General features: G+C 38.8%; 1 protein-coding gene across 1 annotated transcript; it reads right to left on the bottom strand.

Moving 5' to 3' along the window:
* Window positions 1–45304: 45304 nt before the first annotated feature.
* RXFP2 (relaxin family peptide receptor 2) lies at window positions 45305–109331 on the bottom strand. Its single transcript, XM_028106898.1, has 18 exons — window positions 109265–109331; window positions 84972–85112; window positions 82446–82523; window positions 79417–79522; window positions 78274–78345; window positions 71760–71831; window positions 71088–71159; window positions 69508–69579; window positions 68395–68466; window positions 64834–64905; window positions 63248–63319; window positions 59851–59922; window positions 59672–59743; window positions 57191–57262; window positions 54357–54586; window positions 53305–53715; window positions 50110–50328; window positions 45305–45564 (listed from the first exon to the last, which is right to left on the bottom strand). Exons 1-18 carry the CDS (start codon window positions 109305–109307, stop codon window positions 45305–45307), a joined length of 2208 nt encoding a protein of 735 aa, XP_027962699.1. The 5' UTR covers window positions 109308–109331.
* Window positions 109332–144179: the final 34848 nt, after the last annotated feature.

Below are 144179 nucleotides of genomic sequence, written 5' to 3'. Positions count from 1 at the left end.
GAAATTACCCTTCTAATAGTATTAGATGGAGCTCCCGCTTATGTTTTCATTATTATTTCTTAACATGCATGGTCAAGATTCTAAGGAAAAGTCACTGGACTTTAAAGACCTTACAATTATTAACCAACCACATAAGGAGAAATCATGAGGTTGACCATGGCAGCAACTCATCTAATTTACTTAGCTGTGAGCCCTAACACTTCTGCCCTCCTGCACTCCTGCCATTCATCATATAAAGCAATGTCTTGAATATGGAAACAACTCAAGTGTCCATTGAGGTGAATGGATAAAGAAGATGTGATTGATGTATGTGTGTTTGTGTGTGTATACACTTCAGCCATAAGAAGGAATGAGATCTTTCCATCTACTACAACATGAATGGGCCTTGAGGGCATTATGCTAAATGAAATAAGTCAGAGAAAGACAAATACCATATGATTTCAATTATTTGTGAAATCTAAAAAAAACCAATCAGACAAAAAAGCAGAAACAGACCCATAAATACAGAGAACAAACTAACGGTTGCCAGAGGAAAGGGGAGCAGGAAGATGAGCAAAATGGGTGAAGGGGAGGGGGCAGTACAAGCTTCCAGTTGTGGAAGGAATAAATCACAGGGATGAAAGTTACAGTACAGGGAATATAATGTATTGTAATAGTGTTATATGGTGACAGATGGTAGGTACATTGTGGTAAGCATGGCATAATGTATAGACTTGTCAGACTTACCTAAAACTAATGTAACATGTGTGTCAACTATACTTCAGTAACATTTTTTTAAAAAAGTAATGGCTTGAGTCTAACCCCACATCCATCCCACTCATCGCCACCCTCCATCAGCATCTGGAAAGTACAGGTATATTTTAACCATTCTGTGCCTAGACCTGTCACTACACCAATAGTATGTTTTAAGATTTTATTTATTTATGACAGAGAGAGAGACAGCGAGAGAAGGAACACAAGCAGGGGGGGTGGAAGAGGGAGAAGCCGGCTTCCCGCTGAGCAGAGAGCCCGATGTGGGGCTGGATCCCAGGACCCTGGGATCATGACCTGAGCCGAAGGCAAGACGCTTAACAACTGGGCCACCCAGGCGCCCGTTTGATACTATTTTGAGTAACTCACATTTAGAAGTGTACTCCCGAGCACATCTACAATACACAATTCACTTTGCAACTCCAATTTTACTCAGAAACAACCTTTCTATATAGTTGCCTGCAATTTTCACGTTTCCTGACTTTTACTGATATTCCAAATGCACAGTGACTATGGAATTACCCCAAACATATAATTACCTTATAGATTTTAAGATCTTAGATTTAAAGGTGTATTTGCTTAAGAGTTCATTTATGTTTTTAACAACTTAACAGTTTTGCCTCCTCTTCATCCTGGGTGGTTCATCTTTCATCTGGGGATCCTTTACATAGTGTGGTTCCTCATTTTTTTTTCTTTTTCTCAAGATGAACATTGCACACCTGACTGCAATATGCAGTAAAGGCTGACTGTGAGTGTGGCTGGACCATCTGGTACCACAACTCAGATGTAATTAATGTTTACTGGGTGAGTACCATGTGTCAGATCCGGAGCGAGGCATTTCTGCACATTTGGCTGAATGCTCCATGTGTACATGGGGCTAATTCATTACTGGACTATTTTAAAAATCCCCATATATTAACCATGTCTTTTATTTCCTGTATTCTGATGTTTTGACATCTTGGGCTCTTGATGATCCTGCAGGCACTACCTCTCACAGGGTGAGCTAATTCTTAGAGATAAATAATTTGCCTTCCAGTGTGCCTTTCATAAGCAAACCAATCAATCCAGAGCCCATCCTCCCCACCCTCACACTCAGCGCTCCTGTCCACGTGCCCTAATCACCCCAGGGTCAGATACCAGACAACTAGGGACAGCCTCTATGCCCCAGAGCACTCTGAAACTAGCCCTAAACCTGGCTTGCCCTGCCTCTCCTGCTTCTCTTGCCCACATTCACTCCTTACTCCCTCCACCTCCATGTGGCCCTGCGTGACTTATGTGCCTCCTGTTTCTAGGAATCTGTGAGCACAATAAATTCCTTCCTTTATGACAGTCATTTCCATGTCTGTATGTCTTACCATACGTGATTAAACACATCCCACATAATCATAGAATTGGCAGCTAACATTATTCTGTTTTTCTTTCATCCCACCCTGTGTGTTCAGTAAAAACAAGTTTTAAATTTTTGTCTCTGAGGAGCTTGGGCAGCTCAGGTGGTTAAGCATCTGACTCTTGAGTTCGACTCACATCGTAATCTCAGGGTCATGAGTTCAAGCCTTGGGTTGGCTCCATGCTCAGTGTGGAGTCTGCTTGAAATTTTCTCTCTCCCTCTGCCCCTCCCCCACTCACGTGAAAGTGTGTGCAAGCTCTCTAAATAAATAAGTAAATAAATAAATAAAATCTTTATTTTTGTCATTTGTCATCTGTCTGGCCCATGTTAACAATACTTAATAAAAGTGATTATACATACGTTCCTTTAGTATACAGCCCAAAAAACTGAATTAGTAATTATTTTCTGTTATGTGAAAGAGACAGCTCTGATCTATCTGCCAGGTCTCTTCACAGCACACGCCGCTTTGCCTGTGCACGGGGAGAGACACACGCCATTTATTCTTCCCTAAGCAAGCTGACTGAATGTATATTAGAAGCCCACAAGTGACCTTAGTTGGTTACATATGTGTTTCGGAGGTCCCATGTTTCACCTAACTGGAATTGGGGCGTATCTTTGCGGGTCTGGCTATCACATTCATTGACTGTGGGGTTATTTGGGCAATGCCAATTATTCACTTTGGATCCTCAGGACTGCTTCATAGCTTGCTGCTAAGCTAAGCTTCCCTGCCATTCCTTCTGTCACATCTTCATATAGCTTCCTGTTTGGCCTCGAAGTACATTCTGCTCGACTAGGAAGCAATAAGGAAGCAGAAGCACTGACAGACGGAGGTCTGTATTGTCTATCAAGCCTTTCCTCCTTCCTTTTCATCTTTTTCTTTGTCAAAATGTCAAGATGGCCTTTTTGGGGGGTTAAAAAGTAGACTGTAAGGCAAGGCCTTAAAGTGTGTGCATGTATATAAATATATATATTCTTTCAGATATGCACATCCAGACAAGATCACCGGCACTGAATTTCTGTTTCAGAAGAGCCTACTGAAGGAAAAGCATGTGCCTATTAATTCTGATTACTGTCAAATATCCAATAGGACAAGTACATGAAATTGAATTAAGCACAAAATTCAAGCAATTTATGATTTGGGATCATATGAAAGAATCAAAGTATTAAGTTGTTATAAATTCTTTCAGTGGTCAAAGATTAATGAAAGCTACAATGGAGTTTCTTCTATCCTGAACTAGTTTTTGTAATGGCATGGAATATTTTGAATAGGGGTCTGTAAATAAAATCAAGGACTTAATGCTGGCCTATACCCTTTTTCTATGTCTGGCATTTCTGTCAATGTAATAATTTTAAGAATACATTTTCTAACCAGCAGGAGAGTAGTGAACTACTTGACGTGTCTCCATGACTTCCGTGGGAGGATATTCATTCACTCGTTCTACAGATACTTATTTATTGAGCAGATTAACTATGTGTCATGGACAATCCCTAAGTGGCTAGCATATAGTAAAGAACAAGATGGAAAAAGTTCTTCCCCCCCTGGAGCTTGGTCTAACAAAATGAGTGACTGTATGAATGAATGAATCAACAGGGTTGATGAAATGAAGTAGGCACAGTTTAGCATATTTCATCGATATGGTTCATTTTTTTCCCCACATTTTAACATCTCTGAAATCAGGATGTGTCTTAATATTGATGGTATCTTAAAACTGCTGATAACTTGGCTGTTGTCACAGCACCATTGTCATTTCTCTGCACATGCATAAATTTGGTCACAGCTATTCATTTCGTTATCACTTCTAAATTATGGGCATTGTTGGCATTGCATGTGTTCTGTTTAATTGCCATTTAAATGGTGTTCAAAAAGATTCCACTATGATTTGGCACTGAAAGAAGATGTTCCTGTGTATGCACCACGGCACAGAAATAGAGCAGTGGGGCATAAATGTTATATTACTAAGGGAAACATTTGTCTTTGTTTGGCATTCCCATATTACCTTGCAAAGCAAGATCCAAATGCTTTACCAGATTGAAAAAAGAAAGACACAGAAGCGGAATCTGTTACAGTGTGTTACTGAGATATATGCAAACCCATTGCCTATCACACTTTGCTTAGGGAAGCAACACTAACGAAGGAATGAGCGGGAAAAAGTACCAAAACCTACGGAAGAGATGGAGGCTTGAAAGCAATGAGAGAGCAGTGTGACTGATTCACACAGTGTCATGGAAGACGACTGTTAAGGTGGCATGCATGTAATAACTGGCAGTATTTTGTCTTCTTGTGTAACATAAAAATGTTATTTCTTATAACTCATGCCATTTTAGATTTGATGAAATATGGAAATAAAAATGGATAGCTAGTTAATGAGAAGTGTTACAAATAGAATAGAATAGAGTAGAAGTTTGTTGATACTGGACAGTTTTAAGTTAATGAGGTATCTGCACAAACCCAACTTTAGGCAAACTGTGCAGTATCAATTTGGTATAGATTTGTAGATCACTAGTCATTTTAAAGAAGTCTACATCACTCCTTTTCCCCAACAATGTTTTTGGTACATTTCCCATTCTCCTCCAAGAGTGTGACAATGAGCAAACCTCATGTTCTACTTTCCCAACTTTAATTAGCGCTGCTACAGTTTTTGGCGGTTTAGAGAATTTAAAGGGGAGGTGCTAGGGCTGTATTCTAAACTCAAACCTTCCGACTGCTGCAGGGGAAGGAGTGAAATAATTAGACAGGAGGGTCCATTTGAAATCCCAAAGCATGCATACGGGACTTTGAGGTTCTTAGCACTAGAGTAACATGAGCAAAATGCCAACTACACGGATATGTTTCCAAGCAGCATATGGCCTCAGCTCAAAAATGCATCTATTTCTTTTTAGGCTTGGTACTTCAAATCATTTTGGAACCAGAGAGAGTTGAAAACTATACCAAGGGAGAGAACACACACACCCCGCTAGGGAGGAGAAATGATAAAACAATGGCTGTCAATTATAACACACACAATTTTTTAGACACAGCTTCAAAACTTACTGTTTCACAACTGTGACATCAGTTTTTGATATCATTCAGCCAGTGACAACTGTGTTAGTGTAAAAATGAGTAGGTGTGTGGCCACACCCATCGCTAAGATAACAGGTAAATAGGTTTCTATGCGGTAAACATATACCTTCAGCAGCGTTGACAACGGGCTACTCCATTATACGTGGCATTTCACACCATGGAGAAGGCCTGCTTCCTGCTCCTGGGGCCTATGTTAATTTCCTTTCTGGTCATTAGTGGAGAATCCAGGAATTCCCTGGTCTAATACCACTGTCCCCAGCAACCTTGATTCAGTTTTTCCTTTTAAGTAGGCTGGCCTGTGTCAGGAATTCTCTGACAGTTGGTACAGGAAGATGAATGTGCCAGTGTGAACACTGCAGGGGATGTGTTGCTGCCAACTGGTGGTGTGTACTTATATGTGCAGAGCTAAAACAGACTTGGATGACTGAGAGAGTAGAGATTGCTCCTTAAGTGGCAGTGAGGGAAACACTTGGTTACCTGTCTTCCAGAACCAACTTCTCTGAAAGGACAAGAAGTTTATATGTCTGGAGATTTCCATCTGATTTACATGCTGGGGACTGGGGTTAGGGGGAATCTGGAGAGTTCCTGAGGTTGCCCTTTGGTGAGGGGAATACTTGTTGGGCACAGGCATACAGTGTTAGGTTTCCAGAGGGAGAAATAGTCTATAAAACTGTTTGAATCCAGGAGGCCAGGAGATATAGTATTTGCCATATTTTGACTTCCCACTACATTATAATATGGGAACTCTCTCTCAAGAGAGGCTGGGAGATAGCGTAGGGTAGTGGTAAAGAGCATGGGCAGCGAATCAAACAGATCCAGGTTCAAATCCCACCTCTATCACTTACCTGATATATAATCTTGGAAAATTACATAATCTCTTTTGTCTCTGAAACAGGGTGAGTAATAATATCTCATCAGGTCGAGTATGAGATTTAAAGTCACAATTTATGTAAAAACTTAGTGATATATCTGGCATATAGTATGTGCTCAATATTTGGACACTGTTGTGTCACCACTAAGGGAGTTGCCTTCTCTTTATGGTGTAAATGATCTTAGAGAAGTTATGTTTCGTGGTGTGGAGGTAACTCTTATGGATCAGAACAGGATGTCCATGTCCTTGGCTAAGGGTGTCTCCAGAGCACAAAAATTGGTATTATGAAATTGTCTTACGGTATGAGTATGTCTTGTTTAGAAATGAATAAAGTAAACTTGATAATCCACGTATATGATCAGAAAGGTTGATTAGAATTAAACAGAATCTACATATATTTGTTGAAATCTGCTAATTTCAAGTCCACGGGATATCGACATGTTACCACCTCTACTCTGAGCCATTTTACCATAGGCCTGTTCCCACAATCTTGTGTAAAACTCAGTTCTAACTCTAATCATTTCTTTGCATTGGAGGAAGTTTTGTAAAGCAAATAATCCCCACCTAACCCACCTTATTTTGAAGGTTAGAACTTTCTCCTATCTTCAAGTGGGTACACATGTTCTGTATTCTTTGTTCCCACCTCCCATCCTAAGAGCAGGGCTATAACTTCTCCTCCCTTTCCTGTGCTCCACAGCACCCGCCCAGCACTCAAGGAAAGTTGATTGGAAGCATATGGCAATAAGAAAGTATTCAAGATTTGACAGAAGTAATCATTGGCACCTTGGACACATTGGTGTTTGGGGATCTTTAATTAGAAGGCCGACTTAAATTTTTGAAGCTCTTAGAGCATAGATATTGGTGGCGCCCCGTTCTAGGGGGAGAGAACGTGGGGGATACTGACTACCTGCTGCACTCTTTTCAAGCCAAAGCCATAAGGTAGGGGCTCTGGATGCCCTGTATCCGAAAGCCCCTCCCTAAGGGGGATTCCCACAGAGGAATTTCCTCAAGAAAGGGCCTGTGTCAGGAATGCTGCTTGGGTCAGAAAAGTGGCATGGGTTCCTGCATGCCCATATTCAGAACACAGACGTCCTCAACAGGGTGCTCTGACTCTCTTTAAAGGTGCGGGCCTCAGGGACCCCCGAGTCTGTCTCCTCAAGTCTCAGCATCAAACTTTCTCCTGGAACAAAACCTCTTTCAAACCACATGGAGACAGGAGGAGGATGGAGGATGGGGATGCAGCCAGCTGCTGCCCGGAGACAGCCTTCCTCCCCCCACCCCGCTTCCCTCTGCCCCCACCCTCTTCCTCACGGGGAAAGCGGCCCAGACAGCGCAGCCCCGCCCAGCCCCACCCACCCCGCTCCCAGCCCACCACCCGGTCTGGGGAGCCTAGAGCTTCACAAAAGCCACTTGCCGGGCGCTGCGGTGCCCCGGACGAGGGGGAGAGCGGGGCTGGGTACCTTTAGGAAGAGGCCAGGACACCGGCGCCCGAGGAGACCCACAGCATCGCCCGCACGCCTCCGCCGCCGCTGCGAGGGGCTACTTCGCTGAGCCGAGAGCCGGATCCAGCGGAGATCGGGTGCCACCACCGCCGCCGCCGCCTGTGCAGCTCGCGCTGCCTGAGCTGCGCTCCACTCGCTGAGCCCCGACTCTGCTGCCCGGCGACCGCCACTGTCAAGCGGAGCCCCGCCCCCTGCGCGCCCGGCGAGCCGCGGGCCCCCGGGACGCGCCGCCGCCAGGATTGGCTGCGGAAGTCGCTGGCTCCGCCCCCGCGCGCCGCGCCCCTCCCGCGCTGGTGGCGCGCGCCGCGGCCGGCTCTCTCCAGGGGCTCCGCGGGAGGGTGGGGTCCCGGGCTGGGCGAGGCTTCCTGCGGGTACGGCGCGCGCTGAGCCTCCGCTCCTGGGCTCTGCAGTTTCTCTCTCCTCGGCCAGCCCAGAAATCACTAAACGGCCAAGAAGAAAAAGAGGAAACATCTTCTGTAGGGCCCTTCGCGGGGAGGGCAGCGGGCTGCCGCAGTTCTGGTGTGAAATCTTAATGATAGAAAGACATTTATTAATAAGGAAGCCCAGGAAGGGCTACCTAGGGTGGAGTATTGGATTATAGCCAGTGGGTTTCTTTTGTTTTTTGTTTTTGCTGGTTTATTTTTTAACCTGAAGGCGCCCTCACACACCGTCTAAACTTCTTCATCTTACGAAGAAAAGAAATCCAGTTCAACAACTTGTCCAAGGTCACAGAGCAAGGAGATTGATTCTCTACCTGAATACCAAATCAAAGCTGCCTCGGGTTTTATTTCTTTTCAGTCATGCGGAGGGATGCATTCTAATATTTGATGCTATGTATATTGTGTAACAAGAAATTAATTAAAAATCCGTGGAGACAGAAAAGTAGGTTGGGGGTTGCTAGAAGGTTGGGGGGGTGATGAGGAATGACTGCTAATGGGGAAGATTATTTTTTTTAGGTAATGAAAATGTGCGTCGCCACTATCAAATCGCATAACTGAGTATACTAGAAAGCACTGATTTGTACAACTTTCTGATACGAATCTGAATTGTATCTCAATAAAGCTGTTACAAAATATATCGAGAGTAATAGTGCTTTGGGTTAACCCACATAAACACATAGTTGGAGTATGTCGCAGTTCTGTTCTTTTTGGGCAAAAATTATAGTTTATATACGTGCATTCATTCATTCATTCACTCAATAAACCATGTACATCTTTACTAGGTAGTCTGCCAGGGGTACAAAGATTAATAATGCATGATCTCTGTCTTTAGGGAGTTCCCAGCCTATTGAGGGGGCAGTCATTATAGTACAATAAAGTAAATGTTACTCCAGGGAGGTAACCAAAGTGCCAGATTTAGGATACTAAGACCAACAGAAGGACCTTTGCACAGTCATGGAGGGGCTGGAGTACATGTTGTATTTTAGCAATGCTAGGTGTGAAAGGTGTGACAGAAAGTGAAGCTGGACTGTTATTCACAGGACAAAGTTTCACTGTGGATTAGAGCTCAGTTCAAGAGGGACAGCCTAATTAAAAAATGAAAATTGAGTTCCTCTTTGTCTTTTCCTATTGCTGGTATAGTGTGTGATTTTGGTGAATGGTCTTGATATAAACCTAGTTTCATTGCCTTATCATAGGGAGCAATAGTATCATCAACCGATCTTCACTTATACCTTTATAGTACATAAAGAGCTTTGTGCATCTTTCCTCTGAAGCTAGAGAAGTTGAGGGGATGCACTCAAGGCCTTACAGCTTCTAAGTGATGGAGCTGGGATGAAACTCCATTTCCAGGCTGAGTCCCACATTCTTTTTTTTTTTTTTTAAGACTTTATTTATTTGAGAGAGAGAGAATGAGAGAGAGAGAGCACGAGAGGGAAGAGGGTCAGAGGGAGAAGCAACTCTCTGCTGGGCAAGGAGCCCGATGTGGGACTCGATCCCGGGACTCTAGGATCATGACCTGAGCCGAAGGCAGTCGCTTAACCAACTGAGCCACCCAGGCGCCCCGCGAGTCCCACATTCTTGACATTATCAGCCTTATGAGTTGTGACGCTTCCTGAGAAGTGCAAAGAACTCTTGAGCTAAAAAAGCTTTTTAAGCAGCAGCAAATTAAACCTGTTTTTACACTTGGAGTTGATCTACTTTTTGATTTGGAAGGAGGAGTATTATAGGTCCTAAGGCGAAACAACAAAGAGCATAGCTAACTGATCCCCTTACTCCTCAGTTGAGTCTTTGCAGGAAAATCGTGGATTCTGGATTTATAGAAGAGTGGCTTTGCAACTGGAAAAATGGAGGCTACCTATTTGTATTGTCAAGTATACAGCTGTCAGCACACCAACAGTACTTTCCCTTTCCTCCACCTCCCCTTGCATCCCGCATGGGACTGTGAGTCCCTTTTGAAAGCAAGTACCCGGCTTTGTTAATTTTCTTACTCCCCTTCTCCTCTTTTGCATCCTCACCCATCCATCCTTCCCACCGCCTTCCCCATCCTCTTCCCAGCCTCAGAGCCTGGGACCTAGTAGCCCTTCCATGAATGTTTGTTCAGTGTTCAATGTTGTTTTATCAGCAAAAAGGGAATCATTTTTTCCCCACACTAATTGTTTATAGTGCTGACATACATTATGAAATTTGGCTATTAATTGGCCCATATAGCAGTACATTCTAGAGCTTTGGAACATAGTTGCAAGAACATTACAGAATTAATACCTCCCACATTTTAACAAGCTGTGACTTGAACTCTAAATCTAAATGCCTGAAATTTAAGTTAGTTTCAATCTAAGAAAGCACATCATTAATATTTTAATAGTAAATAAGCTAAGTACTTGAGAGCAGAATAATTTTAATATTTATTATAGAATTTTATCTCTCTGAGGAGATCGTTTATTAGTAGTTTTAAAGGTCTTTGAAATCTTTTCTAAGTCTTCCTTGTTTCTTTTCCTTTTTCACTTCCTCCTTTTAGTCTCATTTTAATCTTTCACAGTATTCTGTTATCTAATTAACATTTCAGCATTACAATACTATTTTCTGTTAAATTTCTACCTAAAAATCTAGGGAATCCAAAAGAATGGGGCGAAGGGGTTGCTGATCTCCCAGGAGTCTAAAGCCTGGAGAAAACCAACAAGAAGCCCGTAGCTATTTCTCTTGCAAGAATAGATGTTGTCCCTCCCTGAGGAGTTAATGGTTGGAAAAAATGAGATAATGACAATAAACAAGCTATTTTGTGAATGTTATCAAATATCACCGACACCAGCCAGATAGATCCCTAAATAAGTATTCTTTCCTGATAAAAGTAAAAGTTGATGAACATGACAGTTTTCTAAATATATTCAGAAAAAAATAATTTGAGCAAAAGGACTAACGTAATAGTGTCACACATGATAGGCTGCGGGCTGGCCATCAGCAGTCAACCTTACCCCAGAGCCATGGCTTTGCTGCCTTCTCCGTCAGCCTTCCTCCTCTCCAGGTCACATGACAGACTTATTGGGACAGCAGTCGACTGCCCCTTAGGATATTTATGGGACCTGTTTTATGGGTGAAAAGCCAACCAAAGATAGGAGAAAGGGAGGAACAAAAATACTTCCCTGCTTAGCTGTCTGCCAGATCCTGGTGTTTTTAAAAATCAGCTAGCCCTGGGGTTCCTTGCTGTTCTAGGAGCATCAACTTGTGGCAAAATGTCAGGAAAGGAAGGATACCAGCAGATCGTGATTACAAAGTTATGTAACCTGATGAAAAGTAATAATTCTGTAGCTAGTATAAATGGGAAAATTATGAAGGTTTTTTTTTAATCAAACATAATGCTACAACTGCATACTCTAAACAATTAATAGTGGGAAACTATCCCCTAACTCAGGCAAGAACACTTGATTCTGTCTGATTAGGGAAAGCATCATGATGAGGGTGGATTTTTGAATTGACAGGGAAGGATGTATGAGGAACACTAGTCAGAATGAGAGGAGGAGGCATTCTGTGTGGAATGAACAGCACCTGGAAAGTCCCAGGGTGTGCATATGTGTGTGGTTTCAGAAAAGAGCGAGGTGACTTGTGGATGAAATGTGGAGGGGATAGAAGTTTCTGTTTATCTAAACTGTGTATAGTTTCTCTGCCTTTGTGTATTTGCAGATTCCCCACTTCCACCTCCAGGAAAATAGATACATATCTGAGAGAAGAAAAGAAACAGGCTTGAAGTAACTTAGCTGTTACCATAGAGAACAAGAAAATAAAAATTTTCACAGTATGTGAAAGGAAAGTCAAGCATGATATATAATTATTTGGAACAAACCACTAAAAAGACTCTTCAGTAGAATAAAGAAGAATAGTTATCCCAAAGGAAGCTACTGTTTTGACATTTAACTGGAAAGATATCCAAAAATTTAGACTAGGAATATAGCCCTTGCTTTTCTTTTGGAAGACTTCATAGTGATTATTCAGAGAAGCTGATGTTTGTAATTCTAGTTACCTTCAAATGATAGTAAAATAATATAAAACAAAATCTAGTGGGTGCCTATATAAAGGAGACTGGCACTGAAATAATTTCTGTCTTTTTAATAAATGACTTGATGTATTTTCTTAACATAGCTAAACCTCTCTTAGAAATGAATCTTAATAATCCCTTTTTATTTCTTACTTCTTTCTGCTTACTTACTAGACTAGTTGAAATGGTTCCATTTCTTTATTTTTTTTTCTGTCTCCTGGCATGTAAGAATTATATTTCATGGCAGTAGGAGTAGTTTAGAAGGAAATTACCAAGGTGTTAGTTTTTGAAGAATCCTGAGAAATGAAAGTATGTCAGGAAGATGGGAGAAGATCAAATTTAAATGCAATTTTCCTAAATAGAATGAGGTGTGTAGTTTGTGCAAAGAAAGACTGATAAACTTGATCAGGATTCTGAGTGAAGTTCTAGATCAGGTTATTAAAAGTCTAGATATGAGCACCTAATAGAAAGTAAGGACCACCAGAAACCAGCAGAGATTATTGAAAAACAAATCATGTCAGATTAACCCTTTGGATTTCTCCAGGTTACACTGATAGACCAGAAATTTATTAGACTAATGCTAATTGTCCCCCAATATCTATTTGCCCCATTTTATTTTCACTAGAAGAACACTCTGTGTTTTAGATGGAAACACGGCAACTTAGTTAGGATTCCAGGGTAGCTGGGTGTGGCCTGGCCAATGGGATGTGGGGAGGAGTGACGTGTCCCACCTTGCAATGGCTTCCCTTCACTTCCTCCTTCCCTTTCCTGTAGACAGTAGTGGTGAGGAAACTTCACCCAGGTAGTGAGAACAACACTCAGGGGATGGTGTAACAACAACGTGGAGGGTCCCTGACTCCCTCAGGGACTTCATGAAGAAAAGCCACCTATTCCTCTCCATACCATATATTAGAATAAATTCATTTTGTTTCAGCCACTGATGTTTTGAGTCTCCATGTTATAGAAGCTTAGATTATAGCCTAATTAATAAAATATGTGAACTTCAGTAATACATTTGCTTAGTCTCTTATGATATACTTCTATACAAAGAGAAGAAATGTGTATAAGACAAATATTTAAATTTGTAGCTGGAAGATAACCTTACATAACTGTGAGTTATGGTGTATTACCATGAAAGGATCCAGATTAAAATCGGACAAGGGATGGTCTGGGTCAGAGTCCAGGAGAGTTCCATGAATAGATCTGCTATATGTCCTCTCCCACTGGAGTCCTGGACAGCATTAACTCCTCCCAACAACAGTAGGTGACAATATGCACTGAGTATTGCCAATCAGGGAAACTTACCAGAGCTTTGATGTCTGGATTTATTATCGGGGCTTGTTCACATAGACCTGCAAAGCTGACCTTAGCATCCAGCCCCTCCAGAGGTAGAGCTGATACTGCATGGCCCAAAGCCCCAGCCATGAATCACATTATTAGACTATCTTGTGTGGCCCAAGGCTCCCAGATAAATAAAGACATGTTTATCTGGTAGGGCATTTCAAAGGTCTATAGATCACTATCCAGGAGCTGAGAGCAAAGACCAGATCTCTTTTTGGGTAGGGTTAATTTTTTTACTACACAATAGGTTTAAATCCATTGCAGTTTTTATTATTGAAGTCCAAACCATGCCATCTTTGACCAAGGTGAGCCTCTAAAATTGGTTCCTGAGTCCTTATGAGAAGATTTATTGATCTTGGATATGTGCCTTGATTTTTTTTGTTTTCAGTATCACAACATGCTCCATGCTCATCCAGTTTCTTTTGAAATAAGTATTTGAAGACCATAGTCTGTATGCTAGGAATTTTCATGGTTATTGGGTTAATTATTTCTTCTAGGGATTTTCAGTGGACAGAGTTAAAATGATATATGTTCTACATATTATATATAGAATAACATATACATAATAAAGATCAATTTCTTATGAATATCACACTGATATTTACAATTGAAAAAAGTACTACAGGACTTTTACTCAAGTTCTTCCATATTAAAAATATATCTTTCTTACACACTGAGAATTCTGGTTCTCAAGGACCAACAGAGAGGATATTAGAATTACAATATTCCCTAATTATTCACTTTTTTATTTATAAACACACACAAAATAATACTACTACTAATAGTATTATTAGTACTACTGATATTAAGGATAATGCTATTAATAGTATTACTGCAGTATGATTACTGAAAGCAGTTAGAATGTGTTTCCATATGCTTTCCCCAATGCTCCCCCAAATTGTTTACAGGTCCTATATCTACATTGCTGGAGTATATGACCTCCACATACTCTACTTTCTCTTTTAGACATCATTTAGTCTTAGTTGTATAAGAAACTATACATTCAGTGTTCACAACCAGTAATATGACAATGTTTCTCCAGTCATTTTGCTTATCTTAACCTCGTTCTTTCACAGATTCTTTAGGAAGAGCTCACAGAATAATGTTCCCTGATCTCTTGCATGTTGATAACATTTTTCTATGCTATTTCTACCTGAAAATCAGTTTTGCTGGATATAAAATCCTTGGCTCAAATCATTTTCCTTGAGTACCTTAAATATGTTACTCCATTTTCTTCTGGCATACAGCAGAGCTTTTGAGAAGTTTGATGACAATCTAATCTTTATTCTCTTATAAGTCATCTGTTCTTTTTTGTCTAGATGCCCAAGGACATTTTTTTCCTGTCTCCTTTGTCTAGTAATTTTACTTGAATAGATCTCATTGCTGGTTATTCTGGCCTGTCCTCTCAGGTACCAAGTGTGCTCTTTCAATATGTAGTTTCAAATCTTTTTAAAAATTAATTTCTGGAAAGTTTGCATAAATAACAGTCTTTAGAGTTTGTTCTATTCTCCTGTCCCCCTCACTATACTTCCTCCCTACCTATCCACGCCCATATACTCCTATTATCTATGTTGTGTCTTCTTTGCCTGTCTTCAAAGTTTATCATTATCTCTTACTTTTCTTTTGTATCTCTTTCATTTTATTCTGGAGTGCAAGTTACTTAAATTTTAAACATTACCTGGTATTTTTATTTGTTCTTGAGTTCCTTTTAGTTTAGTTTTTATTTATGAAATTACTTTTATAAAATTTCTAATTCCTTCCTCAGTTCTGTCTTTTATTCTGAATTTTTCTAATTTTTATTTTTCTTGTTCTTGCATTATTATCCTAGTATTTTAGCTTGTCTTGAAATAATAGGTTATAGTTTGGGTTTGTTCTGGAAGCATGTCTATCTGGCATGCTTTCATCGTTTGTACAGATAATATTCTGCTCCTTATTATTATTATTATTTTTTTTTACAAAAACCTTGCATTGACTCTGACCCCAGTATTTCTTTGTTGCTCATTTTTATGTGAAATTAGTTTTCTTGCATTGTTAGAAGAAAAAGTTCAGGAAAACTTTCTAACTTTACAAAACTCTCTCTTTTATTCTTTCTTTGAAGTGTTGTAAATTAGTAACTTTATTTATAATATTTTCTGGCACTGTTTCTCTCTCCCACTTCTCTGGACTGACTCTCTTTTCATATCTACTGTGCTCTGCTTATTTGAATTTCCTCTCAGCAGTGTCTCCTTGGGAGCTTTGGCTGGTCAATTTTGAGACTGTTCCAGCCCCTTCAGACTTCTTTACAGTACACCCCTTGCACTCAGTAGCTATTGGAGTGGGCAGAACCTCTCTCAGGTTCAGCTATGTTTTCAGGTTGGCCTGCCACACTTTCTGGTGAGTACTTTTGGACTATATTGGGATTTTCTTTTCTTGGCTCCATCAGATAGCCCATTACTCCCTTCTGCCTCTTGCTGCACAGATGCTTTGTTATAAATGTTGTCCATGGGTTTTCAGTTTTGCTAACCCTTTACTCAGTCTGTTTTTATAAGGAATTTCAGAAAGTTTCAAAATATATGACAATAACACCACCATCATCTAGCAATAATCTTAAGGTTCTTCTGTGGTAGAATCTGTAGTATTGATAATGAGAAGTAGTAACCTAGTAGATATCCTTAGCTTGGGCTATATCAGCCTACTCAGGGTGCCATAACGAAACACTTTGCATTGTGTGGCTTGAACTACAGAAATTTATTTCTCACAGTTCTGGAGGTTGGGGAGTCCAAGGTTATGGTGCTGGCCAATTTGGTTCCTGGTAAGGTCTCTCTTCCTGGCTTGCAGATGGCTGCCTTTCTTGCTCTATCCTCACATGGCCTTTTCTACATGTATGCATGTGGAGGGGGTGGAAGAGGAAAGAGAGATATCTTTCTTCCTTTCTTTATAAAGCCACTAAATCCCCCATCCTTGTGATCCAATGTAACTCTAATTACCTCCCAAAGACCTCATCTCCAAATAACCTCACTTTGGGGGAAACAAACATTCAGTCCATCCCATGTGTTTTATAGAAGTGTTATAGGTGGTTATCAACTTCATAAAAAATTTATATTCAAAATTTTATATATATGTGTTCATGTTTCTAGGAAGAGTCTAGTTCTCACTGAAATCTAAAGGGATCACTGACCCAAATTTTTAAAACCATTTTCATATATTATGAGGTCTTTGAAAAGAGCACATCTTATTCCCCTTTTCAAAATGTGAATATATGAATGAACAAATGTTTATTCTTTTTTACAAGATATACTGGCAAGAAGGGTGATTTGAAAAGATAAAAAATTGGCTTCCTTTTTTGTTACTGATTTATTTTGTTTTTATGGGAATTTGAATTTGCAGAACAACTGTAAGTACATTTGCCATGCAAATACAGGGTCAGCCACAGAGAATATGAGAATTGATAAGGATGGGAGACTGGAAATAATATAAGTATATAGGTGGACAAATGCAAATCTTGTAGGCAAGCTAAAGACTAGAATTCCTGCCATATTTTTGCCTTTAAAAAAGTACTTTTTTTTTTTTTTTTAGAGAGAAAGAGAATGGGCACTTGGGGGGGTGCTTGTGGGGGAGGGGTTGAGGGAGAGGCAGAGAGAGAATCTTAAGCAGACTCCACAGTCAGCACAGAGCCGGATGTGAGGCTCAGTCTCACAACCCTGAGATCATGACCTGAGCTGAAATCAAGAGTCGGGCATTCAACCGACTGAGCCATCCAGGTGCCCCTTAAAGAACTACTCTTGGCAGGTTATCTTGGACCACTTAATATGATAGCAGTTTCCTTATTTCTTTCAAAGGATGTCATTTTAGTGATGAAATAAAACTAGAGGAGCTCCAACATTAATAGTAAATGCAATAAATGCAATGTTATCCCAGGTCAGGTTGGAGTCAGGGTGAAGTATTTTCTGGCAGATTTGAATCATCTTAGTTAGTTTTACAAAATCAGTTCTCATTTCCAGCTAACGCTATTCTGCTTTTATCAGGTTAAAAGATATGTGACTGCTGGAAGAACATGCAGATGTTATACTGTAAAAAGCATCTGCAGTGTTTTCAGCTCTAGGCAGGTTCCCGAGGCCTTGTGTTCTGCACACGTAGCCTTCAGTGTGATTCAGAGCTAGGACTCACTGAGTTACAAGAGCTGACAGAAATTAATCCTCAGGAATGTTAAAAATAGGTAGACCAAACCCTGGAGCTCTGCTGATAAAATAAGATATATACTTGTTGACTAGGCAGCCCAGGGCACTCATGTGAGATTGACCAGCAGCTAAGGCCTGGAGAGGGGAAGATGGGGGCAGTGTCATCTCCATATGTGTGCACAGTGTGAAAAGATCCAACAGCAGCCTGCTTTTCCCTTAACTAGTCATTGAAGTGAATCAGGTTAAACTCATTTCAATAGCCACCTTAAAGACAGAGGGTAAAGTGCAGCTTGAAGGATGTGAATGAACAAGGCGGGGCGGGGAATTCCCATGTGGGTTGGGATTTAGGTGTTGAAAGTCTGTAGGTATGTGAGTCCAGGGTTTTTTTTAGCACCATTTGGTAGCATTATTCTCAGCTTCTTTCTTGCACACAAAAGTCATGAAACCCTGCACATTTCTTGTGAGATGTTTGTGTGTGTGTGTGTGTTTCATTAACTGTTTTCTCTAGACATTGTATTTTTAGGAGGTGTATTTCTGTAATTGTGTTTTTAAACCAATACTTACCAAGTTCTTTAGTAAGAGGGCTCTCAGTATTTTATAGTTAAAGCTTCCAATTTGAGGTCACAATTAAATACCCACTAAAATTACAAATGTGTAATTTTCAGGCACATATTGAAAATATACTCAAATTATAGATTTTGAAGCCAAAGAATATAGCTTTCATGAATTTGGACATGTTAAACAATTATTTATTATGAATAAAAATGAAATTCTCAATATCTCTTTGCTCAGAAAAAAAAGTCAATTTTAAACTCAACTAAAAATGAAATTGTAATAAATGGGAAGTCAACTGCTGCCTGATTTGTATGAACTAGATTAACATATTAATTTTTTTATTATAATCTGTTCACATATCAGAGCATAAATTTTTTAAATCTTAGACGAATATGTAATTATAGAGTATTTTTTTTTTCCAAAAAAAGTCTTAATTTCCCTAAAAATAGGCATGGAAAGAAAAAATTGCAAACCTCATCTAAAGCAAAATATATTTATATCTGTTTGCTATTTCAATATCTGAAAATTCCTTAAAACAAACAGAAAATAATATTTGTTATAAATTTTTTTGCTTTATTATTTAGTGATTATTCTTCATTGATTTAATCCTTAAAAGACCAATCATTTTGTTTCTCCAAATATAACTTAGGAAAATGAATTATTATATAATTAGGGGATAATAATATTGAACTCATGAATAATATAACTGCTTTTTTTCTATAGTTTTTTAGAAATATTAAGATAAAAGAAACAGTGAATTTTTATTTTATTCATTTCTTTGTTAGTCAATATTGCTGACAGTTACATGTTACTAAGACAGAGTTATAACTATAGAAAATCTATGGCTAAACTACTCAGGGTTAATAGTCTTTCAGCATTTAGTTCATTCTCTAAGTTGATTAAATCTAAGTATTAGTCCTGCACAATCAAATCATACAGACAGAATTGAAAATATAATTCTTATTTTGATAGAGCATGCCTTTGATTTTTCTAGAAAATGAGATGTTCAGGCCTCTAGGATGAATAATGCCCAAGCATGTATTTAAAGTACTTTTAGGTATTGACTTTTAAATTATATTTCAGAAACATTATAGTTGTGCTTACAAACACAGTAACAGACATCTCTGTGGCATTCAGGAATAGCAGATGGATCAGAGAAATAATGTACTTTATTTTAAAAACAGTTTAATGTCGGATATGCATCATAATATACACTTGGATTTACATTATTTGATAAATAGACAACTATGTGGAAATATTCCCACTTTACAATCTAAGAAATTTAACTTTTCTGTGTCAGTTATTAGGAAAGAGAGAATAAATCAACAATTTGGCTTTATTTTATAATATCCACTGGGTGCCTTGACACAATTGAATTTTTCCTGAAAAAGCTGTTTCTAAATTGGAAAATAAATACTGAAATAAAAATAAATACTAAGAAAAAGGATTATTAAATAGCAAACAATTTATTTTCTGCCTTATAAAAATTGAATCTTAAGACTGAAAAACTGAATTATTTCTTTCTTGCAGTTGATAATTATTAATTTTGGAATCTAATATTAAGCAAAAGTGAATAGTACTCTGATCTTGAAAAACTCAAGTTATTGCTTTTGTTTTTATAAGTCTTGTATTTTAATGTTATTTTCTTTTTTATTTTAATTCTAGTTAGTTAACATACAGTGTAATATTAGTTTCAGGTATACAATACAGTGATTCAACACTTCCATACAACAGCCAGTGCTCATGATGACAAGTGCCCTCCTTAATCCCCATCACCTATTTCACCCATCCCCCCACCAACCTCCCCTCTGGTAACCATTTTGTTCTCTATAGTTAAGAGTCTATTTCTTGGTTTGCCTCTCTCTCTCTCTTTTCCTTTTCCTCATATGTTTTGTTTTTTAAATTTCACATATGAGTGAGATCATATGGTATTCGTCTTTCTCTGACTTATTTCTTAATGTTGTTTTCTTTATGGAATGACAATTCAATGAAAAAGTCCTTTAGCAATGAAGTCCATGATAATAAAATTGACCAAATTTGACAAAATTAATTTAGAAGAAAATATAGGGAGTAAGCTCCTTGACACTGGTTTTGGTAATGATTTTTTTTTTAATTTGATACCAAAAATAGAAGTAACAAAAGTGAAAACAAACAAGTGGGACTATGTCAAACAAAGAAGCTCTGCACAGCAAAGGAAATCATCAACAAATGAAAAGGTAACCTGCGGAATTGGAGAAAATATTTGAATATCATATATCTGATTAGGGACCAATAATCAGAATATATAAAGACTCATACCACTCAATAGTAAAAAAACCCCAAACTATCCAATTAAAAATTGGGCAGAGGAACTGAATAGATGTTTTCCCAAAGAAGACATATGAATGGCCAATAGGTACGTGAAACAGTGATCAACATCCCCTAGTTATGAGGGAAAATCAAATTAAACCAGAAGGAGATATTACCTCTCAGATCTGTTGGAATGATGTCATGAAAAAAAAAAAAAAAACAAGAGATAGCAAGTACTGGCAAGAATGTGGAGAAAAGAGAACCCTTGTACACTGTTTGTGGGAATGCAAATTGGTGCAGCCTCTATGGAAAACACTTTGGGGGTCCCTCAAAAAATTAAAAATAGAATTACCATATGATCCAGCAATTCCACTTCTAGGTATATATCCAAAGGAAATGAAAACAAGATATCAAAAAGATATCTGCACTAACATGTTCACTATAGCATTATTCATAATAGCCAAGACATGGAAACAACATAAGTGTCCATCAATAGATGAAGGGATAAAAAAGATGTAGTGTATGTATACAGTGGAATATTATTCAGCCATGAGGAAGAAGGAAATCCTGCATTTGCAACAACATGGATGAATCTTGAACATGTAATGCTAAGTAAAATAAGCCAGAAAAGACAAATATTGTATAATATCACTTATATATGGAATCTAAAAAAAAAAAACAAAACAAGAAAAAACAGTAGAAGAAGAAGTCAAACTCATAGAAACGGAGTAGAAAAGTGGTTGCCAGGAGGTGAGAGGTGGGGGAAATATGGAGAGATTGATAAAAGAATACAATGTTAAAGAAAAATAATAAAAAAGTCCCAAAACAAAAATTGGCCAGATTTAAAACATATACCGTACATTAATCATATGAAGCACAACTACATGCATATGTTAGCAAGGAAAAATATATATCTCTTTGAACCACATTTATGTTTTATATTCAAGTAGGAGGTGGACAAGGCCATTCTGGAATATGTGAAAGTTGGTGAAACCTGTCTCCCCAGTCCCTATCTTCCCATTTTCCACTTCATTCATTTTATTGAATGAGTGATTGACTCTTCCTTTTAGTCATTTTGGATGCTCAAGACTTTTTGGGAACATCAGTGATATGGTCCTTATATTTGCCAATTCATAAGAACAAAACAAAGGGCTTGGCCACATTGGCCTTTATGCTTTGGGTGTCCTGAGATCCAGAGCTCTGGGTTTGCATATGCCACAGGACGTAAGAAGCAAGTGGTGAGTGTATTGTTTGTAGTAGTACTTGTTGAACTCCTCACTGGTGCTTTCTACTTAGGGTTGTGACTTTCCCATATGTCTCCCTTCACTTCGAGGCCGTCACCTCTTCTCTTGAGTTTCCTTTGCTCAGTTTCTGTTCTTTCCCACTGCTTCCAAATAGGAGTTATGCTTCTCACAGGACACTGCTGCTCAATGTCACTGCTGATCAGCCTCCCAAATACTTGTGCTTTTTGCGTAAGACTTCTACCTCGGGAAATGCAGAATGATTCTGTTGCCTAAACTGGGGGCATTTAAAATCTTTATGATTTTTTAAAACATGAAAGTTAAAATATTGTGAATATATTTGTGTACTTACACTTGTTACTTATTTTGTGGGTGTACTCAGTACTTTAGCATATAATTGTTCTCATGTGTAGGGCACCGCTCCTTTAATTTTCTCATTTTGGCACATTTATCCATCGGAACTGCCAGATCAGAGGACATCATCATTGACAGACACTGAAATCCTCTCTGTTCTAAAGCCAAGTATACTACCAGACTAATGGGAATTAAAGGAATCAGAAAGGCTTTTGGCAAGATATTATCGACATTCCCAGAACTTTAAAGGAAGGAACTAGCAGGTAGAGGGCCTCTACATCAAAAGATTAGGGCTGAGAAGAGCTCCTCAGATTGGGGTGAAGGTGGTCATTTGGCGGTAGTTATCTCTGCTTCCCCAGCCAGCTGGAGTCTGGCTCTCCTTAACTGTCAAGTGAGAAATCTCCGCCATTAACATCATAGTAGCAAAATGGTTCTCACGGATCATTTGTCTCTAGGGGGTTATTATTAACATGCACATGTCACATGTTCTGTGGAAGCAGCCCTACCTATCCATCCTCCTTCTGTAATACCCAAGTAGCCTCTGGATTTGCTAGTTAGCCCTTAAAATCTGAGGGCATGAGAACCCACCAACTATTGGAGTTATGAATGGGGGAAGGAGTACAGGCTTTGGGTTGGGGGATGGAGGCAACATAAAGATGGTGAGTCAAGGATGACCAAGTTAAAATGAGGAGTTTGGGAGGCCAAGAGATTGCAAAGGGTGGAAAACTTCACAGAGCTTGGTAGATCCTAAGGGGGAGAAAAAACAGAGATAAATAGAAGAAAAGAAGGGATACTCAAACCAACTTTGCTTTTTTTCCATTTTTCTTTCAGTTTAGCCTAAGCCTTTTTATATTTACTATCAAAATGACCCTCACCTTCTCTATTAATTATTTATTGATATTTCCAGAAAAATTAGAATAATTTTCTCACTCCTGTTCACTGCTTTGATGGAGCAGCTCCACTTTCAACAGTTAGGTTTTGAATAGGATATGCTTTGTTCTTGTGCTGGAAAAGAGTTAAAAGACAGATCTCTGCCTTAGTAAAGGGAAAGTGTTTTAATTTTTAATTAATAATGTATTTTTCAGTGAACCAAAATAAGGAACTTAAAAATCTTTGAAGGTTGCTGAAGGTTATAGAGAGGCAAAGGCCTTCATTATATTCCCTAATTTTTATTTTGTAGCAACCATTTGTAATTTTTGAATTTTGACTTTTGAATTTTTACATTAATCTGAGACTATTTCTTTCTCTGAGAGAGAGAGAGAGAGAGAGAGAAATGAAATGTTTGTAGTGAGACAATCTGCAGTGGTAATGTTGTTCACTGGACACCTTTGTCATACCAACTGAACACAGGACTTGGTGGTCAGAGGCAGTAGGCATAATTTCTCAGGCATAACTGACCCTTTTCAGGGAAGATTTGTCATCCCCATGATGTCCAATCTCCACATTATCAGTCTCTCCTTCTGTCGCAAATTGAAATGTTGATCACTCTTTTGATTTCCAGTTGAACTACTTACTATCTTTCAAGAGAGTCTCCTAACGATTATGGAGGAACTTGACAAGCAGAAGAAAAAATGAGCCAAGGATTATTTACAAAGTTCTCTGGTCAAGATGGACCGAAACATTAGTGATATGTCCCCTACCCCCTAAAACCATTTTACTCTGACTTTCTACACATTCACAGGACTTAGGGCCCATTTATCTCCTTTATGTCCATCCCTGAGTGTCTGTCTCTCTTCAACTGTCTCATGTCCTTCCTTTATATCCAAGATGACAGGCTTTCATGTAGCCTGGGGCCTGGGTGTATAGTCATCAATTATTTTCCTCAGAATGTTTGTAATAAGTTGTGTGGAGTACATTGACATTCACTCAGAGTTTTTGATTTTTGACATCTCTTTTGAGCCTTAAAAAGTTAATTCCAGACAGATGTCAGAATAGTCCAGGAGAGTATTATTCTAGTGTGATCTGAACGGCTTAATGTTGAGAAGGATGGACTTACAGAACAAGCAAAGAAAAAGAAAAAAACAACTCCAGAATCTATTAAATAATAATCAATCATCTAATCTCTTGTACTCTGTAGAATGCTTTACCCAGACATATATTATCTTGTCATTAAGTTTTCATGATAACTACCCTGTGAGAAAGATGGGGAGGAATAATTCATGTCTTACAAACATTTGAGGTTCAAAGACAGTACAAGTCTTATTCAAGATTACACCGACTTTCTGTGGCTCATCTGGAACTTGAACCAGAGTTTTTGATGCCCAGTGTGAGATTTATGTTATATTTCCACCCAACATTCTGGCAAACTCATATTTCCTTCATGGTATGTCACAGGTTGGGATCTCCAAAAAGTAGACCCTCAGACAGTTTAATTCAGGGGTCTTTATTAGGGATTACCCTCAGGATCAACACCTGTGGAAGGGATAAGGAAGGAAGCAGGTAAGGCAGAGAGGGAGAAGTGAGCTGGGTGCAAAAGAGCAGCCTTGGCTGATGCCGTGGGGAGCACTGGATCTGAGGTGACTCATCAGAGCTGTGATGACTCATCAGTGCATGGAAATGCACTGGGCCGAAATGGCCAGCCCACCTCAATCAGTTATTGATGCCAGCCACCCTTGGGAGAGCAAGTGTTTAGGCTGGTGGTTCTGGGGATGAAGTGGTCCTTGAAGGCGCTGACAGCTGAAGGTTGCCGACTTTATTCACAGCAGCTGGGACAAGAAGTCCGGCCTTAAACGGCGATGTGGGCAGTTGGGGGGCATATCTGTTTAGCCACTACAGAGAACAACTAGGAGTTGCAGTTGTGACTCATTCTGCTTAGCTTCCCCCTGCAAAACAAACAAACAAACCAAAAACCAAAAACCAAACCAAACCAAACCAAACAAAACCCCAAAACAAACCCTGTAGTGACCTTAACTTCAATTAGGATTTTTGAAGAATATTTGCTACTAATGGCCATATATATCAACAGAAAACTCTAGTCCACATTCAGCAAATCTCAGTTTTAGTTTCAGCTTTGCTTATTTACATTCCAAAAGAAAAGTACTAAGCTTTACACAGGTGTTAAAAAAGAGTCAGAAGAGAAGGCTTTATGCTCAACATAAGTCCACTGCCAAGAGCACAAGCCCTGATCCCATTGTTAGCGTGCCCTCGTGCTTCTTAGACCCAGTGCACTTGTCAATCACCTGGGGAGCTCGGAAAATGCAGGCTGTGCTTCAGTAGGTCTGAGGTGGGGCCTTGATCCTGCATTTTTATTAGATTCTCAGCTACTGCTAATGCTGCTGGTCCTCTAACCACACTTAGTACCAAGGTCCCCCATGGAAATTTCAAATCTGTCTTCAAGGGCAAAGGAAAGTCTACCTTAGATAAGCTGATGGAAAGTGATTTGATTGCATGCCACCAATTAGCATCTGCCATGTTTGCTAATTACTACCTGTCAGGGATTTTTCCTTTTAGAATGATTCATATGTGGTGAGACACAAGGGAGTTATGACAAAGAACCTGTATTGACATTTACTTTGTGTTAACTTAACCACTGATTTCAAAATCATGGAGGCTTTCTTTATTTCAGTTTTATTGCAAGATAAATCTTTCAGAGAGAATAACTGTCCTGAAGACAATTGAAAATTGACTTCCGTGTTGTTACTTTTTAATATTAAGGTATAAATTCTACCCTAACCAAAGATTTGGGGTCCTTTCCAAAATGTGTATTTGGCAACAAATTAACATAGTGCCTTTCTTTTCTAGTGTTCAACATACCTCTATTATAGTAACAATCTTACAGCATAGACAAGGAGAACTCAGGGAACTTCAAATAACACACCACCCACGTCCTAATTTTCAGAAAAGGTACAATGTTCACATAGCTATTTAAAAGGAAAGCAAGAACCAACACTTTGGTTTCCTGGCTCTCAAACAGCCCTCTTGCTAAAATGTTATGCCGCTATCATATTCCTGCAGAATTCTTACGGTTGTTTACCCTCCCCATTGGTAGATGGGAAGGCTGATTTTTTTTTTTAGCCTATTTGTGTCAGATTCAGAAAGAAAATCAAGTATTTATTCTTCTTATATTGTCATTTTCTCATTCTAGTCATACCACTTACACTAAACTAAAAAACCATGTCTAGTAAATGAACCTGAGGCAGCCTTTATTTGTGAATAGAATAATAACTAATGTGTTTTTTGAGTACTTTCTATATTCCAGATACTATTCTATGTGTTGAAAATATATTAATTCCTTCAACTTCAAATGATCTAACTTGAAGGGGTGAGGAAACAAGCACAGTAAGGTTCAAGAGATTTGGCAGAGCTCAAAGAGCTAGGAATTGGTGGAGCCAGGATTTCAATCCAGGCAGTTTGGTTCCAGACCCTATTAACTTTCAGTTTGCAACTGAGAAAATTAATGAAAGGAAACCTCATTGAGAATGGAGTTGGGAGGCCAGCGGGGGTCCTCTCATGCTCTACCACTCCTTGTCAATCGCAGACCCAGTAAGGAAAAGAGGCACCTTGCATGGGGATCCTACTTTATCACCCCAACGGGAGAAAGCAAGGCTTTCCTCCTCCCCCAGCAACAGTCTAGCCAATGAAAAGCCACTATACTTCAACCTCCCAGTTTACTCCAGTGAGCTTTTTGTTTATAACAGCCCTCCAACTCCCAACTTTCTTCTAGAAGAGTGTTCCTCTCCTTTGTTCTCAGTACCTGCTTGTGGTTTGCTGTAGCTTGCTTGTGACAAAATTGCATTTCTCTGCTACTCCTGAATAAACTTAATTTTTTGGCTGGTAAAATAACTGGCAGTTTTATTTTTTTAAGATTATCACAATTATGTCACCTGCAGGATCTGGTTGCCACACAAATGGCCTTTGCCATAGTGATAACTTCAGCTGTGTGAGAAGTAATTTATAATCCAGTGGGAATAAATTCCAGATAGTTTCCTGAGAGAAGGTCTTCACAGGGCAGAAAGGGAAGAGACAGTGGGCATCTGTGGGGTTTTGAGAGGAGGCAGCTGCAGCATTCTGACAGATGGTGTAAAACAGGCTAAAGAGGCTAACAGAACCAACAGTAGCCTCCGCTCTTCTCCAGTATTTCCCAGCATTGGTGGTGTGGTGGCTGTATTAGTTTCCTGTGGCTGCTATTATCAAATGACCACAAAGTGGGTGGGCTTAAAGCAACAGAAATTTATTTTCCTCCAGTTGTGGAGGCTAAAAGTTGTAGAGGAAAGATGCTTGCCGGGCCATGCTCCCTCTAGAAGCCCCTGGGCAGGATCCTTGTCTCTTTCACCTTCTGGTAGACACAGGTGTTCTTTAGGTCTGGCAGGATAACTTCAATCTCAGTCTCTTCTTCACGTCGCTGTCATCCTTCTGTGTCTGTGTCCAAATTGCCCTCTCTTTATGAGGACACCAATCCTTGGATTAAGGATTCATCCTAATGACACCAATTTAACTTGATTACATCTGCAAAGACTTTATTTTCAAATAAAACATTCACAGGTCCTGGGGTTTAGGGCTTCAATATATCTTTTGGAAGGACATAATTCAACTCAGAACAGTATCTACATTAGTATGAGGATTTTTCAAAGAAACAGAACCAATAGGATATATATACATATATGTGTGTATATATGTATATATGTATGTGTACATACATGTGTGTGTGTGTGTGTGTGTGTGTATGAGATTGTGGAGGCTGAGAAGTTGCATGATCTGCTGACTACAAGCTGGAGATTTAGGAGAGCTAGTGTCTTGAGTCTGAAGGACTGAGACTCAGAAGACTTGGTGTAAATCCCAATCTCAGGATGGAAGATAAAATGAGATGTCTCAGCTCAAGTAGAGAGGCAGAGAAAAATGGGGTGAACTCCTCTTTCCTCCACCTTTTGTTCTATTTAGGCCCTGGATGGGTTGGAGGATGCCCTCCCACAATAAGAAGGCAATCTACTTTACTGAGCCCACCGATTCAAATGCTAATCTCATCTGGAAACACCCTCACAGAAAGGCCCCCAAAATAGTGTTTAATCTGAACACCTAATGAGTAGTCAAGGTGACACATAAAATTAATCATCACAATATCCATTCATGCCAGGGAGGGATCCAGCAAGTAATTTAAACATTTAGGAAGCATTAGCAGCAAATTAATTCAGTATTGAGGTATATTTGACACCGATTTAATTTGTAAAATTGTCAAGGATAATGCTTTGGATGAAATTGGTAAACTCAGACTCTGGAGTGATGTGTTTATTAGTTCAGTCTATTTGGACATCTGCTTATAATACATACCAGAGCAGCTTTTCTCAGTGTCTACTTGGTAAGTCCTCTGTCTAATGGTTGTCTTGCAAAGGATCCTGAGATAGATAAATGTATGAGATACTGTAGTAGACCTCATCCCCTCCTGGAAATTCATGACCACACTGGCTCTTTAGGAGCATAGACTTTTTAAACCCTATGTTTCATTTTGTTTCATTGTAGGTCTCCTAAAGCCTACTCGACTTTGCAACCCCTCTCCCCTTTTTAAAAAAAAAATTATTTATTTCCCTTCCTAAACATTTTGAGAAATGTTAATCAAGATCCTAAAAATTTTTTTTTGACTTCTGACCCTTTCATTTCACTCCTTGCACTCGGTTTGGGTCCCCTTTCAGTGAGCACATCTCTTTTACCCCACATTTCTCAAGGGTAGGGACTATTTCATATTTCTTTCTTTCTTACCTTTTTGTCCCTAAAGTTTGTATGATGGTTGGCACATAAAAAGGCTTCATGCTTTATGAATGAATGAACAGAGTTGGAAAGACCCAAAATGTTTCATAGCAGGGAAGTAGTTAAGTCAATTAGGATTAATACATCAGTGGAAAATCATGTATCTCTATATAGAAAAATAAGTATGAAAATTGTGTAACAAAAAAATTTTGCGGGGCGCCTGGGTGGCTCAGTCGTTAAGCGTCTCTGCCTTGGGCTCAGGTCATGATCCTGGGGTCCTGGGATCGAGCCCCGCATCGGGCTCCCTGCTCGGCGGGAAGCCTGCTTCTTCCTCTCCCACTCCCCCTGCTTGTGTTCCCTCTCTCGCTGTGTCTCTCTCTGTCAAATAAATAAATAAAATCTTTAAAAAAAATTTTGCAATCCAGCAAAAGGAAAATAGTGTAATGCAATCGTATGTACTGTACACTGGTTTTATAATGACAGAAACATTTATTTATATGACAAGTTACAGTAATAAGTGAATAAGTGAAGAGAGTCATATTAAAATGGTGAGACTGGGGCACCTGGGTGGCTCAGTCGTTAAGCGTCTGCCTTCGGCTCAGGTCATGATCCCGGGTTCCTGGGATCGAGCCCTGAATCAGGCTCCCTGCTCCGCGGGAAGCCTGCTTCTCCCTCTCCCACTCCCCCTGCTTGTGTTCCCTCTCTCACTGTCTCTCTCTCTGTCAAATAATAAAATAAAATCTTTTTAAAAAATAAAATAAAATGGTGAGATTATGGGTAATTTTCATTTTTTAAATTCCTTTTCCTTCAATATTGTCATAATTTAGTTCATATGATACTAATTACATGGTTAAAAAGAAAAGAAAATGAACCTCCAGTTTGTGGCTTTCCCAGCACCACAGGTGGCCCAACAGCCAGCCTTTTGGGCCCCAGCAGTGAGTCGGGGCTTACAGAGCTGGAGAGTAGAGCTTCTTTAGCCATTAAAGAAGTCCAGGAAAGCTATACTTTACTTCCCTCATCCACCCCCACGAAGGAAGAATGTTATTTCCTCTGCTAGAGGCTATATTTTTTCTAAATTTTTATTTAAATCCTAGTTAGTTAACATATAGTGTAATATTGGTTTCAGGAGTAGAATTTAGTGATTCATTGCTTACATATAACAACAGTGCTCATCACAACAAGTGCCCTCTTTAATGCCCATCACCCATTTAGCCCATCCCCTGCTCCCTTCCCTCCAGCAACCCTCAGTTTGTTCTCTATAGTTAAGAGTCTCTTATGGTTTGCTTTCCTCTTTCTTTTTTTCCCTTCCCCTATGTTCATCTGTTTTGTTTCTTAAATTCTGCATATGAGTGAAATCATATGATTTTTGTCTTTCTCTGACTTATTTCACTTAGCATAATATACTCTAGCTCCAACCACGTCATTGCAAATGGCAAGATTTCATTCTTTTTGATGGCTGAGTAATATTCCATTATTTATATATACCACATCTTCTTTATCCATTCATCTGTGATGGACATCTGGGCTCTCTCCATATTTTGGATTTTTTTATAATGCTGCTATAAACATCAGGGTGCTTGTGCCCCTTTAAATCAGTATTTTTGTATCCTTTGGGTGAATATCTAGTAGTGCGATCTCTGGAAAGGTTGATTCCTGGGTATCTTACAGTTTTTGTAAATGGGATCAATTCCTTGATTTCTTTTTCTGCAGCTTCATTATTGGTGTATAGAAACACAACAGATTTCTGTACATTGATTTCATATCCTGTGACTTCGCTGAATTTGTGTATCAGTTCTAGCAATTTTTTGGTGGAGTTTTTTGGGTGTTCTACATAGAGTATCATGTCATCTGTGAATAGCGAAAGTTTCACTATTTCCTTGCCAATTTGGATGCCTTTTATTTCTTTTTGTTGTCTGATTGCTGCGGCTAAGATTTCCAGTACTATGTTAAGTAATAATGGTGAGAGTGGACATTCCTGTCTTGTTCCTGATCATAGAGGAAAAGCTCTCAGTTTTTTCCCCTTGAGGATATTAGTTGTGGGTTTTTAATACATGGCCTTTATGATGTCGAGGTATGTTCTATCTATCCCTACTTTCTTGATGGTTTTTATCAAGAATGGATGCTGTATTTTGTCAAATGTTTTTTCTGCATCTCTTGAGAGGATCATATGGTTCTTATCTTTACTTTTATTAATATGGTGTACCACGTTGATTGATTTGCAAATATTGAACCACCCCTGAAGTCCAGGAATAAATCCCACTTGATTGTGTTACATAATTCTTTTAATGTATTATTGGATTCGATTTGCTAGTATCTTGATAATTTTTGCATCCATGTTCATCAGGGATATTGGCCTGTAATTCTCCTTTTTAGTGGGGTCTTTGTCCAAAACCAGACAAAGACCCTGCTAAAGACTACTCTAAAATTAATTCTTAAATTGATCTTTAATATATCTACTGACTCAAAATTGCCTTGAGTTAATGGAATTTTTTTCTTCTGGGTGTTCATGTTATTTTATCACAAGATGGTTGAATCCTTTAGCAAGTTTTAAATTCAATAAGACCGTATAAATTCAATATTTGGCAGCATAGTATAAGCTTCTCATGAACCCGTTTAGAGGTCCCTTTCCTCTCCTGTATGCCTTTAAGTGCTTTGCAGGTGACTTAAAACTATTCTGGCATTTCTCTGTATAGTGATTCCTTATATTTTGGTTAGTGTTCTAAATTGTCCGGTGGACTTCAATCTGACCACAGTAGTTGCATCGGGGTTTAGAGTGTGATACCCAACTTCCCCTTTGAATCCCCTCTCTCCTTTTACCCTCCGAAGCAAATTCTGCCAAACAAAACTCTGCTGTTTGCTCAGCCACCAGGAAGTCTCTCCTGAACCTGGTACCAAGGTCTGTTCTCTGATGTGTCCCTTTCTCTGAGCGAATTCTCTCTATCTCATGAGTTAAAGCCAAGGGTTTTACTCTGCCTCTTACCTGTGTGTTCTGCCTTGCCTCATTCATTCTCAGCACCAGCAAGAAGGACATCAGACATTTTCTCTCTTTTAAGAAGATCTGGTTACACTGAAAAACACATAAAAGATGCTCTATTCAGTAGGTAATAAAATTGTGAAAAGACCTTATATGGATCTCAGTGTCTTCCTCTAGGTAGGGTTTTTACATCTTTGGGTATGTTTTCTTATGTATTAATAATCTACAATTTCTTATGTCCTGCATAACACCATTTCAGCCATCTAAAATACTTGGATCATTCTAGATAATTAGATTGTGATTTCAGGAAGCTAAGGATATACATATTTCATTTACCCATTCTACAATTATCGAGCACCTACTGTGTATTAGGTAGGCATTGCTCTAGACGACCATTTACCTGTAAAAGCTAAAGTTTGAAATGAACTCTTTCTAAAACTTTTTATATCTTTTTGCTTTATCCTCTTTATATTGATATTAATCTAATCCTTTCTTGGTGTCAAGGTTAGCTACAGTGTGGAAAGGCATTATATTAGGAGTCAAGGGGACTGGATTTTAGTTTCAGTTAGTTCTGCTGAAAATAACTTGTATGATCTCAAGTATTTCTTAAATTGTTTTTTGTGTAAAACTTCCTTACAAACTGTGGATGGCTGTACATATATAAGGCATCATTATTATGGACATTCATTCTAGTACCAGATCACAAACAAACATTTCTTCAGCATCAATTAAGGCATATGGGAATTACGTGCACTTTTACTAAATGGCCTTACATACATACTAGCATTTGTATGTATGTGCAGGCTGCGGGATAAACTGTGAACAAGTTTCTGGGGGAGGCTCACCACTCTTGCAGATTTATTCCGGACCAAAGGAAAGTGAATTTTGATAATGTTTTCCTTCTGTTTTCAGAAAGTCTTGTAGGGTGAAGCTATCATTCATAAAATTTGGTCAAGCTGAAGGAAAACCTACAATTTCAAAGATTTTCCTTTTGTTTGGTGCAGCTACAGGGTCAAGACCCTGAACAGAGGGTTCTTTTTTTTTTTTTTTAGCCATGTACATTAATATTCTGGATAAGCAAAGGTAGGCTTGAACCTTAGTTTCAGGCAGGGGTGAAGAATAAAACTATTTTGCAGAAAAATTAACAGAATTTTGGAGGTAGGAAACTGACAGTCAGAATAGGGATAATGTGTGTGTGTGTGTGTGTGTGTGTGTGTGTGTAACAGAAAAGCCCCAGGGGTACCTGGGTGGCTCAGTTGGTTAAGCCTCTGCCTTAGGCTTAGGTCAGGATCTCAGGGTCCTGGGATTGAACCCCACATTGGGTTCCCTGCTCAGCAGGGAGTCTGCTTTTCCCTCTCTCTCTTCCTGCCGCTCCCCCTACTTGTACTCTCTCTCTCTCTCTCTCTCTCTCTCTCTCAAATAAATAAATAAATAAATACAATCTTTAAAAAAATAATGGAGACGGTGTAGGCCTAAATGTAGAGGTGAAAATGTTTGAGCCTTTAGAACATTTTTTAACTATTTTACTGAACTGTAATCCATATTCTTTATTCTTAACTATCAGTACAAGTCTATGAACAGTAGTCATGTATTGATATTGTGTTGGGGGTGACATAGGAAGGGGTGAGATAATGCAGCCCTCCCTACAGTGTCCCTCTAAAATACTATTGTGTCGGTGGCAGCACCACATTGAGGAGGGAATGAAGCCTGTGGCCCAGGTGTTCAAGGTCAGAGGATTCTCAGAACTGGGGATCAGGGAAGAAGGAAAAACACTCACAGAACAGGAACTGACCTCGCCAATTGTAAATTTCCTGAAAATTCAAAGAAACCTTGAAGAGACTCCTGGACATTCTATGCTGTGATATGTAGGATGAGGGCTTGAGCCATTTACATTTTAATTCTGAAAGATGATGGGACCACAGAAAAGTTTACAAATTAATATATAACAGATAACAATGAACATACTGTCCAAGTTAAACCAATAATCACATCAGTTATATTTGCTTCAGGTCTTTATAGGCTTTTTACAAAAATTATTAAAGACAAATTAATTTTTTTCTTTCATCTTTCCCAGAGGTATATCCTTTCTTAAAATTAGAAGATATACCCACATATTGGATATATATGGGATATATTGTTTTGTGCATTTCAAAATTTTGTATAGATGATATAGGAGACACAATATGTCACAATTATCTTTTTTCAGTCAACATTATGTTTTTGACATTTCTCTGTTTTGATACATGAGATCATTTTAACTGTTGTCTGATAATTGATTGTTTGAATAAGCCACAGTTTATTTATCCCTTCTTTTATTGTATGAAACTTGGGATGTTTCCACTTTTGTGCTGTTACAAACCGTAAGGCATTAGATATTTTGGATTCATCTCTCTGTGCACATATGCAAGAATTTCTCTAGGGCGAACATCTAGTAGTTGAACTGTTAGGTTGTAGGATGTCTTAGTCTGATTCCCTAAAAAATCAGGGCCTGAGGCAAGGCTTAGGTGCTAATGATTTATTAGGAAGCCAGGCCTAGAGCAGTGAGGCTGAGGGAAGCAGGAAGCAAGGCAGGGAAGGATGAGAAGCAAGTGCAAGGCTTGTGTGAATGCCACTGCTTCCCAAGAAGCCAAGAAGAGATACAGCTGGTGGTTGGGCAGGTGGGCTTACTGGGCCACACGGACTGTCTCTGGGTAGGCTATACTATTCCCAGGAACAGCCCATAGGAGGAGCAAAAGAGGAGAATGATCTGTTGGCTCTCACTTCTCTTCCCTCTTCCATGAACAAAACTCATTCCAAGGGAAGTAAAGCACCCTGTACTTTCAGATTACGTTACCTGGCCTCTTTAATAGCTGCCAGACAAGTCAGAGTCCACTTCCCCCGCCCTGCTTCTCACCCCTCCTGTAGCCCAATGCTTCTTCCTGAGTGCTAAGTGATGGGAAGCGTCAGGGACTTTGATGTCTGGCTGGCCAGTGCCAGGCAGTCGAGCTTCACAGGTCTCTGTGGAGCTAGTTGTAGTGACAGCAACTGAGTTGGCATAGATGGTGCATGAGAATTTAGGGAGGCCCATGAGATGTAGCCAATAGGGAATGCCTATGACTATTATGCACACGTTCAACTGTACTAGTGTCAAATCGTTTTCAAAAATGACTGTGATAATTTGCACTCCCACCCAGCAATGCAAAAGATTTTCTGTTTCACCACATCTTTGAAAACTCAGTTTACTTTTACTAATCTAATGGTATAAACCAGTATTTCATTTTTGTGTTAAATTGCATTATCTGATTAATGGTGTAAGTTTGTTTTTTGTTTTGTTTTTTATATTTTTTTAAATATTGACTACTTGGTTTTCTTCTCTGAACTGTTGATTCAAACCCTTGGTCCATTAAAAAAACTTTTGGCTTGTTTGTCTTATTCCTATTAATTTCCAAATAATATATATTTGTAATTTACATGAGTTACAAAGACATTCTCCAAGCCTATAAACTTATTTTTATTAAAATTTTTTTAGATTAAAACTTTATTTTTTTTAAATCAGTTTAAAGTGCATAGCAAAATTGAAAGGAAGGTACATAGGTTTCCCACATACTCCCTGATCCAATGCATGAATTATCTCCCCACCAGAGTGGTACCTTTATTATAGTTGACGAACCTAGAGTGACAAATCATGATTACCCAAATGTCCACCATGTTCATCATGGTTCATTCTTGGTGTTGTATATTCTACAGGTTTAGACAAATAAATAATGACATGTATTCATCAATGCAGTATTATACAGAGTACTGCCTTAAAAATTCTCTGTACTCCACCTACTCATCTTTTTTCTCCCTGCCTTTGTACCCCTGATCTTTTCACTACCTTCATAGTTTTGCCTTTTCTAGAATGTCATACAGTTGGAATCATACTGTATGTAGCTTTCTCACATTGGCTTCTTTCACTTAATAATATGCATTTAAGTTTCCTCTATGTCTTTTCATGACTCTATAGCTTATTTCTCTATAGTGCTAAATAATATTCCATTGTCTGGGTGTACCACAGCTTATTTATCCTTTCACCTACAAAAGGACATTTTAGTTACTTCCATGTTTTGGCAATTATGAATAGGTCTGCTATAGACATCCATGTGCACATTTTTGTATGGACATAAGTTTTCAGTTCCTTTGGGTAAATACCAAGGTGTACAATTGCTGGATCGTGTGGTAAGAGTATGTTTAGTTTTGTAAAAAACCGCCAAAACTTCTTCCAAAGTGGCTGTGCCATTTTTGCATTCCCATCAGTAATGAATGAGGGTTACTGTTGCCACCACATCCTTGTCTGCATTTGGTGTTGTCAGTAGTCTAGATTTTGGCCATTCTACTAGGTGTGTAATGATATTTCACTGTTGCTTTAATTTCCTTTCCCTGATGATATATGATGTGGAGCATCTTTTCATATGTTGTTTGTCATCTGAGCCATCATTTGTTGGAAGAATGTTTCTCTTCCATCCTTTCTGTTCTTTCCATCTGAGATTCCTTTATTTTATTTAAAGAATTTTCTTCCAGGTTTATTAAAGTATAATTGACAAATAAAATAGTTTATTTTAAAAATATACAATGTGGCAATTTCATATTGTATACATTATAAAATGATCACAGCCATCAAATTAATTAACACATCCATCATCTCACATAATTACTTTTTTGGGTTATTTTGGTGGTGAAAACACTTAAGATCTAGTCTCATAGCAGATTTCAAATTATTCAATACAGGATTAACTAGAATGACCATGATGTACATTAGATCCCCAGAACCTGGGACTCCTTTTAAATGTGCATTTGACCTTCTTGTACTATCCTTTGTGACTCCTAAATCTTGATCATAATTCATGTATTTTTAAAATCTGTCTCCATTTTCTATGCTTTCCTCATGCTCAACGTCTAGTTCAATAGTTTTCTCTTCAGGTGTACATAATCTGGCCTTTAAACTATCCATGGAGTTTCTAATGATAATGAGCACATTTTTCATTCAAGAAGTTTTGTTTTTGAAGATGCGTTGCATAAGGTCTTTTACATTTTATGGTTTCAATTTCTTTATTTCTTGAATAATTTTTAAAAATGTGTTTCATAGGTTTTGTCAGATAATTCTATTACCTGAAGAATTATTGTTTAGTTTTGTGGGTTTGTCGACTCCCACTTATGATGGATTATTTCCTCATGGTTTATTAATTTTGGATTATGAGCCCATCCTTTGTGAGACATTACCTGTCAAACTTCTATAAAGGCTTGTATGAGAATCTAACATTCTGGAGATGTTTGTGAGGACTGAGTTGGGGACAGATGTTCTAGAGAAATTTTTTTTTTTTTTTTGGTTCTTCCTGTTATCTCAGGGTTATTTATCTTTCTCCTAGAATTAATTTTTAGGTAAGTTTCTTGGCTTTGGGATTCATAGATCACAGGAAGTCTAAATTTGTAGTGGAAATACACATGGATATCCAAGACACACATACATGCACACACAAACACTCATACATGTGCGTTGTACTCCACATATATGCGTTCCACATATATACATACTTACAATCTTCTCTGAGTTTAGAAACAAGAAAATAAATCTTGCTAAAATTATATGTGAACTATAGGAAAATGGATTCTGAATATATAAAGTTCTCTGAGATGAGTGAAATTTGTGAGATTAAGATGAATCTACTGTTTGTTGAGTAATTAACACATTTCAGGCTATGTGCAGGAATATGTATCTGTTCATTTAAAGCTTTCAGGAATTTTGTGAGGTAGTTATTATTTTCCCCATTTTAAGATGAATAAACTGAGGAGAAATGGTGGCATTGGCCATTTTACTCAAATGTCACTTTTCATTGAGGACTCACACTGCCATTTCCCCTCCTCTGGCAATAACTCATCTGCTTTCCTGATTTATTTTTTTCTGTAGAATTTCTCTCCCTCTAGTACACTATAGAGTTTGCTCATTTTCCTTTATTAATATTTCTCTCCCCCTCTACCTGTCAACCCCCCAAAAAGTAAGCTCCATTAAAACAGGCACTACTTTCTGGTCTAAGTGTTCCCTGACTAGTTCTGTTACCTAGAATATTGCCTGGCATAATGGCATCTGATAAATATTTGTGAATGAATGAACAGCTCAAATGAGATGCTCTGTGCTTTTGCTTATGCACCATTCTACTTCTGAACTTTAATTTACAAGTCTGTAACAACTGTTTTGTCTTGAGTTCCTAAAAGGCCTTTAAAAATTTATGGGTTTATTCTTTTAACTTAGTTATGTTCCAAGTATGTGAGATTGCAAGATAGATTAATTCCAACATAATGAGGTATTTAATGTGTATGTACATGTCTGTAAAACCATGCATTTGTGAATAAATAATGCTTGACCTCCAGCAAATTAAAGGCCATGTGAAAGCATTTGGCAGACTGTAAAGCACTGTTCCAGTATAGAATACTCCTAGTATTATTTGTTGCTATATGATGGTGCTTAGACGGTTAGACCCCCTATCATTGACTTAGGGCACTTACAGCTGGAGGAGAGCATAAAATGGACCTAATCAATCACTCTACTCCCTGATGTGCTCAACAGAAGAGTCTGTCTCACTTTTGGCCTCGCTCTGGCCTTATATCTCCTGTCCAAACACTGCCTACCCAGGAAGAGAGAGAGATAGACAGACAGACAGCAATAGAAAGAGTCAGGACAGACACAAGGAGGCAAAGAAGCAGATTTAGAGAGAAGTAAGGAGGAGTATGTGTGTGTGTGTGTGTGTGTGTGTGTGTGTGTGTGTGTGTGTGTGTGTGTGTAGTGGAAGAGCAAGAGAAAAGAGACAATAAATATCAGCAAAAAGTTTGAAAGAGGAAAAAGGAAGAACAGTAAAAAGAAAAAGATACTGCAATAAAGAAGAATGTCCTGTGGATAAAGTGATAAGACTGGTACACATGTGGGACTTAATCTCTGAAGGCAACTCTAGAAAAGTCCCTGGTTGTCGAGCTGAGCCTCTTTTATTGGAGTGTGAATTATCTGCCCTTGAAGATGACCTTGTCAGACAGCACTATGGCAGCTCCAGGTAGTTGTACAAGGCCTGTTTGCTTACTGAATAAACGAATGGCAATAGAAATTTAGATGCGTATTTCCTGAAGTGATTTGCTTCCTTAAAAAAATGTATTATTTTAGAATCATACATTATGTCCAACTGTTTTATTATTGGCTGACAAAGAACATGGCAGGACTCCAAAGATAGCAATGATCCACAGTAGTCGAACAAAGGGCAGGGCTAAGGCTGGAAAGACACAATTGTGAGGGGCGCCTGGGTGGCTCAGTAGTTAAGGGTCTGCCTTCGGCTCAGGTCATGATCCCAGGGTCCTGGGATGGAGCCCTGATTGAGCCCCGATTGAGCCCCACATCTGGCTCCCTGTTCAGCGGGAAGCCTGCTTCTCCCTCTCCCACTCCCCCTGCTTGTGTTTCCTCTCTCGCTGTCTCTCTCTCTGTCAAATAAATGAATAAAATCTTTAAAAAAAGAGACACAATTGTGAATCTAAATCAAACTCAGCACGTGGCGGGTTTAGCATTAACCCCTATTCAGGACAAAACCTTGAGGCTTTTCTTTTTTTGAAGAATGATATAAAAGAGGTAGAAATGAAAAATTCAAAGCAAGTGAGGAACCAAGATTTTTTTTAAGGATTTTGTTTTTAAGTAATTTCTACACCCAACATGGGGCTCGAACACAAGCCCAAGATCCAGAGTTGCACACTCTACCAACTAAGCCAGGCAGGTAGGTGCCCCAGGAACCAAGCATTTTAAAGGGAGAATAAGCCACTGAAGAGTGGAAAACTAAGACAAAAGGATTTGCTATTTACTAAGCAGCAGAACAATACAGCCTTTGATCTCTAAGGCTACTGCCAGCTACATAAAAATAGGAAAGGTAAATCAATTACTATCACTGGCCAGTCTCTATGATGGCTATCATGTGATCTGAGGTTTCCACCCCACCTCATTCAGTGACTCTTTGGTAATATGTGTAAAACTTTTCCTTAAGATCCCTTTCTGGATCTCATACTTTTGGTGGACATGTCTGCACATTCTGACCTGGTCAAATAAAAATAAAGAAAAAGCAAGACGTTGAGGTAAGCTTAGGTCCTGGATTGAAAATAAAGGAATTGAGAGGAAATTTATATAGAGAGCGACCAGAATCTTCATCTCCCCTCTCCAGCCTAGGCCACTTATGTAGTTTAAGCTTATGGGATTTTCTATTAAAAATCTTCCAAACAAATGATTTTGATGGGTTTTGAATCCATTTGTTAAACATGTAAAAATGCATCACTTTTATTTTATTCTTTTATTTTATTTTATTTTATTTATGTTAAATAAATTTAAAAGAAGAGCTGATTCTCAGCAGGGAAGTTAGAAATTTCAACAAGTTTGTATGGTGGCAGACATTAAAAAATAAATGTCAAGATTTAATAAGAACTATCAAAATAAGCTCTTTCTATTTATAATTATTTTAAGTGAGTTTTAAAAATAAATTTACTTAGCTATTATGGCTATAGAGAGGCTGAAGTCCAGGAGGGACTTATGGAGGGTAAAGAATGGAGCCAAGAGTAAAACCCCAGAAATTTATTTGTAAGTTTGTGGGACCGGTGGAGGAAGAGCAAACTCATAAAGGTGTGAGAAGGAAGAGCCAATGAAGTAGTGTAGAACAGGAGAGTGGTGTCCTTCATTCCCAGAGAGGAGTTTAAAGGAGGAAGTGGCTGTCAGTGACAAATTTTTCAGAGAAATTAAATAGTTAAGGAAAGGAAACTGTCAATGGAGTTATTATCATGAAAATCTCAAGGAGGAGAGCCTCTGTGGAGTGGTGAGGGTGGAGGCATTTAGTTGTTGAGAAGTCAAAGCACTGATGACAAAGAGTTTACCATCCTTTCTAAATGTTTAGCTATAAAGAGAAGGTGAGAATAGGCAAATGCTAAAAGAGGGTGTTGGATGTCAGGACTGTCTTCTTAGATATGAGAAATTGGAGTATTGTGAGCTGAGCAGAAAGGGCCAGCAGAGAGGGGAGGTTAATGATACAGGGGAGGGAGTTCGTGGCCGATGGAGCAAGGTTTGAGGCAGAGATCAATCCTGGGTCAAGATTGAAAATAAAGGAATTGAGAGGAAATTTACATAGAGAGCGACCAGAATCTTCATCTCCCCTCTCCAGCCTAGGCCACTTATGTAGTTTAAGCTTATGGGATTTTTCTATTAAAAATCTTCCAAACAAATGATTTTGGTGGGTTTTGAATCCATTTGTTAAACATATAAAAAAGCATTACTTTTATTTAATTTTATTTATTTATTTTACTTTATTGTATCCTTGTTCTATGGGGGAAATTAGATATGTTGTGTCTTTACCCTAACAGTATTTTTCCCAAGAATATACCCAGGCATAAGTGCTGGACATGCCTGTGCATTTATGTGTTTTCCAGGATAATGTAGGTGATAGTAAACCTATTTATACACTTACATAAAGAGACCAGTTTATGACTTGTAGTTAATTAAAATGGTTGCTTGTTAATTACACCACTGTCTGTATTCCTAGATTTTGCTAACAAGAGGTCACCTGATTTTTAAGTTGTACTCACTGCTGTACTATTGTAATCTTCCACGTCTTAGGAAAGCTTCAGTGTCTCAAGTTTTGCCTCAGAATTCTTTTCTTTCCAAAATAGAACGGGGGCCTTGTAAGCCTCCGCTGGAAGAATTTCTGAACATTGATAACCCGTGCATTCATTGGTTCTTTCTGAGAACTTATATTATCTCAGGGAACCTGAGAGTTGGATGATCCTTGAACTTTATGTAAACTTTTGGATTTTTAAGCCACATGGACCTTCAGTAAGTGGTTTAATCCACATTATAGATCTTCCCAGAAATGGGACAGGACATCAATTTATGTATATGATCCTAAGGAAACTCAGTTATAGGGAATTGAAGAAATTTAAAGGTATTTATCTGAGGTCTTATAAGTAGTTGATGACTGACCTGGAACTATGGCACCAGCCCCCTGAATTTGACTCTGTATTTCCTTGCCCTGAAGGTATACTGTCTGTAGCAGGAAAGTAGATAGCTTCCATTACAAAATCATTACTGAATCAAATACCCTAGCACCATGAATTCAGAGAATTAGTAAACAGGTGAAAGTTTTATTGGTTCCCAGACAATCCAGAAATAATTTCTTTTTGTATCCAAACTAATTGTGAGTTTATAACTCAAAGTAGTTATGCTTGTTCAGGTCCTAGAGATAAGAGGTGTCATTATGAACTGGAGCCAGGCTGTTCAGATGGCATAAGGCAACCGTTCTTGGATCTGCAATTTTGTCACTTGGCCTTATTATTTTCGATTTCTTTATTTGTAATTGATTTCTTCCATATGTGTCCTGTAGAGAATATCCTGAAGACTATTCTAATGAAATACACTGAATAATAGGTTTCAATCAGCTTACAGGGCTTTAGGAAGTATTCCTCAAGGACTTTGAGATCTCCTACTTACAAAGCCATTTAAAAGAATACTCTAATTACATTTTATATTACTGGTTCAGAAGTAAATATTATCTTTATTAAATATGTATCTCCCATCTTTCAAAAACAGACTATCAGACAATTGACATGTAAACAGATAAATATAAGGAGAAATCTTCATAATCAGTCTTTCTTTTCCTTTTTCAGGAAATAAGAAAATACAAATATTTATCAGCAATGCTTTTTTTCTTGAGTAAAATTGCCAGAAGGCTATTTGTTAAATAGGACCATATGCCCATTTATGTTACATTAAAAAAAAAACTAAAGAGAAATATGTCTTATATGTATTCCTTGTTAATTTTGGAAGGTCCATTTCCTTCAGACCTCTCTTGGGGCATTTATAAAATGATAGGGAGCATATGATTGGTGACACTTTACCGTTTTTCATTTTTATTGTGTGCGTTCTTTGAATCTTGGCATTGCTTACAAACTTGAGGATGATAAGCCAGAGTGAAGGATCACATTGGGTGAGATAAATTCTTGACAATGTAGCATGAATATATATATGTAGCAAATCATCAAATACTGACTTGATCTGATACCAGAGTCACCCTTAAGAGACAAACATTGGGGTGATGGGTCTGCTTTTGTGGCTCCATTATATGCTATAGAGACTAGGTAGATAAGGCTGCAGTGTTGGGGTGGGGAATGGTAATACTGCTCCCTGGGAGCTAAAGTTTAGCTATGTGTAATCCCACTTAAATCCCCTGGTCATCAGGGCCTCTTTCAGCAACCACAATGGGCATAAACTATTTTAATTTTGATTACAAATAAACTTTAAGAACAAAACAAAGTGATGTAAGTAAGCTTGGCTATGTCTAACACACATAAACCATGTATCCTCTTTTTGTACACTCATTTGAGACTCCATGTTGATTTTTTAGAATATCTTTTTTTATTTCAAGACCGGACATCAGTAATACACAGAAACATGACGGGGATGTGGATTGGGCGATTTGCCCTCATTCTTTCCTACTCAGAGATGGCATAGTCTACGGCCTCTTACATTCTCAAGTCATGCTTACATGCTGTTTATATTGTCATGGGAAGTGGTTCAAGAACAGAGGTGGTATTTTCATAACCACCCAGAAATTTTGGGTTTAGAAAACAAGTCTAACCTAGTGCAAAAGACCTTACTCAATCCAGACGAAAGACTTATTTGCTAAAATCAAATGTATTTCTTACAGGCTTCTATTTATACAGCAGTACAGAATAAGAGTGTAGATCAGTAAGCCATTAGAATTCAGTTTTATGCTATCTGTTAGCATGCTGCTGACCAATATATAGCTTCAATTTTTCTGTGAAATATGCTTCCAACTTCCCTAACACACCGGGCCTTGTGCTTTTCATGTTCACTACTTAACAGTTGAGAGTGCAGACATTCACAAACACAGTTCCCAGATGCTTGGTGCGTGGGCCATGCCTGATGCTTTTCAAGAATAGGAAACACGCATTTGTGCTAAGATTGAAATACCCTGGGCTCAGGGTCGATTCCTTATTTATGTTCCTGATGTTTAGGAAATGTATTAGGAAACAAATCATCTGATGATTGAGGACTGGCAAAGGACATTTAATAAAATGTCAGCAAATATAGGAAAGAAGTTGGGAAGTAACTCACCATAGTGAAGAGACAAGATGGAGGAAAGTTTGAAACCGTAGGGGAAAAGGGCAGCCTACCTAATGGGGAGGAAAATTATTTGTAGAATCCTAATGGAAAGATTTCACTGATGCAAAAAAAATATTTCACTTGATCAAAACACAATGGTTTTTTTAGTCACTATTAAGTAATAACAGGTAAATTACCAGAACTTCTGTGACATATGAACTCTAAGATTCTTTCTTGGCTGCTACTGGATCCACATAATAAGAAGTAATCTGGAGTTCTCAGTCAGCTGCTTACATTCCACTCATTAAAGGAACTCAGAGTGAAGCAAGCAATGAAGACATTCACTTACTGCCTCATGCTTTGGGAAAAGGGGGAAGAGAAAAATGTAAGATATGTCTTGTTAACTAGGTGTTGTGTTTCCTAGCTATATTCTCTATCAGGAGAAACATGGTAACAGTCAATAAGCACTCTCTGTAGTCTTTGTCAAACATAAAGCAATATACGGACAAATGCAAAATATAACTTTATTTACCTGATTTTTTTTTGTCACATATAAACTTACATGACAACAACATGTCCAGACCATCACAAGTACTTTTCATTTTCAAAAATCAAATCCAAACTTACTGACCTTTTTGCTAAAAACAGTGGGAATCTCTCTGAGTATGCAAATGGTCCCAATCAAACCACTATTCTTAAATCCCCTTTAATACCTCTCATCCGTGTGTTCTGTGAAGGCAGAACTTTCTAGCAATAGGAATACAGCTCTAAAGAAATTATACCTGAAAGATATTAAAATATAGCTTTGGCAGGTGGGGTGCCCAATTTTTTGTGTCCTGGGCAATCTGAAGAAAAATATCTTGTTTGAGATCCCAGCTCTACTGACATTAAATAATAGCCAAGAAGGCAAATGGTACTAGGCTTAGTCAGTGTATCTCTCTGCTTCTATGTTGGATGTGATAACCTTGTGTAAAGAGCTGCTTTCAAAGTTTCCACTCCTCCTGGCCTCTGGAGGGCTGGGCTTGAGGAAGGTGAACATCTCAGAAATCCTTTTCCATCAGTACAGCAGGATGCTGATGATTTCATCTGACATTGAAAAAGCAAGGGAAGAGATGCCAGGCTTATGCTATTATGGTCACACTGGCATTAGATGTCATGAATGTTTTTATTTTGTGGACAGTGCAACTCAACTTAAAAGCAGACCATGAAGTGCCAACATGTGGGGGTTCACCAGTAGGTTGGTAGTTTTGACTAGCTACAGACCAACTGCACATCAGCCTACTATATATGGATTCACTAGTGCATTTCAGGAACATAAGGGTGAGAAGAACCCATAGGTACAGTTCTTGGCACGGTTGATAAATAGTACAGCTGCCATTGGGTTGTGGTGCATGCCAGAAGTCATTCTGCTGTGCTCTCTGTGCAGAAATGTTTGCTGTTGGTGGAGATAAAAAGCATTGCAGATGTCATCTTCCAAACGCTGTACTTTTCTTATAAGTAGTCCACTGAACAAGTCCAGGGATCTAAAACGATTACTAGGAAATTGGTTTCACTGTACCATCCCCAAGGGTTATTTTGTTCAAAACCCCAAGTTTAAGTGAAGAGGAGTCATCTGTCCACACAATGGATGTAGAGAGACTCTTTTTTTTAATTTTGAAAATCGATTTCCTCCGATGTTTGTGCAGCAGCTGTTTCAACTTGTCCTTGAAAAAGCTGGTTGTGAGAGTGTAGAGGATTGGGTTCAAGGCACTGTTTACTGGAAGGAAAAAAATGACTATCCAGGAGGTGATTGTGCCTGGAGAGGGAAATGAAGTGTGGAAAATTTCATGAAGTGGAAATTTTAAACAACACAAATAACACGTAACATTTTGTAGTCAATGTTATTTGGGGAGGGCTACCTAGTTCACTTAAGTTTTCTTTCACCTTATTGAAAATCTCTCTGTGGGAGGAGCATAGGAGCTATGAATCCAAGGTCCTACCATTCTGAATTTCAGGAAGTACTGGGTAGTTTGTTGTAAGGTCAAATGAGAGGAAATATGTAAAAAACACTTCATAGATGTAAGTTGATATGTAATGTATTTTTCTTGTTTTTATTGCTTTTCTTAATAGAAAAGTAAGAAAATGAGGAAATACTTCTTAATCAGTAGATCAGTGTTCAGGAAATGTCTGGTCCAGGGTCAGATCTGACCTTGGTCTTAACTCCACTCCTGAAGGCCTTATTGCCCCGCGCCTGTATTCCAACCATCCTATCCAGAGTGGAGGCTGAAAATGTGAAGGGCAAATGAGAATACATCTTCCAACTTAATCAGTCCTTTTGTGTGAAGCCTTACAGATACATTTAGAATATTAAGGGAAAGATGCCACAAAAAGTCCTTTGTGAGGAGAAATTTGTGATGGTAGTGTCCTTTCCAAATACATCATGCACTTGGTTAAGATGAAGTGTGTTTTCCCCTTTATGCGCAGCCCGCTCTTAGGGTCAGACACTTAGCTACGTGACCATGGGCAAATCACCTAAGCTCCCTGGGCCTCAACTACCCTGTCTGCGAAAGGGGCTGATGATAACTTACTTGATCGAAGTCAGGGGGCTGGGTCAGAGTCGGCGGCTCTGCTGACGTCCCTCTTCAGCACTAATACCTGTGGTTCTCTGACCCCACCACACTATGCTGCCTCTTCCCACATCTCCAAAAATGCAAACAACTCCCAGCTCAGGTGAAGAGCTGGATCGTAAGGCCAGGGATACCTTCCCTGTCACTCTCCTTTGTCACCTTCTCTTTCCTCCCCACCCTCACAATTTTCTTAGCCTTTAGATACCGTTACTTGTTCTTCTTTGCCCTGCTTTTTCCTTCCACCCTTCCTGTTCTTCTCTTTCTTTTCTATTTTTCTTGACTGTTTATCTGACCTTTCTTCCTCTCTTTCCTCCTCTCTTGTTATCTCTCCCTTCTCCTTTTTTCTATGTTTGCCTTCCTCTTTTCCTATCCCATCTTCTCTTTCTTGTCCTTATTTATTTTTTTGAACTGGAAAGAATATGGAAGAAAAATATCTATATTTAGCATATCTTAGATTTATTAAAGTTTCATATTACTATATTACTTGTATTTCATTTTTAAAAATTAGACAATATGGACAGTGCATGGTTGAAAAACAAAACAAAAACAAAGCAAAACAGAACAAAGTAAGTTGTTTTTGTCTGTTCTGTCCCCAAAGGAAATTGTGACCAGGAATGAGACTTCCTATTCAGCCTCAAGGTGACTCACTAATGTAAAGTCAGCAGGTGAGTTCTGAGAAAGGAAGGCTAGTGCTGGCTTATTTTTCCAGGCTGACCACACATACTATCAGTGACATGCCATAGTGGAGCACACTCCAGAGTTCTTGGGGGTGAGCACAAGATGGGTTTAGGTCAGTGAGTGCAGCATTTCCTACAACACATGGGAAGTTAGGCAAACAAGAAGGGGCTTAGTCAAAAATGATCAGGGCTACTCTCTTAGGCCCACTGAAGTGTCCAAGACAAACCTCAAAGTACTGAGCTATAAATGTAGAGAAAGACTGAGGTATGGCCCAAGAAGGTTTTCACAAAACATTTTTTTTCCTATTCCAGTTTCCCATCATGATCTGAAATGTCGTAGGCTTTCCAGGGATGATGATTACTCCTGTGGCTCTCAGATACCATGGATCACCAGACATCTCTTGATTCTAAATCAGACAGTGTGATGGGCTGAATTGTGACCTCCCAAATTCATACACTGAAGTCCTAACACCCAGGACCTCAGAATGGGACTGTTTGGAGACAGACCTTTAAAGATATCATTAAGTTAAAATAAGGCCATTAGGGTTGGCCTTAGTCCAGTTTGACGGGTGTGTTTATAAGAAGAGGGAAACTTTCCTATATGAGAGATACTGTGGGAACACACACAGAGGAAAGGCCATGCGGGAACACAGTGAAAATGTGGCCATCCGCAAGCCAAGGAGAGAGGCCACGACAGAAATCTGCTGACAGTTTATTCTGGACTTCCAGCCCTCCAGAACTGTGAAAAATAAATTTGTGTTGCTTAAGCCACCCAGTTTGTGTTACTCTGTTATGGCAGCCCAAGCAGAGTAATACAGAGAGGAAAAGCCTCACAGATTTGACAGACTCACAGAATATGAAAACTGGAAGGAATTTGAGAGGCCGTATGAAAATCATCTCCATGAGGTGAGGTGACGTCCCTACATTTCCTCAACTGCTCAGTGGTGTGGTCACGACAGAAACCCAAGACTCCTGCCTCACAGGCCCCTGGGTGGCTTAGTCGTTAAGCGTCTGCCTTTGGCTCAGGTCATGATCCCAGGGTCCTGGGATCGAGCCCTGCATCGGGCTCTCTGCTCGGCGGGAAGCCTGCTTCTCCCTCTCCCACTCCCCCTGCTTGTGTTCCCTCTCTGTCAAATAAATAAATAAAATCTTAAAAAAAAAAAGGACTCTTTCCTCCCTTGGTCCTTCTTCCACCACACAAGGCTGCCTCCTCCCACATTCAAGAGAAGCAAGTGACTGAGGTGGGGAAGGACATCAAAAGGTGTAGAAAGAGAAGTTGGGGAGGTTGATGAGATCATTCCTTTCCCACACTGTTCCACCACTCTTGGACCAGCTCAGCATCTTTAGTTGAAGAAGAATTTATTAAATAACATTATGTGAAACGCACTGTGGAAAGATGAACAAGACATGGTCCCTAACTGTTAGGGGACTGATTATATTCAGCTTATAATCTGAAGGAAGCAATGAACACATTAAAAAATAATGCTGGTAGGTGGTTCAGATGAGGCTAATAAGTGAACTATGAACAATATGTAACAGACATTTAAGCAATTGAGTTGGATGGGAGTGGGTTGGAGAGAGGTCTGGAATGGTGCTATAGGGGAGTGAGTATTTGGGTTGAATTTTGAAGTATGAGAAGGGGTATTTAGTACCTAGAGTCTTACAGGTTGAAGATACAATCCAGGTGGAGGAACAACTTCAGCAAAGGCAAGACATCAAAAAGGTGCAGAAGAAAAAAATCCCAATGATTCTAATGGGCCTGGATCCCAGAATACATGAGGGTAGAGTGGGAGATTAACATTTCTAATGCTGATCCCAGCATTTGGACTTTATAATCCATACGCAATGAAGGCCAAAGGCCATTTTAGTCCTGTTGAATTTGGAATGTAAGAATGTAAACATTGAGATGCTCAGAAAGTTGTAGTAGACTGGATAACTCAGACTGGACAATTCATCTTTCCTCTTAATTAACTCTGCTCCTCACAGCCACCTGGCTCTCCCCAACCCCAAGTGATGGCACACACATTCTTATGGCCTCTGCTCTCCCCGCCTAGTGGAAGGTCCAAGTAGTCAGCCCCGATCTCTCTTTTGATCTGCACTTTCACACCTTACATGGCTCCAGGGACACCTCTGCCTTGCGGTCAGCCTATATGGACAGGTTAAGGGGAAGCTGGGGATGTTGTGTGTCATTTTGCAGTGAGGCATTTGACAAGGCCTCCCATGACTCTGTGCACAAGCTGGAGGGACATAAACTGTTACAGCTGTTTGGTACTTATACATTCATCACACTTTTATAAGTGCTTCTGAAGGGCCAACCCCATGCATGAGCCTGGGGTGCCAAGATGAATAAGACACAATTGAGCCCCGGATGGACTCCCCAGGTGGAAAGTCTAGTTCATTGAGAGTCGAGCCAAAGCCCTGGGCGGCCCCTGCATGGCTGTGATTTCTAGGTCCTAGAAAGGGATTCAAATGAAATCCTAACTCATGAAAGGTTTTTTCCTCTGGTTGAACTAGGGGTGTGAGTGGGAAACCTGGCCTTTTTGATGAAGCACTTGAACAGAACATCTCACACTCTGCGGAGTGGAGCCTCATGTGACAACCACAGGGCAGGGACCATGAAATAGACGGTAGTTCTTAACCAGGGGTGTGTGCCTCAGAATCACAAGGGGAACTTTTCCAAAATCCCTGTGTGTAGCCCTTTGCCCCTATAGATTAAATCTAGAACCTGGGCATGTATATTTTGATTTTTTTGGTGTACTCTTGGTTAAGAACCACTATTTAGCTCAGGTAGAAATGAGACACTGAGTCTTAGTTTTGTTTTTTTTTTTTTTTTTTTTTTTCCCCCAGCTCCTGTTTTCTTATTATTCTTGTCTGGATTGCACCACTCCCCAGTTTCTATCTTAGAATACAGATTATAAAATACTGAAGAAAATAATCTGTTTGTACCAAAGTTGTAGGTATTTACAGAGAATTTACTATATGTCAGGCACTGTATTCTGTCCTCATCAGGGAGTGTAAGATGGCACAATGTACTTGGGAATAATAGAAGGGACTGACCTGGTATTTCCACCCGGAAGAGGGAGAGAATTTTAATTACAAATACAGGAATCCAGCAGATGGCATCAGAGAACACTATAAAAAAGAAACGATTTGCAACAGCCACCTCTCTTCCAATGTGATTCCTCACTTCCGAAGTCTGCAAGGCAGTTTTTTTAATGGAACAGAACATAATAGTATAGGAAAACACAATGATGAGAAAAGCCAGCAAGTTCACACCTGTTGGGAAAAGCACAGCTCTTAACATCTCAGGGGTAGAAATCAACAGTAAAAATACTGTGTTACACAGATGTTCATTACGGTGCCTCTTCTTACGCTGTACTACCAAGAAGCATTTTGTGTAAGCCCAGTCATAATCAGCTAAAAACCTTGAATCTAAGGCTATAAGCTAACTGAATTGGGTTTGTCAGATACCAAAAGATATTTAAAATACACAAACCCTTTATGAAGAGTTACAGAGCTCTGAAATTCAGATCTAGGTGTATCATGAGGTGAATTTTAGCTTTTTTAAAGCCAGAAAAAAGCTATTTTCATTTTTGGCTCTCTGCAAATTCAAATCTTAATGGATTACTGTAATCATATGTACATCTCAAAAAATAAACATGACCCCATTTCTTTATCTTATAAATATGAACAAGATAACCTTGGAATAGCAAGAAGATAATAGCTTCAGAAACATTATTTCTCATGGTTTTTTTTTTTTTGGTCCCAAGTAAAAATAATACATAGAACAAAAATCCATTCTTGTTTTTTTTCTCAGATAGCTTACAGTAATTTAAACTAAAATTCAGAACCCTTTAGACTTGTTTTAGAAAAAAAGAAATAAGAAAAAATAAAAAAAACAACTATATGGTTTATTTTTTTAGGGTCAAATATGTTTAAACAATTCTCACTTAACATCATTATCTTATAATGTTGACTTCTTAGTCACTTTGTTATATTCTTTCTATAATAAAATTCCTAAGAGTAATGATCTTATTCTTCACTGTGAACATAAAATATGCTTACAATTTCAAAGTTGCTTAAAAAAATGTTCTTCTGAATCTAGACTATATGTAAAAGATGGGTGAAGCCTAGGGGAAAATTCTATAAATTCCCAGTGTTCTGTTGTTTTTATTCAAGGTATTTCACATTCTACAGAATCTCATAATAAAGCCATACAATAGAATTTTATAAAATTGGTTTATGTTAGGCCTTTTGTCAGAAACTTCAGTTAAGAATAAAAGAAAATGACTGTTAAAGATGATCCTCTGGTGCAAATTATGAAAACAGACGTGAATGGACCAAAAGTGTGTGTTCTAAAAGCGCCATAGGGATGTGAGTGGTTAGCAATAGAGGATACTGGGTAAGGGGCATATGGAAACGGTACTAACCTTGCAACTTCTAAGTCTAATTCCATTCTAAAATAAAGAATTCATTTAAAAACTGTGTATTCTTATACTCTTTAAAGATAAGAAAGGGCTCTAGGACTCCTCTCATAGGTAAGCCAAGTGTATATAGATGATGATGAGATACGTGTGTGTGTGTGTGTGTGTGTGTGTGTGTGTTACTATCTCCTTTTCTATCTGGAATACATCACAGGTGCTAAACCCATTTTAGCCTAACCCACCCCCTTTAACCGTAAGGTCTAGCCACACCTAACTCCTTGGCCCATCATCTGGACTTGTTCCTTGTCTATGGGCCTCTACATCTACTATGTCTTTTCCTGGAATAGACTTCACTTGGCTAATGCCTCCTTATCATTTGGGCCTGAGGATTTGGACTCATTTCTATTGGAAAGCCTTCCCTGGTGCTCGAATTTGGGGCTCCTAGAACATCCAGTACACCTTCTTTGTGGTATTTGTGAGTCTGTGATGTAAGAATGTATTTACTTGTCTTTATCCCCCTTTCTGGTGGCAGGTCTGTGAGGGCTGATCTATTGTATCTCCAGTACCCAAAATTGTGCCTGGCCTATAGCAGGTGCTTAATAAATCCTTGATGAATCAGTGAATGTAGTGGTGTTTGTGTGTGTGTCTATGAAGTGCACCTATGCTAGGAACAGCTTACAATATCCATGAAAAAATAGCTATAGAACAGGGTAGTATGTAAAGAGTATTATTAAAATGGTGCTAAGAAAGTGTATTTCTCAGAAGAGAAGGAATAGTTGAAGATCTGGGACTGGTGGTTAGAGTCATTTTGTTTTGCGTTTGAGTGATTAATTTACAGTTGACCTTGGTAGTAGCAGGAAGTCACTGAAGGTCTTGGAGGGGCAAACACAATCTTTTTGATACTCAGGTAGTGAACAGGTTAATAGGAGAGAGAAAGCCTCCAAGGCCAGAGGACTAGTAAGGGCTAAGGTAATAAACCCTTATTAATAAGCCCTTTGGAGTTGAGGTAGTGAGGTTTTAAATTAAGCTGGTAGTAGGTACAGACTGGAAGAAATAGAAGACAGAGGCATATTTTAATGAAAAACTATTCAGTGAAAAAGAAATGATGATAGAGCTTATTGACTACTTAGATGAGGGGAAAAGATGAGAAAGGGAAATTAAAATGATAATATTGCCCTAGTTAAAAAATGATGTGGAAGTCATCTTAATTTTAAGCATGAGGGATACTTATTAGGCAATAACAAATGTTTTTTTGTTATAAAGAGCTAAACCTCTCATTCACTTTTTTTTAACAGAGAAAGTAGGATCTTTTCTAAAAAATTAGGGGGAATTAAGAAAACTGAAAAGCAAACAGTTTTATTAAGTACTCTTATGTTGTTGACTTTAGAGCTGCATTTACCAAAGGCAATACACTTTCCTGGTATTTCCATTCTGGTAATCTCCTGCTAGTGAGTTTCCAGAATTTTATTATTATTATTTACTTAACTCATATCTAGATTGTAAAAATAAATGATTTCAGATAACTTGGTGAGGTCGCAGCTCAAGGCACTAAAACTAGAATTCCTCCAGCTCAGAGTCACAATGTGAATATCAAAGGGTCTTACAGATAATAAAACATCATCCAGACAGTATGCTTTTGTTTCTCATACTAAATCTCTATAATAAAAAGTTAAATAAAAACTATAAATAGTAAGAACTTTTCTTTCAAAAAGGACACAGTCTAGAGTATAATCTTTTACTTTCTGAAGTGGACAAATACACACTTGCTGAAATTTCTGTTGTTTCTATCAGAATTACGTTGGTCCAGAAAATGAAACATATAATTTACCTAGGAAAATTCCAAGAGAATACCCTTTGCTTCCAATATCTTCTGTTTGGTCATAATAGAGTGGGAAACATACGCCATTTTTTCCATAAAAGTTTCCAAAATAATCCTCATTCCAAAATGGAATCACAGCTATTAAAAATCCCACAATCCAGATGCCAATGAGGATGACCGAGGTCTGCCATTTTCCAGGACGAATGTTACTGAAGGGAAAGACAATGACCAGGAACTTCTCCAAAGTCAAGTACGTCAGCAGCAGGACAGAGACTTCAGTAGACAGCATGGCCAGGAACCCCATGAGACGACACTGTAAACTCTCCATCCACAGTAAAGCATACTTCTGATACTGCCCGCGGTATTTTATATCAAAAAAGCCAATGAAGAACAAATAAACACCCATCAGGCAGTCTGCACCTGTTAAGGAATTAATACAGTATCTGTTGATAGTTCCCAGCATCTCTGTTTTGGTTTTTTAACTAGGTCTTCCTCCTCCATCCTGTATTAAATGAACTAATATAAACACCGACAACAGTCTCTAAAGGACAACGGACTTCATGAAAGGTGTCCTAATTCTAAAGTACCACAATGGGTCTTCGTTTTATAATTTAAAAGTAATGGTGGTGGTGAGTGTGTGTGTGTGGGGGGGGGATATTTGTGTGTGGGAAGCTAGTTTTTGAACAGCAAACAAATATCATTTGCATAGTTAATAAAGAAAATAATTTTCTTTGGGCTTGAGAACGTGGGTGCTATTCTAACTGAAGATTTAACAGAGCTTAGTTTATAACCCAAAACCTGTCCTCCATAATCTGTCCATTGACTCATTGGCTCCCTGTTACCCCATTTCCAAGATATAACCCCACACGGTGGGTGCTGGATCACTGCAAAATGATGCAGTCTAAAACAGAGAGTCAAAGAGAACTGTACTTCATTCTTAGAAAAAAAGCTGCCCAGCTCATATAATTTATATTAAGTGCCATTGTTGAAGGCCAATATGTTATCTAGTGCACACGTCACAGAAGACATCCTAAATCCACTTAGATAGGAAACATACTTACAACAAAGGATTTTGATGGACGTAGCGTGAGTCGTGTTTTCAGCTTTAATGAAAGATCTCATGCCAATGACAAAAAGATTTCCAAAGCAGGTTATGAAAGCTATAACCCAGACAAATATTCTGAGGATATTGTTAGCCAAGAGGTCCTCAAATGAAGAAATGCCGTCAGTCAAGGGCATACATATGCGGACATGGGGAGCATAGGAGCAGTATCGAAAGTTTGTGAAATAACTAAATTCAAAGGGAAAAAAAGAGTCACTTCACAGCAATGACAGAAAAACTACAGTTGCCATCCTCTATCAGAGCTGCTGCTCTGTCAGGTATGCAACTTCGCTAGGTCTGTTTATTTTTGGTTATAGTGATTATAGAATTCTTTATCAAATATTACGTTACTCTAGGCAGTGTGCTTCTTGGGAAGATGAAGAACCTGAAGGACATAGAAATTCTGTGCCTTGACTGAAATGAGTCAGGGGTGGACATGAGAATATGAAGTCTCCAGGACTCCATTTTTCATCATCACATTGAATTATTCTTTAGGGTATGATAAAAAGTAAATTGTCCTTGTTACCCTGATCTGCAGCAAACATTCAGGGGCTTGGGTTTGGGATGGAAACTGAAAACATCCCTGTCTTGTACTTCATTTTAAGTATACTCACTTAACCAGACTCCTTTTCCCTGACACTGGTGGGAAGGGAGGGTCTCAGAGACTAGGAAAACTCAGTCTCACGGGAGCTAGGAGAAGAAGCAGATTTCATACCAGGGCCTAAAAGGGCTTAAACAATTTCTAGAGGCAGATATAGGTTTGTTTGTGATCAATGTGTTTTTGATCTAGGTGTGTGGAAGCTTGACGTGTTTGAATTGGGAGGTCATTTGGCTTATCGCCATTCCCCAAACCTGTGTGTTTAGGCCTCCCCACTCCCCATTAAAACGTATTCCATTTTTGTTTTCTTGTACCACCTTTTTTAGTTCATTTCTCTTTGTCTAATCCTTTTTTGCCATCTCCCCATTCGGTTTTGAGACTAGCCAGTTAATTCAAGCTTTACTCTGCCATGGCTTCAAGGCCCCCGTGATTGATTGGCTGCCCAGATCCACCTCACCTTCCCTTCATTGCTCCTTCCGTTCAGACATATTGGCCTTCTTCCAATTCTCAAAGAAGCCAGGCTCACCCCTCTTCTTACTGCAATGCTTTTGCTGTTCCCTCTGCCGGGAAGATTCTTCCCCCTAGGTATTGCCAGACCTGGTCCCTCCCTCCATTCAGGTCTGCTCAGACGTCACTTCGCTCTTCTGTGTGAACCATCTATCTCCTCTTTCTGTCCTTTTGTCTTGCTACACTTTCTTTCACAGGGTTTATTCACAATTTATTTGTTCACTTTCTGTTTCCCAAAGCTGAATGGAAGCTCCATGGGGCAGACACTTCTCTCTCCTGTTTGTCCTGTGTTCTTAGATCTAGAACAGTGCCTGACACATGTGAAGTACTCAACAAATACTTCCTAGATGAGCACGTGAAAGATGGATAATTTAGTGCTAGGCTTGTCAGGTAGGGAAATAGGGGGCAATCCCTGCCCTCAAGTAGCTGACAGTTGAGCTTCCTGAAATCATCTATGCATTTAAAGGAACTTGATGTATAATTCCCTTTTTATCTTCTCCTTGCCTGGAGTCCTTGGTACACACTTGACTTGACCTTTTAGTCCCTTTAAGATTCCGTTATGTCCACTGTCTTCAGATGGACCCAGCTAGGGTCTCTTGGTCATTCAACCTTTCCTCCTGCTGTGACCACAGCACTGGTCAGCACGTGGAAGAAGAGGGGCTTATGAGGTGGAGGTGTTTCAATAAATGGTGGACAAGGAGCTGAAGAGAAACTAGGTCACTTAGTAGGGAAGTAACTGAGTTAAAACATTTTCTGTTAATTATTAGCTCCTTCTTGACCTCAACCTGAGGTTCATATTTCAAGTGGCAGCTTCTCCATCAAGTTCTAAAAAGGTTGAATTTCTCTATTCTAAAAGGACCTCACATTCTACCCTCAACAAGGAAAAGATAGCCTCATTAAATAAGTATCTACTGGTGCCACAGAAAGAGAAATGATGAAAACCATGTGGATATGCATCATGTACTTGTCTTTTAGTAATCACACCTACTGCAGAGACTTAAACAAAATGTTCTCCCAAAAGAGCACCTTCACACCAACCATTTCATCCACTTGCTGCACCCAACTTGTAATCTTACACCGAATCCTCCCTATTGTTGTGGATAACAAGGGTTAATTTCTGAAATCATGAACACATAGAGTACACAGTTGATAAAGAAATGAATCATGTCATAAACACATATATTAACACAACTTACACAGTGCACTTTAGCCAAATATATTAAAGTGACATCAAAAACTACTATAAAGATTAATTACCTCCATTTTGTAGTGCACTTAGTAACAGTAACAACACCTGGAATTTATATAGCACCTTTCTTCCTAAGGGCTCAAATCTTAGAGCAGCCGACTGCTCATTCATGTGAGGTGAATTAATGTTTCCAGGTCTCCTGAGTACCATTTAGCCAGGGACTTCATCTTGTGTAATGTGTGGTATTCTGGTACCCTGATCTCTTATTGGGCCTCAATTGGATAAACAGCGTGTTTCCAGAGAGAAGTGTCATTCATGTCGGCACATCATAATATTGAACTCTATTTGAACAGGGACCAAAGGTGACAAAATTAAAAAGTTCTCAATAAAAAGACTTTTCTTGCATAAAAACACATTGCAGTGATACATTAGACAGTTTATACTAGAACATCGGCAATATTTCGCCATGCTTACTTCTCCATTTTTCATACATACATACATGTGAGAAAGATTCATCATGGGCTGAAACATCCGTGTGTTTATATTTGGAATCTCTATCCTTTCCAGGTCTCTGGAAAATATGCACAATAGGTTTCATGTTTTCAGGGCTTAACTTTTTAATAATTGCATTTTTTGTCATATCCTAGATACCATGCTTCAAAGTCCTGTTACCAGTTCAAATTAGGATGATAATTTTACAGTAAACTATCTTAGGAGATTGCCATTTCTATTTATGACTTTTATAAGTTGGAGCTGATTTTGTCACTTCATATGCTGAATTACATTCTAATAGAACATTCTCATGAATTTCTTTGATTTAAAAATGGCAGTGGTGATTTGTGTGATCATGAAGTTGGCTGCCTAGTTTCATGTTATAGACCACACCATGTGAACTTTAGAGGGTTTCAGACAGGAACTGATATTTCCAACCTGAGAACATCACTGAAGTAAGTTTTGTGAGAACCTGGATTCAGATACAGTTGTTTCTTCCAGGCCTATGCATCTTTAGGGTGGAAAACCATGGAAGCAGTAAGCAAGGCTCCAATTCAGGACAAGTGTTCCTAAGACAGTAGTGGGAAGCATAACGCCTTTCCCTTCTCCAGACCCCATGAGATGTCCTCAGAGGGCTCCAGTGGGAACCACTATATTCCTCATTTATCCAGAAGCTTCTTCAAGTACAGATTCTTTGAAGACTCTTTAGGATGGCATGAATTAAGGGAGTCTCCCATGTTCTCAGGAAACAGATGGAGAGAGGAAAATCTAAAAAGACAGAAGCCTTTTACTTTTAAGGTTTATTTTGAAAGATGTTTGATTCTCACTCAGTTTCTTTTTGACTGATCTGAATAAGGATTTCTTGACATGGTTCTGAGTTTTCACCCATCCACTGAGTCTTTCACAGAACTGCCTTGTTCTTTGGCAGTCAGAAATGAAACCTAGTGGAGCAATTATACTCCAGAATCGTCCCAGGGTCTCTGTTGCAGGAAACTCTTGTGTCCTTTTTAAAGGATTTGTTTCCCTCTTTCTTTTGCTCTCTGGCTTTCTCCTGGCCTTATCACAGTTTTAGCTCTACATGGATTGTGTGATTATTTGATTAATAGCCGATAGTTTCCAAAAGGGCAGGGGTCACTATATCTTGGGTGCCTAAGACAATGCTATGAATAAGTTGGTGGCCAGCAAATGTCTGTAAAATAAATGTGTAAATGAATCTTAAAAAGAAAAGGATTGAGACAATAAAGAAAAGAAATAAAGAAAAGTGTTGGGTAAATAGTTTCTGATTTGACTTTTAGAAAGGCATGATGTGGTAGCATGATATTTTGACTTTTAGGATTCAGTGTGTAGTAAGTGAAAAATCATTTTGTTCACATCCTAAGGTCTATTATTATATGAAAAAAAACAATATGTTATATATATATATATAACACACACACACACACACACACACACATATCTTTGTTTTTTTATATTCTCGCTTCTTAAGAACAGGAACCAAGTCTTTTTCATCAGTGGATGCTCACTAATACCTGTTGAAAGAGAACTTAATCTGGAATTAATTTCCAAAAGAAAACTATTTAGCAAGAGGAAAAAGTGAGGGACGCCTGGGTGGCTCAGTTGGTTAAGCGTCTGCCTTCGGCTCAGGTCATGATCCCAGTGCCCCGGGATCGAGTCCCACATCAGGCTCCTTGCTCAGCAGGGAGTCTGCTTCTCCCTCTGCCTGCAACTCCCCCTGCTTGTACCCTTGCTCACTCTCTCTCTTGCCCACGCTCTCTCTCTCTCTAACAAATAAATAAAATCTTTAAAAAAAAAAGGAAAAAGTGATATTAAGGATTAATCTTTGGAATTAAATGAACAAAATCTTAAGGCTGAGATCACATAATATGTATGTAATCTCCGTGTAAAAACAAACAACAAACTTGAACCAACAACGGTTATTCCTGGGAGAGGAATGAGGAAATTCAAAGAAAAACTGGCAGAGTTCTTGACTCTATTTAAACCTCATACATTTGAAATTTTAAAATACTAAACAACATTAAGTGCCTGAATGTTCACATTGGTGAGATAATTTTTTTCTTTACTGAGAGAAATATAAAAAGCATGCACCGTAGACCAATATCAAGTAGACTGTTGTAGCAGAGGGGAAAGGAAAAGAGCAAGCAAGTCTTACATAATTTGTTTTTTACCAACTGTTCAGTAACCAAACTACTGAAAATTTAATTCTTTGGGAAGATTGCAGGATGAGATTTTTCCATGTGAATCTGGTATATGTAGCTTCAAACACAGAAATGTTCTTTACAACATATTGAATGGTTTTGCTGTCATTCAGTACATACTTGATGGTAACAATGATATTCATGACTGTCTGATGATGCATGCTCAAATAAAAACCCCTGTGTGTATCAAATACCCATTTAAAAATAAATGTGGTTCTGAGTAAAGTACATCCACTAAAATGATAATCAACATACTGTTATATTTCACTTACAGAGACTGAAGTTGTTTAAGACTTTCAAACTGGTTCTTGTGGAGATACAAAAGAGGATTGGACGACAGATTCCTTTTGTACCATTAGAAAGAGGGAGGAAAGAAGCATCAGGATGTTATTATTTTGGAAGCTCAAGACGTTGCCATTTAAATCTGCTGATGGTGGGAAGAAGAACTTACAGTTTTTGTAGAAGCTTCAGGTCTTTAAAAATGTGGGGTGGTAGCTCCATTATCATATTGCTAGACAGGTCCCTGTTGATGAGAGTGAAAACCCGACACAATTACATTGGAAATAAATGACATGGTTGTTACTCCTCACAATTATCATCATCCCATTTGATGTAACAGAAAATATGATCCAATTTAACCAACCTGATAACTTGTTACAAAACAAGGCTGTGTGAGTCAGCCAAATGGATGTGTTTTCCATCACTTTCAGATGTGTGATATTTTGCTCATTCAGTTCCTGTCTGGAATTTCCTCTCAGTCTCTCTCCAACACATTCCCAACCTGGTTCAATGTCTACTTTGACTAATTTCCTCTGTTTCAGGTACTCTCTGTACGTTTCGATCATTCATTATTTCTGTGATTCTTATTTGGTTCAAGTTTATGATATCTTGTTTATCCAACTGTATTACAAGCTTTCTGAGGCCAAGACCTATGTCTTCTACTTACTCTTGCTTTCCAGCTAGGACAGTATTGGCCACATATTATCTGCCCAGATAATCTCGAATGGATAAATTTGCACATTTTAAATCTATTTTGATATGGTACTATTTTTTAAAAGAAATTAAAAATTTAGAATGAAATATAAGAGGACTGTCCAATCCATGAAGAATCATAGGGAAATGCTTCTACAGAATATATAAAAGGATTTGCTTGGGTCAGAAGGAATCAGGGCTCTTCAAGAGTCCAAAATATCCTTCTAAAGGGAAGATGTTCAAAAGTGAAACAGACATGCAATTGCTTAAAACTCAAACAAAAGATCTTATCTATTTTTGATGCTTTGGAGCTGCTGATGGGTATGTGGGAGTTACAAATAACTAAGACTTAGGTCTTTTTCTAAAGAAGCTTACAATTAGAATAAACAACTAGATTATAAAACAAGGAAGGAATGAAGCAAGTGCTATTATAGATGTACTGATTAAATAAAGAGGAAGGAGTTGGAAATCAGGAACTGTTGGAACAAAGCTTTATGATTTTCATAGGTAGTATAAAAGAAGAACAGCTTTTCAGGTGAGAGTTAAGCAGGATCAGTGAATCAGAAACTTGAGATTCAATGACATCTTCTGGAGTTGGCAAATGGTCCAGCGAGGGTGGAGGATGGAGGGCATGGGGAGATGTAGAGGGAGTGAGTCTGGAAATGAGCATGGAGACAAAATGGAAGGGCCATGAGTACATTCCAAGGCAGAACTTCCCAGGGCATAGTCCAGGCATCAGAACCAAAGAGGATTCTTATAAGAAGAGTACATTCCTGGTGCCCACTCCAGAACTATCTCTTCAGAATCTCTGGGAGGGAGTCTGGTAATATGCATTTTAATCCGGTATCCCTTGTGATTCTTCTGAACATTAACATTGAAATCTGGCAACAAGGAGTGAGAATATGAAGCAGGACAGGGGCATACTATGCTCTGGTTCATGGGATGTTAGTTCTGTCGGAAGCATGAAAAGTTGGAGAGTCAAACGATGGAGACCAGGCAGGAGGCTTTGACCCTGTACCATGTGAAAGCTGATGAGGGCTTAAGGGGGTCATGGGCAGGTCTCACCATCTGGTAGGACACGAAGTGTAAGGAGGGTTGAACGGAAGAGAAGAGGCTTCGAGCCTGGCTGCCAGGAAGGATGCCGATAGCCCTATGATGGTAAGTTCAGGGAAAGAAGCTGGCAGGAGGGTAAGGGTTAGCTATAAATTAATTGTAACAGATTACTTTTGAGATGCTATCATGATATCCAAGTGTAGTTGTCCTGCCAGGTGGCAATTCTGATCTGGGGCTGCCCGTAAGAAGAGGACACCTGGGTCTAGTGTAGAAGGAAAGCCACAGGCTTGCATGGGTCAGACAGAGCATGACCACGGAGCAAAATGATGACGTCTTGTGCAGCTAGAAAACATCCTGTTCAGTGTTATGTTGCAAAACGAAGTACAGCCTTTTGGAAGAAAGGACTTTAGTGGCCTCACCTAAATGTGCTTATTCCTCTCCAGCACGGTTTGTTGTCATGAAGGCATAGTAAAATTACCCAACATTTTCGTAAATTCAGGAAGTAAAAGTGCCTTGTTCAAGTTAATTCTATAAACTTCTGAATTTCTTTTTTCACTTACTGATGAACAGTGGATCGGAATAGATTATTGGTGATGTTTTAAAAAACAAGCTAGTATCTCTTAATCAGACTCTTTTTGGGGGGGGGTGGGAATGTGTGTGGCTCTAAGTGTAGGATAAAAAGAGGATTAGAATATTTTTTCAAAATGTGGACTCCGTACCACTGTTTCCTTAAGTTTGCACTTAAAACATGCTCCTGTGTGTCCTGGGGTGCTCGCTTTCTCTACCCTATAACTCAAGTCCCTATCAACCCTCTAAAGTCTCAGCAGGAATGCCCTTGTGAAGAATAAGCAAGTGATTCTGAGGGAGCTGCCTTTCACTTTTTGCCATAAAATGACGATATTTTCAGTTGTAATGGAGTGTCTTGCACATACTAGGCACTTAGTAAATATAGGTGGATTTGGTTTGTGATACTTATAAATTCATTTGAATTATCTTGATTATTCATGAATTAGTTTTCAAATTACTCTTCCTGAGTTATTTTCCCCAGTACTTCCTGGATTTCAAAGCGAGGTATAAAGAACGGGGGAGAGGTTAATTAAGAAATTAATTTCCATTTTTAGGCTTCAGATCAGGAGGAGGAGTTCTATACCCAAGTCACCCCCTTTGTAATGTAACAGACTTAGTTTTAACTTCTAGTGATACACAGTTATGGGGGTAGCAATGAATTAATAGTGAGACATGCTTTTAAAAGTTTTAGCTCCACAAAATATATATTTGAACAGGAAAAGTTACATAAGCTCTCTGAATATTTTTCAATAAACCCGATCATTCTAGACATTTGTATTTGCTTCATCTGCTCTGGAAGTCATAATTTCTCAAGGGATAATAAGCATCTTTGTTCCTTTGTTCAGTCATGATTAATATGATTTCAGTCAGTCGTTCATTTAGCAAGCGTTTATTGAGAATTAACTATACTCCAGCCATTAGAGATAATGATCCTTGAGTTTAAGGAGCTCTGGAAAACTGATTTGCTCCAAAACACACACACACACACACACACACACACACACACACACACACACACGAAATCACCCAAAGAAAATAGGGAGAGAAATTAGAGTAGGCTAAATCCATATTAAGCCCACTGCTTGATTTTAATTTGCTTTTGACTTTAGGATAATGTTGGTTCTCTTAATTGATTTTGAATATCCAGGAGTCTGCAGAATTTGATTGCCACTAGGGAAAAAGCAGCCTCCCTAGTCACTTAAATTTATAATCTTGGAAGAAGCAATCCTATTTTCCTAGTAGACAATGCTACTTACAGTTCTCCTAAATTTTTTAATGAAGAAAATGTCTTCTCTGGAACAAAATCAATTTGATTTCTAGGCAGAAACCTGTAAGACATGGTGAGAGTCAGCACTGTTGGTTTGTGTCTACTGTAAGAACCAGTTCTCATTGGGAGATGCCACTGTTCTGGGGGTAATTCCATAAAGCCTCCTTTGAAATCTCAAAATAAGGTGTGTTCTGGTGTGGAACGTAAGGCAGGAATTTCTCACCAAGGATATCCACGTGTTCTCTCTAGGAAATGCTGCCATAGGTAATCTGAGGTGCGGAGTGTGGTCTATGAAGCTGCGTTTTTTTGGAATCTGATTATTTCAGAAAGTGTTCATTTCCCAATATACACACACGGATATCAAATTTGGACCCTGTTAATTAATTAGAGTAGGGGTTGAGGGGATCCGTTAATTAATTAGAATAGGCTTTGAGAGAGAGGATCCTTGTGTAAGGCATATTCCTTAGGAAAAGGCCAGAAAGAACAAAGCTTAAACCAACCCCATAGCAGTTTCTGGGGCCACAAATGGATTTTAAATTGGGTGGTGGTGGGGAAGGCAGTGGTTTTACATTTCCTTTGTCTAGAAATGGAATTCTCCAAGATATACAGTAAAAAGAGGGGGTCTGCCGCTAACTGCTTTACAGAGGTGTTAACAAATGAGATCATGAGTGTGACAGTGATTCAAAAGCTACATGGGTCTATAAAACAGAAGGTGTCAATGGAATTTGTTTAGTTTACCAGTGTTCTCTGTACCAGTGTTCTCTGTCATTATCTATGAGAAAAGGAATAAACTCTTTGCATCTGCTGAGTGGGATAGCCCCTCTTTTCTCATTAAATATGCTAGTCTGCAATCTGATTGATAGATACGTAGCCTGGCAATAACCTTATCTCTTTGTTTGTTGAAAAACAGTGGTTAGACGACTACAAGTGAATATACTCCAATTTTTCTTTTCCAACAACCTGTGCAACCATCAAACATTACTGCTTACTGCATATGGAAAACTATGGTTAAAACCAAAGCAAAATTCTTGTGTTTTTACCAGGGCAAATATGCCATAGCCGATCCACATGCATACCACCCCCGACACCCTTTAAAAAACGTAATCAGCAATCAGAATCACCAATCAGAATCTTTGGCAAACCAGAATACATCAGATATTCTTCCCTTAAGAATAAAATTATTATTTTTTTCTTTAGCGAGAAAGAAGAGACATCAAGGGGTAATTGTTCACTGGCAGTAACAGCTAATTGTTGTAGAGCTAACCGTTTGCACACACATTATCTCATTTCCTTGGTGATCACAGGGTTAGACTCAGCTCAGCTGAGAGGATGCATGGAAATAGTAATTGCCCTCAGCAAGAAGCAGAGCAGCTGGAGACCTAGAGGCTGGGCAGCTACATTGAAGCCTGGGCCCCACCATCAAAACTGATAAATCTATGTGTGCGTTTTCTAGGACTGCAGTTTCAGACCGAGGCTGTAAACAAAACACTACTTTAAAATTCCTTTTCAGTGTTTTCTTCTGACTTTCAAATCTATTGGGTTTCCCATCTTTACTGATTTCCATTGTATACTTACAGCACCGTGAGTGAATTGCATGAGAGAAAGGTGGAATTCCTAAGATGTTTTATCCCATTGCCTTCCAAATCCCTAAAAGGCATGGAGGAGAAATATTTTTAATGTTTTTGCACAAATCACATGTCTACAGGCACTTTTTGTTGATATAACAGTTCTGAACTTTATTTTTTCCTCATTCCAATTTTTATGCTTTCTTCCTAATTATCGTAGGGTTAATAATACAATTAATATTATGCTTCTTTTCTCCTTCCAATTAATATTCAAACTTAATAAAATTGAGGGAAAGGGCAGCCCAATATTTCGTGAGTGTCTCTCTGTGCTAGATACCATGCTATTAATTATCATTATATTGCCACCATGATAATGGTAACTACCATTTATTAGACTTTTATGGTGTCAGGTACTGTTCTGAGTGCATAACAGCATTCCTGCAAAATTGGTATTATTTCTCCCCCTCCTCCCCACCCATTTAACATATTAGGAATGTGAGGCTCTTGGGAATTCACTTAATTTCTGGTCACACAGCTGGTAAATGGTAGAATTGACCTTCTAACCCAGATCTGTCTGTATTGAAAGCCTAGACACTAAACCATGGCATCATAGATCCTTATATTCTCACATTTCACTGACATCACGTAGATACTTTCGTCTCTATTTTGCTAAAGGAGAAACCCAAGCAAATTTATCTTCCAGATACTGAACACCAGAGTCAGGATATGTATCCATTTGCATGATGGAAAGTGGCTACTCTTTCTTGTATTTTGTTTTTGGTGCCGAAACCCAGAGACGAAATGCCCGCTCTCTCTACCATGCCTCTGAGATCCTGCAGCTGGTTGTCGCCCTGCTCCAGTGTGGCTGGGACAGCCCTCCGAGTCACCTGGGGACTTCTTAGAAATGCAAACTCTCGGGCTCCACCCCAGTCCTTAGGACTGAGGTCTTTTTTTTTTTTTAATTCCAGTATAGTTAACATACAGTATTATATTAGTTTCAGGTGTGCAATATAGTGATTCAACACTTCCATACAACACCTGGTGCTCATCACAAGTGCCCTCCTTCATCCCCATCACCTGGTTTCCCCATCCCCCCACCCAGCCACTCTCTGGTAACCATCAGTTTGTTCTCAATAGTTAAGAGTCTGTTTCTTGGCTTCTCCCTCTCTCTCTCTCTCTTTTACCTTGGCTCATTTGTTTTGTTTCTTAAATTGTACCTATGAGTGAGATCATACAGTATTTTTCCTTCTCTGACTGATTTATCTAACTTAGCATGATATTCCATCCAAGTCATTGCGAAGGAACTGCGGTCTTAACTAGTCCTCATGTTGTTTGCGATGAGTGCTGACACTGGAGAAGCACTGGCAGAATGATTACATCCTGCTGGTGATCCCTTATGGCAGTGGCATCCCACCATCAGGGAACCCCCCTCGGGAGCACTCTGACATTGCCACTCCCAGCAGCGCCAAGGAATGAGACAGAGGCAACTTTCCTGCCAAGTCTCCTAACTTCTTTTTATAGTCTGCTTCCTATAATCCTCCATATATATGACAATAGCTATATTGCTGCTTCTGAACATTTCTCACATTAACACTAAAATCACCAATCCTTTTGTCATTCCCTTTTAAGTTTTATTTTATAGCCATCCAGGTGGTCTTGTAGGAACTTGATACATTTTTCATCCTTAAAATACTGTGATTAAAATAATAAACACTATACTCTCTTAAAGGTCCAAATATGGGGCGCCTGGGTGGCTCCGTCGTTAAGCGTCTGCCTTCAGCTCAGGTCATGATCCCAGGGTCCTGGGATCGAGCCCCACATCGGGCTCCCTGCTCGGCGGGAAGCCTGCTTCTCCCTCTCCCACTCCCCCTGCTTGTGTTCCTGCTCTCACTCTTTCTCTGTGAAATAAATAAATAAATAAATAAATAAATAAATAAAATCTTTTTTTTAACATCCAAATATTGTTGAATGGAATGGAAATAAATGTTTTTACATTTCACAAGTATAACAGTAAAGAGTTGAGAGCATAGCCCTATTGATGGCAAGTGATGGAGGAGAAGCCTGGCCAGGGCAGTTTTTTCTGCCTTATGGGATTTTTTTGGGTCTGACCTCTCAGTTCTCTGTCCTATTGGTTTAAAGGCCTTTTTCCATGTGCAGACTATCTTCCTAACAACATATTTTCACTGGGTGTCTACATTTTTCCCTAGTGTTTGAAGGAGGCTTGAGTGACCATGAGTATGCCAGAACCCAGGGTTTTGACGCTGGTTCCCGATCTCCTCTTGGTTGCCGATGTCCATTTTGGGGAACGGGCCTGGGCCCTGATCTTTTTCTGCTACCTTCACCATTTCCTGTTTGCTTCTCATTGTGCAGATGTGCTCATGTGTTTTCTAAGTTGTTTTTTCTCACCTATTCTTAACACGTTTTATTCTCATGTTGATCAGACCATTATTTCCCTTTCAGCAGTGGCACATCTACATAAGACCTCTGTTGCCTTAAAAGTATTTTGATAACAGGTATATAAATAATAAATAAATAAATAAATAAATAAATAAATAAATAAATAAATGCATGTCAGTAAATAAACACAAGGGCACCTAATAGTTGTAACAAGTAATTGTAAGGCTAGCTCAGAAAGGATCAAAAGCTGAGGCACTACCGTTTTATCATCTTATGAGTATTGAGTCCCCTGATTTGACAATGAGGAGAGTTCTGGGGGACAGTACAATCAGCATTTCACAGGGCAAGAGATATCTGCATGGGACAATACTGCCTGTCTCAGGAGACCGTGAAGATGAAGGTGGCAGGAATGGGGAGTAGTGGTAGTGAAGCCATGAAGTAAACCAACTAAATGTTTTAAACAAGTATTGGTTCAAAGTTAACAAGGAGTGGAAATGGTTTAGCACATTCATTTCACAAAGGTTTGTTGAGCTGTTATTATGTGCTGGTCATTGTACAAATGCTGGGATATAAATCCCAAGGTGGGTTTCTGCCCTCGTAGAATTTACAGAACGGTAGGGACAGACAAGTAAACCAATGGTTCTGTGATAGTGATAGCACGATAGGTGTGCCATGTAGGGACCAGGTGGCATGGTGGACGTCTGTCCATAGTGTAAATAAAGGAGGCAGAGAGGCAGGCAATAAAATTGACTGACGTGTCAGGGATGGCCTCCTGGAGGGGATGTTTAAGCTGACTTTTGAAGGAGATGTTGGGGTTAACCAAAAGAATAAAGGAGCAAGACTTTTCTAATTGAAGGAATAATATGTGCCCAGGGAATTGATTATAGCAGTTTGGTGCATCTGGAAGGAAGACTCGTGAGGAGGAGGAACAGGGTAGTAGACTATATGGAGGAAGGGATAGAAAATGGGGGCCTTGGGTGCTCAAGGGGCAAGTCTGAATTTGACCTGCACACCCAGTGGAATTCTCAAAAGAGTTTTAAACCAGGAAATAACATAATTGGATTCGGGTTTTGGAAAGATCACCAATGGGCTTTTTATGTAATCATGAATTAACTTCGGGTCTAGTTTCCTTAATCTGGATGAAGAACAAATTAGCTCCTAAATGCGTACTCACATCCAATTGAGATGAGGCATTTGGGCACACATCTGTTTGGGAAGGGCTTCTAAGTAGTTATTAACCATAGACCTTTACACAAAGAAGATGTTAATTAGAAACAAAATGATATGCCACTTTAAGAACAGCATTTTTACTATTTCCACAATTCGGAAACTTGCATGCTAAAATCAACACATCCGGATAAAGAATACAGACATAACTACCTCTTCAAAATGATGTCTAGATATGCGAATGGCACAGAAAAGGAAGCAGATGTCAAAGAAACTATGAACACAAAAGTATGATATATATAACCTGGGAATAAACATTGTACAGTTTAATTTTATGAGATGAAACAAAAGTATATATTGAGTAATAATTTTGAAGTTCATGGTAATTTTCCTTGTAAACTTCAGATTTGCAATCATTTCTAGCATCCTACATCTGGAGTTTTTTTTTAAGGGAAACATTAATCACTTACAGTATTAAAGGGCCACATCGCAAACTGCATTAAAGCTAAGAAGTGGTAGCAGGGGGCACTGGGGGAAGGAAAACAACCCATCAGCATGTTAAGCTGCACAATTAATTTATGATATTGTGGTCCCTTTTGACGAATGGAAAAATAATGATGCTATACGATCAACTATAAAGGAACATAATAATCCCCTGCTGATAAATCATTTCAGTGTATTAGTAAACAGAGAGAATGTAATTATGAGAACAGCTCTGTTGGTGGGACAAAGAATTTGGAATTTTTAGTGACTCTCGCTGGGCAAAAGCACATTTCCCTCTGTTAAAAATGTAGTCGGAGCTGAACTCCCGGGAGATTCTGATAGATTTAAATGTAGTTAGGAGATAAAAATGAATACTATCTTTGGTTAACCACTGCAAGTCAAACATGCCTTAGGATTAAAGGATATTAAAGGAGATCAAAAAGCAATCAACCAGTAGGCTTAAAATATACCATGGCCAGGAAATCACAACAGTAACTGTGGCTGGACATACAGGAAAGGTTTTGACTAATAAAAATGCTAGCCGGCCTGAGTTTTTTTAAAGCTCTTTTTTGTAAGCTAGTGTTAGATGTTTTTGCAGTTTATAGACAGAGGTACTGAAGGGTAGATGAACACTTACAGGAAAAACAAGGACTTTAATCCAGTAAACAACCTCTGTGAAATTCTGGTTATTGGATTGTCATCTAGAATTCTGAAAAAAGCATATCACAAACATTTCCAGCATTAGAGGCATCTGTGAAATAAAACCAGGTAACAAGAAAAGGCCCACGACAATCATGTCTCCCCCAACACCTGCTCTCTTCCTTCCTGCCCGTCCACACTTGGCCCCCATCCTTCACCCTGGCTCTTTCCTCCAAATTCTTACCACCCCCGTCCCAGCCCTTATGAGCTCTGTCCTGACTGTTTTCTCTGCCTGCATCCACCTCCCATTGGACTTCAAGACCTGAGTCATATGCTTCACCTCTGGATACTTGGGTCCGGCACAAGCTGAATTATTAATTGGCTGAATACAGGCTTGGTGAATGCTTTGACCTACTGATTGACTGAATGAAGAGCGAATGAGGAAAAAAAAATTCTTAGGAAATCACAAATAGTTCTTTGGTCTCACAGTGTTCAAATGATGCATTTAATAAGGTCTGCACAAACAAACTCATTAGGAGCCTTGAGGGTGAAAGAGCGAGAATATTCATATATTCAAATCACCGTTTCTAATGATACATGGTATTTTCCTAGAAAGAAACAGACTAAAGGGAAATATGCCTTCTTTTTTCTTGTGCCTTTGAAGCCAGGGGTCCCTGAGGGTAAGAGTTGGAGAAGGGAGTGACATCGGGCACCTACTATATGCCAGGAGCTCTGCATGTGGCAGTTTATATATGCCCTGTGATTTAACCTCACAACATTGTTCTTAGAAAGGAACTGTGATTATAGTTTACAGATGAGGAAAAAAGCAGCCTCGGAAGATTAAGAAAGTTGCCTGGAACATTAAGCATAGGACCACGGCATACACAGGATCTGGATGAATTGAAGTTCTGGCTTTTTCCACTAGGCCAGGCCAACCTACAGAAAATGGGCAAACTGACACATAGAGCCTTCTAACTGCCTGACGTTCATTTTTCTGATGAAAACACAAACGTCTGATGTGAGACTCCTCAGTATGGAGCTGGTGGCTCAGCCTGGAAAGTAATGAAACACCACAAACTACCATATTTTCAGACTTTTCTATGAATGTTCTGGAAATCAAAAAAGCCCTTACCTTGCTTACTTTCTAGGTCAGGGGACATTTGAGAATGTCTGGAGACATTTTTGGTTGTCATAACTCTGGGAATCAGGACTACTGGCATCAACTGGGGTAGGGATCACAGGTGCTGCTGAACATCCCCAAATACACAAGAACACCCCCCTCGTCAAAGAATTATCTGGATCAAATGCCAACAGAGTTGAGGTTGAGAAATGCTGGAATAGGTAAACACTGGATGGACTCAGGAAACTTCCTGAAAGAGCATGGCACAGATTTCTTTGCACATAACTACCATTTGGCATGCCATTATCTGAATTGCTTGGGTAAAGTGCTCCAGATTATGTGACAGTCAGAAAAATGAGTATAATAAACAAGATACATAAATAGATGGAAACTATAAGCATTGATGTATATCATCAAGACTGATCTTTTGTGGGGGAAGAAAAAGCTAGAATACTTACAGCCAAGTTAGCTGATGTAAGTCTTTGAATACTCCGGGTCTGAGAGTTGTAATGCAGTTGTGGCTGAGATACCTATAAATAGCATGAGCAAGTCAATTAGGCAAACTCAATACTCCATTTTAGTCACATATAATTAGAATATGAGCTGCTGCTGATGATTATGGAGTATGGACATCTGTCTCTGACAGCACCCAACTGGGTAAGAAGAGGGGGAGAAATCCAGGAACAACTAGGAGATATAGATAACAAGCCTAGTGTGTGCAACACCAGGGCCAGGACCAGCAAAATGGCCAAAAGTTGTGTGTTGGAATATTATATTTTTTAAGAGTATAAGAGTAGGTTATTCTTGCTTTTGTTCTTTTTGGTCACATCCTTAGTAGACTAGCATTTTAAGAAAATATATAGGTAAGTTAGCGAGGGTTAGCAAAAATAAAACGCTAAAATATTGTGGAAATGACCCAAACTTGAGAAGACAAGGTTAAGGAGAGCCTTCGTAACTGATAAAACTAGGAATCTTTTAATAATTCTTTTAGCATAATAACTAATCTAAGTACTTCGTGATACCCAATTCCTCCCATTTTGCTATAGCCAAGTCAAGCCTTTAAAAATGATCATTCTACCCTTCTAATCTTTACTTAAAATTTTACTCATAATTATAAAGAAGTTACTTACAATATTTGCAGGTTATGTAATCCAAAAAATGCTTTCCTGGAAATGTGTGTAATACAGTTATGCTGAAGAAATCTGGTAGGAATAAGATAGAAGAGTCATGTGATTATGGTTTAGGTGTTTTGTATTTTATCAAGTTGTTGAATGTGGTCTCCACTTTCTTCAACGAAAAGACATTTTGTGAAACTGGCTTATAAAGTCCCAAGTCCTATTCTTATATTGAGCAGTAGAGGTGTTGCCCATGAGAGATGGCTGTGAACCTAGCCAATGTTCCTGTCCCACTGGCACCCATGCAGTGAGATTCAGGCATCTCTGGTTTGCACCGCTGAGCTCCTGTGTGATGAGTTTGAGGAGCCAAGTGGTCTTGTTTCACAGTTTTCTTATTCTGACTTGCAAGAGATACGCCCCTTGTGAGACCAACCAGTCTCACTGTTGAGCTTTATTTTTTTCAGCACAGGGTTCCAACTTTAATTCCCCATTTCTCTTCATTCTATTCCCATGGAAAAAGGAGAGGGCAAGTCTTATTCTTTTCTATTTTGAGATGCAGAGCAAGAAGCACAAAGGGAGTTAATAAGGTGCTCAAGGTCACAAATGGCATGAGTAGTTAAACTGGGGCTAGTACATCAACTTCAACTCACAGGGTCATGATTTACTTAACCCCTGAAGCAATTTAGCAATAGAGTATTATTCAATAATATCTAAGTTGGGAGTATCTAAGTAAATAATTTCCATTTCCTGTGCTCATTGTACAATGAGTTTAGCCTTGAATTCATATTTTCTAGAGGTATTTAAGAGCAGGAAATTTCCACTAATAATAGTAACTAATGACTACATAGTCTTTTGAATGGCTTCCCTATCTCTTATATTTATTTGCTTCGGTTCCTAAAATCTTGCACAACACCTTCTTAACTGTTATGATACTTCACTGCAAAACTGTTCATAGAACATGTGCTCCTTGAGCATATGACTGTACTGTAACTATTCATTCCCTAGCAAAAGCATTATAGGTGTGCCAGGATATTAAAACCCTCAGCCATTCAGGTAGCTAGGTAAAGCAGAGATCACCTCCCAATCATCAGCGAACCCATCTATAACCCTAAGTGTTAAACAAATATTGTCATTTTCTCTGTGTACCACCAAGTGGAAAAGGCTGGTTCTACAGAGCACGTGCATTACATCCAAAGATACACAAAGCATCAATTTCAATCCCACAAAGTAAACCTGAAACCCATGGAGACCTCATGCATGCCCTTCTAACCCTCCTCCCCATCACCATGTCTGTGAAGAGATGCTTCCCATTGCAGCATAAATTGTGCTTTTGCTTTTAAAGTTCTGCTACGAATAGAATGAGTCCATACAGATCAAAATCTGTTTTAGCATTTCAGAGCCCTTGAGTGATGTAATGAAAATTAAAATAATGAATTATGTTACAACAATAAATGAAAATAGAAAAAGAATATAATACCATAATATAGATATATTGAAGTTCCTCTTAAATATAAGATTTACCACCTAACTAGTGCAATTTATATTTCATTCAAGATAATGAATTCAAAAGTGGAATGCACATTTTACCTACATGCTCTCAAAATCGTGAAGAGATGGGCAGTCATAAATTGTGAATTTGACTTTGTGCTTTCGATCTGCATGACTCACTGGACATGTACAGCCTCTCTGCCTTCCCTGACATGAGTTAAGACTCCAACTCCTTAAATAATGAAGAGCCTCTAGTCTTTTGGTTTGGCTTCAGCTTGCTGGCACTCCAAAGAGAACCAGAGTCCCAAGTCCCCTGTCTCAGGCTTAGGCTAGTGAATTTTAACTTGATCCTGTAGTATCCCCTTTCTTCTTTGCAGAATAGAAGCTTGGTGAATATGAGGGGAAATTTGGAAACATGACAATTTGGCAAGTGGTGTCCTCTTTTTATTCAGAGCTGAGATATGAGCCCATTTGATATACTTTACATTGAATGGCCTTTTAAGAATAACTTACTGGTTCATGAATTCCTGCTGTTTCAGCTGTCAGGACTTTTCAAGCAGAAACGCCAGGAATTTATGTACCTGAAACTAAAGCAAATAAATGCTTTAATGACATGCATGTTTATAGGCCATTTTTTAATGCAACATTTTGTATTCATGAGCCAGGCAGACTCCTTGAGCTACATTTTGTTGCCAGTGATTGCCTTGAACAAGAACCATGTTTAAGAAGGAATTTCTAATTTATATAAGGTTTATGTTATAATGGGGGGGAGAACTGCTGTTGGTTTCCATGGTAGTGGTGATAAAGTATTACAGTCAATGTTATAAATTATATTTTATTTCTCTGAAAGGTCATCTTAAATTTCTTCCCCCCAATATTAGAAATTCTTGATATTTTAAAAGATTATTAAAATGAGTAATCTGATCAATAGTAAACGCATTCAGACAAGTTGAACAACATTTATTCATCTGGCAAATAAACTTTCATTTTGATTTATAAATTTATTTTTCTGGATGCCTAAATGACCTCAATCCACTGAATATTTAGAGCTTTCTAGACCACAAACTCACTCAAAGTTAGATTCAGTGATCTCTTAGGATATATCCCAGTGCAGAGAAGGATGAGTTTGATGTTGGTTCTGGGCAAGATCACAGAACAGGCTATTTAGGACACTGCCTGTGAATGCCTCAAAGAGAAAGTGAACAGGGGACTACATGAGAATCAGGGCATGTCAGAACAACTTGATTTTTTTCTTTGAAAAACTGATCAGTCCGACACGAATGTGTGGCTGACATTGCTTACAGGTCTATCAGGCATTGATCAAATGGTTTTATGATGGTTTTATGGACAAAATAAAGAACAATACACATTATTTTAACGATGATGATGAAGGGCTCAGGAAACAGTATTTGACACTGTCTTCTTCAATATTTTACTCCATGATATGGGGAAAGGTGGTTCATCTAATTTTCATATGACAGAATGCTGGGAAGAATAGTAAATATGTTGAATTTTCCAAAAAGTTCTTCACACTCTGATAAGAAAAGCTGACTCTAACAAGATGAAATGGAATAGGGATAATTTACGGACCCATCACTAGCTCTCAAATGCCAAGTGCACAAATGCAGGATGGAGTAGCCATCACTTAGCAGAAACACCGACGGCGCAAGACTGGGAATTTTAGAAGCATGATCACTAAGAGTTAAGGGAATGAAGTAGCCACCAAAAAGCAAATGTAAGCTTAGGGCATATAGAGTTTAGAAAGGAAATGTTGCGAGCTTTCTCCTACCCTGCTTTGGTCATATCACAGTGTTAATATTACATTTATTCTAAATACTACATGTAAAGCAAATGTAGGTGAATGACAGGACAAAATTTATTAACATTCTTTGAAATTTCTTTTCCTTAGCTCGCCCTCATTCCCTTCCTGGCTTATTTTTCTCCATGGCCCTAATCAGTATCTAACACACTATGTATTTTCAATTTTATTGTCTAACCTCCGACCTTGTGCCTTAAGCTCCATGAAGAGAGGCCTTTTCTTGGTGTTGTTTACAACGGTGTCCTCAGTGTGTGGCACCTCACATGTATCAACAAATATTTGTTGAAAGAATGAATGAACATGTGGTTTTCTCAGCTTTTACCCTCCTGATGAATGCTACCAAGGGTTCTGGGGGTTGTCTGTTCCCCGGATGCCTTCTCCTGGGGATGGTTTGGGTTTTGCTATGGTAATTTGGGCCATTGTAATGCAGAACAGGGAAGGAGAAGGTAAGTGTAGGACAGGAGAGGGAAGGGCATGTCTAAGGCTGGGGGCTGGAGAAGGAGTGGCAGGAGCTGCTGAAGAGTGGGAGAAAAGGCGCTGGGGGTACTCATGAGCTCATGAGCTGCTTTGTGGTATTTGAGTAATGCTTATAAAGAACTTGAGTTATTTTCAAATCAAAGTTTGGTTAATGGACGTTTTCATCAACAGTAACAATATTCTGAGACTGGATCATGCTTCCAAAGGACCACAGTCAGAGGTCTAGTTTTGAGACCAAGCTCTAATACTTGTCAGTTGACTGCCTTTGGGCAAACAAACCCTCTTCTCCAGAGTAGATACCCTCATTTCTAAAAGGATCTCATGATGTCTGCCCCCACCTCACAGATTTTGGGGATCAAAGTCCAAATGAGAATTCCAAATGTTGGATTCTTTGTAAACTTTAAAAAGTGTTATATAAATATAAAGAATTGTGCTGTGTTTTGCCTTTAATAGATAACTTAGTATTTATTGATGAGGGTCTCATGATCTCTTTTCTCTCAGTCTCCAGGAGAATCAACCTGCCTAGAAAGCATCAAATAGCAGCTCGCATCGAGAAAGCCTCTGCTGGATGATGATGTGGCACCTAGGTTTTCTCAAACAAAGTAGAAGTAAACATTTATTTGGAGAATTTTCCAGCTGCTCTGGGCAATTAAGGTTAATCCCTATTTTATTTCACTAGGAAAAATTGGGGCCTGAATTATCAAAAGGAGTGATTCCATGTTCTTCCCTTAAGTGGGCTAGCCGATACTACAAGAGATATTATTGACATAGATCAGTGGTCCACAAAAGGACTTGGTCTAAGTAGTTGAAATTTAACTCTCCTTTGTTTGATCTTCTGGTGATCTCTCTGCCTTCTCAGAAGTCAACTTGTCCCAAATTAGAGGGAAATGTAGAGAAGGGAGTTCTGTATGGTCTAGGACAGTATGTCTTGGTAGAACATTCAATCTGATGCTAGAATGATTTCTTTCCATCTCTGGTTTCTGGTTATTATAAAATAAACACTGCATCAGGCATCAGAAGATAGGGGTTCTAAATGTGTCTCTTCCACTTACTAGCTGTAGATCCTAGTTAAATCATTTAACCATTGCAGACTTTAGTTGCCTTGTGAATAATAAGAAGATTTAATTAAAAATTCATAAAATTTCTACGACTCTAGATCATAGAATTGAAACATACTCTACAACATGAGCCTTTTTTCTTTCCTTTCTGCTAGTGTTATTTTATTTTTCCACTCTTGAGCATTATTCAGACAACTGCAAGCACAATATTGATTCATAGAATGAACATGTGGTGATTCTAAGAATTTTCAGTAAGATTAGCAGCAGCATAGTTAAGATTTCCTCTCTGGAGGAATCTGGAAACCCAGAGTCCGTGCACAGCTACTCCACGGTGGCGATGTCAACATGATCACATGCTCCACCAGGATGGTATTTACAGAGATATAAGATGATATTTACAAAGGCTGTAATCAAACCCAGGCATGATTATCTCTGTTCACAGAAGATTCCACCTCACTCATGGACTTCCTTCATTGACTTCTTTTCTTGTATGAGAAAATCTGTACCTAAATTCATGAACAGCATAGAATTGTCGATGGCATTTTAAACCAAATATGTCTGTCCAGTATAAGCCAAAGATCAGATTATTTTTATTCCTTTTACCATATTTTACATTTCTAGATTTTAACATATTTCACATTTCTAGAAACCTTCTATGCTGAAGGCTGAAGGATAAAACAATATGATTGTACTGCCAAGGGGCTTTACAACATTACTTTGTTAATTTTTAAGTCTAGTCTAATGATCATCTTGGCAAGTGTAGAAATTTGATCTCTTCATTATCCCAGAGTGGCTGTGCTCAGAGGAACTGACATAGTAACCAAACTCACAAGAGGTTGAATATTCTCAATTTCTTTATTTAAATAGGAGATATCCAATTCCACCAATAGGAATGTTCTTATACCTTATCCAAGATAACTGCCCAGATACTTTAGTATGAATAATTTGGGAAGTTAATGCAGTCATCATAATGTTGCTTGGTGAGCAGGGAATCAAAGCAAAGGTAATATCCATCAAAAGATAGTTCATGCTAGTTATGGTGGAAATTGACACTCCATCCCTGCCCTCCAGTAGAGACTTCTCTAGGGATTATGTCTCCCAGATCCTGGTTTTCTTTCTTGGAAGATGGCATCTTGATACTTCGTTTCTTGCTGACTACCATTTCTTCACTGCTGACTGTGCTCTATTTATTAACATTTTCTTTCCTCAGATATGCTAAAATCGCTGATTTCACTAAGATTGTGGTTTTGTTCCTATTGTCCTGGGAGATAGGCTGTATCCTTTCATTATGTGTTTTAAATGATCTGATCATTCTGGTCTATACTAACATTCCTCTTTAAATTAAAAAGTACATCTAGTGCCTCTGAATCTACAATGTCATTTTCCAAATGATCTTGGAAAATCACATGGAACTATGTGTTTTCTTATTTAGATGCCTCATCTCAACTCCAATTTAGTTCTCTAAAAATAGCTTAAATAAAATCAATTCAGCTATTTTAAATTATGAAATGGAAAGATAATATGCTAGTTTTCAAAGCTTAATTTCCCAATCTTAATTACATTTGGAAAAATAAATTTCATGGTAAAAGTTATTGTTTATATTTCATGTTACTTAAAAAGATAAAAGGCATCTTAAATAAAACATCACAAGGATTTCTTCATAAAGACACTACTAATAGCTACTTACATCTGTTTAAGTTCTGTGTATTTGATGAAAACTTTATCTGGAAGGCTGTGAATTTTGTTTTTCTTAAGAGACCTAAAATAACAGGTAAAACAGACTTCATTACAGGTTTAATGACAAACCAAAGTTTTCCTAGAAAGTGCATGCTTGAAAACAGGATATTTAATGATACTCCATGCTGCTTAACACATATTTGAAAATGACTGTGGTAACTGAAAACTTCCTCATGTGAGAAAGAGAAGTCCATAAAGCAAAATAAAGCAGTTTGCACACATTTGACAAGTCTGGCCAGTTAGTATGATAGACTAGAATGTCTTTGGTGATTTAACATCTTTACTCTCTGGGTAATTTAACAGAATACAACAAACAAAACAACCCCCCCAAAAAAACCCCCAAAACAAAACAAACCAACAGGAAATCCTAACCAACTTGGGACGCCTGGGTGGCTCAGGTGGTTAAGCGTCTGCCTTCAGCTCAGGTGATGATCTCCAGGTCCTGGGATTGAGCCCCACATCAGGCTCCCTGCTCAGCAGGGAGTCTGTTTCTCCCTCTCCCTCTGCCTCTCCCCACTGCTCCTGCTTTCTCTCTCTCTCTCTCTCTGTCTCAAATGAATAAATTAAAAAAAAAAAAGAAAATCCTTACCAACTCATGCATGGTCAAATTATAACATGATTGCAAATTCCTGAGGCTCTCAAAGCATTTTTCCAAAGTACAGGAAAATTTGCACAGTGATAACACAGCTAGCTTCATGGATCTTTTCTATCTTTGCAATCTTGGACAATTACTGCTATTTAAAAAGAGATAGAATAAGCTAGTGGTTTTCCTTTTTATTTCCATTTTTAGTTGTACAGTACTGGCACTTTAGTAAAAACAATAGATCAGAAAGTAACTGAAATAAACACTCCAGACCACAGACATTTGTGAGTTAAATGATATTCAAGCTAATCTAACACTCAGTGTTTAAAACCTGTTTGCCTTGGAGAAGAAGCATGAGGAAGTCCCTAATGGCTGGTGGTTTAAAGGGAGCTTCTGTTATTTTGCTAGCATACAAGTAACATAAAACAGAACAAGGGGAGGTTAGATTAGATTACATTGTTTCCATATGACTTTACAGGCAAATATCAGCAAAATGTGAATTCTACTCACAGTAATGTCATATTGCTGGAAATCACTGGCACAGACTTTAAGCCGACATTTACACATTCCAGTTCAGTTCCTTTGCAGTCACAGGGTTGTGGATACTGATTTAGAACTAGGGGGCAAAAGAGTAGTATTTCACTGGGAAAAAAATACTTTTTTTTAATTATGACCTTATCTCTAATAAATGACATTGTTCTCTCTTCATCAAAAGTATAACATTTACACCTTCACTGCACTAATTTGGGCCCATAATAAAAGCAAACAAGACTTCTCACCTAGTCAAATATAGACTAATGTGGTGTTTCATCTCAGTTCTAGCTTCCAGTGGTCATTTCAGAGGCACTTAATAAGTGATTAGAAAGAAACCACAGAAAGGTTTAAATGGCAAAAAAGCATATAGTGAAGCAAGATTAAGTTCTCTTCGATGAAAAACATTACTATGATGGAGTAAATCTGTAATAGGTATAATTGAGTCAATTTAATTGAATTGAATAACACAAAGAGGTTGTTCAATAAATGCTTGTTGATTAAAATTAAATTCCATTCTTTTTCCCCTTTCAAACTTCTGGAGCTGGGAGAAGAGAGGGATGCAGTTTCTGCCATAGCCTCCATTGTTCCTTATTGAAATCATCCGAGTCAGATTCCCTCTTATTTTGGTTCTTTGTTTTTCATTACTATAAAGTTATAGTGGAAGATAAAAATTGTATAGATGCTATGAAGCTGAGAGAACCAAAGATCCATCTATCTGAAACATTCAGAAGAAAAATAAAACTTCAGATTTTACTGTGAAGAAACTTACACAATTATTAAGATAATGGCATATAAAAGGAGTGAGAAATCTACAGAGAAACCAGGCCAAGTTGTCCCAAAGGACAGATAATCACTGTGTGTGTGTGTGTGTGTGTGTGTGTGTGTGTGTGTGTGTGTGTGTGTGACAGAGAGAGAGAAGCGATATTTATGGAGCACTTGATTTTGCCTCTGATCCTGTGGGTAATTGTTTTGATGGGAGCTAAGAACATGAGGATTATTTTCCAACTTTTGTGTTTATTATTATTTATTTAAATCTTTATAAGTTCTTTCTAATTGCTCTGTTTCCTTTAAATCACTTTTATCCAAACTTTTTAAAATCAATGTCACTGAATTTTGGTAAATTCAACAAACTTTTATTGAGTACCTGCTTAATTCAAAAGATACATTCTAGTGTATAAAATTCTGGAAAATATTCTATGTTGTTTATAAGCTTATGCTAATTAGCTCAACTTCTTAAAGATAAGTTCAGAATGTTTACTTCAATGTTTATTGACATTAGAAATAGTGGTTATATTATTAGATTGAAAACCTGGGGTTCAAAACTCTTATTTACCAATAAAAGAATCCCATGTAGTCCAAGCTGAGCCTGTTGTCTAAATGAGCAGTGTGAACATAGACCCCCTCACCTGCAAGTCAGTCATACCCACAGGCTCTGGATTCTTCTTCAGGAATGCATCTTGTATCTCTATCTTAACTTTTCTCACTGACATTTTCTGGTTTTAGATTATGAGTATTAATCTGAAGTATTGCAGGAAACATAATGATCAGTATCTCTTTCACCACACTTTCTCCTCAGCCTTGACAAGGTTGACATTTGGGGAGGCCCATTCTCCACTGTGGGGGGCTGTCCTATACATCATAGGATGCACAACAGCATCCTTGACCTCTACACACTAGATGTCAGTAGCAACCCACCAGCTGTGACAACCCAAATGTCTCCAGACAATTGTCAAATGTTCTCTGGGGGCAAAAGTTGCCCAGGGCTGAGGACCATTGTTCTAATCCATTCTCTAGAATTTTGGTGGAAGAATCAGTCTCACAAACGCTCCTTATCATGTGCTTCTTCCTCTTCATTAAAAGAAAATAAGCCCACAATTTTGGTGGGTGGTTGCCTACTGTGTACAGCAGTGATCTCCACAATGGGATGTGTACAAGATGACTTATTGTGGTTCAGGAAGAAACTATTAGAACTTTCAGTTATATTTATTTTTAACCTTTTAATTTCTAATTTTTATATATGATGCTCCTGTGTATGTATAGTAAAGCATATAATAAGTGGTGATTATAAACTGGTATTGTAAAGTGCATAATATAATATTAATATAGTGTTAAATATATATGCATTATATATACATAATAATATACACATATAATTGTATATACACCTACATAATTGTGCCTATGTATACATTAGACACATGTATGTAATATAGATATGTATAAAGACATGATTCTATCTACAGAGTAGAGGCCAATGTCCAAGGTGTGCACCCAAAACCCTTTATGGGCTGGCCTCACCTTCTAGGTCCAGGTCCTCTGCTCCAGGCACTCAGAACCACTGGGAAAAAAGGCATCAGGAGCTGCTCTGCACCTTCCTACCTCAGTGTTTGGCAGATCTTGCTTCCCTGCTTGTCCTGTTACCTCCTCCCATTCCCTCATCCAGGGACTTCTAAGTCCATCTCAATGTCATCTTCTCTGTGGTTCATTCCCCACCCCTGGCACAGCCTTCATTTCTTCCAACAGGCTTCCACATTCCCTTGTGCAAACATCATTGCCCCAGTTTAACACTATATTGTACCTTCCCTGCTTCCATCAGGATTTGTCTTTCTTGCTACAGTGTGAAGTATTTGTGAGTTGGGGCCACATCTTTCTTATCATTGTACTCCCAGTCCTTAACATAGGGGCTGGAAAGTAGTTGGTGTTCAATATCTTTACTGAAGAAAGTAATTAAAGGGAAAAAGATCTTTATTATTTGTCATAATTATTCAATATCTATGTATTCTTGCAATCATAGGCTAATACATAAAATGAGCATGAATGGAGTATACTGTTTTCTTCCATCTCTTCAGTCCCATGGCAGACAACAAACCAGTTGACCATTGAAATACATTGAACTGAAATTGAAATTCCAAAGGGAATTTATCACACCACCCATATAAATCCATGCACCGCAAATCATGTTGCTCGCAAAGCTGATACTGAGTCTTTGAATCAATACCACTTACAGCACTCCTGTGTTAATGCCACATTATTAGCATTTCCATGGACTGTGCCAAATATAGTCGCCCATCCACTAGTGTCTCCTGTGAAATGGTGATGAATATGTGTCAGTTATTCTATAAATCAAATATCAAATTACAAAACAAAAGTATAAAAAATTGATAATGAAATCAACCAAAAATTTGTTTAAGTAATTGAATGATAACATAGATGGTAAGGGAGAAAAAGCTAGGCAAACATCTGGAGTTTCCCCTTTTTGCAGTTACAAATATTTCAAATGTATGTATCAGAAAATATATAATGGAACTAGATAATTATTTTACATACATATATGCATCTTGAAAAATATTACTTGTTTCTAATGCTGACGGTTTACATGTTTCATCTTTAATTTTGAGGTCCTCAGAAGAAAATACAATCTGAATGGTTTTGTCATATGCATATTGCTGCATATGTATGTGTAGATCCATACTTGATAGATGTGATGACTGATAATAAAATGTGTCACCTGATCTCCTTCATAAAGCAAAAGCAAAGTTCCTTTTAATAAAGACTATCTAGTCCTATAGAGTGAAATCATATTTTCTCAATTTGTCAGAGGACATAACCAGCTTATTTGCTAAATTTCCTTCTCCTTTTCGGCAAGAAAATTCTATTCTTTTTAAAAAAGAGGCCTGATTCTGAAATATCATTACTTTAATATATGCTATTAAAATGGTGAGATACATGTTATAATGTACGATACTGAAGTCTGTACAAATAGAAAAGTAAATTTAAATAGTTGCCCGCAAGTCCCCTTTGATCCCTGAAACCTTTAACTTCTTTCTATTTCTTATTAATACCCACAATGGTTTTCAAAATGATTCTGTTTGGTGCCTTTACAAAAATTATTTTTAATTTGCTTTCAGAACATCCTCATGAATCAGATAAACATGAAGGGTCTCTGATTCCCATGCAGTGAAGAGGGAATGCCAAGCATTTGATTGACTTGCCCATTGACATCCAGACACCTGCTGTCATCACAGAGCAGTGAGTGAGGACCTGCGATATACTCTACTGTCTTAGGCTCTGGTGACACCAAAGCAAATAAGACAAAAAGAAGAACTCTTCTCAAGAAGTTCATGTCAGGGAAAGAAGTACCGTGAAAAGACAAGGCAGCCCTTGGTATGACCATACAGGTACAGCCAGGATGCTGTGGAAACAGAGGGAAAAGGTGCTTATCTTAGACTGGTGAGGAGAGCTTCAGGACAGGGAACTGGGACCAGGGAAGCCAAGCTTCTCAGGTGAAAAGGGGACCTGAACTGAATCCCAAAGGATGAGCATGAATGATCCACAGGAGGTGAGGGCAGAAGTTTCCATGAGAGGGAAGCATGCATGAATAACAGGGGCAGGAAAGCAGATTCTAGAGACAGATGCCTGGCATTTTTGGACGATTGTCTCACTTTGATTGCTAGCTGGGCAGAGCCAAGGAACGGCAGTTCAGGGTGGTAGAAAACACATAGGATTCTTTCAGATTCAGGAGATCTGTGTTTTAGTGTCTACTCACTCATTAGCTAGACATGTCAACTTGGCATCAGCTTCTTCAAGTAAAAATATACATGTTATATTAGACAATATATACACTTCCAACATACAGACCTGAAATGGCCTGTAAGAGTTTTGGTGATCTGGTCTCTGCTTATCTCCTCACCCTCTATATCCTTGTTCACTCTGATCAAGCCATTCTGGCTTTTCTGCACCACAAACACATTTTCTTATTTCATTGAGCCTCAGGGCTTTTGCACTTGCTGTTTCTTTTGTCTGCAACTCTGTTCCTCTACAGTTTTTCATGGTTTGGTTCTCAATTCAAATGTTATTATCTCAGAGAGGTTTTCTCTGGTTGCATCTTTAAAATAACCCCCCCTTCAGGTCACTTTCTATCCCGTCATCTTGTTTTCTATTCTTTCTGGCACTTATCACTTTCTGAAATATTTAGTATTTAAATAAATATTAATACTTAAAATACATTTTATTTATTTATGTACAGGTTTATTGTCCTCCTTGTTCACATGGCCCACATGAACTCCATGAGGGTAAGACCTCCTCTCCCTTGAGCCTGCTGTGGTCAGGTGAGTTGAAGAGCCCCTGGCACATAGTGGGCACTCAATATAGGTCTGTTCAATAATCAGTTCTCTAGGCAGAGCCCATTCACACTTTATGAAATGTATTCCTGCAGCTGAACCAAATTACCAAGCCAAAAAGAGGTAGTCATAGGAAGACATTTAAAATTAGAATATGGACATCCAAGTGGATTTCAAAATATGGCTTCAATTTTTATCAATTTCATATTTCTGATTTAAGCAACTCCTACCTGTGAAAATTCTGGTTATCATCACAAATTAATTGGGAACAATTACTTGTGTTATAATAGGATTCCCTGTAGAATGCCAAATCATCTCTTCCCTTTCATGATAATTATTATTTGGTCCAAGCACAGTTTGAGGACATTCGCAAGGGGAGGTGGGTGTCTGGAGCTGAGTGGGGGGACTCACCACAGTTGTCCTCATCAGCCCCGTTCCCGCAGTCATCCACACCATCACAGTGAAATGCACGGGGTAAGCACTTGGTAAGATTCCCACAGGGAAAATATCCTTTTTGGCACAAAGGAGTACTGCCTTCGGTCAGTGGAAAATCTATGTGAAAGAGGGGACAGAAATCTCATGTGACAGAAAGAAAGTATTAACATGGCTAAACTTTTTCATGGCATCCCCTTTAATTTTCATAAGAGCCCTATGAGTTGAGTTTGTCTGGGGTCATTCATAGCACACAATTTCTTTGAATAATATTCTTAATTATAGCATTCTAAACAATCACGGTCATATCTAACACCAGCTATACCAACAATGGGATCAAGGTTCATTTTGAACTAATTTCAGGAAGGTAATAGTAAACAAAACCAAAGTAATTGTCTTACTTTCGTGTGAAATCAAAGGATTGTCCATTCTTGGAAACAGAAAGGTAAAGCCATGAGCTAACAGAATTAAATAGATGGATTTATTTACTTACTGATCCTTAATGAGAAGGATTTGAGGTGACATAATAAAAATACATATGCAAAAGGACAGTTTAAGTGTGAATTAGAGAGAAATCTAGAACCACATTTGAATAAGGAGAAATAATAGTAAGTAAGAACACCTAACACTCATTGAGCTTACTGTGTCCCAGGCGATTTGCACAAGTGGTTTATCTCTGTTATTCCTTCTATATATTCCAGTCTATATATGGGTGATATTTTCTTCTATGTTTCAGGTGTAAGGAAGTTAAATGCAGTCATCAGTTTGGAAAGTCACGGAAGTTTTGTTCTCTATCCTGCTATATTAAAAAACATCATTATCACCAATCCAAGGGAACTCCTGGCCTTGATGCCAACCTTCAGTGGCATGGTTAGGAGCACCTTGTTAACGCCCCTTACTCCTTTCAATTAGTTATAATGAACTATAGTCATGCCTGAGTGTACACTCTCCTTCAGTCAATTTCTGTGAAGTTTCATCTTGCATTCCTTTAAAAAAATACATGACTTCCACAATTGTACTAGAGTATTTACGAAGAGCATCTCTTTATTTTCTGGAAAGTACTCTTTTGAAATTGAAAGAATGTCTTTTACATCTAAATTTCCGGAATGTTTTTGGTCATCCTATCCGCAGAGTAATTTTGTCAAAGTTAATTATATTCCTTTTTTATTCCTTTTATCATATTCTCATTCAACCTAGCCACTATTCAGCTTTTGTTTTCTCTTATGTTCCCTGCACAAGGAGACTATTTTTAATCTGTCCTCACAGAGAACTTACGCCCCTTGAAATCAGCTTCCTGCTTTAATGGGTATCTTCATAACACAATAGTTAACAGCGGGCCCTTGGGGTCAGGGGATGATTCAATACATGTATGGGGAGAGAGGATACGAGAACTAAATTGTCTTTCATATGTAGGAAGTTCATAAAAAATAGTTTAACATCTTAGAAAACACATTATATTTTGTATTGTCTTTGCTCATCTTGTCTAATTTTCACTTCCCTTTAATAAATACATCAACAACACACACACACACACACACACACACAGACAGACACACACACACACACACACACACACACACAGAGCCTGGCCCTCCTTGGGGACAGCTGGACATACCAATGCACACTCTACTCCAGAAGCTGCTGCTGCACGTTGGTGGTAGTATAGTGGTGAGCATAGCTGCCTTCCAGAATCTGCTGCTGCTACACCTTCCCCAGATGGGGAGGGTGGCCCTTGGATGCTTTTGTACCCATTGGATTTTTGTTCTTACCAAAGCAAAAAATATTTGTTCTGCCATTGTTGCAGTGGTAAATGAGTGATTTACTATTAGCAACTTGGCATAACACCAGTCAGGTCTGACTATTTTAGGGAAATTCTGCTGCGTGGCTCTGGGAGTTGGCTTGTTAAGCCTATTCACACAAGGAAAGGCGTACTGAGTTATAGATTTTTAAATCTCTCCTTTCTTATAAACATTTCTGTAGAGGGCAGATTTATAAAAAACTAGTAGTCCTCCTGTATTTGGAACATGAATGAGTGAGAATCAATATATCTAAGGGAAGCAGCTTTGAAAATTTTTTATGATAGTAACTCACAGACATATATTTTGTATCACAATTCAGCATACAAATAGATACACACTGAAAACAAAATTTCTTGAAATATAACTTGCTTTTTACTTTGTGGGATGTTCTCTGATCATTGCTAGTCTATCTTATTCACGTATGGGATCACAAGCTACTAAGTTGACCTCATGATCCACTAATGGTGTAGGGCCCATTATTTACAAGTATTCATTAATGATGAAGTACTCTGGAGACCATCAGACTTACCTAGATTGGAATTATCTCTGCCATTAGACTTCAAGCAAGCTACTTAAGCTCCAAATTTAGTTCCCTCATATTTAAAATAAAGTTCACGTAGTATCCCCCTTATGGATGTGTTTCAGGAGCTAGATAAACTAATGCTTGTGAAGTACTGGAGAGTGCCTGGCCCATGGTAAACCCTCAGTTAATGTTGGTAGGAGGGCAGTTTCAACACAGGGCAAGAAAATAGGACTTTAAGAGGGAACCTCTAATGTAGAATGAAAGTTTGTTGTGTCTTAGCGTTGCAGAATTTTTTATGTGATTTCTAAGAAAGAAATAACAGGGACTATAATAAATCTTCCCCTACTTCCTCACATTTTCTATTTGAAAAGCCATATGACATATATGGTTTTATTTTAAGCAGCCTCAAATCACTTTGAAAGCTAACAGGGAGTTGTAAATGATAAAAAAGCAATGAAAATACCCTTACAACCTCATAATAATAATATTTTCCTAATGATCTAGTAGAGGTGATTAAACATTTGATTAAAGACAATTTTGAAATAGAAAGCTGAGGCTGTATAAGACAATTTGAAGGCAATATATTGTGTTTCCTTGTGGGGTTTACCATGAAGGCAACCTTGAGTTCCTTGCAGGCTGGACCCAACTAAATATCCATCTCACAGATGCAGATTCAGAGCAAGATAAGCAATCAATTGTCACAGACAAGAGGGGTCAACTTTATTTCCTTGTCCCTGAAAGAAAAATGGAATGCATCTAGCAAGTTACAGTGAGGGAAGGGAAAGGGAAAGACTGACCATGTGCAAACAGAACTTATCAATTGCATTTCTCTTAATTCCCCATTTTGCACTCAAGAATGGCATCTTCCTGAAGACATGCTCAAGGTATAAATTTTATGTGGAAGGAAAATAAATAAGTGAAATCTATTCCCTATGCCTTCCCCTCTGTATCCTAAATCACTATTATCCAAGTGCGTGGTACTTACTTGGTGCTCAGTAATTTTTTTAATAAACAAATGAATTAATGGGTCATTTAGGAATAAAAAGAATTAAAGGAAGAGCTCTTTTCAAAATTTAAACTTCCCCAAATTGCAAACTTATATTTTATTTTAATAACAAAAATATTGTTTCGTTTTCTAAGTACTCCATTTATTATTTTTTCCTGGTCATTATATAATTTAAAAAATAATTAAGAATTCTTGCTCTATTTGGCACATACTGAAAAAGAATCAATAGCCGTCTGTAGAAAGCATATTCTGCTGTCTAGTCTTCCTGCCATCTGTGGAAGTGTAAAGAGATAGTTTTTATTGAAACTTGGGGATTATTAAAATGGAGGATGCCTACATAAAAGCTATGTTGATAGCTTCTGCACCGATTTCTATGGGACCCCTGCCAAACACACAGCTGAGAGGAGGTTCGAACATGTGAGAGAAAATTGCTCAGTGAGTGCTTCTTCTCTCATCTGGTCAATATTCTGGACATGTCTGTGCAAAGAGCTTTTTAAATGACTCCTTGAGAGCCTTTTGAGGCCAACTGGACTGCTGCCCAAGAACATTTTTGCTGCCTGCCAACACCTTCCTCCTGTTCCTGGGAAACAACAGGTGAAGATGCTTTTTTGGGTCCTCAGTTTAAGAATCCATGGAGATGTGCAAGTCCCTCTTTTTTTCCTCTGATTCTTTGCCAATACTAGTCCTGCATGAAGCTGAAGACAGCCCTTTTTCCTTCAACCTTGTGTTCTGGCTGAGATTCTTTCCACACTAACACCAGAGATGACAGCTCTACTGTCCCAGGGGGAACATAAAGGATCCTGGCCAATGAGGCCATTTCCCAGAACACGCCACTCCTACCTAGTGGAGTCCAATTCAGATGCAGATGAAGCCTCTGCCATTGATGAAAGAGCCAGCTTACTCTTTACGCTAAAGAGCAGCACCAGAAGAAACATTTATTTCACATGCAGAAATGTTAACTGAGTGCCTTCTGTGTGCTAGGTCAACAGGGTAGACAATGCCCAGTCCCACCTGGAGCTCAGGGGCTAGGATGTCTAAGAGAAGCAGCAATTCCATTCACGATGAGAAGCAAAAGTGAATCCAGCTCATTCACTGAATCCACCTTCTAGAAGCCCTCCTATTTCTCGGAAGAGTCTGAGCATCATAAAAGCCCACATTTGTGGGATGGATGATTTATTGTTTGTGTAGAGATAACTATTAAAGTCTTTCTAAAAAAACTTTAATGTTAAGGTGAGTGGAGAGAAATTGGCTTCTTGTTTGTTTTTTTCTTTTTAAACTTAGAAATCTTAATGCTTTTATGCCTCTGTTTGGTCCTCCCTTCCCTGACAGTATTGTGTGACCATATCAACCAAGATGTATAGGATTCAGATCCAGCTTTATTCATACATTTACCCACCTCCTTTTCATTTCACAGATTGCTGCCTTAACAGAATTCTCTAAACCCCTATTCTCTGTCATGTTCTTCTGGGACAAACCAACCATTTCAGGCTGGTCAAAGTCCCTCGGGATCCTATTCACAGATGTTCTGTGGAAACTATCACCCTATCTCCCTCTGCAGATGATTGTCCAATGTTTGAACAAACAGATTTGGGGAAATGATGACAAACCACGTGGAACAGAGTATAGGCTCAATAAATGTTGGTTTAAATTAGAAAACAAGAGAACTTCAAATTGTCAATATCATCATCAACAGGGATGGATCTCAGGCCCATGTTTCCCTTGGCTGGGTGCATTTATGTGGATCATGAATAGAATGCTGTGGCCCTTGATGAGTTATAAAGATATAAGGGCACCAGGAAGACTTCTCTTCCAAAACATCTCTGCTACTCACCAATGAACTGCTTAAACTTCACCTTTAGGGATGAATTCTTTTAAGTTAAAATATTGTCTTTTAGTATATAAATACCTATCTTGTTCTGCATGCGTTTGAGAGACTATTTTCTTCTTATAACCTGCCTGAACACAGTGGACTCAGAGAATGATCACCGTGGTGGATGAAGGAATAAGAACATGGAAAGAGTGCTTGTGGAAGTGAAGCCTGATGGAAGCTTGGCATGGGAAATGTGGAAAGGAGAGAAGGTGCTTCCCTTTTCCCTTCTCTCACCCTTCTAATTCATCCCGTCTGCTGACTGCTTAGTGTCAAGGGAATTTCACTGGGGTTTCTTCCTCTTGGCGGTAATTCTCCCAAATTCTAGTTCCATTGACTTACAGATTTACCTACATACAAGACTGCTGCATGTGCCTGGGCAGGATGTACCTCACACAAGCATGGGGCACCATTCACATAGACAGCTGGTGTCGAGCCACGTAGAAGCCACACATTCCTAGGCTGAGGCCCTGGGTGCTTCTTTGATGATGCACAAAGGATGAAGTTCTTCTTCCCTGCCCATGCTGAAGTTGTCCATCTATGTTTTATATTCCACTTCACCTCATGTTCTCAGAATCTCTCTCTGTTAATTATTATCTTATTCTCCTATATTTTAATATCCCTCTCTCTCCACTCATTTTTAAACTCATGTTAATCTTATTCAACCAGCTCTCATCTTCAAAACCAATCAACCAACCAACCAATCAAGCAAGCAAGCAAGCAAACAACCAACCAACCCATCAACCCAGATCCTACTGTATCCACAGTAGAACTGAGACCCACTTCTCTCTTCAGAATTAAATTTCTCAGAAAAATCATACAAGTCAGTGTCTCCACTTCCTCACCAACCTTTCTGTCTTCAACCCACAGCATTTGGTCTTGGCCTTTCTGCTGTCTACCATCAGAATCATTAATGTCCTCTTTGTTACTAGATGTAGGAGCTATTTTACAGTCTTCATCTTACTTAGTTCTCTGTAGCATTTGACACAGCCAACCACAGCCACTGGGCTGAAACCTTTTTTCCCGTGGCTTTGTGATGTCTCACTGCCCTGGTGTACTTCCTCCTCCATATTCTCTAAAGGTCCTCTCCTCTCTATCTTCTTTTTTTTTCTTTAAATTTTTATTGTTATGTTAATCACCATATATTACATTGTTAGTTTTTGATGTAGTGTTCCATGATTCATTGTTTGCATATAACACCCAGTGCTCCACGCAGAATGTGCCCCCTTTAATACCCATCACCAGGCTAACCCATCCTCCCAACCCACTCCCCTCTAGAACCCTCAGTTTGTTTTTCAGAGTCCATCATCTTTCATGGTTTGTCTCCCCCTCCGATTTATTCCCCTTCATTCTTCCCCTCCTGCTATCTTCTTCTTTTTTTTTTTCTTAACATATATTGCATTATTTGTTTCAGGGGTACAGATCTGTGATTCAACAGTCTTGCACAATGCACAGCGCTCACCATAGCACATACCCTCCCCAATGTCTATCACCCAGCCACCCTGTCCCTCCCACTGCCCCACCATTCCAGCAACCCTCAGTTTGTTTCCTGAGATTAAGAATTCCTCATATCAGTGAGGTCATATGATACATGTCTTTCTCTGATTGACTTATTTCACTCAGCATAACACCCTCCAGTTCCATCCACGTCATTGCAAATGGCAAGATCTCATTCCTTTTGATGGCTGCATAATATTCCATTGTGTATATATACCACTTCTTCTTTATCCATTCATCTGTCGATGGACATCTTGGCTCTTTCCACAGTTTGGCTATTGTGGACATTGCTGCTATAAACATTGGGGTGCACATACCCCTTCAGATCCCTACATTTGCATCTTTGTGGTAAATACCCAGTAGTGCAATTGCTGGATCATATGGTAGCTCTATTTTCAACTTTTTGAGGAACCTCCATACGGTTTTCCGGAGTGGCTGCACCAGCTTGTATTCCCACCAACAGCGTAGGAGAGTTCCCCTTTCTCCGCATCCCCGCCAACATCTGTCGTTTCCTGACTTGTTAATTTTACCCATTCTGACGGGTGTGAGGTGGTATCTCATTGAGGTTTTGATTTGGATTTCCCTGATGCCGAGCGATGTTGAGCACTTTTTCATGTGTCTGTTGGCCATTTGGATGTCTGCTTGGAAAAATGTCTGTTCATGTCTTCTGCCCATTTCTTGATTGGATTATTGGTTCTTTGGGTGTTGAGTTTCATAAGTTCTTTATACATTTTGGATACTAGCCCTTTATCTGATATGTCATTTGCAAATATTTTCTCCCATTCTGTCGGTTGTCTTTTGGTTTTGTGGACTGTTTCTTTTGCTGTGCAAAAGCTTTTTATCTTGAGGAAATCCCAAAAGTTCATTTTTGCCCTTGCTTCCCTTGCCTTTGGCGATGTTTCTAGGAAGAAGTTGCTGCGGCTGAGGTTGAAGAGGTTGCTGCCTGTGTTCTCCTTTACGATTTTGATGGACTCCTGTCTCAAATTTAGGTCTTTCAACCATTTGGAGTCTATTTTTGTGTGTGGTGTAAGGAAATAGTCCAGTTTCATTCTTCTGCATGTGGCTGTCCAATTGTCCCAACACCATTTGTTGAAGAGACTGTCTTTTTTCCACTGGACATTCTTTCCTGCTTTGTCAAAGATGAGTTGAGCATAGAGTTGAGGGTCCATTTCTGGGCTCTCTATTCTGTTCCATTGATCTATGTGTCTGTTTTTGTGCCAGTACCATACTGTCTTGATGATGACAGCTTTGTAATAGAGCTGGAAGTCCGGAATTGTGATGCCGCCGGCTTTCCTTTTCTTTTTCAACATTCCTCTGGCTATTCGGGGTCTCTTCTGGTTCCATACAAATTTTAGGATTATTTGTTCCATTTCTTTGAAAAAAGTGGATGGTATTTTGATGGGGATTGTATTGAATGTGTAGATTTCTCTAGGTAGCATTGACATCTTCACAATATTTTTTCTTCCAATCCATGAGCATGGAACGTTTTTCCATTTCTTTGTGTCTTCCTCAACTTCTTTCATGAGTATTTTATAGTTTTCTGAGTACAGATCCTTTGATTAGATTTATTTCTAGGTATCTTATGGTTTTGGGTGCAATTGTAAATGGGATCGACTCCTTAATTTCTCTTTCTTCTGTCTTGTTGTTGGTGTATAGGAATGCCACTGATTTCTGGGCATTGATTTTATATCCTGCCACTTTACTGAATTCCTGTATGAGTTCTAGCAGTTTTGGGGTGGAGTCTTTTGGGTTTTCCACATACAGTATCATATCATCTGCAAAGAGTGAGAGTTTGACTTCCTCTTTGCCGATTTGGATGCCTTTGATTTCTTTGTGTTGTCTGATTGCTGTGGCTAGGACTTCTAATATTATGTTGAATAGCAGTGGTGATAGTGGACATCCCTGCTGCATTCCTGAGCTTACGGGGAAAGCTCTCAGCTTTTCCCCATTGAGAATGATATTCGCTGATGGTTTTTCATAGATGGCTTTTATGATATTGAGGTATGTACCCTCTATCCCTATACTCGAGTTTTGATCAAGAAAGGATGCTGTACTCTGTCAAATGCTTTCTCTGCATCTATTGAGAGGATCATATGATTCTTGTTCTTTCTTTTGTTAATATATTGTATTCCGTTGATTGATTTGCGGATGTTGAACCATCCTTGCAGCCCAGGGATAAATCCCACCTGGTCATGGTGAATAATCCTTTTAATGTACTGTTGGATTCTATTGGCTAGTATTTTGGTGAGAATTTTTGCGTCTGATGCTCATCAGGGATATTGGTCTGTAATTCTCCTTTTTGATGGGGTCTTTGTCTGGTTTGGGGTTCAAGGTAATGGTGGCCATATAAAACGAGTTTGGAAGTTTTCTTTCCATTTCTATTTTTTGGAACAGTTTCAGGAGTATAGGTATTAATTCTTCTTTAAATGTTTGGTAGAATTCCCCTGGGAAGCTGTCTGGCCCTGGGCTTTTGTTTGTTGGGAGATTTTTGATGACTGCTTCAATTTCCTTAGTGGTTATAGGTCTGTTCAGGTTTTCTATTTCTTCCTGGTTCAATTTTGGTAGTTGATACATCTCTAGGAATGCACCCATTTCTTCCACATTATCTAATTTGCTGGCATATAGTTACTTATAATATGTTCTTATAATTGTTTGTATTTCTTTGGTGTTGGTTGTGATCTCTCCTCTTTCATTCATGATTTTGTAGATTTGGGTCATTTCTCTTTTCTTTTTGATAAGTCCGGCCAGGGGTTTATCAATCTTGTTAATTCTTTTAAAGAACCAGCTCCTAGTTTCGTTCATCTGTTCTACTGTTCTTTTGGTTTCTATTTCATTGATTTCTGCTCTGACCTTGATTATTTCTCTTCTCCTGCTGGGTTTAGGCTTTATTTGCTCTTTTTTCTCTAGCTCCTTTAAGTGTAGGGTTAGGTTGTGTATTTGAGACCTTTCTTGTTTCTTGAGAAAGGCTTGTATTGCTATATACTTTCCTCTTAGGACTGCCTTTGCTGCATTCCAAAGATTTTGAACCGTTGTGTTTTCATTTTCATTGGTTTCCATGAATTTTTTTAATTCTTCTTTAATTTCCTGGTTGACCCATTCATTCTTTAGTGGGATGCTCTTTAGCCTCCATGTATTTGAGTTCTTTCCGACTTTCCAGTTGTGATTGAGTTCTAGTTTCAAAGCATTGTGGTCTGAAAATATGCAGGGAATAATCCCAATCTTTTGGTACCGGTTGAGACCTGATTTGTGACCTAGGATGTGATCAATTCTGGAGAATGTTCCATGGGCACTAGAGAAGAATGTGTATTCTGTTGCTTTGGGATGGAATGTTCTGAATATGTCTGTGAAGTCCATTTGGTCCAGTGTGTCAGTTAAGTCTTTATTTCCTTGTTGATCTTTTGCTTAGATGATCTGTCCATTTCAGTCGGGGGGGGGGTGTTAAAGTCCCCCACTATTATTGTATTGTTGTCAATGTGTTTCTTTGCTTTTGTTATTAATTGCCTTATATAATTGGCTGCTCCCATGTTAGGGGCATAGATATTTAAAATTGTTACATCTTCTTGTTGGATAGACCCTTTAAGGAGGATGTAGTGTCCTTCCTCATCTCTTATTACAGTCTTTGTTTTAAAATCTAATTTGTCGGGCGCCTGGGTGGCTCAGTTGGTTAAGTGACTGCCTTCAGCTCAGGTCATGATCCTGGAGTCCCTGGATCGAGTCCCGCATCGGGATCCCTGCTTGGCAGAGGGTCTGCTTCTCCCTCTGACCCTCCCCCCTCTCATGTGCTCTCTCTCTCATTCTGTCTCAAGTAAATAAATAAAATCTTTAAAAAATAATAAAATAAAATCTAATTTGTCTGATATAAGGATTGCCACCCCAGCTTTCTTTTGGTGTCCATTAGCATGAAAAATGGTTTTCCACCCCCTTACTTTCAATGTGGGGGTGTCTTTGGGTCTAAAATGAGTTTCTTGCAGACAGCATATTGATGGGTCTTGTTTTTTTAACCAATTTGATAGCCTCTGTCTTTTGATTGGGGCATTTAGCCCATTTACACTCAGGGTAACTATTGAAAGATATGAATTTAGTGCCATTGTATTGCCTATAAGTTGACTGTTACTGTATATTGTCTGTGTTCCTTTCTGGTCTATGTTGCTTTTAGGCTCTCTCTTTGCTTAGAGGACCCCTTTCAATATTTCTTGGAGGGCTGGTTTCATGTTTGCAAATTCCTTTAGTTTTTGTTTGTTCTGGAAGATTTTTATCTCTCCTTCTATTTTCAATGACAGCCTAGCTGGATATAGTATTCTTGGCTCCATATTTTTCTCATTTAGTGCTCTGACGATATCATGCCCATCCTTTCTGGCCTGCCAGGTCTCTGTGGATAGGTCTGTTGCCAGTCTAATGTTTCTACCATTATAGGTAACATATCTCTTCTTCCGAGCTGCTTTCAAGATTTTCTCTTTGTCTCTGAGACTTGTAAGTTTTACTATTAGATGTCAGGGTGTTGGTCTATTTTTATTGATTTTGAGAGGGGTTCTCTGTGCCTCCTGGATTTTGATGCCTGTTTCCTTCCCCACATTAGGGAAGTTCTCTGTTATAATTTGCTCCAACATACCTTCTGCCCCTCTCCCTTTTTCTTCTTCTTCTGGGATCCCAATTATTCTAATGTTGTTTTGTCTTATCATATCGCTTATCTCTCGAATTCTGCCCTCGTGATCCAGTAGTTGTTTATCTCTCTTTTTCTCAGTTTCTTTATTTTCCATCATTTGGTCTTCTATATCGCTGATTCTCTCTTCTGCCTCATTTATCCTAGCAGTTAGTGCTCCCATTTTTGATTGCACCTCATTAATAGCCTTTTGGATTTCGACTTGGTTAGATTTTAGTTCTTTTATTTCTCCAGAAAGGGTTTCTCTAATAACTTCCATGCTTTTTTCAAGCCCAGCTAGTATCTTTAAAACCATGATTCTGAACTCTAGATCTGACATCATACTAATGTCCGTATTGAGTAGGTCCCTAGCAGACGGTACTACCTCTTGTTCTTTTTGTTGAGGTGATTTTTTTTCATCTTGTCATTTTGTCCAGAGAAGAATAGATGAATGAGAGAACAAAATGCTAACAGGTTAACAACGTCCCCAGAGAATATACTCTAAACAAATCAGAAAAGTCCTGAAACCAGGGGAAAAGAAAGGGAAAGAAAGAAAAAAGAAAGAGAAGAAAAAGAAAAAGATAAAGATAAAAACAAACAAAAACAGAACAAAACAAAAAAAACAGAATATGATCAAATATGATAAGGCTAGTGTACAGATCAGTGCCACACACTAGATTTTGGGCGTATTTTAGTCTGTTAGTAGAAAGTGCCTCCTAAAATTTTAAAGAAAGAAAGACTTATATATGTACAAAATAAGGGTTGATACAATGAAGGGATGGAATGTGACTGTAAGGATGAAACGTATAAAGAAGTTTTAAAAAGGAATTGATAAGGTGCTTGAAAAAAGAAAGAAGAGGATATAAAAAAAGAAAGGAAGAAAGAAAAAAAAGGGGAGAGAATGTGATCAGGCAGGAGACTAGAACAAAGCCATACACTAGAGATTTAGGGTATATTTTGATATGTTAGAAGAAACTATCTCAAAATTTTAAGGAGGGAACAACTTATATATATATATATATGCCAAAAATAAAGGTAAGTACTATGAAGGGATAGAATATGACTCTAAAAATGAAAAATAAAAATGTTTTTTTAAAAAAGGGATTGATAAAATGTTGGTTGAAAAAGGGAAAAAGAAAAATTAAAAAAAAAACAGTTAAAAAAATTAACTTTGAAAGACTAATGAATCATGGTAAAAAAGCCAGGAATTCTATGTGCAGTATTCCCCTAGCGCTGGAGTTCTCCGGTTCTCATTGATCAGTAAACTTGGTCTTGGCTTGCTGGCTGTTCGTGCTGATATCCTGGGGGAGGGGCCTGTTGCCATGGTTCCCAAATGTCTTTGCCAGAGGCGGAATTGCCTCGCCCTTGTCGGTCCAGGCTGAGTAATCTGCTCGGGTTTGCTCTTGGGAGCTTTTGTTCCCTGCAAGCTTTCCGTACAGCTTTGGAGGACCAGAGTGAAAATGGCCTCCCAATCCCCGCCCCAGAGGAGCCAAGAACTCGGGGCCCCGCTCCTCAGTGCGCCCCCAGAGAAAAGCAGTCACTCCCGTCTCCCTGGTCTCTGGCTGCACTCCGTGCTCACCTGGCCTGTGACCGCGTGTTTCTATGTCTGGCACCCGACCTGTGTGGAGTCTCCAAACCCAGCCGATCCCTGTGGTGCGCCCCCGCACCACTCCTCCCGGGGGAGGAAGGGGGGTCTCCCCAGATCTGCCGCTTGTTGGGTCCCTGCTGGAGGAGCAGTGCCCCGACTGTCACCAATCACAGTTTATGGCAACCCCGAGCTGAGAGCCCGTGCCTCGGCTCCGTCTCTGCAGCCAACTTCCCCGCTCCGATACCTGGGAGCTCTGCTGCACTCAGTCACCCCCGGTCTTTCTGTGACCCCGAGGGTCCTGAGACCACACTGTCCCACGAGGGTTCCACCCCCCGCTTAGCCACTGGAGCGACGTCCCTCAGCGGAGCCAACTTCTAAAAGGTCCGATTTTGTGCTCTGCGGCTCTAGCATTTGCCAGAAGTGGCCGACCGAGGCCCCCTCCCCCACTGTCTGTCCTCCCAAATATCGCCTCGGATTCACTTCTCCGCACGTCCTACCTTCCAGAAAGTGGTCGCTTTTCTGTTCAGAGAGTTGTTGCTATTCTTTTCTTCGATCTCCTGTTGAGTTTGTAGGTGTTCAGAATGGTTTGATCCCTATCCAGCTGAATTCCTGAGACCAGATGAAATCCAGGTCTCCTACTCCTCTGCCACCTTGCTCCTATCTCCTCTCTATCTTCTTAATGTATTGGCTCCTTTGTCTTTGTCAACACCCTAAAGATCACTGTTAAACATATGGTCAGAGATTTCCCAGACCATAAAGTCAATTAAAGAATTAAGAGGAATCTTCAACAAGTTACTAATATTTAGTTTTTCAAATAAAAAAAAATTTTAAAACCCTAAGTTACCATGTATTACAATAATGATTTATTAGAAAAATAGTATTTTATCATTGAAAATTACACAAAACATATCCCCAGGGAAAAAAGACAATCCTTTAAAAGGAATACACTTAGCTTTATGGAAAAAACTAACTTATTTATGCTCCTGGACTGGTGAAACTTTCATTCCTGATAGCAGTGGCCCGGAACACAGTGTTTGGAACTATGTGTGAGAAAATTGAATCTGGCAATGTTACCAGAATTCTTTAGAGAGCTTAACCTTCTGGTCTATAACTTACAAATATTTTCGCCCAGTCTGTCATTCATCATTAACTTTGCTTACGACAGGGGCTCCAGAGATGTATCTATCAAGTTCTGACTTTAAAATAACTATGCAAACTAAAAATAGAAGGTAACTTGATTTAATAAAGGGCATCGGTAAAAACCGATAGTACATAATATGCTTAATGGTGGATTTTTGAAGGCTTTCCTTTTGAGATTCGGAACAGGACAGCAATGTCCACAATTTCTATAACTATTCAACATTGTCCTGGAGGACTCTAGCAAATGTAGTGAGACAAGGCAAATAAATCAATGGTTTGAATATTGAAAGAAAAGAAATAACACTGTCATTATTTATGAATGATGTGATTGTGAACATAAAAAAATTACTAGTAGTAGTGAATTTAGCAAGGTTTCTGAAATTCAGTGTCATTTCTCTATGTCAGCAACAAACAATTAGATAATAAAATGTTTAAAAAATACTTTTTATTACAGCATCAACAGTGTTCTATATTTAGGAATAAATCTAACAAAAATCTGCAAGACATTTATGTAAAGTATATAAAATTATTGAGTGACATTAAAGATGCAAATAAATGGAGACTTAATATTTTAAAGAAGTTAATCCTTCCCCCAATTGATCTACAGGTTCAAAGAAATTACAATAAAAATCCAGGAGTGTTTATGTATATGTGCATAGAAATGGATAGGTTGTTTCTAAAAGGCATATATTTCTAGAAGCTCAGTAAAAGCCAGGTTAGTCTGGAAGAAAGAGAACAAGGCAAGAGAACTTATCTGTAAACTAAGACTTATCATGTGGGTACAAAAATTTATGCAGTGTAATACTGGGGGGAAAGGATGAACAACAGACAAATTGAATGGAATAGAAAGTTCTGAAAGAGACAGACAGATGTGAACGTTTGATTTATGACCAAGTGGCACTGCAGAGCAGTAGTGGGGTATAGGTACTTCTAGGTGGCTTATATTTAAATATTAAAGGTAATCCAATCGATGTTCTGGAAGATAATAAGGGAAAAGTCTTTATGACTTTAGGGTAGAGATTTTAAGGAGAATACAAAAAAAAAAACAACCCAGAAAATAAACAAAAGTGTTAGTCATAAAGGAAAAGAGAGCTGAATTTGACTATATTAAAATTAAGAAATTCTGTTGCAAAAAATGAAAAAAATATACCATTAAGAAAGTGTAAAGGCAAGCTACAGAGTAGAAGATGTTTCAGAAAGTTTGTAATTAGAATGTATGTGAGTGTGAGTGTATGTGAGTGTGAGTGTGTGAGTGTGTGCAGTGAGTGTGTGTATGGGGCGGGGGAAAAGGGAGGTCCTACAAATTAATGAGGAAAAGATGAACAGTAAATAGAAAACGGACAAGAAACTGAACAGACACATAACAAAGTGGATATACAAATGGCCAAAAACATTTGAAAAAGTATTAAATCTAATTAGTATGCAGGGAAATGCAAATTAAAACTACAAGCTATCACTACAGATTACCAGTATGGCTATAATTTTAAAAACCACCAATCCTACACTATTTGGAGAGGATGTGAGGCTATGCAAACTCTCATGCACTTGTGGGGTGTTCCTTGGAGCAGCGGCTTTGGGAAACCACCTGTCATTACCCGTTAAACACGAAGCCTTGAAAACCTGATGAGTCAGCAGTTTTAATTGGCGGCATGTACCCAGAGAAGTGCATGCACATGCATACCAGAGACTCAGACAAGAATATTCACTGAAGCATTCTTCATAACAGCCTCACACTGGAAACAACCCAAATGTCCTTGAAAAGTAAAACATAAAAATTGTGGTGTGTTCATCAATGGCATATAGTATAGTATTGAAAATGAACAAATTAAGTCATTCAAGGTGATGTCTGATCAAACACAGGCAGCAGAGAGTTCTTTACTTTTTATAATTGTGTATTCTGGCAGCCCTACATCTACGGGAATAAGATTTTGAGGCTTCAGCTTGTGCTGTTCTCTATATCCAAAATGCAATTTTTCTCTTTTTCACTTCATCATTCTTTTTTTTTTTTATGTTATGTTAGTCACCATACATTAAATCATTAGTTTTTTGAGGTAGTGTTCCACAAACCATTGTTTTCATATAACACCCAGTGCTCATCACAACATGTGCCCTCCTTAATACCCATCACTGGGCTACCGCTTCCTCCCACTCCCTCCCCTCTGAAACCCTTAGATGGTTTCCCAGAGTCCATACTCACTCTTTATACCCATTTCAAAAGTCATTTCTGTGAGAACTTTCCTGAGCCCCTCCAGAATCTCTCCAGAGTAGGAACTTTCTCGGGTTGCCTGGGTGGCTCAGTGGGTTATGTGTCTGCCTTCGGCTCAGGTCATGATCCTGGGGTCCTGGGATCGAGCCCTCCATCAGGCTCCCTGCTCAGTGGGGAGCCTGCTTCTCCCTCTGCCTGTTCTGCCTGCTTCCCAGCTTGTGCTCTCTCTCTCTGACAAATAAATAAACTCTTAAAAAAATATGAACTTTCTCCCCACCAAGGCATCTTACACATATCTCTATTGTAGTATTTATGGTATTTTATTATAGATATTTTTCTTTTTCCCATTGTGTCCCACTGATGAAAGGGAACTTATTCTACCAATTTTGATTCTCCCAATGCCTCGCGAAGTTTTCAGTTTTTAGCACTTACTATATGCCTCAAAATTGTTATCTAAACTTAAGTAACATATTCAGGGGTAACTGTGTTTCCATAATTAGACTACATATACCTAAAATGCTGTATGTGGAAGTGGGGAGTACACGGGTACTTCATGATAATCCATGTCAGAAGCATAGGTCCAACTTGAGTGTACATGTGTCAGATAGGACGTCAATGTGGGTTAGGTGCAGATAGGAGCTTTATGTTCATTTCTCTTTTCTCATTTATCTACTATCAATACTATAGTTATTTTTATGTTGGCATTTTTTTTTTAAAAAAAGATTTATTTATTTATTTGAGAGAGAGAATGAGCAGGGAGAGTACAGAGGGAAAGGGAGAAGCAGACTCCCTGCTGAGCAGGGAGCCTGATGCAGGGCACTCCCAGGATGCTGCAGGGCTGGATTCCAGGACGCTGGGATCATGATGTGAGCTGAAGGCAGACACTTAACCAACTGAGCCACCCATGTGCCCCATATGTTGGCATTTTTGCTTCAAGTTATCTACCACTGAAGGGGAGAGGTGGTTAGGTCTCCTAATTTCTACCTAAAAAATAGGTAGATTCTATGTACGTTGAGGTAAGGTGGCCCACACTGACTTATGGTATATGCTCTATTTCTGGGAATCAGTATAAATATTTCCCTCATGCTTTGCTTTTTACAAAATTCTTGCAATTCACTCATACAATGGACACAAATCACATCGCCTTTGCAAAACCCTGTGTTCCTAGTGAGGGCAACTTATTTTTCCAAGTAGATAATTTTAGCATTAGTTACAGTAAGAGTGGCATTTATAAGTGGGAAGTAGGAAACAGCCATAAAGGAATGATTTCTGAACAAGGGAAGAGAATTTTTCACCAACACTCAGCATGGGGTATTATCCCTTTCCTGACTATAAGTAAGTTTGCCTAAAGACTCTCTTATCTCAGTTTCAGACAGAATTTAAGACTTTTGAGGGAATATTTTTGCAGTGGCCCTCAAAAGAAGAATGGAAGTAAGTCAGTATCTTTTGAATTTCTTATATTTCATGAATTTACATGAAAGAAAATTAAGAGTAGAAATATCTACAATAATAGATACACTATTTTTAGCCTAAGATACACTATTTTTAGCCTATGTGGTTGAGCCTGAAAATCTCAGACAAAAGGGTGAATAAGAAAGAGACAGAGGTGGGTAGGTGGAGGGAGGGGAGAGGGGAGGGCGAGGGAGGGGGGAGGAACGAGGCGAGTGCTTGAATTAGCGTTCTTGTCCTGCTGCAGGCAAATGACTCGTCTAGTCCAGTCCACTGGCTGGACCATAATCAAGCAAAAAAGTGGATAATTAAAACAACATGACGAATGAAAAACAGGATCTCACTCTAAATCAGAAGAGATGCCTCCCTAGCCATTTTGTCATGGGTTAACAGTTTCTTCCAAAACAGGGAGTGGTAGAGACTACCTTGTAGTTAAATGTGCACATTAATTATTCTTTTCTGGATCATACTATCCACTAAGAGGCTGTATACTGATCATTAGACAATGTAGGTTCAGCTATTTCTTTGCTAAATATTTAATTTGTTCTTATAATCCTCAAAATTAAAAAACAAATTTAAGTAGAATTAATATGTTAAATAATGCAGTGAATGCAATTAACACCCTGATATGCGCAGAGTATAGCAAGGAATTAGCATTTCTTCTAGGAAAAAAAGCCTACTTATATTTTGATGTGCTAACTGTAATACCAGTGTTTCCAGAGGTGTGATCCAGAGGACAAGTTTATAAGATCACCTGGCTTGCTTCTATACTGTGCAGAGTCCTGCGCTCTAGCCTAGACCTATTGACTCTACTGGGGGCGGAGTCCTAGAATCTATTCCCTTAACATCATCACAAGTGGTTCCTAGAAACCCAGCAGTTACACCAATATTATGACCGAGGCTAAGAGATTATTTGGCGTGCTGAAGGCCAAAGGCTGGTGAAGGATAAGGCAGTGACTTGAACACAGTTTTGCTAACCCTAAGTCGAACATACTTGCCACTCTGCTCCGTCCCCTACCCTGATCCCTTACATCCATACGGCACTTCTCTTTACTACTCCAGATCTCTGGTTTGTGTGCCCATCAGTGTCCAATTTTTGATAAAGCAAAATCTGAAGAATGAAAACTACCTTCTTTTCCGAGCTTCTGCATCAAGATGATCTGTTGTGAGCAAGTTCTGAATATGCTCCCCACAACACAATTTTCCATAGACACAAAAACGATTGCTACTATGTTTCTTCATTAAAATATTAAGCTCTTAGCAGAAAGAACTCTCCACAAATATGAATAGAGAAAAAGCCGCTGGTGTGAGAGGAACTAGCCCCCCAGGTGGGACTGGATGAGCACTAGGACTGGGCTCCAAGCTTCTCTCTGAAATGGGCTGAATGTGGCCGGGCCAGCAGGTGCGTGGACCTACGGGAAGCGTGAGCATTGGGACTGAGCTCCTGATGATGAATGGGGGATGAAAAGGCTCTGCCTGACTACCCAAGGTTGTGAATTTGATATTGCCCTGCTCATGCCAGCAGTGAAAGCAGCAGTGGTGATTTGCAAACTGAACATGAGATTTGGAACTGGTAAAATCCCCGAGATTCGAACATAAATGACAGCTCAGATTTCAACACTTCAGTGGGCTATGTCGAGGCAATTATGGGATCCCTCCCAGGGAGAGGTGTGCAGGAGGAAAGTCCCTTCGACTTTATGAAAATGTCCAGGGCTCCAGAAAAGGGAGAATTCATACGTGAGGAATTAGATGATAGTGCTTTAAAAATCAGTTTAAATCTGTATGATTAAAATTCTCAAAGAAATAATGGAAGGAATAGTATCATGAGGTAAGAATGGAAGTTTATAAAACCAGAGCAGACAGATTTAAATACAGTTGGAATTCTTGGAGTGGAAAATATCATCACCAATATTTTTTTTAAATTTGAGCAGATTGATTAAAAAGTAAACTGGCATTACAGAAAGGAAGAAATAGTTAAAATGATCTCTCTCTCTTTCTCATTGAACACTTTATTCTAATAACACAGAACTTCCCCGGGGAAAGAAAAGAGTCATACAGCACTGGGGAGAGTAATGTGGCATGGGACAGTGGTAACCTGAATAGAGTGATGGCTAGTATAGATCTATAACACCTTAAAAGAAACCCATTGGAGAAACTTATTTCAGAATTTATAATTTGCTTTATTCTAGAAAGTTAATATGATGTATATGTTATAAATGACATAACATTCCCTGCTGCGTGTGGGGCAAAATCACATAATCAAACACATTAATATTTATCTATATCACAATGTGTGAAGTTTTGCAGTAAAATTATAAGTGAAGACTCTAAGTTGCTTCTGGTCAATTCTGACCACATTTTGTAGGCAAAAGAGTTCATACTCTCAGTTTTCAGAGCTCTCTGGATTTCAGAATTGTCGAGAAATCACCATGGACCTACAAAACCAGTGCATGTTGGGGTTGAAATTATAAGGAGACATAGTATGAGTTTGCTTATGTTTGGACACATGTTCTAGCAATCTGAACCACAGAAAGGATGACTGCTGATCAGGCCAGGAGTCACTGGGGCTAGCTAGCCACAAATAACAGCAAGGAGACCAGGGCCTCAAAGGGGGACAACAGGTACGTGAAGACCCGGAGAGGAAGCTCAAGAGCCACAGGAGGCGATTAGAGGTGAGGCATGCTTGAGGGAAGGAGGAAATAGAAGGGCAGATGGATTCCAAGGGGGAAATAACCAGGTGGATGCTAACAATCAAAGTGGAGAAATAGGCTTGGGAATCAGAGAGCACGAGATGTGAAAAGCGGGAAGCTTGAGCTAGAGAAGGTAAGAGCTCAAAGAGCAAGAGAATTGAAAAGTGGAGGCAGGAAGACTAGAGAGAAGAGGTTTTAGAGGCTGGGAAGCCTGGAAAAGACCACAAGGAGAGGTTGAGATGGAGAAACGACAGCAAGAGAGGCCAGGTGGGCATCTGAGACAGATGTGCGCAGAGGTGAGGAGAAGAGGGGGTAAATGTGGTGGGAGGCGAATCTAAGAAAGGAGCACTGGTGGGGGTGCGGGGTTGGGGGTGCTATGGGGAGGGGGTGCCAGGAAAAAGAGAGAGGCGTAAACAAGAACAGAGGTAAGGACAGAAGCCAGAACAGTGGAGGGGAGGAGCAACATAAGACGAGAGGTCTACCATTTTATCAATAACGCCAATTCCTCAACTGCAATTCTTTTCTAATTTTACCATATTCAAAAGTTTATTTAGTCACAGGAGCATGAAATCAATCATTTTATTTTGATTTGAAGATACTTTCCTGAGGTATTTAACAATGTTGAAATTATTGCAAACTTAATTTTTTTCCCATACATACTCAATGACTGGAAGTATGGGGTGAGAAATTGATGGGTGTGAATAAAGCATAGAAGACAGGTATATTTTTTATTTTCAGATAATTCCACTACTATGTCTCATGTAAAACAAGCACATTAATTTTTTTTTCCTGATGAATGTTAAGTTATATATTTACTAAGCAAGTAAACCAAGCCACTTTGGGTTCTTAAACACTATATATATATATATATATATATATATATATATATATAATATTCCAGAAAACACTGTGCATTTATCATTATATAATTATGTGCACAAAAACTATTCTTAGTTAATTGAATTTTATTCAGGCCACAATTTTACAGGATAAAAGTGTGCCATTTTTCAAAAATGACTTATTTGAAGGCATACCAATTTTGTCTCTAAAATCCAGGTGACAGCCAGTTTTGTTAGTTCAAGTAAGAGTTCTTAAAACTCTTAATATATCTGGTCATATTTGTTTATAGTTCAAGTAGGAGTCCCTAAAACTCTTAATATATCTGGTCACATTTATAAGCTGAACAAATGAATAACCGTCTGTTGCAGCATGTATTTACTTAGTGCCTTTAGAGAGAACATATCTCAAATAGCTTTCTCTTCTGGGTTTCTGATGTTTTCCCTCTTCGCTCCCAATGGGCTCTTTTCAGCCCTCAAGCTGGTGAGTTTCTTTTTCATTAGTGGTGCCACATTAGCCTCTCTGTATGACTGACCTGCAGTATAATTGATTTTCACAGCTCCCAGCAGCATGATGTAATTGTGTGAAATTAAAATTTAGTTGGAAAACCTTTTCTCAAGTCACTGCAACCAATTAGAAGTGACATTACTTAGAAAAGGAAACATCCAAGCTGAGCTTTGAACTTGTCCATTAGGGGGCAGTCAAATACTGCTCACTTCAAAATATTGTTCAGGCCCCGTTTCCAAGGTTACCAAATCATTTGAGTAAGTAGCAACTGGTAGTTACCAAGTAGCAATCTGGGCGCTTCATGCTTTTAATTTCCCACAGAAGCCCATATTTTTGGTTTGTCATATTGTCCATAATTAGTCCACAAAAAACTTTTGTTGAGAGGAGGTGGCTTGAGGCTGGTTAACAAGGATACCCAGTGAATAAACTGATGATAAGATACATGTACAAAGTTATAAGAAGATATGTTATTTTTACTTATCAGTTGATGTCTGTCGCTTAAGTTAGTCAATATCATTCATCCCTTAGGCACTCAAGGGTGATCATAGCCAGAAGAGAAAAGATAATAGCATAATGTCTACTTTTCCTTTTGTTTAGCTGTGGCCTAAGAATCTATCGCAAATATTTATGTAAAGTTTAAAAAGCAACCTGTGCTCTTACATAATTTGGAATGACTTTTCTTTATTATAGCCTAACTGCTTTACCTGTCTATAATTTTGTTGTGAAAAAGAAGTTTCACTAGTTACATAGGAAATGATTATTATTTTTATAAATAGGAGTAAGATATCAAAGCATTAATATGTCTAACTTTGAAAATAGATAAGTTTGAGTATAAAGGGTTAAATTAGCAATCAAAAGTATGTAAAATCAGAACGAAATCAGAATGTGAATTTTGAAATGTAAAATCAGAAAATGAAAATTTCCACGGAATTACAATTGAAATATTTATCAGGTTGGTACTGTGGATCTGAAATATGGCATTTACTTAGAAATAAAAAACAAAATCATCTGTTTAAAATTTCTTTCCTTTTTTTTTAGAGAATACCATTACGTTGTGGTGAATATTAAAACATTATTTCAGGAATAGATGCTTTTCATCTCAAAGATTTTGTTTTTCAAAATCAATTAAATGCATTACCACAAGCAGAAGCAGTACTATAGTAAAATTGGTTAACTATAGTTGCAATTCCTCTACAGTTAAGAATTAAGGGTACAGATGATCACTACACAGTGTTTTGAATCCAAGAAACTACTTCTTAATTTCTATTCTTAAAAATCATATTAAATTGAATATTACAAATGTGCATAAGGACGTATGAACTGAAGGAAGACCTGAAATCAAAGAAATGGACTACTTTCTACAACTGTATTTCATGTCAAGTGAATTCATATAGTCTTTCTCTTTAAGAAACATGTTAAGATCATGCTTAAAAGATAACTTACATTTTCATGTAAAAGAGATTAAAATCCAAGATAAAAATCATGCTAAGTGTATTAGAATAATATTCTTAAGTAATTTGAAAAAAAATTTTAGTATTTCCAATTCAAACTAAATTTAATATTTAAAAAATCTTTTATTTGTTAGAAGTTTGTAAATAACTGCTCATAAATACTGTATTTTATTTCGAGATTAAAAATATTCAGTTGAATTCATTTAATAAAGATTGAGTACCTTAAAAACCTAAAACAAATTTCTCAGAAAATAAAAATAATTTCAAATTCTAACTTTTAGTCTCAGAGGTTTATCAAAATTCCTTAAGAAAGACTATGGACTTAAACAGATACATTTTGAATAATAATAAATCCAACGTGCCTTGGGTATGATTTATAGATACAAGTATCCAAGCTCACAACAAAACAAGTCTATATCTTTCTTTAAAACCAGGTGAAGATTAATTTTTTTCCTTAGCTTTACAAGAAAAATGCCACTAACTTGAAAATTAGCAGTTTGGCTGAAATAAAAATGTTTAAAAATTAAGAACAGTAAAGAGAATGATCTAAATAGGTATACTTTTGTTTTAAATGATTTTAATTTATATAGGTTTGCCCTTAGGGAGAGCTTTTGATATTTAGATTTGTCTGTGGCTTTTTTTTTTTTTTTGCAGTTCCCAGTTTAACTATGTTAACAATGAAACATAGCAACTAACAGTTACATACATTTTATGAAGATATTTCAACAGGTTGAAGTTTCATAAGGCAAAATTTTAATTTATTAATTTGTCATACTTTTGTTACAAATACTAAAAATTATTTTCTCCATTATAATTGACATATTCAACCTTGCTTTTTAAAGATGTTTTATCCACAATTTTAATAACACATAAAAGCAAGTTTCCATGAAAAATTTGTTGTTAGGATGGGACTATAAGCAATTAGTGATCATGACAAAGACAGTGTAAACCGGATGTCTGTTTCTCAAGCGCTGCATTGAATCTATTATAAATATGCTAGAACTAAATAGAAATATTCTATTTCCTATTCTTTTGGAATTTCACTCATTTAAGCGAGAAAGTAGCAGCCTTACCTTTGATGTCTATCAGGATGATGAAATGAAGTAGTAGGAACATTGCAATCAGTCTGAGGCTGAAGAGATGTTTAATACCAGAAAAATAACAATAGGTTTACAGCAACTGAAGTATTAGATGTATCCTCCTTATACCTCAGAAAGAGTTCTGATATAGTAACTTCGGTGCCTCCCATGTGTCTGAGCATGCTCACAGCTAGAACCTTACTGGCATGAGGGGAGACCGTCTTGTCACCAGCAGCCTATCTTTTTTGCTCTTTCTTTTCTGTTTCATTTTATTTTAAACCTACAGTTGTATTCTTGGTCGTTATTTCATTATAGGATGGACAGAGAGAGACATAAAGAAGACTATGGTATTATTAGATAGGAAACATTTTTTTTTAAATCACGTAAGAATTGTTTCCCCTCAAAGCATACAGTGCAATTTGCTCTTACTTAAAATCCAAACATATACGGTTCTTGCATATGAAGGGATATAGATTTACACTGAATAGGTGATGAAACTCTTTATAAGCATGTTTTTTAATGCAAGAAGCAAGTGACAAAAAGCCACTTATTGACAAATACACAGAGAACACCTATTCACGTGCACTTAAATGTTTTCAAATAATATACAGAAAGATAGTAATAATGAAAATATATGGCCTTGGGTTTAATAGTCACTGTAAAACAGTTGCACAGTATTTTAAACATTTACTTCCTCTATAACCATATTCCTTTTTTGAAGTGGATAATTTTCTTCTTGCTTTCAATTCTTGTTGCACGCCTATTAGAAAACATTAATTACAGCTTGGTTCTTACATCCTGAAAGTGGCTTCTAACACAGCAGAGTTAGTGCGAGTTCAATTATAGGAAGGGATTTTTGGTTGATCCTACGTAATCAGAAAGATTTCTACGAAAGTTTGTTGTAGAATTTTGTTGTCAGAGTATATGTTTTACTAATTGGGAAATGCCGACGTAGACATACAAAATAGTTTGTAGTCTTGATTTGGACAGAGGACTTTGTAAGTGAATGATACGGATTTTCTTACGTGTTATTATTAATTGTGTCGTTAACAGTACTGTTTGAAAAACTACCCCTTGATGACTGGCTATTGCTGTCACAAATCATAAGAGATGGGGTTTTCATCATTCTTTCTTTCATTCCAGCCTTTGATAGAATAAGGATTCAAGAGGAATTTGAAAGGGAAAATACTTTATTGATCACATAATGTGCCAGTTCTTTCTCTTTTAAGAGGTGAGCTAAATTCTCCAGATACATGTAGATGTGTTCTCTTATTTTTCAAACCAAGAAAGCAACAAAGAGAATCAAGTATAAGATGAGAAGAAAAAATTCAAAATCTTTTCTTACATTTCAGGCACTTTTTCCTCACTAGCTTCGGAGTCTTTTCAAATAAAAATTGCCTTACTTAGCTTACAAAAAATCAGGGTGATCAGTTTTTCTTATATTTTGTGTTCTGCTGTCAAGAGGATGGATGCTGGTTTCTAGTATTGAAATATTGAGTATGAATTTTTAAGTGCAAGTAAATGCCACGGATTGCCCATCACAAATCTGTTTGAAGTTTAAATATATAGTCCATGAAAATACAATTTTTAGAGAAAGAAGAAATGTCAAGATTTCAAAGAACTTACTAGACTTCTTCATGAATACTAAGCCTTGTAAATAGATTTAAATTGCTAAAAAGTTGAACCACCATCCCTTTGTTTTAGGCTTTTCAAAGCTAATCTTTGAAATATTAGCACACATACAAAATTTTCAGAACTCAGTAATTACAAATAATAGTTAAGAACAACTTTGGGTCATTATTGGTTTCTAAAGGCAGAAAAGGACAAGTATTGAAACATGTTTCAATTAATATGTTTTAACTTTGATTTATCTAGTGTGAATATCCAGCCTTTTGAACTGAAACCGAAATGGTTGAAATGTGCACAGGGTATAATATATGTGTTTAAATAAGGGTAAATGAATTTACTCTTTCCTTGGAGACACTGCTGGGGAGGAAGTTCCAGATAGTGCTTCACACAGAGCTGAGAAGAGATGTGCAAACCGATTCATCCCTGGATATTAACTTCAAATTTGCACAAGTGTGCTTTATTGAACCTTGCCTGAATCAACTCATTCCTTCATTCCAGTCCCTGATAAGTAGCACCCATGTTTTCAGCGATAATAGTAAAAGCTCATGTAAAAATAGTATTTACTATATAGCACAATTCAGTATCATTCTGGATAGTTGGAGGGAGTTTATTTACTGAAAGTACTGATTACCTAGTTCTGTTGGGGGTGGAGGTGGGTTGGGGCATTTTCCTAGTTTCCATTGTAACTGTTATTTGTGTTTTAGACACCATTGTTACACATAAAGCTCTGAGCTCCAGAACATAATTTATTTAAATATTGTCAGAAAACCCTGATTTTGACACATTCTTAGAATTATGTGATCATTTTTCATATAGGCTATAATTCATTATCTTGCCAAACTAATGTTTTCATCAAGATGTTTCCTGAACATTCACTGTGCTTAATGCCAGTATGGGCTTGTAAACACCTCTCACTTTTACAAATTGTCTTGTTTTTTATTCATAAAACCTGATCCATTCACTATTTACTATGATTTTTGGGTTTGGGGAAAAAAGACAGAGTGATATTCAATGAATGAGCTATATTAATAGATAAGATTTGTTCTCAAAAAAATTTTTAAATAATAAATATCAGAATTCCAAGCTTATGATAGCAGGCCAACAATGGCAATGTTCACTTGAATAGTCTCTCTACCATAAATAAAGTTATAGTAAAGCCTTAATAATTCAGCCATATTAGCTAAGTATTTGTGATGATTATTGTTAGCCTTTCTTCATGAGGTTGTCACTAAATTATCATTCAGTAAGTGATATTTTGAGTAATCTTTTCAGCAGGGTAATAGATCTATATATATATGCACCCTGTTGGCAGAGCAAACCGGACTGAATCCTATGATCTCATTAGCATAAGCTGTCAGTCATTTAAACAAACCAGTCCTGATATAGGGCCCATTTTGAGCAAGAGAGTCTAAGTTAAGCCTTCTAACTCTGATGTTCTACGTTTAAAATAATTTAAGCCATGCTCCATTTATCTGGGACTCTCAACTCTTGGCAAGCGCAGCTTTTAGGAGCATAGCTATAAAACCAGAGTAAAAAATATCACCAAGACATCCACTACTAGCAGTGTGGTAGATTAGATACTCTGCAAGGTCTTCTTGTTGGAAAATAATAACTCCTGCATAAAACAATTTTTATTGTATTTCTGAAGTCTTTGAAATGAGGGGAATTAAGTATAAGAGGAAAACACAAGACAAAACAAAACCAAAATGCTGAGATGGCAATGAGGAACAGTAAACAAAATCAGCACTGCAACTTTTAGACCAAGCCTTGGGTCAGTGGCAAGTTCTGAGGCTCCATGTCTGCCTCCGAAGAGGATACAGCTGAGCACTGTTAACACCATTCAAAACAAACATGAACCCTGTAGGAAATCTCCTCAATTTAGATTTTTAGGATTTACCCAGACCAACATCAACCAAACATTAGCTCATTATCAAAGATCAACCAAGCGCACTTGGGTGAGAGCAGAAATAAAAGCAATAAATTTAAAACCCCAGCAGTTTCAAATATTGAAACAATCAGTTATAGAATATAAAATGTTTAAAGAAAGAGACATATGGAATAACAAACATGAGTAAGAAATAAGAAACCATTCAAAAGAAACAAAAGAGAATTTTTAGAAATGACCAATGTATTGTGGAACTTAAGAATTCAATGGGTGGGTAAAATAGTTGTTAAAACATAGTTGAAAAAAAAAGTTGTACATTGGAAAAAGAAGGTGAGGAAATTATCCAGAAGGTAGTACAGGAATGAAAAAAGTTAAGGAAGTTAAAGAGATTTGAAGGAAAGCAAGAAAAGTTTTAACATACAGGTATTTAGAGTTCCAGAAGATAGTGAGAATGAAGAGACAATATCTGAGGAGCTAATGACTGAGAATTTTCTAGAAATGATAAAATATAAAATTTACAAATATAGGAAGAACAATTTCTAGTGGGCAGTACAAATAACAATAAATCCACTTCTAGACTTTTGGCATTGAAATGGTATAATATCCAATATACAGAGAAAGTTTTAAAAGAAACCAGAGGGGAAAGACATCACCGACAAAGAGAGTACTTGAATGCTAGGCTTCTCAACAACAATGATGGAAGTCAGAATAAATAACATAGCACTCAAAGTTCTGAGAAAAAATAGTTGGCAATTAAAACTTGTGTATCCAGGAAAACTATCTTTTAAAGGGAATATAAAGTAAAGGCAAGCACAAGATATATTAGAAAGTTAAGTAAGTACCAAAATGAAAGATGCAGATGAGAAGTTCAACAGCATTTCAGGGAAGGGAATAATCCGTTTGAGTTGCAGAGACTATTAGGTAAAGCTTGAGCTCTGCGCATCTTGAATAATGGATTGAGAGATTAGGAAGTAACATCAACTATTCTCACAGTGATATTAAGACACAGTCAAGTGAGGCTGAAGGGAGAAGGAAGTAAAGCAGATTCTTGTGTTTGTGTAAAACTGAGAGAACAATAGGATGGATGTTCAAAGAGTGTATCGGAGGAATTGTGGTACATTATTGCTCCTAATTCTTCCACTTCCTATGAAAGGATTATACACACCCACTTTTTGCCACGTCACTTGGCAGTATCTCTTATAGGTAGTGTGTATTTCCCTGATCCATTGACTTTTCCCTTGGCCATGAGACTGGTTTTGACCAATTTGATGTGACCAGATGTAGCACATGCCACATTCCAGCAGAGGCTTTAAATATCTTCGCGTTGTGTGGCTTGACCTTTTGAGTTCCCCTACTCCTTAGCCAGAATGAGAGTGACATGCAGCATGCTTGAAGTTGAGCTAAGCCCAGAAGAGTGACAGATGATCCACAGACCTGTGAGCAAGGCATACATGTTTATTGTGGAAAGCCACAATATTTTTTGACTTTATTGCTGCTGTTTTGATTGCCACAGCAAAACTTGACTCAAACAGATAGATAGAAGTCATCAGTCCTGTCATTTATTTTTCAGGACAAAAGCTGAAGACATTGACCTAGAGGCATGCTCTATGTATACTGAATAAGTTAATGCACAAATCCCAAATTTTCTTCTTTTGGAATACCCTCTTCATGATACAGTATTCCTCAATTTCTTAGAGTCAGTTATGTAAGGACTGCTTCCAGAGATGGCATTCCTGTCATTGTTCACAAAATGATTCCTAAACATTATTCTTTGATTTTTCTGAAATTCTGTGTAATATGACTGAACTTCAGTATGCACTTAGTAAATATGTGCTATTTTCTAGTGCATACGTATCATGGTCTCTAAGTGCATACCTTTTAAAGCTTCAGGTAACATAAAATAAATTAGAACTCTATTTGATTGCTTTAATTTTCAAGTCTGTGCGTTGAGTCTACCCTGAATGAATGTACTTTTATTTATAAAGTACGATCATGTATATTGTTGGGTAATGATCTTTGATTTAAAGTGAAAAGCCACAAATCATTTTTATCTGGATTCTTTTCAAATTCATTAAGCCAGCTCTTTGTTTTATAGGATCATAAAACCAGAAACCTGGCAAAGCCCGATGAAGCCCTCAAACCGGCCAGAATGCTCATAATGGCCATTACTCTCATCCTCTTCTCTTACTTCACCTCTCACTTGAGGATGAGCACTGATCCGTGCACTGTTTCCTCATAGTGTTACTTCCATCTCTTGACAGCTGGATGAAATATCCAGAAGAGCACCCAAAATGTTAGTTTCAGATGGGAGAATGAGCAAAAAGCAAGGTCCCAAGCAATCAACAAATTGGATCATCTAGGATGGCAGAGTTAACTGCTCATCGTTCGGCAACTCGTGACAACTCATGTTGGGTATTTTTATTTCATTTGTTGACATAGGCATTCGACAAACACTTATTGAGTTTAACTGTGGTTTAAGCTGAAGAGAGAGGGGGTGTGGCTTGTAAGGAGGCCTGGACCTAAGGGGGCTGTGGGGGAAGCCAAGAGCTTGTGTGGAATTAGAATGAGCATGTGAAGGGCTTTTTAAACCACGGAAAGAAAGGTAGACTTTTAGTGGCTGGAAGGGGAGAGCTGTTGAGAAGCTTTAACCAAATAGAAAGGGAGAAAAGTTGGCATGGCCACTGTGGAAGGTGAACTGAGGAAGACAGATCCCAAAGGCGGGAGGACCCATCAGCTCTACTGCAGCGGTCCACAGGAAGGCATGAGCCAAGGCTGTGGTGGAGAAAATGGTGAAAAGGGAACAAATGCAAGATACATTTAGGAGGGAGAATTGAAGGGATATGATGAGCAATGACAGGAAAGAGGAGAGGGAAGCCTCACGTGACTCTCAGATCTTCAGACTGAGCCATTTGGTATGAGAACTAGAAGTTTCTTATCAGACACAGCATTGAGTGAATATTTCCATGTGCTAAATTTGAGGGGACTGAGGGACATCTCAATAGCAATGCCCAGCCAGCAGGTGGAAATAGAAGTTAGAATTCAGGAGTGAGATATAGTGTGGGAAACAAGGAGTCTCATTTGTGAAAATAATTACCGAAAATACTTTACAATAAAGGGATTAAAATGCTTCAATCAAAAATTTTAAACCATCCAGTTGCTATATATCAGAAGATAGTCATTAGAAGCTTTATTTAAAAGTCACTGGAATTCCAAGGCGCTCAAGGTACCAGGGTTACATGTAGCTAATTTCAGATTACTATCTCATGAGCATTCATTCTATGAGTAGCATACATGAGCTCCGTTTGGCTATACCAAAGGAAAAGAGCTAGGAAAAGAAAAATTATAACACCACACAGGTAGAAGATGAGATTAGGTAAGTGATTATATGCACATGTGCATATCCAAGCACATATGCAGAAAATTAGGTAGATCCTGTCAATACAATGCTATTGGTTTTCAGAATGAATAGTTAAGGCACACACAACTCTAACAAATGAGTGGGAGTAACCCCTAAACTTTGTGAAAGTGTTACGGAGTTTTATTTTCACAAGTTTTGAGTTAGCAGCTAACTTTATGATCAAGCCGATCAGCCCAAAGAGCTGAGGCCAAATGCAGTGACTCATATGTCATTAGCTGGCATATGTTGAACTAGTTTTGCAGTTTAAAAACTGTTTTAATTACTAATTTTACTAAATTGAGTCTTTGTTGAAATTTATAACAGATACCAATGACATACTTTATCTATACTTGAATGCTTCTCGTTTAGTGTATATTTCAGGAATATAAACAGATTATCATTCAATTAAAAAGTAACCCTTGACTATGATCAATTTTTCACTACATGAAACTCTGAACTCAGGACATACTGCAGAATAGTTGTTGTAAAAACATATTGGATTGCTTTGGATTTGGCAAACCTCCTGCCCCTTGGCCCCCCGCTCTAGTTCATCTGCATCTTGGCAAATATTCCCTATGTGAGTTTGGGCCTGCCAAGAGCTTCTGCAGCCCCCAGTGTGATTTTATTGCTGGGATTATTCCATTTGGGGAAGAGTCTGTGAAGGTTTAGTGATGCGCTATGGAGAACTGTGCAGTGCAGTTCAAAATGTCAAAGAGCAGCAGGGTCGGCTTCGGGTGACTGCCCCTTGGATAGCAGAGTGTTGGAGAACAGCAGTTAACCCCGGACTACGTCTTGTATGGAAACCAGAGGGCTTCTCCCTTGCCTTCACTCCCCCCTTCTTCCTCCCCTTCCACCTTTTTAGCACTGCTCTAGGCACATCAGGAAATATTGCTGATGGAGTAGAGGGGTGATGTTTCCTTCATCAAACTTCCTCTTTATTCTGTGTGTTTCTTTCCATTTCCTGTTACCTTTCCCATCTGTTTTCTTTCTCCCTCCATGTCTCCCTCGTTTTAATTAATACAATATGGAGCTCAAATAGATTTTGATTAAAATGATTTTAATTCAATAAAAAAATGAAAATTTCTTTACTGAAAAGACTGTTAGGATTCATGTAATCCATGGGCGAGTTGGTAAATTGCCTGTGTTATAGTTCATGGAAAAGGAAAAGAGATTGTTTTTAAACCTTGATTGATTTCTCTGTTTAATATTATAAGTTCCTGATAGAAAAATTTTTGTTTTATTCCTTATCATTACTTGATGAACTAAATATCATTATTATAAAAATACTAAAACGATTTTTAAGGTACCAGTACTGAAGTAAGGAAAACACTTGCTTTACTTCTTTCCCCAATATTACTTGGCTCTTAAAGGTTTTTTTTAAATACTCGGAGTAGTTAGTCATTTTTGTCTTTTAAAGACTTTTGAAGAGAGAGACACTTTAAGAAAAATAGCACCCTGATTCTAAGCATAACCATATTATATAAATCAAGAACAGATATGTCCTAAGCAAAGGATACTTAATTATGATTAGAAAAGTGCTCTGATGAAAGTATTCTCTTAGAATATTCCTCCTTTGAGATGACTTCCCTAGATGTTCTTTCCTAACTTGAGGTGGTACATGTGTGTTGCATGTGCTTTGGGACTCCTTGGGGTCTCATTGCAAATGAGGTAAGAGGGGTGACTCAGCCAGGGTTGAAGTAGGGGATGGAGGGATCCCTGAAGCTAATTACTGATGGAGAAAAAGCAGAGCTGGGAAGGTCTGGAGAGTCTGTTTTTGAGTTATCAAATCCCGGTGTAGCCCACAAAGAAGTGAGCATAAAACAGTTCCACATCAAAATCTGAGAGCAAAACATCGAGAACTTATATGGGTGAGGTCTGCATCAGATCACACAAGGAATCCAAGAACACAGGACTTCTGAGGAGTTGGCAAGAACTTTTCAGGTCCTTGGAAACTATTCTCTTACCAAATGCCAGAGTAGCTGCAAAAGTACTGAACTCCACTTCCTCTTGGAGAAATTGGCTATAAGCACAGGAAAGACGTTTCTGAAGAAATGGGAGCCTGCACTGGGCAGAACATGCATTGAAGAATGTTGCTTTTCAAAATTCATGTGGGGATGTGCATGAGCAAATCAGGAATAAAAATAACTTGAGTAGGAGGAACACAAAGACAATACAAAGACAAATAAGGTAGACATGCTTAAAATCAGATCATTGATTCTTTGCAGACATGGAAAAGGAGAAATTGTCATTCTAGCACACTTTTAATGGAATACGGAGTAATGCTGTGAAAGCCAGCATTTCCAGAGTGGCTGCACCAGCTTGCATTCCCACCAACAGTGTAGGAGGGTTCCCCTTTCTCCGCATCCCTGCCAACATCTGTCGTTTCCTGACTTGTTAATTTTAGCCATTCTGACGGGTGTGAGGTGGTATCTCATTGAGGTTTTGATTTGGATTTCCCTGATGCCGAGCGATGTTGAGCACTTTTTCATGTGTCTGTTGGGCATTTGGATGTCTTCTTTGGAAAAATATCTGTTCATATTTTCTGCCCATTTCTTGATTGGATCATTTGTTCTTTGGGTGTTGAGTTTGATAAGTTCTTTATAGATTTTGGATACTAGCCCTTTATCTGATATATCATTTGCAAGTATCTTCTCCCATTCTGTTGGTTGTCTTTTGGTTTTGTCAGCTGTTTCCTTTGCTGTGCAAAAGCTTTTTATCTTGATGAAGTCCCAATAGTTCATTTTTGCTCTTGCTTCCCTTGCCTTTGGCGATGTTTCTAGGAAGAAGTTGCTGCGGCTGAGATCGAAGAGGTTGCTGCCTGTGTTCTCCTTTAGGATTTTGATGGACTCCTGTTCTCACATTTAGGTCTTTCAACCATTTTGAGTCTATTTTTGTGTGTGGTGTAAGGAAATAGTCCAGTTTCATTCTTCTGCATGTGGCTGTCCAATTGTCCCAACACCATTTGTTGAAGAGACTGTCTTTTTTCCACTGGACATTCTTTCCTGCTTTGTCAAAGATGAGTTGAGCATAGAGTTGAGGGTCCATTTCTGGGCTCTCTACTCTGTTCCATTGATCTATGTGTCTGTTTTTGTGCCAGTACCATACTGTCTTGATGATGACAGCTTTGTAATAGAGCTGGAAGTCCGGAATTGTGATGTCACCAGCTTTGCTTTTCTTTTTCAACATTCCTCTGGCTTTTCGGGGTCTTTTCTGGTTCCATACAAATTTTAGGATTATTTGTTACATTTCTGTGAAAAAAGTGGATGGTATTTTGGTAGGGATTGCATTAAATGTGTAGATTGCTCTAGGTAGCATTGACATCTTCACAATATTTTTTCTTCCAATCCATGAGCATGGAACGTTTTTCCATTTCTTTGTGTCTTCCTCAATTTCTTTCATGAGTATTCTATAGTTTTCTGAGTACAGATTCTTTGCCTTTTTCCTTAGATTTATTCCTAGGTATCTTATGGTTTTGGGTGCAATTGTAAATGGGATCAACTCCTTAATTTCTCTCTCTTCTGTCTTGTTATTGGTGTATAGGAATGCCACTGATTTCTGGGCATTGATTTTATATCCTGCCACTTTACTGAATTCGTGTATGAGTTCTAGCAGTTTTGGGGTGGAGTCTTTTGGGTTTTCCACATAAAGTATCATATCATCTGCAAACAGTGAGAGTTTGACTTCTTTGCTGATTCGGATGCCTTTTATTTTTTGTTGTTGTTGTCTGATTGCTGTGGCTAGGACTTCTAGTACTATGTTGAATAGCAGTGGTGATAGTGAACATCCCTGCCATGTTCCCGACCTTAGAGGGAAAGCTCTCCGTTTTTCCCCACTGAGAATGATATTCGCTGTGGGTTTTTCACAGATGGCTTTTATGATAATGAGGCATGTACCCTCTATCCCTATACTGTGAAGAGTCTTGATCGAGAAAGGATGCTGCTGCACTTTGTCAAATGCTTTCTCTGCATCTATTGAGAGGATCATATGGTTCTTGTTCTTTCTTTATTAATGTATTGTATCACATTGATTGATTTGCAGATGTTGAGCCAAACTTGCAGCCCAGGGATAAATCCCACTTGGTCATGATGAATAATCCTTTCAATGTACTGTTGGATCCTATTGGCTAGTATTTTGGTGAGAATTTTTGCATCCACGTTCATCAAGGATATTGGTCTGTATTTCTCCTTTTTGATGGGGTCTTTGTCTGGTTTGGGGATCAAGGTAATGGCGGCCTCATAAAACAAGTTTGGAAGTTTTCCTTCCATTTCTATTTTTTGGAACAGTTTCAGAAGAATAGGTAATAATTCTTCTTTAAATGTTTGGTAGAATTCCCATGGGAAGCTGTCTGGCCCTGGGTTTTTGTTTGTTGGGAGATTTTTGATGACTGCTTCAATTTCCTTAGTGGTTATAGGTCTGTTCAGGCTTTCTATTTCTTCCTGGTTCAGTTTTGGTAGTTGATACATCTCTAAGAATGCAAAAATCTTTTTATCTTGATGACAGCTTCAGTCTTTGACTGGTGATGGGAAATTTCTGATTTAATATCACACCATCATTTACTTGTTTCCTTTTCCAATATCTCCCCTCCATTCAGGCCCATATACTCTCACATCTACCTACCAGAGAGGGCTCCTAACTATGCTGTACCATGTCTCTCTAATGCAGTCTATGTCTCACTCCTAGATTATCCACCCTGAAATAACATTTGACACATAGGATCAAAAATTTCTATCATTCCCCATTACCTTCATAATTTAATCTGGTGTCTTTATCCTGGCTTTCAAAGTCTTTCTCTCTAACTCTGTTTACCACTGGCCACTTCATGCTTCCTTGACTCCTGCCAATCAGTCTACCTTAACAATTTTCAAATACACCCATGATTTTTCACCTATAACCTGTCAATCACATACTCTTCTCCCTGCCTGCAGTGGTTGCCCAAGAATCTGTATTTGCCCACATACAGGTGATGTGTTCTTGGAGATCTAAACATCCTGCTACCTGCTCATCAAACCTTTTCCAGCTCACAGAGATTTCCCCCTCCTTTTATGGCAATTTTTGTCCATAATATACAACTCATTGCTCATAGCTTTGTGATGTTATCTGTTCCTTTGGTTATATGTTCTCATTCCTCTTCTAAACTCCCAGCTCTTTGATGGCAGGGACTTTGATGTTCACAGTGCATTAAGTGACCTGGCTAGTTATTCCTTTGTAATTATTTGCTCATTGTAATATTAAAGATCATAGCTGATTTCAGAATAAGCAATGAAGAATAAAAGTTGGAGACCTTTCCCTAATCCTGGGAACTTCATTCTTATGATCAGTAAATGAGACAGAACATTTAAACCTGCCTTTTCAAGTAGGTTTGAACTTGATTCTTTTCTAATTAGTAATTCAGTTATATTATCATAAATTTAATAACTGATAACCTTTACTTCCATAGATCACTTCATAGTTTGCAAAGTGTTTTTACAGACCTCGTTTAATCTTTATGACAACTCTGAAATAGGCAGAGTTGGTATGATTCACCGAGTATTTTATGGGTGAGAAATTAGGGCTGATGGAGTTCAGATGGCTTGCTCAAGGGCATTTCACCACTGACCATGTATCTTTCAGCTCCTTGTCCAATGCACTTGTCCTATTCTAAAGATACACATTTTATGATTATTTCCCAGTTGTGGTGAGATAGGACTCATGACGTCTGTTTGGTCTGTCAGCTCGAAAGGAAACCCAAAACTTGTGTGGCTAAAACAACCTAGACCAAACATGCCCTGAGAAATGGAACAACACTGTCCAAACCCATTGCAATTCAAGTTGAAGCAGAAAGCCAACTTTATCATTTTTAACGAGGAAAATGACTGCCAGAATCATGTGGTCAAAGAATGTCAACACATTTTCCTCCCAGTTGTTAATCCTGTTTTGGAAACCAAATACCAGTTCATTATACTTGAATAGAGGTTTTTATGGTTATAGTTTACAAATCACTCTCAAATTCATATTCTCTTTTGATCCACCCATCAGCCCTCAGTGTCAAGCATAACAGATATGATTACCTCCATCTTCATTCTACAGCAGGAAGGGAGGTTGCTGGTAGGCTCCCTGGGGCAGAGGTCATATAGATCTTTCCTAATACCACCTGATGTGGGGTTCTGGGGGAGGGACACATAAAGGCAAGGAATCTTACATATATTATGGCATTTCTTGTAATTAATTACTGTTCTGCCCCAAAGTCTTCACTTTCTTATGTGATTAGTTGTGAAATAAATGTGAAACAAAAAGAAGTTCTTTGAAACGGAAGGGTGGACAGGAAAAGTATATAAAGGAACAACATGAGAAGGAGGAATTAAGACATCTGAATCCCACTTTATAGTTTGGTCCTGAGGAGGGATATAGAGGGAAAATTAGGGTATCTGGAAAGAGGGAAGCAATTAGAACAAATCTCTGGAGAATTTGATGAGGGGAAAAATAGCCAGGAGACTAGTTCAGGAGACAGAGGGGTGTGGAGGTCAGGGAGACTTCCTGTTCTCAAACTTTGATGGGCAGTGAGACAGAAAACCACCTGCTCATGTACTCAGTGAACATGTGGAGATTGGCTGTGCCCAAATGAAGAACAGAGAAGCATTAGCAAGGTAGGGGTGCCAGTGGACCTCCAAGTAACTATAGAAGCGAAGCCAAGAGAGGGTTCCCTCCACCAGGTACCAGTGATTCCAATGAATGAGATTCACTGGTGGGGCACAGAGCAAAGGGCTTCTCAGGAAACTGCAGAAGCAGAATGTTCCAGCATGGGGAATAGAGGAAGTGCTATGGGACACAGGCAGCATCCAGAGCCCAGGACACAAGGAGCCAGGTCCAGAGCAGTGTGAGGACAGAGGGGAGTGTGCTGGTCCTGGAAGAAGGAGGAGTGTGGCCAGTCTTGCCCAGTGTGACATCTGAAGACAGGACACCAGGAGAGCAGCCAGGAGAAAACTCCTGGGAGTTTCCAGCCAGACAGGAGAAGCAGAGGTAGAGGATCCTTCTTAAAATCATAGCTCACCATAAAACAAAACAAAACAAGAAAATTAAAATACCAAGAAACCCAAGATCCACCCCCCCCGGCCCCAGGACAATTATGCCATGGAGCAAGAAAAATTTAAAGAGGTAACAATGAAGATCCTTCCAAGGGAAGTGTTATATGCTTGTGAGGAAAGAGAGAGGGCCTTTGGTTTCATCTACCAAGTAAAAAACAAGCTATACATAAACAACACCAACATCTGGGAGCTTGGTGCAATGTTCTTAGTAAGAATATCAACTCTTGAGAGCAATTGGCTGGTCTGGGTGTGAGCAGAAGGCAGACATCTCTTGTTAGAAAAAGGACACCATGTGTAGCTTTCAGGAAAGCTCTTTGTACCTGCTCAACTTGGCCCAGAGCACAATAGAAGAAAACAACTTACCAACCAATGCCTGTAGAATCTCAGACTTTGGGTTTAAAGCCATTGGCTGGGAACAAAACAATTTAAGACACTATGGTAGTGTGTTAGCTTGCCAGGGCTGCCATAACAAAATACCACGGACAGGGTGGCTTAAAAAAACAGACATTTATTTTCTCACAGTTCTGGAGTTTAGAAATCTGAGATCAAGCTGTGGGCAGTGTTGGTTTCTTCTGAGGCTTCTCTCAGCCTGTAGATGGCTGTCTTCTCCCTTTGTCTTCACGTGGTCTTCCCTCTGTGTGTGTGTGTGTGTGTGTGTGTGTGTGTGTGTGTGTCCTCATGTTCTCTCTTTAAGGACACCAATCATACTGGATTGGGGCCCACCAGAATGTCCTCATTTTAACTTAATTATGTCCTTCAAGACTCTATCTCCAAATATAATCATATCCTGAGGTACTGAGGGTTAGGGCTTTAGCATATGAATTTTGGAGGACACACTGCAGCCCATAACAGGCAGGCACTAGTGAAAATGAGATCAGGACAAACTGTTTTTGAAATAATAAGAAATAAATATATATTGGTCTCTGCCTCTGGTTCTTGATAATATTTGGTTTTCGACTCTGGTTCTTAACATAGAGCTCCTCAAACACTTGTAATTTCTTGGATTGATAGGAGTGTCTTTTGTTCCAATAAAGTGACTTTCAGTGGGTTCCTGGATGGGGGCTGGTCACCAAAAAGACCAACTTATGATTAGAAGCTTGGACTTTGGGTGCCTGGGTGGCTCAGTTGGTTAAGCGACTGCCTTCGGCTCAGGTCATGATCCTGGAGTCCCAGGATCGAGTCCCACATCGGGCTCCCTGCTCGGTAGGGAGTCTGCTTCTCCCTCTGAACTTTCTCCCTCTCATGCTCTCTCTCTACCATTCTCTCTCTCTCTCAATAAATAAATAAAAATCTTTAAAAAAAAAAGAAGCTTGGACTTTTTGGCCCCTTCTCTTGTTCTCAGTAGAAGGGAGAGGGGCTGGAAATTGAGTTAATAATTGATCATGCCTACATGATGAAAGCTTCATAAGAGTCCCTGAAGTGCAGGGTTCAGAGAGGCTTCCCTATGGATGAACACATTCACAGGCTGGGAGGGTGGCACAATCCAACTGTACCAGAACAGAAGCCCCTGTGTTAGGGACCCTTCCAGACTTCACTCTATGTATCCCTTACATCTGGCTGTTCAATTGTATCTGTTCAAACATCCTTTGTAATAAGTTGGCAATAATAAGTGAACTATTTTCCTGAGTTCTGTGATTGGCTTTAGCAAATTACTGAACCTGAGGAGAAGGTTATGGGAAGCTCTGATCTGTAGCCAAGTTGGACAGAAATTGTGGGTAACCTGGGGACCTACTATTGGTGATTGGTATCTGAAATAGGGAGGAGTCATATGGGATTAAGCCCTTAACTTATGGGATCTGGGTTAACTCTGGTTAAAGTCAGAAATGAACTGAATTGTAGGCTACCCAGTTGGTATGGGAAACGTGGTGGTTGGTGTGTGGGGAACATACATCTGGTATAAGGAGTATTGTGAGTTTGAGAGAAGGAAAACACAGTGTGTTTTTCACAGATACCCTTGTACACCTTTCTGGGAAAACAAACAGCTCATTTAGAAGCAGGATCCCAAACTTGGGACTTTAAAATTGGTGAATTTGTTTGTAAACATCTAAGGGTTAAATTGTAGGTTAAGGGAAGACCAAGGAAACATGCTAAGTGGCAAGCTCAGAGAAAATTTTGCCAGATGAAAGATATATTTGATTCAAACTTACTTTTAATATTGAAATGTATAGTTTAGCCCATATGTCCTCATAGGTATTATCTTTTGGTCTCTATTGAGGTATCTTTCTTTATCATAAATTTTAAAAGTCAAATCTCATTAAATAAGTTGCCTCTATAATTCTTATTGTTCTGCCAATTGTTTTTAGAGGCTGAAAAATTATAGACCTCTTCAATTTCATTTAATCCTGATATAGTATATAAATGTTATCCAATTAAATATAAAGGAGCTCCATCAAAAGATTATCCCCACAAGTCAAGATGTTCCCAAACTGAGTTATAAACTTTCAAAATTAAATCTTGTGCATGATTGAGTCACTTCTTTAATTTGTTTGTTTTTCCTTGTCTGTAATAGGGGAAAACCCCGAAAATTTGTTTTCAGTAAATGCAATTCACTAGAATCTTCAAAAGCTGGAATTTTTGGCACTTCATTTGTTTCACCCTTTGATTAAAGATTTTTCAATTGACTTTGGGGGAAAAATGCAGCCAACATTTAGAAGACTTATTTACAAATGAAGTTCCAGAACATTGTAGGATATTAAGATTGGCTTGCAAAGCAGATCTTCAAAGACATAAACCATTTCCCCAAATCTAAATGATGATGGGCAGCTGAATTGGTTTGCTAGGGCTGCTAGCCACAGACTGGATGGCTTAAAAACTAGAAATTTATTTTCTCACAATTCTGAAGAGTAGAAGTCTGAGATCAAGGTGTCAACAGTGTTGGTTTCTTCTGGGGCTTCTTTCTTGGCTTGTAGATGGCCATCTTCTTGTGTCCTCACATGGTCTTCCTTCTGTACATGTCTATGTCCTAATTTCCTCTTCTTATAAGAACACCAGGCATGTTGTATTAGGGTCCATTCTAAGGATCTCATCTAATCTTAATTATCTCTTTAAAGACCCTATCTCCAAATACAGTCACATTCTGAGGCACTGGGGGGGCTAGGACTTTAATACATGAATGTTTTTGGAATGAGAGACACAATTCGGTTCATAACAGTTGCAAAGAGAGACGGCACACACTGTCATGCCACATTTTGTATTCAACATCAGGAGCATCACCAACCTCTTCTCTTTTCCATTATCTAGAGATTCTCTTTCTTTTTGCACAGGTGTCTGGCCCTTGGTGTTCTCTCTACTTCCTCTGGGGCCTAAGTGGAGCCTGTGGAAGAAAGGTGAGAAGCAGGAAAGCTCTTACTTGATTTGTACTCATTTAATCAGGCTCTGGTTCTCTCTTTGATGGATGTTTAAAGCTGATTATCTGGCTGTGGTGGTAAATGGGCAAAGGTGACTCTTTGGTGACCTTCAGAAGTCTGCATCAGCAACTCTTGGCCATAGTAGCTGTGCAGTCTTCTCTGACTGGCCACTTGGGGTTGCTCCATTGGCTGCTGAGAACTGGATGGCCCACAACTCCTGGCTGTCCTCTTAGGCAATATTTAAAATGGCTTCCAATTGGCTTTCTCTCCTGAGTGGCCCACATTTGTTCATGAAGAAATACATCCTTCCTCTCTTTTCCTCTGGCTCCCATGGTTTTAACTTCAATTACCTGAGATGTCATTTGGGATGGTCAGGGCAGCCACAGCTGGAGAAGCCATTGTGAGGACACCGATGGTTTGCTAGGGAGGCTAAGGCTCCAGATGTGGTAAACATCAGGGACTCTGAGCAGAGCTGGGATGCACAGAGAGGCCAAGAGAAGAAAGCTTCCAGAACAATGTGCCACATGTGGACACCTGTTTTCAGAGTAACTGTATCTGTGCTCAGAGCCTCTTATGGTGGAAAACATGCAATCAGTTTGCAGCTTCACACCCCTAGGAACCTCATGCCATCTCTCATGGAAATGGTTCTACAATTCCTTCTTTAAATTTCAGAGGCTCAAACTCAGCTCATGGGGCTGTGTAGCAACAGACACCTTGCCACCCTTCCTCCTCTTACCCCTCCCTTCCCTCAAGTCCCTGCTCAAATTAACCTTCTCCCGGCTATCCATTCACACAACCAAAATCATGTGTACAAAAAACCCCACAAAAAAAAAAAAAAACAAAACACTTAGTGATGAGGGATGTTGTCTGTCCTGCTCAACCAGAAAATGTCTGGTTATAACTGGAAATATGTTAAATTGCCCCAAATGTGGTTTCAGCATCATTACCATTATTATTTTTAGCTAATTTTTTTAGCTCTTTCTATATAAAAATGGTGCTGTTCTAACCACTTTTTACTACTACTTTTACCCTAACCCTAACCCCCATGAAGTAAATACTATTATAAATATGTAAGAAGGAATGTTATACAACTATTAAAAATCATGTTAAAAAAAGAATAATTATGGATTTGGAAAATATAGTGCATGTTAAGTGGAAAAAGAAAGGTAAATATGTTTAGATAGTATAATACCGATTTTTTTTTTATAAAGTAAGACCATGGATGTGCAAGGAAGGAAAACTGGAAAGAAAATAACTGGAAATTATAATACCAATGGGTAATGAAATTATCAACTATTTTAATTTTCTTCTATTAAATGTTTTTGTATTTTCCAATTTTTTTACAATGAGCTTGCAATACTTTGATAATCATAAAACTGTTATTAAAAAAAGATATATCTAGAAGCACTGTAGAACATAGGACAGGGGAATGATAGTTATAAAAAAACTAACATTTGTGAAGCTCTTATGTGCCAGATATAATTTTAAGCATATATTTATATTAATTAATCTACACAACAACCCTAGGAGGTAGTTACTGTCACTATTACCTTTTGTTTTTGTTTTAATTTTTTATTTAAATTCAATTTAGTTAACATATTGTGCATTATTAGTTTCAGGAGCAGAATTTAGTGAGTCACCAGTTGCATATAACACTCAGTGCTCATTACATCAAGTGTCCTCCTTAATGCCCATCACTCAATTAGCGCATCCCCTAATCCACCTCCCCTCCAGCAACCCTTAGTTTATTTCCTATAGTTACAAGTCTCTTATGGTTTGCCTCCCTCTCTGTTTTTTTTCTTCTTATTTTATTTTTCCTTCCCTTCCCCTACGTTCATCTGTTTTGTTTCTTAAATTCCACATATGAGTGAAATCATATGATGATTTTCTTTCTCTGATTGACTTATTTTGCTTAGCATAATACCCTCTAGCTCTACCCATGTTGTTGCAAATGGTAAAATTTCATTCTTTTTGATGGCTGAGTAATATTCCATTATATATTTTATATATACATATATTATATATATATACATATATATATATACCACTTCTTCTTTATCCATTCATCTGTTGATTGACATCTGGGCTCTCTCCATAGTTTGGCTATTGTGGACATTGCTGCTATAAATATGGGGTGCATGTGCCCCTTTGGATCTCTATTTTTGTATCCTTTGGGTAAATACCTAGTACTGCAATTGCTGGGTCATAGGGTAGCTCTATTTTTAACTCTTTGAGGAAACTTCGTACTGTTTTCCAGCATGGCTGCACCCATTTGAATCCCCACCAACAGTGTAAGAAGGTTCCCCTTTCTCCATATCCTCACCAACATCCGTTATTTCCTGAGTTGTTACTTTCAGCCATTCTGCCTGGTGTGAGGTGGTATCTCATCTTGGTTTGATTTGTATTTCCCTGCTGCCGAGTAATGTGGAGCACTTTTTCTTGTGTCTGTTAGCCATTTGTACGTCTTCTCACTTTTACCTTTTTATAGATGAGGACACTGAGGCACACAGAGGTCAAGTTGCTTGAGGTAGGCAGACCAGCATCCAGTCTCAGACTGGGGTCTGTGTTTAACCCTTTTACAGGTTCCTGGTTCTCAAAGCATGACCATTAGGTACCTAAAGCTGTAATCCAGAAGAAGCTTGTTATTATTAGTGGCTCTTCAAAGGATGGATTTATATAGCTCCACCTGCTGAGTGTTAAAGCCCATCATCAAAGGAAAGATCAGCAGGCACTGATGAAGGGATCTTTGCTGGCGTTTCCAGCCATACTTCTCAGATGACCTGGTTCTGGAAATGATAACATCAGGTCAAAAGAAAAATCCACTTTGGGGAGCAAATTGCCGAGACGAGGATAAAGGGCATGTGACTACCTGTTATTTCAGCGGGTAAAACTTGGAACCAGTCGAGGTGGGCTGGATACTGGGAGGCAAATCTGGGTATGTCAAACTTCTTCCTCCCTCGGACTTTCCACAGGTTCTCCCTCTACATGGAATGCTCTTCTCCCAGATACTGGTAGGGCTGAAGCTCGCCTCGCTCAAGTCCATGCCCAGAGAGGCCCTTCTGACTAGGTTGGCCAAAATAGCAAACTCCACCCTGCTACCTCCACTCACTCTGCTTAACCTCTTCCTAGTCCTGCTCCACCTGTGATCATATCATGGATTTGTCTGTTTGTTGTCTATTTTCTCTCTCTAGAATGTGAGCTCCACAAGGCCAAGGCTGTGACTTTTTTTTTTTTCATTACCTGTCCCCAGGGCCTACTACATGCTGGGCTACAGTAGACTCTCAATAAATTATTTGTGGAGGGACTGAGTGATTTCATGAGCAAATGAAGAAGTCTGTAGAATATTAAGAGAGAAAGTTGGCATGCTGGGAATAACCACTCTAGCTGGAGAGTTTGGGCCCTTGCTTGTGGCTTGGGTGCCTAGTCCAGAGCAGCCAACACATTTAGTGATGACAGCAGGGAACACATGCTCTTAATAAACCATATGGCTTCTCCATGTTGAGAATTTAACTGGAAGGATGATCAGGATCTGTGAAGGTGATCATAGATATAGATTTGAAGAAAGAATTTTGGAAAGTAGAAGTGAGTCCGGAAAACAGGGCCAAGATGATTTTGTTGCCCCAGAGGGATTTTATGACTTTAAGGCATTAAGGCATTTTTCTTTCTGGGCAAGAAAAGCTCCAACCACCTTGCAGGGGCTGGCCCATAATTTTTTTTTTGTCTGAAATGGAATCCATTATGATTATGTATATAGAAAATATTATAATTTTTAATCCAAAATATGGAAAAAAACATCTGGATTACTTGGCAATATAGAAGTCCAGGCTAATGATAAAACCCAGGCACTGTAATTTGGATCACCTGAGGTGTATGATTGGCCACATTATCACTTCTTAGGGACAGAATTGAATCTGTTCACAAATGGGGAAGTCTAAAAACATAGAGGCAGTTGCAAATTCTCCTGAATTGGATCAGTCATTATCTCAGGTCTAACATACCATGTAGAGCTTCAGCTTTTCTTCTCATTAATTTATTGATTAAATAAAAGCCAGATACAATGATTTGAAGCCCTGAGTGCTTGGGGGTCTTTGACTAATTGGAAGTTGGGAAGACAGAAGACAGCTGTTCAACTTCTCCAGACCTTTGTAGTCAGGGAGCAAGGGCTTATAACTAGCATGTTGTGGTGGAAAAGAAAAGTTCTCCCAAAGTTGGTATATATCCCAACAGCACCACTGCTGTAGCTGCTCTACATTCTTGCCAATACCTACTGTCATCTGTCTGTTTGATTTTAGCTATTCTGGTTGCTGGGCAGTCTTGCTGCCTGGTGACCTCTTCAATCTGCACCTCCTTGATAACTTCTTCACTTATTTATTAGCCATTTGGATATCCTATCCCGCAACCACTCATCCAGCTCTCCTGATGACCTCTCCTCCAGGTGTATATTCTCCTATGGTAAACTGAATAATGGCTGCTAAAGATGTCCATGCCCCAATTCCCAGAAGCTGTGAGTTGCTACCTTACATGGGAAAAGAGACTTTGCAGATGGGAAAAGGTTCTTGAGATGGGAAATTTATCCTGGTTATCCAGCTGGGCCTAATGTAATCACATGGGTTCTATAAGAGTGAGGCAGGTGGATCAAAGTTAGAACAAGAAGATGCCACAGTAGAAGCAGAGGTGAGAGAAGTAAAATAAAAATGGATTCTCCTCTAGATTCTTCAGAGGAACGCAGGACAACATCCTGATATTAGCCCAGAGAAACTGACTTAGGACTTCTGACCTCCAGAACTATAACATAATATATACACTTATTTTAAGTCACTAAGTATGGCAACTTGTTACAGTGACAATAAGAAATTGATAGACTTCCTGCTATCTGCAGGAACTTCCACTATACTCAGAATAGTTTCCTTTCTAGACTAAGCATTGTGGACATCCTCTATCAGTCTGTGGCCAAACCTCCCTGCTCCCACGATGATATTCTTAGACAAATAGGAGTTCTTAACTTCAGTATAGTTTAATTTATTGTGTTTTATTCTTTATGGTTAGCAATTTCTGCATACTATTTACAAAATCTATGCCTACTCCAAGGTCATGAAGACATCCTTCTTTTACATTCTAATATTCAATCAACTTGGAATTGATTTTTGAGTGTGGTAGGAGGCAGAGGTTAAGATTCATTTATTTTCTCATGTGATTTTCATTTGACTTGTTGTCGTTTCTTGAAACAGCCACCCTTCCCCCCATGCCTTGTAGTGTCAACCTTTGTGGTATATGTGTGGGGCCTGGTTCAATGAGCACTTTGTCAGTGACTTCACTTTCACCAAGGGGAGCTCTGGTGTCTTGGGAAACACCAAAAAGGGGCTTCCCTTGGCTGGAATAGTGGTTAAGGGGGACCAGCCCTTCTGACATCCCCAGGACATCAAGCTAGCCTCTAGGGCATTAGCCTTGCCAGCAGTCTCTGTCAGACCTTGTAGTTCACATTCCTTAAGAATTGTGGCAGGCCCTGCATTGACTACATTAATTATCAGCCTGATGGGCAAGGTAGCCACTCAGAACAGGCCCATAAGACCTGCAGTAGTACCAGGAAGCCCTAAAGAATGTGGAAGAAGATCCTTTTCCCATGTTCTGTATTAATGTGAATATTTGGTTTGGAAGGATATATTCATGTAGTCAGTTCATGAGTAAGAGAGCCCTAGAAATTGGGCTTCAGTTTGTTGGACAAGGGGGCCCTTCTCCCTAACCTGGATTACATCTTCTGCTCTTTGGTGCTTGAGATTCCTTGATCCTTCTAAGATCAGCTACAGATCCTGAATTTGGGCACAGGCCCGAGCTTGGGAGAATACAGAGGAAAGAACCAGCAGGTGTCAGATTGGGAATTCCCCCTTGCTGAACTGTTGGATGGATGATGGGGGAGGGCACTTTGCAGCCTTGGTCACTGACCTTGTACCCACTGCAGAAAGTGAGCTATAGATTCTGCCCTTCAGCACAGTACTTGTTCATGAAGAGACACAATAATGGGAAAAGGCAAGTTGGGCTTGGACAGGGAGCTGGCTGGACCCTGGCTGGGAGTTCTCTTTGCCAAGGCAGCAGTTCCCTCTGTGAGGGCAGGAGAGCAGAGCAATGAGTGGATGCATACAAACTTCACAGTGGGATGTGTGTGGTGATACTGCCAGGAGGAGAGCTATTTACTCAAGTGTGTGAGCCACAACCTCCGTTTGACCATAGGTTTGAGATGAGTAGGTGGTGTAGACCTGGCTTAGCCTTAGAAGTGTCTTCATGGGGCTTGTTGAGAATTGGATAAAATCTGAGACCTCCAGATCTCACAGGGTGTGTTCAGGAAGTCAGAGAAGGGGAAGAAGCTTCATGAACTTAAACATGTGGTCTTGGCCTAAGAGGAGGCCCCAGCCACACCAGCGTTCTTCTTATCCTGAAGCAGGCAGGAGTCAGCCGTTTTTTACACCATGATGAGATTGTTTTGTCTTCATTTATCAGAAAGTCGACTGAATGCCTGCATTGGGGATCTTCATTTTTTTCTCCAGATAGCCTCTACAATACAGAATGGAAGTAGACTCTCTCTCTTTCCTCCTCCTCCTCTTTGAGCTCAGAGCAAGCAAACAGCCAGTTCTCAATGTTTCTCTCTTGTGGGGTGCTATGCAACCCCTCACATCTCCAGAATGAAACCAGTGGGAGACCTTCCATGCTTCAGGTCATTCAGGAAGGGAAAGAAGCAAAGGGAAGGACAGAACACATGGACAAAAGTGTAATCTTTAACTTAAAATGTCTCTGGTGTCTGTTGTAGGTTTCTACTCCTATCTTGTGATATCTGCAAATGAACTGAGAGTCATAGTAGGAGGGTAAAGGTGTGTTTACATGTTTCCAGCAACCCATCCTGATAGGTACCCAATCAATGGCCTGTCTCTGGGCTTGCCCAGCCCTAGTCTTTTCACAGAGTCACTCTTACCCTCATTTGGAGGCTTCCCTAGGCTGGGCTGCACTGCTCTGCTGCACTGCTCTGCCCACAAATGGGCTCGAGCACAACTGAGGGCCTAACTGACATCTGATGGGAATGCACTGAAGACTGGGAGAATAGAGCAACTTCAGATAGAAGCAAGATGAATGCCTTAGCCTGCTTGGGCTGCTATAACAGAACATCACAGATGGGGTGGCTTAAACAACAGCATTTATTTCTCATGGTTCAGGAGGCTGGGAAGTCCAAGATCAAGGTGTCTGATGAGAGCCCACTACCTTGTTTGCTGATGCCTATCTTCACCTTGTATCCTCACATGGCAGAGGCACACAAACATTTAGTCCATAGTTATGAATCTTTTCTCAGAGTCTGCATGCCCCAGACCCTCAAATTCGTTCCTCATGGTTGCATCTTTCCTCTGACCCTAGCATGATGCTAAATCTTGCCCCTCACATGGACCAGAGGCATCTCCTTGACAAATGTCCCTCCTGTATAGAGTCTAGTCACCAATATGAAGAAAATGAAAACGCTTGCCTGATAGATGGAAGAGTTGAATAAATGGAGAGCCCTATGGTGTCCTCAGGTAGAAATACTGAGGTTTTTAAGGATAATGATCCTATGAGAGGGTTTACATAATTAAAACAAAAAGAAAAATTTTAGAACTCTATAATGGATTGTGAATTATTAAAAAATAAATATGCAAAAGCTACTTGAAAGAGATGAATTATGAAGCGAACTACCCAGTTTCAAAATCCATTTTAAAGAAAGATAACAATGGCGATAATCGAACATTTGTTGAGCACTCATGATGTGTTGGGCATTATGCTAACCACCTTCCGCACATTATTTTATCTAGTCTTTGCAGTAACGCTGTGAAATAGGCACTATTATTATCCATATTTTATAGGAGAAGTGACAGAATTCAAGTGGTTAAATACTAACTCATTGAAGACCAAACAGCTAATGAGCTGTGAAGCCAGGATCGGCCTGATTTCTTGGGGCATCTCTTCACCCCTGTACCGCAGGCATGAAACCCACATGCTGCTGCTGAAAGAAGATGCACACTGCCCAGTAGAACAGACTAGAAAGCCTAGAGTGATCTTCTTAGTTAAAAGTGTTGACATAAGACACAAGGAAAACATCAATGAAAGTAATCCTTTAAAAATTGAAGTTGATAATGTTACAAACACACATGCCTACACACTCAGCGCACATACAAATCAAGTCTCAGAAAAACCAAACTTGAAAAAAAGTTGCAGCAAATATAACAGAAGTTGGATGGGGTTAATATGAGAATTACAGACTGCTGCCAGAAAAGGAAAACAAGTGCAAACAGAACGGAGTAGAGGGGGAGAAAATGGCTAGAGACACTTGCAGTCAACTCCAGCTTGGAATCAGCCACCATCTTGCTTATTTTGGCTGAAAGGGGCAGGAGGTGGGGAGCTGGCAAGGGGCAACACCAAGTCCTAAGTCCTCAGCTTGTGTTCCACTGTCCCCTTGGACTTCATTTGTAAAACACAAACTCAAAGATAAAATTGTTGAAAATGTTGAGACTGGAATCACACAACATTAGACCCCAAGTGTGGGGTCCTCCTGAGGAGGGGGCCCTGTGTCAGCCTGCCCCAGTCACAGGCCTGGGAAGAGTCGAGTAGTTGAGACAGAGACGTTATGACCCTGAAAAGAGCTACAGAAATATTTTACAAATCACATTCGCAGATCCCTGGTGTAGAGGACTCACAGGTTGTTGGACTCCGTGGGGGCCTGTGCACTTCATTGGTGTAGCAATTTTCAACTCCAGAGAGATAGAAGCTAAGTCTTAGAGGGTCGTGCTGTGGCTCCTCTGTGCAGGAGGCCCACTTTGCGTCTAATTGTCAATTCACCTCACATTCCTGATTCTGTCTGTGTCTGCACTTTGGATTCTTCTCTGGCCTCCCCCGTTTTTTTACACCTTACTGTAAAATGAGCTAAAGGAAACCATTGACACATGTCCACATTCTTCATCAACAGAATATTGTTATTTATCCTTTAACAGAATATTGTTCTTTATCTAGGGATTTTCTTTTATTCAATTTCAGATGAGGGGAGACCAGTGTTTGTACAACATCAGGATTTGAGGAGGGTTTTTCTTGTTGTTGTTTTGTTTTGTTTGTTTTGGGGATTGTGTGTTAAAATTTTCAGCTGACTGCCGAATAGTGGATGTTTTCTAAAGTTCTGTTTGGCCACAGTACAGTTCCCAGTTGGCCCTGAGGTGTGAGGGTGGAATGATCAAGAAGACAGGTGTCGAAAGTATAACCTGCCAGCTGAAGTGCTGTTCTGGAGCAACAGCTCTATAGCCAGAACAGCTGTGCAAGGGCTGTTCCCAGCCTGCAGGGCCTTTAGGTCCAAGGGAGTGGGGTCTGACTTGACCTAATGACCTGTGGAAGGTGTGTGTAGAGTGAGGAGGGGCGGAGAGGAGGGTCTATCAGTGCTGCCATGGAGCAGAATGTCCCTGCTGGGCGTGGTGGCATGTGGCTGCCATGCCCCCACATGGGTAGTGCAGCCCTGTGTGAACAGGGCACTACCCTCATTCTCTCTAATTAGCATGACTACCCGCATCAGGAGCCCACTGCTGACTTTATCAGTGAAGAACAGGGCAGAAGTGGCACCAGGGAGCTAGGGAGAGAACTGGTGCAGTTAGGCAGGTCTTCTCTGTCTCCTGTCACCTCTGCATCTCCAAGGCTAACTGATGGCCTGGCCTTCCTTGGCCTTTGAGGTTTTCCAGGGATCTTTCAGGGACCCTCGTCCACTCATCTCCTAGGTGGGGTTCCTCCTCTGCTTATGTCCAAATGTGAACCATCTGCCCTGGCTAGCACTCACTATACAGTCTGGAAATTATTCAGGATTATTTACTTGTTTATAGTAATGTCCCTAATTTTTCAGAATGGATATAGGATTTTCTCTTAAAAAAAAAACAAAAACACCCCTTTGGCAATTTTAGTGGGATTTGGTAGAAAAGCAAGGCAAATCAGTTGGCTCAAACAGTTACCTTAAAATATATCATTTCCAATCATTAACTTGTTTAAATAACAATGATGCCATTTTCATATTTGGATAATCTTAAAATCTAATTCCACAGTGTGATTACGGGCATACGCATATTGACATATTTATGACTTGGTGTATAATTGCTAAACTGTTTTTCTAAAGGGTTGATCCAATTTATAGGGCTGTCAATGATATCTGAAGATACAAAATGGCAAGACTAGCTCATCATTACCATTTTTCCTCCCTAATCTGATAGCTAAAATAGTACCTGCTGCTTATTCTAATTTGTATGTCTTATTCTTTTGAGAAAGAATGTGTCACATTAGCTGCAGGAATGTTAGCAAGTTCTCTTGTTTGCTGGTTTCACCTTGTTCTCATTACATTTAATTAAAAAACTTCAATTCCCTTGGGTGGCAGAAACCCACTGTCTGCTATGACATGTCTGGAAATTTGAGGGTCTTATTTTTCTTCCAGTCACTTCTTGTTCCACTTTTCTGAAGGGAGAGAATTCTCAGCCTTTCTCCGTTCTTACCTTCTGTGATCACGCTCTCCCCTATTCTTCATTTCCCTCAAACACTCTTTATGCCAGGGACAGCAAAAGAGGAGTGGAACTTATAAATAAAGAAAACCTCTTAGCATGGCAAAACCCTGAAAATTAAATAGTAGACATCTTTATCTGTAAAAGTGATGTGGGAAACAAAGGCAAAAGAAAAATTAAATTTTGTTACTACTTACAGCCCACTGACAAGTTCTTGAAACAGGCAGGGTGGCATTCCTCTAGAAACTCAACTGCTTCGATGTTAATACTTAGCTAAGGGCAAAAGGCAATCTTAGCCTGACCCCCACGATCCTGTAAGTCTACTTTAACATAAAAATTCCTTTGGAAACTTCCTTTTTCTCTATCCCCCCAAGATATATGTTGGCAATCATCACCCAAACATATGACCCACCAATATACACCTAAAGGGTCTTATGACTCAGGTTTTACTAGACAGTAATAAATGACTTTTCCCAACAATAGCTAGCCCCCTCCAGGTCCTAGAAACCTTGCTTCCAAAATTCCTTAGAGCCTTATGCTATCCCTAACCCCCTCCCAACTTGAAAGTATACAATGGGCCACTCCTTATGGCCCCAGTGCTGCTCTTTCTACCCACGGGTCCTGTCCCCGAGCTTTAATAAAACCACCTTTTTGCACCAAAGATGTCTCAAGAATTCTTTCTTGGCTGTCAGCTTTGAACCCTAACCCCTTCCCTGCGTCAAAAGCACAGAGCTGTTCCTGACAACATCTTGTCAAACTCCCTTCTCTCCTCGCCACCCTGGGCTCTTGGCCCTGTGCTTTCAGAGGCCCCCCAGCCCCTTCTCAATTCCCCCCGGCCTCGGCCTGCAGCTGTCCTTCACAACCCACAGAGGCCCATCTATGTTTTGCTAAACAAAATGCAGTTTTCTCCTTGAGTAATTATACCAATAATTTCTAACCACTATTTTTTTCCTCCCCATTTCTCTGGCCATATTTTCTCCTTTGTGTGTTTTCTGGTCAGGCTCTTTGCTCATTTATCTGTTGTCTTAATGTTTCTCTTATTGGTAATTGCCCTCTTTTTGTTCATTTAAAGATTTCTGAATTAAGGGAGAAAAATCATAATTAACAGATGCTCTCTTCACAATAAACAAAAGATACTATTGCTTAGTTTCTGGGAAAAATTACTTTCTCCCAGAAGGATCAATAAATCTTTCAAAAGATTATTTCATATATGGCTTCAAACTACAAAGCAGAAACTCAAGTCTCATTTTAAATATATTAGAAGCAATTTTGCATAATTGTGTGTATTTATCTCTGGCGTATCTTGGTAATTAGTATCTCATCCTCACCCATATAAAATACCATAGATAGTCAACATGTGAATCCTAGACAAAACAAACATCTGCTTTAAATATTAGACATGTGTTTTTTAGTTTTGAATCTTATTCTGAATAATCTGAGAATTACCTAGTTCTAGAAATATATTCTACGAAACTCAAATCCTTACTGGTGTCTTTGAGAGAGTTACTATATCTTTCTGGTTATTATATCTAGATGAAAACAGGTAGACTTTCAGAAAATGCAATTCAAGGTTGTGTACTTTATATTTTCCTAAAAAATCTGAGCAGCTGCATAGCTAATACAAATTAGTAATAAATACTTTTGCCAGCATTTCTCATGTCCTCCTCAATATACATGCAGTAGCTACCATTTGAGGAAAGGTGAAATCCTCTTTATAGAAAAAAAATGATTTTGGATGAGGGTGCAGAGAAAGGGGACCCCTCTTACACTGTTGGTGGGAATGCAAACTGGTGCAGTCACTCTGGAAAACAGTGTGGAGTTTCCTCAAAAAGTTAAAAATAGAACTACCCTATGACCTAGCAATTGCACTACTAGGTATTTACCCAAAGGATACAAAAATACAAATTCGAAGGGATATGTGCACCCTGGTGTTTATAGCAGCATTATCAACAATAGCCAATCTATGGAAAGAGCCCAAATGTCCATCGATAGATGAATGGATAAAGAAGGAGTGGTATATATATACAATGGAATATTACTCATCCATAAAAAAGAATGAATGAAATCTTGCCATTTGCAACAATGTGGATGGAGCCAGAGTATATTATGCTAAGCAGAATAAGTCTGAGAAAAGCAAATAACTTATGATTTCACTCATACATGGAATTTAAGAAAGAAAATAGATGAACATGGGGGAAAAAAAGAGAGGCAAACCATAAAACAGACTCTTAACTATAGAGAACAAACGGAGGGTTGATGGAGAGAGGTGGGTGGAGGATGTGTTAAGTGGGTGATGGGTATTAAAGAGAACACTTGTGATAAGAACTGAGTGTTATATGTAAGTGATGAATCACTGAATTCAATTCCAGAAACTGATATTGTGCTGCATGTTAACTAACTGGAATTTAAATAAAAACTTGAAGTAAAAAAATGATTCAAGAGTGATATACAAAGAGAGATTATAAAGAGTCAATGGGGAGTAAAAATAAATAAAATAAAATAAATATAAATGTAAATATTTAGATGTATTTTATAAATATAAAATAAATCAGAATAAAGGGGTTTGTCGTGTTAAGAACTTGAAGATGGAAGTGAAGAAATTTTATGCTATTAATCTCTATGACTGGCATTGGATTTCTGTCAAAGGGTTAAATGTGCATCTATAGAGGGATAAGCAGGCTGCAGAAAAATAAGGTTTCATGTGCACCAGATCATGGGAGGAACTTTAACACCATCTCCAAGTGGTGGCTAATGAATTTTAGTGTATTCGGGAGAGGTCACCTTACACCCATCATGATGGATCTAGGCAGAGGGCTACCAGCTGGTTTTGTGCTTTATTAGCTGCTATCCAGCAGAGAGCCTGCTAAAATACGGCAAACTTCTTCCTTATATAACTTTTCTACTCTGCTTCTGCTGATTCATGTGGTAATAATTCACAGAACTGAACAAACCTACAAAATAGCTCCAGTAACTTTGAAGTACCAGGAAGAAAACAATAGGTCTTAAGAACGCAGATGGTATTTTTAGGTTTTCTTTAATTTTGGAGACCAGGCATTAAAGGTGAGGAGGTGATCAATAAGACAGAAGTGAAAACTTGCTTACATGGATGGTGTCAAAAAACAGAATTTGGTTTTCTAGATCATGGGTCTTTTTTTGTTGCTGTTTTTTGTTTGTTTGTTTGTTTGTTTGTTTTTTACAATGGGTCTTTAATGAGGGACAGAACGCTTTCCTTAAAGACCAGAGAAAAGGTTCCTCAAAAAATTAAAAATAGAGCTACTCTATTACCCAACAATTGCACTACTGGGTATTTACCCCAAAGACACAGATGTAGTGAAAAGAAGGGCCATATGCACCCCAATGTTCATAGCAGCAATGTCCGCAATAGCCAAACTGTGGAAAGAGCCGAGATGCCCTTCAACCGATGAATGGATAAGGAAGATGTGGTCCATATATACAATGGAATATTACTCAGCCATCAGAAAGCATGAATACCCAACTTTTACATCAACATGGGTGGGACTGGAGGAGATTATGCTAAGTGAAAGAAGTCAAGCAGAGAAAGTCAATTATCATGTGGTTTCTTTTATTTGTGGAACATAAGGAATAACATGGAGGACATTAGGAGAAGGAAGGGAAAAATGGGGGTGGGAAATCGGAGGGGGAGATGAACCATGAGAGACTATGGACTCTGAGAAACAAACAGGGTTCTAGAGGGGAGGGTGGTGGGGGGATGGGTTAGCCTGGGGATGGGTATTAAGGAGGACACATACTGCATGGAGCCCTGGGTGTTATATGCAAACAATGAATCATGGAACACTACATCAAAAACTAATGATGTACTGTATGGTGACTAACATGACATAATAAAATAAAAAAAATAAAATAAAATAAAAGCATTTTCTTTCTCTCATTCACTTTTTACAGAGGCTAATTATTTGAATAAGAATATGTTTTTATCAATGTGGATGTAAAGAAAAATGCTTTTGTAACCCTTGCTTTCTGAGGTCACACTAGCCTATGGAAAGGTGAATAGAAATGTGGTTCACATTTCTATTGGCAATAAATATACTCTTTGGTTCTTTTTTTTTAAGATTTTGTTTATTTGTTTGACAGAGGGAGAGCACAAGTAGGCAGAACAACAGGCAGAGGGAGAGGGAGAAGCGGACTACCCACCCAGCGGGGGGAGCCCAATGTGGGGCTTGATCCCAGGACCCTGGGATCATGACCTCAGCCAAGGGCAGCCACTTAACTGACTGAGCCACCCAGGTGTCCCATACTCTTTGGTTCTGAGCATATAATAAAGTATGGTGAAATTTCAGCACCCACTGTACCATCCTCCACAGCTCTATGCTATGCCAGGTAGACCAGTAGCTTTTCTTCTCTTGGTGAGCATGTGATGTGGGGTGTGTATGTGTGTGTGTGTTGGGCATGGATGTGTGATAGGGGCAGAGAGTGCAGAACTGGTTCCTCTCCCACAGTCTTCAGGACTCAGCACAGTACCCAGGACACACTCCATATGGATACGGTAAGGATGAATGGAATCTTGGGAAGTACTACAGCACTGTGGGGAAAAGCCCTGTTTCAGGAGTCACATGAGATAGGTTCAAATTCTTTCACTTCTTAACACATCATCTGGCAAATCACTACACCTCTTTACACCTGCAATTCTTCATCTGCAAAATGAGGATAGTAATACCTTGCTTTAAAAAATGCTGACTCCATACCAAAAATAAAAGGAGTTCAAATTCTTTTTTAATACTTATAAACTTCTTCATAGTTTGGGCTCAAACTAACCACTCCTGGCTCTCACAATTTTCTAGTGTATCTTATTCTCCAACCCCACCAATAATCTCGCCTTTTCATAATAAGACAGGTCCATTAATAACTGGAATCTTGCTGGACAAGGTAACTTTATCTGGCATGCCTGTCCCCTTTTCTGCCTGCTGAACTCCTTTTCACTCTTAGGATCCCTCTCAAAACTCTCCTGCCTTTTTTTGGACTTCTCTGATTCATAGGAAAGAGTTAGATACTCTCCTCTGAGTGCATTTTGAGCTCTGAGTTTCTAGCTCTCTAGCAGCTATCACTGTTTCCTATTATTTATGATTTCACTTTTAAGTATCTTGAGGGCAAAATATGGGTTCAATTTATCTTTGTGTACCATTCTCAGCACAGTAATGGTACATAATAGCTTATCAATTAATGTTGAGTGAGTACAGCTCTTCCTTATGTGTTTTTTTGTTTTTTGTTTTTAAACTGAACTTAATTTGACAAATAATCTTATATAAGAGTTTATGCAGTAGCTCAAATTGATGAATGAGTGAGGTGGGTGCATCTTCTTATTACTTCACTAATGTTCAATTCTGCACTTTAAGGCTGGTTGATTCTAACTTAGCTCATATAAGAAAGACAAATGGACAGTAAACATAAAAAAAATGTTCAACTGAACTAATAAAGAAGTTAAAATACAAAAACAAGATAGCAAAAATTAACAAAATAAAGAAAAAATTTGTAAAAGATATACAATTCTGATTAGGGTGCTATGAAACATGAACTTTAATACACTGCTAGTGGGAGTATTGGTTTAATGTTTCCATAAAACAATTTGGTAATATATATTGGGGGTCTTAAAAATCTTATTTTTTCTTAGTCAATTTCTAAGAATATCTCACAAAGAAATACACAGAAGTGCAGGAAAACTTTGTGCACATAGATACTCGGTATGACATCATTCATAATAACAATTGGAAACAAAACATTCAACAACACAGGAAAAGTTAAACAATTTATAGTACATCCATGAAAGAAATATTACATAGCCACTGAAAATTATGGGTACAAAGAATATTTGAAACTATTGAGAAATGTTGAAGATTAAAAGTGTGTCATCAATTTCAGCACAAAGGTGATGATAGGTAAACAGTCCATAATGTCAACACTTTTTATTGGGCATTTTTTATTTTCCTCTTTACTATATTTTTCCTATTTTTAGTTTTCTGTAGCGAATGTATATTTTATAAAAATTTAAAGCATTAATTTAGAATAAAAACTGAGCTTATCAGAGAGCTACAATCATAGCTTCAAATATTTTTTTCCATAAATGGATCTTTTGCTCACCTTCCCTTTAAGAGTGCTCTCCAGGCAAGGGCTCACTCATTTTAAGCTGAAATTTGAAGAATCAGAAGGACTTCATTAGGTCTCAAACTAACCACAAACCATTCCAGGCAGGGGAATAAATGGAATTGGCATGGGAGATGGGACATCGTGATGATAAGTCTGCAGGAATTGCAGAGTAAGATATGAGAGATGGGTGTGAAGCAGATGACAGGTTCATAGAGTGAAGGGCACTGGGGTCTGTTCTGTGGAGTTCGGGTTTACACCTGCTACCCATGAGGAGCCAATGGAGGACTTTGAGCAGGGAAGTGAGCTAATTAATTTCATTCTGGAAATTGGTACTCTGGCTGCATTGTTGATGATCATAGTTTGTGCCTGACATTTAGCAAGTGTTCAGTAAATGCTTTATTTGAATAAGTAAGTGAATATAAGAGGGTTGATCCTGGAGGCAGGGAGGCAGTACAAAGGCTGTTGCAACATCTGCAAAAGAGGTACTTGTGGCCTAAATAAAGACAGTGGCTGCTGGGCCGAGGAAAAGAAATAACTTAGAAGGAAATTTAAGACTGCTGGTTCTGGTCTGGCATGTAGGGAGCTTGGAAGTCATCTCTCCTTGTTCACACAACAACATCAAAAAGCTGAACAAACAGGGAGTCAACAACTCTTTGTAGATTCATCAGATAATGGAGGTCTTAGTCAAATCACTGCCTCCAAAATTAAAGAGGCAGACAAGCAGATACAGAGAATCACAGCTTCTCCAAGCAGAAGTTCAGGAGCAATAAAGAAGTACTGGTATAGAAAAACACTGTAATCCATGAATTGCTAGCCAGTGTGGACAAGTGTGAGAGCTAAAAGCTCCAGGAGGGCCCAGTCTTGGTAGTGGATGGGAGCACACTTCCACAAGTTTTACCTCCAGGAAACCTACCAAATTTCTGATCAGAGAAAAATCCCTT

Source organism: Eumetopias jubatus, unplaced genomic scaffold, assembly GCF_037043125.1.
Source record: "Eumetopias jubatus isolate StellerSeaLion01/CBP00866 unplaced genomic scaffold, mEumJub1_p1.0 scaffold_3, whole genome shotgun sequence".
Classification (NCBI taxonomy): Eukaryota; Metazoa; Chordata; class Mammalia; order Carnivora; family Otariidae; genus Eumetopias; species Eumetopias jubatus.
This window is presented reverse-complemented; position numbering and strand designations above follow the sequence as displayed.

What these genes read in the sequence shown, in the direction of transcription:
- RXFP2 (XM_028106898.1), bottom strand. Translation starts at nt 109,307, where the DNA reads ATGTTCCTACTACTTCATTTCATCATCCTGATAGACATCAAAG. An exon ending in GGCTGATGAGGACAACTGTG is followed by an intron (nt 82,524 to 84,971) that starts GTGAGTCCCCCC and finishes ACCATTTCACAG; the next exon opens with GAGACACTAGTGGATGGGCG. An exon ending in ATGCCTCATCTCAATTGGAT is followed by an intron (nt 64,906 to 68,394) that starts GTGAGTACGCAT and finishes CATGCCTTTTAG; the next exon opens with GGATTTGGAAGGCAATGGGA.